This window comes from Monodon monoceros, unplaced genomic scaffold (assembly GCF_005190385.1).
Source record: "Monodon monoceros isolate NGI ecotype Baffin Bay Population unplaced genomic scaffold, NGI_Narwhal_1 Super_Scaffold_20, whole genome shotgun sequence".
Classification (NCBI taxonomy): domain Eukaryota; kingdom Metazoa; phylum Chordata; class Mammalia; order Artiodactyla; family Monodontidae; genus Monodon; species Monodon monoceros.
In genome coordinates, this window is record NW_021703777.1 from 47787503 (window position 1) to 47931681 (window position 144179).

General features: G+C 38.1%; 3 protein-coding genes across 9 annotated transcripts in view; 1 reads left to right on the forward strand and 2 right to left on the reverse strand.

The window, feature by feature from the left end:
* The first annotated feature begins 11612 nt into the window (after window positions 1-11612).
* RASSF6 (Ras association domain family member 6) lies at window positions 11613-74978 on the forward strand. 4 transcript variants are annotated; one of them, XM_029235327.1, is made up of 12 exons: window positions 11613-11648; window positions 23391-23489; window positions 42687-42765; window positions 47714-47853; window positions 54465-54562; window positions 56110-56294; window positions 59476-59577; window positions 59911-59962; window positions 70201-70319; window positions 70415-70512; window positions 70610-70658; window positions 74007-74978. In XM_029235327.1, the coding sequence occupies exons 2-12, from the start codon at window positions 23425-23427 to the stop codon at window positions 74022-74024; spliced, it is 1005 nt and encodes a 334-aa protein (XP_029091160.1). In that variant the 5' UTR covers window positions 11613-11648; window positions 23391-23424; the 3' UTR covers window positions 74025-74978. The 4 variants fall into 4 exon arrangements, with proteins under 4 accessions (XP_029091160.1, XP_029091159.1, XP_029091162.1 ...); XM_029235326.1 differs by having other exon boundaries at window positions 74460-74978; XM_029235329.1 differs by lacking the exon at window positions 74007-74978 and having other exon boundaries at window positions 70610-73462.
* Window positions 74979-76318: 1340 nt separating this feature from the next.
* On the reverse strand, window positions 76319-108688 carry LOC114902764 (alpha-fetoprotein-like). The gene is given in 10 exon segments (XM_029235325.1): window positions 76319-77049; window positions 83915-84047; window positions 90643-90869; window positions 93313-93451; window positions 95692-95789; window positions 97416-97548; window positions 99020-99231; window positions 104732-104861; window positions 105903-106000; window positions 107626-108688. Coding segments are annotated over 10 exon segments (1233 nt in total). The 5' UTR covers window positions 107644-108688; the 3' UTR covers window positions 76319-77004.
* A 16672-nt stretch (window positions 108689-125360) lies between these two features.
* Window positions 125361-144179, reverse strand: part of AFM (afamin) — a 21745-nt gene continuing 2926 nt past the window's right edge. For 2 of the 4 annotated variants that reach the window (XM_029235560.1, XM_029235559.1), the window contains 12 exons: window positions 142323-142534; window positions 141393-141525; window positions 140694-140791; window positions 139781-139910; window positions 137240-137454; window positions 134059-134191; window positions 131845-131942; window positions 130687-130819; window positions 129723-129946; window positions 128780-128912; window positions 126893-126954; window positions 125361-126200 (listed from right to left, as the gene is read on the reverse strand). In XM_029235560.1, coding sequence (XP_029091393.1) covers window positions 126919-126954; window positions 128780-128912; window positions 129723-129946; window positions 130687-130819; window positions 131845-131942; window positions 134059-134191; window positions 137240-137454; window positions 139781-139910; window positions 140694-140791; window positions 141393-141525; window positions 142323-142504 — 1515 coding nt within the window. In that variant the 5' untranslated portion in view covers window positions 142505-142534 and the 3' untranslated portion in view covers window positions 125361-126200; window positions 126893-126918. Of the gene's footprint in view, window positions 126201-126892; window positions 126955-127509; window positions 128913-129722; window positions 129947-130686; window positions 130820-131844; window positions 131943-134058; window positions 134192-137239; window positions 137455-139780; window positions 139911-140693; window positions 140792-141392; window positions 141526-142322; window positions 142535-144179 lie in introns of those variants that run through there. The other 2 variants (XM_029235558.1, XM_029235557.1) reach the window with 2 other exon arrangements.

Genomic DNA, 144179 nt, shown 5'->3' on the forward strand with positions numbered 1-144179 from the left:
TGGAACAGGATAGAAAGTCCAGAGATAAACCCACGCACATATGGTCACCTTATCTTTGATAAAGGAGGCAGGAATGTACAGTGGAGAAAGGACAGCCTCTTCAATAAGTGGTGCTGGGAAAACTGGACAGGTACATGTAAAAGTATGAAATTAGAACACTCCCTAACACCATACACAAAAATAAGCTCAAAATGGATTAAAGACCTAAATGGAAGGCCAGAAACGATCAAACTCTTAGAGGAAAACATAGGCAGAGCACTCTATGACATAAATCACAGCAAGATCCTTTTTGAGCCACCTCCTAGAGAAATGGAAATAAAAACAAAAAATAAACAAATGGAACCTAAGGAAACTTCAAAACTTTTGCACAGCAAAGGAAACCATAAAGAAGACCAAAAGACAACCCTCAGAATGGGAGAAAATATTTGCAAATGAAGCAACTGACAGAGGATTAATCTCCAAAGTTTACAAGCAACACATGCAGCTCAATAACAAAAAAACAAACAACCCAATCCAAAAATGGGCAGAAGACCTAAATAGACATTTCTCCAAAGAAGATATACAGACTGCCAACAAGCACATGAAAGAATGCTCAATATTATTAATCATTAGAGAAATGCAAATCAAAACTACAATGAGATATCATCTCACACCAGTCAGAATGGCCATCATCAAAAAATCTTGAAACAATAAATGCTGGAGAGGGTGTGGAGAAAAGGGAACACTCTTGTACCGCTGGTGGGAATGTGAATTGGTACAGCCACTATGGAGAACAGTATGGAGGTTCCTTAAAAAACTAAAAATAGAACTACCATATGACCCAGCAATCGCACTACTGGGCATATACCCTGAGAAAACCATAATTCAAAAGGAGTCATGTACCAAAATGTTCATTGCAGCTCTATTTACAATAGCCAGGAGACGGAAACCACCTAAGTGTCCATCATCGGATGAATGGATAAAGAAGATGTGGCACATATATACAATGGAATATTACTCAGCCATAAAAAGAAACGAAATTGAGCTATTTGTAATGAGGTGGATGGACTTACAGTCTGTCATACAGAGTGAAGTAAGTCAGAAAGAGAAAGACAAATACTATATGCTAACACATATATATGGAATTTAAGAAAAAAAAATGTCATGAAGAACCTAGGGGTAAGACAGGAATAAAGACACAGACCTACTAGAGAATGGACTTGAAGATATGGGGATGGGGGAGGGTAAGCTGTGACAAGGTGAGAGAGTGGCATGGACATATATACACTACCAAACGTAAAATAGGTAGCTAGTGGGAAGCAGCCGCATAGCACAGGGAGATCAGCTTGGTGCTTTGTGACCACCTAGAAGGGTGGGATAGGGAGGGTGGGAAGGAGGGAGACACAAGAGGGAAGAGATATGGGGATATATGTATATGTATAACTGATTCACTTTGTTATAAGGCAGAAACTAACACACCATTGTAAAACAATTATCCTACAATAAAGATTTAAAAAAAAAAACAAGAAACTAAAAGCTGGTTCTTTGAGAAGATAAACAAAATTGATAAACCATTAGCCAGACTCACTAAGAAATAAAGGGAGAAGACTCAAATCAACAGAATTAGAAATGAAAAAGGAGAAGTAACAAATGACACTGCAGAAATACAAAGGATCATGAGAGATTACTACAAGCAACTATATGCCAATAAAATGGACAACCTGGAGGAAATGGACAAATTCTTAGAAAAGCACCACCTTCCAAGACTGAACCAGGAAGCAATAGAAAATATAAACAGACCAATCACAAGCACTGAAGTTGAAACTGTGATTCAAAATCTTCCAACAAACAAAAGCCTAGACCAGATAGCTTCACAGGCGAATTCTATCAAACATTTAGAGAAGAGCTAACACCTATCCTTCTCAAATTCTTCCAAAGTATAGCAAAGGGAGGAACACTCTCAAACTCATTCTACGAGGCCACCCCCTGATACCACAACCAGTGGTTAAATATGAGTTGCAATGTGGAATCTGAAATCATGTCAATGAAGTTTTTATACTCTGATATAATAAAATCATCTGGTCTGTTTTAAACTTTGGATGGATCTTTTACCCGTGCAAGATTCTGTGACATTGTGTATTGGTCATTTGGAAAATATTGGCTTAATGACTTATGCAGATCTTCCAAATGTTAAGACATTTCACTATATAATATCAAAAAATCACATTGTCTATATCATCATTGGTCTTATCAGAAAAGTGCTGAAGAATTGGGAAAACTCTTCCCAAGAATCACAAAAAATATACCCCAGAAAAATCACAAAAACATATTCAATGTCATTAATCATTAGGGTAATACAAATTAAAACCACAATGAGATACCACTATATACCTAATAGAATGGCTAAAATTAAACAGACTAGCCATACCCAGTGTTGATGAATATGTGAAACAGTTAGGATTCACATGTGGACAGAATGGGGAGCAGGATTACAAAGGAACGTAAGGATACTTCTGAGGGTGATAGACATGGTCATTATCTTGAATGTGATGATGATTCCATGGTGGTATACATATGTCAAAACTTACTAAATTGTATGTTTTAACTATGTGCAGATTATTATATATCAACTATACTCAGTAAAACTCAATACATGACAAAAAATCCAATTGTCCAAACTGAAAGTTAAAGAAGTGTACTCAGAATATTCCCTTCTCTTAACTTTCACATTGCATATTGACAAGTAATATAAATTTCACCTATGAAATCTAGTTATGATATTATCTCCATTTTTATTGTCATCAATGAAAGAGGATTGGTGGGAAGTGTCTGATGCCTGGTAGAAGCTCAATAAACCTTTGTTAAATAAGAAGATAAATCTTTGTTGGAACATGCAACCATTCCAAGTAAATGTACGGGCTAAGTAAGATCACTGTGGTGACTATACAGATGCAGTTTGAAAACAAGTGAATTGTCTACAAGCAGTAAGGAACACATCAGTACCTGCCTGTGAGTAGGGGTGAGGGACTACAACGGGGAGGAAGGAAATGTGGGGGTGATGGAAATATTCTCCATCTTGATTGCAGTGGTGGTTGCAGGGTGTGTACATTCGTCAAAACTCAAAACTGTACACTTAAGATGGGTGCATTGTATTAGGCATAAATTACACCTTAATAAAATTTATTTAAACAGAAAAACTAAATTATAATGCAGGAGAAACTTGGGAACTATTCCTCCACATTTCTGGGATTGTTGGCCCAACAAAAAATAAAGCAACAAAACTATAGAATATTAGATGTCAAAGCAAAGACTATGTAGCTGTGGAAATTAGTAAAAAAATATACATAGCCTAAATGAAAAAGGTTCAGATATACTAATATTAATTCCAGATCAACATTTTATTCTAACTAATAAGCAGACACTACCCAATAATTACAGTTACTTAAGTGTTTAACCCAGTTCTGCCAAAATGCTGTGATCTATATGACGTCACAAGAATTTACCCCAAGAAGAATCCCTTAGCACAAAGAGGATATGTTCCAGGAGTTGCATATTGTGACTGTAACCAACACCAACTCAACTATATCTTGTTTTCTGAAATTATGCAAGCATCTATGCTTAGAACGTATGATGGAGTAGCCAGGGTTATTAAGGGTGGGACAGAAAGCAATTGTGCATCCTTCTAAGAAAAACAAGTTAATAGTTTAGAACATTGTTTTTAAGTCCATCATTATGTATGATACCTTTGAGCACATCATATAGAGTCAGCATTAATGAAAATTTTGTTATTTGTTTGATAATCATATGTCCATGATTTCCTTGAAAATTCTTAATTTCATGTATTCTATCCAGGAATCCAATCAAATATTCCAATTTTTTGTTTAGAAATATTGTCATCGTTACAATACTGCCTTAAAAAACATCCAGGTTACAACCTGACTTTCAGCAGCATTCAACTATTGGGTTGGCCCAAAAGTTCATTTGGGGTTTTTCTGTTATGTAAAGCCCGAACGAACTTTTTGGCCAACACAGTACTATACTGACGTTTCAGTACAGTGATCTTAATTGCTTATAAGCTGTTATTGCATGGAATTGAAGTTTTCATACATTATTATTACTATTACTTTATTAGTTCTTTCCCAAAACTTGAAGAGAGGTCTTACATGGTATCAAAAACTCTGTGTGTTGGGGGAGAAGGAATGGACAAACAGAATGGAATACAGATCAAATTAGCTAAATGCCATATTTATAACTGATTGACAGCAATCACTGTCACATTCCATTGAATTTCTTTATGTTTTGTACACAATTATCAGTTTTCAAAAGCAGTACCATTTAGGGTGGGTTAATGACTACTGCTCATTTCATTTATTTGAAAATGATTCTGTATTCATTTACTGAGTACATTTGTTTATATATATTGAATATTAATCCCTTATCAGTCATATCATTTGCAAATATTTTCTCCCATTCTGTAAGTTGTCTTTTCGTTTTGTTGACAGTTTCCTTTGCTGTGCAAAAGCTTTTAAGTTTAATTAGATCCCATTTGTTTATTTTTGCTCTTACTTCCTTTAGGAGGTGGATCAAAAATATATTGCTACAATTTATGTCAGAGAGTGTTCTGCCTATGTTTTCCTCTAGGAGTTTTATAGTATCTGGTCTTACATTTAGGTTTTTAATCCATTTTGAGTTTATTTTTGTATATGGTATTAGAGAATGTTCTAATTTCATTCTTTTACATGTATCTATCCAGTTTTCCTTGCACCACTTATTGAAGAGACTCTCTTTTCTCCATTGTATATCCTTGCCTCCTTTGTTGTAGATTAATTGACCATAAGTGTGTTGGTTTATTTCTGGGCCGTCTATTCTGTTCCACTGATCTATGTGTCTGTTTTTGTGTTAGTACCATACTGTTTTGATTACTGTAGCTTTGGAGTATAGTCTGAAGTCAGGGAGTCTGATTCCTCCAGTTCTGTTCTTCTTTCTCAAAATTGCTTTGGTTATTTGGGGTCTTTGTGTTTCCATACAAATTTTAAAATTAATTGTTCTGGTTGTGTGGAAAATACCATTTTGATAGGGATTGTATTGAATCTGTAGACTGCCTCAGGTAGTATGGTCATTTTAACAATATTAATTCTTCCACTCCATGTTGGTGAGGATGTGGAGAAAAGGAAACACTTGTACATTGTTGGTGGGAAAATAAATTGGTGCAGCCACTGCGTAATATAGTATAGAGGTTTCTCAAAAAACTAAAAATAGAGCTACCATATGATCCAGCAATCCCGCTGCTGGGTATATATCCAAAAACAAACCAAACCCCAAAACACTGGTTCAAAAAGATACATGCACCCCAATGTTCACAGAAGCATTATTTAAATTGCCAAGATATGGAAGCAACCTAAGTGTCCATCAACAGATGAATGGAATACACAATGGAATACTACTCAGCCATAAAAAGGAATGAAGTTTTGCCATTTGCAGTAACATGGATGGACTTGAAGGGCATTATGCTAAGTGAAAGAAGTTAGACAGAGAAAGATAAGCACTGTATGATATCACTTATATATGGAATCTAAAAAATACAACAAACTAGTGAATATAACAAAACAGGAGCAGACTCACAGATATAGAGAAAAAATTAGTGGTTTCCATTGGGGGGAGGGGCAACATAGAGGTGGGGCAATGGGAGGTACAAACTATGGGGGTAAGTTAGACTCAAGGATGTAGTGTACAACACAGGGAACATAGTCAATATTTTGTAATAACTGTAACTGGAAAATAATCTTTAAAAATGTTATTAAAAATGTTATAAAAAGTTTTTAATTTAAATAAAGAGTACATTTGTTAAAAAAACATTGTGCCTTCTACTTCTTTAAATCTATCTAAACACCTCTATGCCCTGTGTTTCTTTCTGTCACTGAATTTTGAAAGTATGTGTGCTTTGAATTCTCTTTTCTCCTATGGCAGAGAAGACTGAATGGAGTCCATCTAGATGTTGAAGATTTTTAGTTCCCTGAGGGCAGAGATTGTCTTATTCATCTTTGTATGACCATCTCTGCACCTGCTTGGCACAAAGTAATTTTTCTTTTTCCTTTTCTGTTTTTTGAAAAGAAAAGCAGACTGCTACATGTGTGCCTCATTCAGATGTGTCTGGAGTCTTGAAAGCATGAATGCCCTATGTTCTCCTATAAATGCACCTTGAGAGCTTGTTGGGTAATTTCAGCAGGGGAGCACAGCTACTCATATACCCTTGACCAAAGAACGGTCTGCCTATGTAGGGGAAAGTCATCTTTGACCTAGGGGAGCATGCAGCTGCAGAAAGGACATTCATGGAGGGGTGAGGGAGAAAGGGGACACCACCTAGCCAGCCAGATCAGCTCTATCAACCCTTGTGATCAATGGGGTGACTGATGTCCCAGTCAGATCAACCTTACATTCCAGTAATTTTTCAATGTCTTACTAAGCTGAATGCTTTCCGCTGGCCATTACACTATTGAAAACCAGTCCATATTGAAGATAAGAGAGGAGAAATAAAATGCATTAGAAATGGAGATTACTTTATCACTTCTCAATTAATATAATGTTTTTCATTGTTCAAATTGTAAAAGCAGTTGTGTGGCATTTATGCCCATGATTAGGACAGACTAGAGCCTGATTTAAAAGTCAGTATAAGTACAAAATATACAATAACTACAGAAGAGTGAGGCTTTTTAAAAATTCATCAACTATATAAAGGTTTTTAAATGACCTGTACATTAATAACAGCATTACTTTAATTAAATTTTTAGGGGAATTTTAGAAGGGAATTTCCCCTCCCTTATCTTATTTTTCTCAACAATTTTTTAAAAAGTCGAAGTTCTAAAGTCTTTGTTTTTATCAAAAAAGCAATTAAATGTTTCTTAATTTAAACAGGAAATGATGGATTATTCTTCAAATTCAAGAAAAATGTTGGGATTTTTCAAAGAGAATTAATGCTGTTATTATAATTTATTAAGATCTCTATGGCAAAATTCCCAAATGTAAAATGTATTTATTTTAAGCTTTACATATTGGAAAAGTAATTTATCATGTTGCCTTATCAATGCCTGGCTTCCTTATTAAGGCAATTTCTAGTTAGGTTTTTATTGGGAGTCCCCTCATTGTTTGGAGCTCCTCTGCTTCCTTTTTTTACTTCATTCGGTGCGTAGCCTTGGCTTCCAGTGCAGCCTCAGATACCTAACAAGGTGTAGGCTATGAAACAAACTGGTATGAGTGACCCACAGCAATTGGGTCATAGTGTTAGAATCAGGCAATTTGTTGTTCTCTTTGTATTTTCTTCCAGTTGCAATCAGCTCTAAATATTTTTCAGGAGTGATTTAGTGAGATGTAGAAATGACCCATTCTAATTATACACATCTCTTTTTTTCTCCTTTTCTGTGCCATTTCTATGGGTGATTGTATCCCTGCAGCAGAATTATATTAAGGACACATTGTGATGGACATATATACACTACCAAATGTAAAATAGATAGCTAGTGGGAAGCAGCCGCATAGCACAGGGAGATCAGCTTGGTGCTTTGTCACCACCTAGAGGGGTGGGATAGGGAGCGTGGGAGGGAGGGAGACGCAAGAGGGAAGAGATGTGGGGATATATGTATATGTATAGCTGACTCACTTTGTTATAAAGCAGAAACTAACACACCATTGTAAAGCAATTATACTCCAATAAAGATATTACAAATAAATAAAAATTTAAAATAGAGTGGTCATGGGAGGCCTCTCCGAGGAGTAACATTTGAGGGGGAAAAAAAAGAAGAAAATGGAAAGAAAGAAGCCGTGACAAGAGCAGAGCTTTCTTGGCAGAGACAATACCAAATGCAAAGGCAGTGAGGCAATAACCAGCTTGGTCTGTCCCAGGAACAAAAATCAAACCAGGACAGCAAGAGAGAGTCAGTATCAGGAGAGCAGAGAATCAGTAAGGTCAAAGATGTAGGGAGTTCAGATCTAGATTTTATCCCCGATACAGGGGACAACCGACAAAATGGTTTTCAGCAAAGGAGATGAAAGGTGGCATTGTGATCTGGTTTTTGTTTATAGGAGATTACACTGGCTACAGGTGGAGAATGGACTAGTGTGGGACAAGAGTACAGGCAGAAAGACCAATTAGGAGGCCATTTGTAGTATCTGAGCAAGAAGTGATACTGCCTAATCTAGCAGGTAGTGGAGATGCAGAGACTAATATACAACTTCAAGACTTGCTGGGAGTGGAAGCTTGGAAAGAAAAGAATCGAGTGACTATTAAACATTTGGCCTGAAGAAACAGACTGACAGATATTGAGAACAAACTAGTGGTTACTGGTAGGGAGAGGAGAAAGATAGGGGTAGGGGATTAAGAGGTACAAACTACTCTGTATAGAATAAATGAGCTACAAGATATGTTACACAGCACAGGGAATATAGCCAATATTTTATAATAACTTTAGATGGAGTATAACCTATAAAAATTTTTAATCACTATGTTGTATACCTGAAACTAATATAATATTGTAAATCAACTATATCTCAAATATATAAATAAGTAAATAAGTGAATAAACAAATAGAACTCTGGTCTGAGTTAACAATGAACCTGCTAGTCAAGTGCTAGGCTTTGGAGATAAAATAGAGCAGAAAACATAGTCCTTACCTTGTGGAATTTATAATCTATAATTATTCAATAAATCCTACTTGGTTAATAACTAATAATTTTTTAAATTAATTTAGATTTAAATATCACAGTTGTTAGCATCATAAAGTCCAGATGGGTTGAAATGTTAAATTTAATAGATAAATAATCTCTAAATAAATAAACTAGAAGAAAAAAAATATATATATATATACTTTAAGGATGGGAAAGCTTTTTAACACTGAGTTATAAGCAATAAAGAAGAATAGTAATAAATTTAATAGCTAAAGTTTTAAACTTTTGTAGGTCAAAAATTACCATAAACAAAATTAAAAGGCAAATAATACTGGGAAATATAGGTACAGCATATATGACAATATGTTGATGTGATTAATATATAAAGAGATCTTAGAAATCAATGCCAAAAAGATGAACAAACAGTACAATAAACAGAAAGCAAAAATGCAGGGTCAGTCTAAATGTGGGTTCAGTCTTACAGGTAATCAATAATATACATATTTAAAATAGGGTATGATTTTTTTACCTTTCAAATAGGGAAAGGTTTAAAAGAAGAAAAATAATCCAAGAGTTACTCCAGGAGTATAAAATTGACACTTGAGAGAAATTCTATAAAAATGTGTATTACCTTTCATCTGGCAACTTCATTTTTTGAAATGTCTAAAAGGCATAATCGTGGTTGTGTGCAATTGCATACAAACATTTACTACAGCGTTGTTTATAGTAATATAAATTTCTCAATAGGGAACTGATTAAATAAATAATAGTATATCCATGTGGTATAATACAGTGCAGCTAGTTAAAAACATATTGCAGAAAAAAACCTGACTGACATGTGGTAAATTGTTCATAATATGTTTAATGTGATAAAAGCAGATTATAAAACAATAAGCAAATGTAATAGCATTTTGGTAAATATCCACAGAGAAAGTATGTCAATAAAGACATTCACCAAATTGTTCTTGGTAACTATATTTGAGAGATGGAATTGTAGGTGATTTTTTTCCTCTACATATCTGTGCTTTTTATATTTTCCACATGTGCAATTATGTATTTTTTATATTACAAAATAAAAATTACATATTTATAAAAGGTTAAGTACTCCAGAACAAAAGGAATCACTGAAACTAGTGAAAGGAAACCAGTTGAAAACGAGTAATCGGAATAAAGGCTTCAAGGATGCTTGCAGATAAAAAAGGCAAAACAAGGTTTCTCTGATACTAATAATAAAGAAATGCAGACAATGGGAGTGGGGCATGGATTTGAACAAAGACATTCTGGAGCCTAGGAGCTGTGGACACTGCAGCTGCTGTTAGTCATCATTCAAAGGTCAGTCCATACCAGCAGTCACAAATGGGGGGTTGTAAGGTCAACGTGGCCATCAAATGAATCCCCACAGGTAATACCAGGTCACACTGTCCTCATATATGAGGTTGTAGAAGGTTTGATTGTGATCCAATAAGCCAATTTGCCTGTTCAATTTATTAAAATAGCCCAAGGAATGATCAGTCTGATCATCCCTGGCCTCCACACACCGCAAGTTAACTAGATAAACTGTCTGACCTTTTGAACATAGAGAATCCTTAAAGTTCTATATCAAACATGTAACCTGCAAATCTAGAGTGATGGTCAGTCTGTTAATTTGACATTTGAATACACAGGACACCAGAAATCAACTCTGCCTACTCAACTCATTGTAGGAATTATATTTAATTCCTTTTGAGGGCTCTGAGGTTTATTCTTGTAAAATAACCTTCTTTTATTTTTTTTTTCATGATCAAAGTGCTTTACATAGGAAACAGGTAAAGTACCAATGATACCAAAAAGCGCATTTGTGTGAGTGTAAATAAAAGCACTATTTCCAGAGCATCTGTCATCTGAGTGTCTCTGAGTTTTTGGTGCCCTTTTTTGGGGTCTGATTTTACTAATTTTAAGTAAATTTGGTAGTTTTCAAAGAGGGAGCTCTTTTTTTTTTTTTTTAACTGTCAGTTCCTTTATCCATTCCTTTCTTTTTAATTGAGGTATAATTGACATATAATATTATACTAGTTGCAGGTATACAACATAATGATTCAATATTTACATATATTGTGAAATCATCACCATAATAAGTCTAGTTAACTAGACTTTAGTGCCTTTTTTAAAATTAGAGGTATTAGGAAAAAGCTGTCTCCAAACACAATTCACTAGGTAGTGACTAAATTACTATTCATTTCCTCTTGTATACTTTTATTACAATAGTTCTGAAATTTTGATGTCTACTAGATTCTTCTGTGAAGCTTATTTAAAACATACCCGCCGTCTACCCTAGACCTACTAGATCGGAGTCTCATAGGTGCTGAGGCCCATGGGTTATGAGGGTTTCGCAAGATACTGGGTGGCTCTGGTTTGCTCTGAGTGGGAGAACCACCGCTCTGGGTGAAAAGGGTGCCAGTAAGGAAAGGAGGTGGCAAAAGAACAAGGGGGGAAAATTAAGAAATTTCTGATTAAAAGAGAAAATTTTCAAAAGAAAGACATGTGAATAATGACATTCAGTCCTAGTCGGTGTCATTTCTTAAAGACTATTTCTCTACAGACTAGAGAGGAGAGATTAGAATCCGGCCAGTTCAGAGGTTAAAGCGTTAACCAGCATGTCAATTCACTTGTCCTCAAGATGTGTGACAGGGAGCAAAGGAGAGTTCCTATCAGTGGCTCCGAAGAAAGAAAGTAAACACTCCCAACATGCACTGAGGCACAGGGAGTGGCTCAGGTTTCTAACACTTCCCTGCTGTGGCGAAAAGGAGTAATAATTAACAGTTTCTTGGGCTTGCTGTTCGTGGGAGGGGCACTGCCAGGCTGAGGGAGCCCCGCCCGGGCAGGAGTGTGTGCGCCCCTCCTCCCGCGCTTGTCTCCGACCCCAGCTCCACCTCCCGGACAGGTGAGCAAGCCCTGACTCTCCAACGACGATCAGAGTTTGGAACTGAGCAGGGAAACACACTCTCCGGAGCAGGTTCAGCTCAACAACGAAGGTAAAAATCTCCCATTCACAGTGTAGCAGGTGAAACATGGGGGTAGGGGAAAACAAAAACCCTCTAATCTACTCCCTGAGGTCAAGTTGAGGGCAAGTTGTTAGAAAGCAAAATCCATAGGGAGCCAAGTTTGAAGGTGTGCATGTGTCAGAGCAGCCCGAAACCCGGACGTATTTTCCTTTTGATTTTTTCAGAACACCCTTTCCTGACCAAGGTAAGCATATGGGGAGGGTCGGGGGAAGAGGGGAGGGCTTGAAGGTAAGTGTGGCCACCAAACCCTCCTCCCTTTTCTGACAAGTGTCATGAACTCAAGTTCTTCACCCGGGATTGTGGTTTGCCTGGAAAAGATACTAGACTCCTGCATTACTTCCCCCTTTCCCTCAGTACTCTTATGGTTACAAGGTTACATTCAACCAGCAGACTCGAAAGGTCTTTTTAATTGCGGTTCAGCTAAACTTTTATTATTTTCCACAAATCAACAGAGACTTCTCACACAAACACACACACACACACACACACACACAAAATTGAAAAGGATTTCTGATATAATTTAAGACTGCCCCAAACAATGAAAGGATAATCATAATTAAATGAGAGTCCATGAGTTAAGGGTCCAATTCTGAAGCAAGAGAGCTATAGGTTCAAATCTTGGCTTTGCCACTTACTGGTTTGTCCCATAGCAAGTTACTTAACCTAGCCAAGCTTCTGTTTGCCATCTATAAAATAAGCGTCATAACAGTATCTGCCAATAGGGCTTTGATGGGAATTAAACACTTAGCAAGCCTTCTATAAATAGCTATACATAGTGCCTCCAATTAGCATTAAGAAATTTGCAGCTCTGCCAAAGGGTACATGTCAAGGAGGGTGAGTGAACTAGTGAGACCAGACAGTATGGGGGTACCGCGTTGAACTGGTTTCCAGTGAGTGGGTCCAGGACACGTAAGCAGATGGCAAGTGGGCAAAGCTACTCATTCCTCTGAGTAGCAATGAAATTATCTGGCTTCTTGCCACTTTTCCAATAGAGTATGTGGTGGCAAATTCAAACTTTTTGCTACTCAGTCATTTTTACTTTGGGGAAGTCTCACTTATATGAATATGTTATTTCTAACAAGAAACAATAATTTCATAATAGGATAGAAACACTCAACCCCCTGTTGTAGAACCCATCAATTTTGAGTTTTATTTATGAGACTGCCCCTGAATAACTTTGATAAAATTAGACCATATAGTCCATGTTCTTACATTGTAGCACATATTGTATTGTTTGTATTAAACTGATATGGACTTTTGTTTGTGTTTACGGACAAGAAACATAAATGAATGATACCTGTGTTTTGCTGGTCTTTACCACTTAAATTATAGGGAAGTGAACTTACTTTATGATTCTTTAAAGGGCATTTTGGTTAATGTTGCTGATGGTTTTATTAATGTGGATGACTTTGAGGAAGGAATAAACTTAGTAGGTGTGACTAGCAAAGTATTTCCAATTATGACATTTTATCTTTTTATTTTGTTAATATAAAACAGTTAAATTCTTTGCAATTGATCCTAGCTTAATATTATCATTGTTTTAATGTATTCAAATTGCAGAGTTGAAAATCTGCAATGTATGTACTGTGTTTTCGTTTTGTTTGTTCGAGTTTTTTTTTTTGTTTTGTGGTGACTTTTTGTTTTTAGAGGTAGAAGGAACTTTTTTTCTTCCAGTTTTATTAAGATATAATTGACATACAGCACTGTATGAGTTTAAGGTGTACAGCGCAATGATTTGACTTACATACATCATAAAATGATTACTACAATAAGTTTAGTGAACATTCATCATCTCACATAGATACAAAATTAAAGAAATAGAAAAACAAATTTTTACTTGTGATGAAAATTCTTAAGATTTACTTTTTAACAACTTTCATATACAACATACAGCAGTGCTAATTATATTTATCATTTTGTACATTACATCCCTGGTACTCATTTATCTTAAATTGGAAGTTTTACCTTTTGACTACCTTCATCCAATTCCCCCTCCCGCCCACCCTTATAATGGGATAGTGACTGGAGGATTGGAGATAGAATTCTAAAGCCAAGTAAACTGAACTGCACTATTATATTGTCCTCCGGGGCTTGAATCAGTTTAGTGTAGTTTAACTAAAAACTTATAAAATAATCCAATCTATTTAGAATAAATTATAGTACCAGTGTTTACTAAATAGTTTTCAAAGAGGAAATATGACTTTATGCTGAATAAATATTGTTAGAATTTAAACAAGTTATCAATATTTAATTTTTGTATTCCTTAATAGGCATATATCTAAATAACAAACAGTAGCCCCAACTGAGATAAATCCATTAACCATATTTGAGAATAATTTGAGATTTATTTATTTAACCACATAACCAGTTATAAATCTTCCTAAAGTCTATTTTAGTATACAAATGTTTTTCTACTATTTCTAATGCTTATAAGATTTTGTGATAAACTATTAAATATTTTGCTCAATCAGAAGGGATAGAAGTAACCAGCAGTGATTAAGAAAACATTAAGTTTTCTGGTTACATTTAAAATAGTATAACATATATGTAATATGTCTTTTTAACATGTAATTCAAGGTTTCATATTTTATACTTGTTTTAACTTCCTAAAGTAAGATGCATCCTATACCTTTCATCAAAATAGAAATCTAGTGCTAATAGTCAATTTACTTGTACAGATTCTTTGGTTACAATGCAGACAGGGAATTTAGGATTGTTAGAGAAACATGGGCTTCATATAAAAGTTTAGATTTTTAAAAATAGTCAAGTAAAGGTCAATTGAAAATACAACCTCTGAGAAAGAACTTCTTTTGAATGTTCTCTCTTTTCACTGAAGTCTAGGGTTAGAGAGGGTTGGATCTGTTGGAAAAAAATTAGTCTTTTAAAGCTATCAAGTAGAGTGATTCGTCATTTCATAACATCATCTCAAGTACCAAACAAACCAATACTACTGCTTTCAGTAGTTGAACATGAAGGTGTCTCTCTCTTAAGGGATGAGGGTGTTATCTTAGTAGCTGAGATGGTTGAAGGACATCGCCATCATTATCCCAGAGTCTAGGAAATGGAGCTCAAGAGGAGGGCTGATTCTTTTGCAGCCAACAGATGAACAGGAAAAATTGAGCCATGGCCCCTGTGAAGTCAACCTTAGAAATTCCTCTTGGAAACCCAGATGAAGCAGAGACTCTTGAGCTGTGCCATAGAAGCAATTCCAGAAGAAGCCATCGGCAGATGGAGTAGCTCCTTCCCAGGCTGAGTGGTGGCAAGATGCCTTGAGTCCTGAATGGCTTCCAACTAGCTCGCTTTTCCTACTGCTCCTGCTTTTCTCACCTCCCTGAGGGCACTCTGGGGAGAATGGAGCACAGGGCATTAGCGCCATGTAAATATACAATAGCATACTAAAAGTTTGGCATTTCAAATTAGATTCCACTGGACTGACTGTGATGGTATACTCACATAGAAGCCTGGTTGTTTGATATTCATCCTGTTTATCCTGTCTTAAATTCAAGCACTGTAATACATTTTTGTTTGTATCTCAAACATTCCCTAACTGCAATCAATATCACTTAATAAAGTGATAGTGATTATAGTCCAACGCTCAACTTTTACCATCTCTGCAAATGACACACATTCTTTAGAAAAAATATGGAACCAATTACTTCCCAGAAACCACACTTTTCTTGACTCTTTTTCTGTTTTCTAAAAATTGGATAACGGTTAGAATTATAGATGTTTTGTCTTGTTTCCTTGAAGTGATGTAATTGTATACGGGTCTACTCTTCTCTACTACAAGGTTCCACGTCAGAGCTTAGAGAAAACAGCTTTATTTTAGAGGTAAATACATATTTGTAACTTTCCATTGCTTTTTCAGGCCAAAATAATAATTAAAACAAAACCCACCATGCATACAGCCATTAATCTTAATTCGTAATTGAAATACACACTCGCTATTCCAATGTTACACTCTCTGCTCTTTTTTCTTTTTTTGGAATTTTTATGGTGTGTGTTATTAAGATATGTTTCTTGTATATGACTTAGAAAGTACATATGAAATCAAAAAGAAAATAATTATCACTCAATTTCATAGATCTCAATTTTACTGTTAATATTTTTGTACATCTCTCCACATCTTGAATATACAGATATTCATAATTTTATATATGTCTTCTCTACATACTTGCATATATACATTCACTAGAGGAGATACAAAAGTGAAATGAGCAATCATCCTGTTCTAGAGGAAATCAGGTAAACTAAAATATGATTAGGGAGAGAAAGTAAGTAATTAGAAAGCTGCAGATATTTGGCTATCCAAGTTCAAAGGCAGGAGAAATTCTCTTTGGCTGGAGGACCCAAGGAAATTAGCACATGGATTTTTTCTTTGGTTCATTGTAAAATCATGACCACTTTGACACTTCCTGCACGCAGGGGCCTCAGGAATCAGGAGCTGCGGACACAGATGCAGGCTACACTTCCTGGCTAGCACAGCAACAGCACAGAGAGGGAGCTCATGAAATATTTGTTGATATACAAAAGAGTGAGCCAAGTTTCCCACTTTTAAACAAGCAACCATTTAATTAATCCATGCTTGGACCAAGGAAGGTACTTTAAATGACCGACCCTTTTGAGTTAACTGGGCTTCACCTCCCATCCTCTGGCCTCATTCTGGCCAGTCCAGGCAAGCCCACATCTAGGCAGGATGCCGAGCAGGAAGAGGTGAACCACTGATGCTCTCAGATGCTCTCTGTTCTCAGCGTTGCCCAGATACTGGTGCTGACTTATTCTGCTTTCTCAGGTTCCTGAACCCTGCTGCCTGCTCAGACTGATTCTATCTTCCTGGTCTTCTCTCTTCCCTGTTGAGCCTCCAAGGTCTGTTTGAGCCTAGACCTGCCTAGTACTTCTAGGACTGTTTATTTCTCCAGGATTTAATTACTTGCCTATTTAATTCCATATGTCTTGAGCTCTACTCTGTCTGGACATAATTAAAAAATAAATAGCCAAACATTAAATAAGTGATCTTATTTCATACACAATCTAAGTAATAAGCTCTGGCCCCAGGATGGGAGAGCCCTGTATGATTATCCCTCCCAGTAAAGTATATAGATTTTTAACAACTACCTTCCTCCTCAAGTCATAGTTTGTTCTGTTCTACCAAAGTAATTGTGAACATTCAAAGTAAGACTCTTAGGCTTCTAGACCTGTAACTTTTCTTTTGTTAATAAATCTTTCTGGTAACCATAACCTCTGGTTATCTTCCTCTTAAGCCTTTTGAGGTAACTAGCTCAGACTCATAAATTTACCAAGTCTTTATAACTTAGAGGATATTCACAAAGGCATTACCAGATTTTAAATTGCAGTGAATCATGGTTACTGGGAATGGAAAAGGGAAACTATTGGAATTCATAGGTCTATTTCTCACTTCAGCAATTAATAATAAAATGGGACTTTTACTAAATCACATTTTTACCTTTCAGGTATTTCAATTGTTTGAATATTTTGCTTAGCCAACTTTTGGATTCAGACATGGTCAATATTATTTCCTATTCAATTAGCATATACTGCTTATGAAGAAAAATTTTGTCCTATTTTCATTTTTCTTTCATAATTTCCATTCAACTGTCCTTATTTCTAGGGTCAGAGAATAATGTAAGGGCTTTTGAAATTGTTTTCTTTTTAATTAATTAATTAATTTTTGGCTACACTGGGTATTCCTTCCTGTGCACAGGCTTTCTCTAGTTGTGGTGAACAGGGGCTACTCTTTGCTGTGGTGCGCAGGCTTCTCATTATGGTGGCATCTCTTTTTTCAGAGCACGGGCTCTAGGCGCTAGGACTTCAGTAGTTGTGGCTCGTGGGCTCAGTAGTTGTGGCTCATGGGCTCTAGAGCACAGGCTCAGTTGTTGTGGTGCATGGGCTTAGATACTCCATGGCATGTGGGATCTTCCCGGACCAGGACTCGAACCCACGTCCCCTGCATTAGCGGGCGGATTCTTAGCCACCAGGGAAGTCCCAGGGCTTTTGAAATTGTTTAATCACATCTTCTGAAGCTACCTATGATTTGCTTCAGCATAGATCATGAGTTTGACAATATAATTACATAGCGATTTTTGCTATCTTTAATGATACCTTAGCTAATTTTTTTTATGAACACAAATAGAATGGAGCCAATCAGAAAACCACTGCCATGATTCTTCAGCCCATCACTGTCAATTTGCACTTTGTGCTTCTTCAGTTCAAAATATCCCTGACTTCTAGTCCCAGCTAAAATATCATATTAACTATGAGGTCAAGAAAAGTTTTATTAATAGTAATTAGTCCTTTGGGTCACAGCTACAATTTGACATTTAGTCAGACATTTAATAACAAATATTAATTAAATCCCTTCCATGTTCTAGCCAAAATTCTAAGAACTGGATGTACACAGGTAAACAAACAAACAAACAAAAAAGCCCACAACCTAAACAGTTCATGTTGTAGTTGGGGAATACAGGCAATGTAAATAAATAAGATCCTTTCAGATACTGATGTGTACCTAGGTGAAAATAATGCGATAATGACTGGCTGAGACTTGCTTAGGGAAAGCCTCTGAGAGGAGAGACCCAGGGACTGAGATCCGCATGATGGGAAACAGGCAGCCAGCCACGTGAAGGTCTGAGGTAAGGTGCTCCAAGTAGGAGGAGCAGCAAGTTCAAATCCCTGAGGCAGGAATGAGCTTAGGGAGTGACTGAAAACCAGAAAGAAGGACAATGTATTATAGATGAAATGTAATCAATGAGGGAAATAATGAAGGGAATGAATACTGAATAGATTGACAGGATCTTGGAGGTCATCATAAGGAGGTTATATTTTATTCTAGTTCATTCTTGGAAGTCTTTGCAATGTTTTAATCATGAAATGACAAGATCTAATTTGCTCTTTGAAATTATCATCCTGGATACCATGTGGAGAATGGGATATGGGTCACGATGTGGGTGCAGGGAAACCAGTCAGGAGGCTGATGCAATAATCCAAGAGAAAGATGGTGGTGGGTTGGCTCAGAGTGGTAGCATTGGAAACAGAAGCTTTGGAGTTACCTATTGGAGGTACCAATAGGACTTACTTTCAGATTGGAATCTAGTTATGATGAAAGAGGAGAAAATAAGACTGAGTTTCAGTTTTGGTGCCCAGTTGGGTAGATTGGAAAGAATTGTGGAGGAGGAAATTCTGGAGCATGGGAGAAAGTCAGTGATTCTGGTTTGGTGATGTTGACACTGAGATGCCTGATAGACATCCAAGTAGAGATAAAGTGGGTAGTGACATGAGTCTGGAGCTCAGCAGAGAGGCTGGGATGGAACTGGATTAGATTAACTGGAAGAAAGTGTAGTTAGAGAAAAGAGGATGGCTGAGGACAGACTGTTAGAACTAGCCAGCATTTTATATAAAGGAGGAAGCAGTAGAGAAGACTAAAAAGTTGAGACCTGTGAGAGCAAGGAAATAAAGTAAGGTTGTGTGATTGCTGTTTTGTCTCAAAAGTCTCCAAAAAAAGTGTATCAGAAGGAGGGGACAACCAACTCTGTCAATTGTTGCTAAGAGGCAGAGAAAATGAGGAGAGAAAATGAACCACTTGGCAAGATATAGGGTGCTGGAATGTGGAAGGAGAGGTACAGGAGAAATAAAAGTATAGAAGTAAAGAATAGATGGTAAATAATTTGGATCCAGGAGGGAGAAGATTATGTTTGGGTAGCAAGGTGACCACCGGGGGGTGGGGGGTGGGGGTGGACCTCACTAGGGAGCATCAGTAACTCTTTTTCAGGATGATTAGAATGACAAAGTCTAGGGGCAAAACTCAGGTTTTAGAAGCAAGAGCAAAGGCTACATAACCAAACAGCCCAGACCAAATCTTGTGACTGAGTAACTGGGATTTGTTGGGCTCTTGGAGTTTGCTGTGTCTCTGTCCCAAGGGAGCCTAAAACGCCCTTGTAGCTTCTGACCTATACAGTTAATTTGCCTGGTTGGCTAAGCTTCTGTCTCTTCTGTCATGAGTCCTCCACAAAACCCCCTTCCAATGATGTGCTATCAAAGAGGATGACATTCCCAACTAGAGGAGCACCACTCTTTGAGCAAGAGGATATGAGTAGAAAATTAGATAAGGTATAAATCAATCATGACAATACCAATGGACAGCAGAAAGCGGCATCACAGCAGTGTAGAAGAGGTCATGGGGAGATTGATACGATCCCACTTGAGCAGATACTAGAACCTGCAATGATGAGGGAAAGGGAAATAGTGAGAAGAGACTTGATGACACGTAATTCCACTAGACTAGAAGGCCTGGTATTAAAGAAAGCTTCAATTTTGAGTTGGGAAATGTAGGTTTGGGTGAAACTGCAGAAAGCCTGAACGTCAGGTTAAGACACTTGGGCTATATTTGCTAAGAACGAGATCCCAAGGTTTGTGAACAAGATGATGTGATGATCAAAATGGTAAAAGCACAAAGGGAAACTAGTCAAGCATTGAGCTTGACTATTACAGCTTGAATATTACATTATGCCTGTTGAGATGTGCTCGCAGCTCACTATAAGGAAACAGTATGCATCAGGATTTCGTGAGGATAGCTTTTATCTTTTTTCTTTCTTTCTTTCTTTCTTTTTTTTTTTTTTTGCTGGTATTCTCCTGGAGAAAGAAAACATAGAATGTCTTTCACACAGCTTACCCCAACCAAAATCAAAATGACCTGCTTCAGAAGGAAAAGGAGGAAATTCCTCCCCTTCTTTTTTAAAATAAAAAAATTGAGTTATTTGTAGTGAGGTGGATGGACCTAGAGCCTGTCATACAGAGTGAAGTAAGTCAGAAAGAGAAAAACAAATACTGTATGCTAACACATATATATGGAATCTAAGGGAAAAAAAAAAGGTCATGAAGAACCTAGGGGCAAGACGGGAATAAAGACACAGACCTACTAGAGAATGGACTTGAGGATATGGGGAGGGGGAAGGGTAAGCTGTGACAAAGTGAGAGGGTGGCATGGACATATATGCACTACCAAACGTAAGGTAGATAGCTAGTGGGAAGCAGCCGCATAGCACAGGGAGATCAGCTCGGTGCTTTGTGACCACCTAGATGGGTGGGATAGGGAGGGTGGGAGGGAGGGAGATTCAAGAGGGAAGAGATATGGGGACATATGTATATGTATAACTGATTCATTTTGTTATAAAGCAGAAACTAACACACCATTGTAAGGCAATTATACTCCAATAAAGGTGTTTTAAAAAATGGAACTTTTCTCTCTAGCCTACTTTTTATCCTGGCTATAGCTCCTATGATTCTATAGGCTTGAAGCAATGATAATTAAATATTCTATTTCTGCAAAATGGAATGACTAGAAAATATTATATAAAATCTCTGGTCACACCCTAATGCCATTTATATGAAGACATAAAGGAGGTTATTACTCATGTCTGACCACAGTTTCCAGAGCCTGAAGGAGACTGGAAGGATGTTACATCACACTTAATCAACCCTGCAAGTCAGAGCTTGATTTTGGCTGCCTGGTAACTTCAGGCTGTGTTTGTGAGATGGGACAGGGTTCAGTCAGTTTGAATTCAATTGCTGGAGTAGAAGGAATATGTTTCCTTGCACAGAATCATACAGGAGAGAATTTCTTCTAGAAATACTCCAAAAACAGACTTACTAAACTGTCTGATCCTTCCTTGCCTTGGGCCACAGTTTCTCTAGTTTTTCAGTTTACACAGTACATGTTCCTTTTTTCTGCACACCACCAAACATGGCCCTAGGATTTCTTCTCTACTTTAGCTAGCTTGTATTATCATGTTGCCCCCCCAAAATTTCAATGATTGCAACATGCCTCTTTTTGGATCACATAAGCCTTTGGGAATTTAATATCTTTTTAAAGAAAATAACACTGAGCTGCTATATAAACAGAAGTTTAAAACTAAATGAATTTTTTTCAGAAGTCAATTTTATTTTACAAATAAAATTTGGAAATTTTATTTACAAGTATAACAGGAAGACATGTAATTTTTTCTCAAAAATATCTAGAAATTTTACTATAAAATATAAAATCAGGAAGGCTTCAGAAACATTATTTCAACTAGACAGAATTCCTCATGGGCCTTCTCTTTTTTCCTTTTTACACTTCTCAATAAAGCGTAAGTTCTGCACCAGGAAGCAGCAGCTTCAAACACCCTAAGCCCATCTGTGCATTTATAGAGAGATGGAACAGGAGGATAACTATTTTTTTTTTTTTTGCGGTACGCGGGCCTCTCACTGCTGTGGCCTCTCCCGTTGCGGAGCACAGGCTCCGGACGCGTAGGCTTAGCGGCCATGGCTCACAGGCCCAGCCACTCCGTGGCATGTGGGATTCTCCCGGACCAGGGCACGAACCCGTGTCCCCTGCATCAGCAGGCGGACTCTCAACCACTGCGCCACCAGGGAAGCCCGAAGATAACTTTTAGATCACTAAAACCTGGTAGTATCGGAACTGTGGAAAAATGAAGAAAATTCTTAGCATATATTCCAAATCAAATACTAAAAATTCAGAAATAGGACTCCTTATAAAGGGAGTTATGCCAAATTCAGACATACTGGATCCCTGCATCACTGAGAGCGTGGCTAGTACAGCCGTGAACTGGGAAGTGATTATCAGCACATCTCTGGTCCAGGATTTCACTTATAAATTTGCAAATCAGTAGCATTTATCATGGGCCAACACTGCAGTTTGTTTTGTCCTTTGTTAGAAATCTTGCTCCACCCCTGTCTGCCTTTCTCTCTCCCCTTCTCTATCACACAGTTGTCAGTCTCTTGAATTGATTACCAAGGGGAAAACCATATGTCAAGCTATGTATTTCTGGCTCATCTAGTACATCTTCATATGCCCTCTTTATCATCTTTCTTTAGATGGTCAAAATTAAATTATATGTTCCTCTTCCTTTACTACTATTTTCCATAAATTATATGAAGAATATAATTTTCAGTTTAAAATGGGAAACTGATATCAAAAGAGAATAAAATAGATTTTTCTCAAAAGCATGTATTGAGTAATAAGAATGGAGTAAAACACCTAAACATCTTAAAGCTATATGGAGGTGGGGGAGGGGGTGGGAGGGGATGGGAAAAAGCAACACAGTATTACTTGTTCCCAAAACAAATTATCCTGTGAATAAACATGAAAAGCAGGTTTGGAGGATGCCATTTAGAAACCCACTCAAGGTGAGTTGTAGTTAGAACTCTGAACTTATCCTGAAAATTAATTCCCTTTGACATAGGAAAAAAACCTTTTAAAAGAATCTTAGAACAGACAAATTTATAGACACTCAAACCCTTTTCAAGCTGCGAAAACAATGCTGGAAAGAAAAATAAGAGGAAACCCTAAAGACATTCAGACCTTGCTTCAAATTATTTGTTCCACTACTTACTAAGTGAAATGGAAATAACACCCCTACTTTGCTGGCATGGTCTGAGGAGTAAATGAGATAACATCCATCAAATGGCCCACATTCAGAGTGTAGGATCCAGAGCAGGCACATGGTAAAAAAAAATCTCTCTTTCCTCCCGCCCCTCCAACCCAACCCTCATGCCCATACAAAAAACACTACTTAAAAATTCTCCCCAAAATATTTTTACACAATAGGGACACAACAAATAATTTCAGTTTAAGGCAGAAACTAATTTATGAATGCATCACAGGAACATATCATTAATATTATTCTAATGTTTTAGGGTAGCCTCAGATGATCTCACAAAGGGGGAGAAAATGACTATGATGGCTCACCAGTCCTCTTCTTGGATCTTCATCAATGAGAGGACATTCATTACCAGGTAACTGTACACCTGTATTATATGTTATTCTAGTTATCAGTCATTTGTGGATTACACCTTATGTATATTATGCATTTTGTCATTCTAAGCTTCTTTTTTTTTTTTTTTTTTTCGCGGTACGCGGGCTTCTCACTGTTGTGGCCTCTCCCGTTGTGGAGCACAGGCTCCGGACGCGCAGGCTCAGCGGCCACGGCTCACGGGCCCAGCCGCTCCGCGGCATGTGGGATCTTCCCGGACCGGGGCACGAACCCGCGTCCCCTGCATCGGCAGGCGGACTCTCAACCACTGCGCCACCAGGGAAGCCCCCTAAGCTTCATTCTGAAAGCTTTAACTGTATTGGAAAAACTTGGAAAATGGCATCATTACATTTTCTAATTTTTCTCATCTGCTACGAAGAGAGCCCAGCGAATTAAATGTTATAAAAATTATGAGGCCTTTGTAAAATATTTCAGAAAATATGATATAAAAAGTGCCTAAATTTGGGTCTTCCATAGGTATTATAATAAAGTCTAAATGTGTATCAATAAAAAAAGCATGATGTATGAACCACAAGATCAATGATATGACTCATCAGTTGAGACACTGAATTAGAAATTGAATAAATACGTTCCTGAAGACTGAAAAGCCATAGCCTATCATGGAACAATGACTCATATTTCATAAATAGTGGTCTAATTTCACCAAAAGCTAAATTTCTATTTTAATAGTTGTCACAGTTCTCAGGAACAGCATTAAGTAAAGGATCCGAGGCTCCTCATAAATAATATAGCCAAAGAATTAGCCTATGGGCTTAAACCAGGCTTTCCTGGCCTCTCCTTCCCTCTGTTGCTCCTCAGGACATACTTCATTTTTACTGTTTCCCTCTTGATGTTAGATTATGCAATAGATGGTCAACAGCTATGGCTATTTTCTTATACACAGCAGATAGCATCTTATGCTAGTTTAGGAATAATAGAGCAGGGATTTGAAAACTATAAGAGTGAAGATAAGGGACGAACCTGGCTGAGCTAGAGAAGAAGCTGAAAAGGGAAAAGACACAAAGGTAAGAAAAAAAACAAGTCGCCCTGGAATGTGATCCATGTCTTACAGGGAAGAGAAACAAAGCCAAATAAATGACAGAGGAAAGTAGTATAAATGATGCAGGATTGCACAATGGGAAAGCAAAAGGAATAAATATGGTCAAAAATGGAACTAAAGCCACAGCTGGAGGATAAGCATGAAATATAAGAGGCGGGAAGAAGGCAGGAAGTAAAAGAGGAGTTATTCATTCCTCAGGTACTTATAAACTGCTTCCTACAAGCAGTTTATACTCCTGTGGACACTGAGCGTTCAGTAATGAATGAAACAAAACCCTTACCCTCATGGGGTTGCCTCCTAAAAGAGGGATACAGTCAAAATGTAGGATAAATGGAAAACAAGATGCACTATTAGGTGCTGAAGGACATGAAGAATAAAGCTGGAAGGGGAGTAATGATTGCGGAGGGTAGAGAGCAGTGAGTTATGATTTCATATAAGATGGCCAAGGAAGGCCTCAGGAAGGAGGTAGCAGTAGGGAAAAGCCTGAAGGAGGGAAGTGAGTGAGCTGTGTGGGTATCTGGCTGGGAGCCTCCCAGGTCCCCTTCCAGGAAAGGGGACACCAAGTTCACAGCCCTGAGGCAGTCACACGCCTGTAAGGGTGCAGGAAGCTGGTGTGGGAAAGTGAAATAGGGAGGACAGTAGGAGAAGGTGAGGTCAGAGACAGAATGGGGCCAGAATATGTAAGGCCTCATAGGCCACTGAGACTTCGTCTTTCCCACTTACAAGATGAGAAATCATTGAAGATTATTGAGTACACGAGTGACTGAATCTGTCTGGCTGCTGCTTTAAGAACAGACTGAAGAGGGCACAAGGATAGAAGCAAAGAAACTATCAAGGAGCGGATAGTCCAGAGTAGAGATGATGGTGGCTTGGACCGAGGTGGCAGGGGTGGAGGTGGGGAAAAATGCTCAGATTCTGGGTATATTTTAAAGGAAGAAACAATAGGATTTCCTGAAGGATTAGATGTGGGTATGAGAGAAAGAGAAAGATTAAGGATGATTCCAAGGATTTGGGTCAGGAAGAATGGAGTGAATACTTTCTGACATTATAAAGACTACAGGAGGAGCAGGTTTGGGGTAGAAGATCGGGAGTTCAGTCCTAGACAAGTTACATTTGAGACTGACTAATGTCACCAAGGGAATAAGTGTGATAGAGAAGATTCAAGATCCAGGGTTAGAAAAGAGTGAAAGGAAAAGTAGGAAACAACAAGGCGAGCAGTAGTACATTGGATGGAAAGTGGGCAGAAGGAATGTGAACACTGAACAGAGAGGAGGGGCAGTGATAGAGTGGGCAAGTATAGAAAACACCGCTTGGGGGTGTCAAGGCAGCTAAAGTGTTGCTGGGGATACAAGGAGAAGAGGGAAGCTGAGAAAATGGGAAATTGAAATGAAAGGCAGAAATTAATTTTTAAAATAAGTGCAGAGACTGATAATGAAAGTCAGAGAAAGTAACATCCATATGAAACCAAAGGGAAGAGAGATAGAAAGATCCTAGAGAGAAGTAAGAGATGGACATGGTAACAGGATGGACATTGTTGAGAGGACCTGAAAGATGATGGTTTGGGAAGAGAAAATGATGAAAAAAGCATGTGAGTGATCTGCAGGGGAAGCAGGAGGCAAATGAGATTCAAGATAGAGGGATGATGGAGAAGATGAGAGAGACTGTGAAGAAAAGGGAAGACGCTCACGAGAGAGTGACAGGAAGGGCAGAACAGGGTAAGAGCCCAGCACAGCCCCAAGAAGGTCCCCCTACCACAGTGCCTCCCCCCAGAGAAAATTACAGAAACATTGAACAAAGGTGTCTCCAAAGACAGTAGCCCTGGGTCTACACCAGTGTTCCTTTTTGCGTAAATGCCTTCTGTGCAGTGTAAGTTTAACCAGCCAGGAAAACAAATTTACCACACTGGGAGGGAAATTTCGAGAAGAAACAGTACACGGCATAAGAGAAGAATGTACGAACCCTTGTACGTATTTTCCTGTTATTCAACTCTGCTTGACTCAGGTCAGCCCATGGAATCCTGATTCTCACCTCCCACCAGCCCCGCCCTCAGTGCATTGCTAAACTACTCCTGGGGCCACCTCTCAGTCTGAGGTTGCAATCTTTTCTTTTTCATCTACTTCAGCTACACAGCTGCTCTTGACCTCTTGGATTCCTGAGAAAGCAAGGTCCTTTCTCACCAAAACCTTTAGATTTACCCTTATGATCAGATTAAAAGGCACCCTAAGCAGGCACCCCACAATCCCAATAGCAATTCACGGTCCCCTTCTGCACTCACTGGCATCTCCATGACCTCTCTTCCCCTATAAAACCTCAAGACAAAGGTCAGAGAGAAGTCCCAGTGCCCTCCCTAACTCATGTCTGCTCCAAGGGGTGGTCCTGTTCTTCCCAATCCTGCTATTGGTTCACATGTGTTTCTCTTTATTCTCAGGCCTTGAATCCTCTGTTTCTCTAGAACAGCTTTCTTCCACCTTCATGAAGCTCTTTGTTCTGTTCTTAATTGCTTTATGTCGATCTCATTTGTAGCCATGAGCAGCTGATGGTAACTTCTCGTCCTGGACACCACATTCCTTTTATTCATCTGTGTAATCACCGTATGAAAATCAAGAATTTTCACTGAAATGAACACCTATTCCATACACCGGTGGTTACCAGGTCAACTTCCGTTTCCTTTGTAATATTTTATAGTTTCCCAGTCTCAGTTTCTCACTTTTCCCATGAAATCCTCCCTGAACTGCAGTAAGATTTTAATTAGCCTGTTAATTACTTGTGTGTTTGTTCTTTTAAAATATTTACTTCCTAATTATGAAAGTATGATTATTTTATAAATTATTGTATTTTATATATTTATATTATAAAAGCTGAGAAAATATAGAAACATATAAATTGAAAGAATAAAGTTATCCATAATCTTACTACTCAGAAAATGTACTATTTAATTTTGTCATATGACCCATATTCTAAGGATTTTATTTTATATAGTTGAGATCATTCTATATCTTGTTTTACACACCTGGCATTATATCACAAATATTTCCCCATACTATTAAAATAATCTTCCTAAAGATGATTTTAATGATACTATATCACTCAACAATATAGAAATGTCATAATATAATTTCTTTAATTTTGACCTTCAAGATGGCTCCAATATTTTGAATATACAAGTACTAGTTCACAGAAGTGTAATTACTGAATCAAAGTATACAAGTAAATCTAATGTTATTGTTACAAATTAGCTTTCTAAAATAGTTTGATGAGCTGTCTCTCCCACCAACAGCTTAAGGCTTCTTGCCTTGTCTTTACTGCCTCATACCAGATGCCTGGTTTCCCAAGGTAGAATGTAAGCCCCTTGAAGGTTAAGACCTAAGTATCTTTTGCATCCTCTTTCCCAAGGTGAGGTACCTGGATGGCCTTGATACATGAGATGATTTTAGGTTAAACATACATAATTGGTTTTTATTTGAACACTCTTGGAAAACATTAGAAAAATATAACTAGCACATGAAATCTTTGATTTCACAAACATTATTTCTCAGGACAGATAAAAGCTTGCTTAGTAAACAAGTTACTAAGTAACTTGGTTGGGTTTCTGTCACTCGCAACCATGGGTCCTATAACTAATGAAAACACCCATCCTGAACCACATGCTATCAGAACACTCTCACTTTCTAATGTATTATATTTATTTATTTTATTCCCCAAATAAGACTGAAAATTTAAGGGGAGAGGGTAGTGTTTCATATATAATTCTGCAAATATTAATGCAATAAGTAATACATAATTGTTGAATAAATATATCAAAAGAGAAACATCAACTAGAAAAATATTAAGTGATAACAGATTATACTTGGAGTTAGCCAAACTCATAAAAGCAGTACATGAATAATTAGTTTTGAACAGCACATCCATAGCCCTCAGCCAGACTGTATCAATCACTTTCCCACAAAATAGCCTTGAAGCCAGCATTTTGTAATTTTTTAATCGCTGAAAATATTTTTAAACATACATTCTAATCATTTAGAATATAAGAAGAGAAAGAAAATGAACAAAATTTGAGAACATATATGCATTCCCATTTTATAACTGGCCTACAATGAAATATGTTAAAATGAAGCCACATATTCTGGGGGAGGATATTTCCAAAGTGTCTGCATTTCTAGTGACCCTTATTTTGTGTCATATTTTGAATTGACTGAATTGGGCACTTGCAGTTCATCTTCTATACCACAGATACCCTTTCAGACCCTAGTATCCATGTATTATTGGTATTCCAGGTGGTAAAGTAAAATAATATAGCATTTACGCAAACACTGGACTTGAAGATAGCATTCCTCAAAATGTGGTCCAGGGGCCACCTGCCTTCCGATCAAGATGCTTATTAACAGTGCAGATGCTGCGCTCCCCCTCAGAGCTAATCAGGTGAGTCTGAAGTATTACTGGAGTCTAGAAACTACTGCTCAGAGGAGGAAAGGCTTAAAGTTTGAGAACTTCTGCCCACCTGAAATAAACAAAATTTCTGGAACTCAGGGAAATCTTTACAAAATAGTCACCAAAAATTATAATGATACCATTGACTACCTATGATATCCAGCTTGTCATTAAGCCCTCCATTCTTTTTTTTTTTCTTTTTTTTGCGGTACGCGGGCCTCTCATTGCTGTGGCCTCTCCCGTTGCGGGGCACAGGCTCTGGACGCACAGGCTCAGTGGCCATGGCTCACGGGCCCAGCCACTCCGCGGCATGTGAGATCTTCCCGGACTGGGGCACGAACCCGTGTCCCCTGCATCGGCAGGCAGACTCTCAACCACTGCGCCACCAGGGAAGCCCTCCATTCTTCATTTATTCACTTAAGTAGTTATTCATCTCCCACTCTGTGACAAGCGTTGTTCTGGCAAGACAGAAATCACCAACTTATTAGGCGATATTTATTTTCATGCACAGAAATACATGAAAATGCTGCAAATTAATAGGAAAATAGACCTTCCTTAATGAAAATTTTGCTTTCAGCAAATATATGATCCATGAAAATAAGAGGTATTGATTTAATAGCACAGTAAGCAATATAACATTTATGTCTTACTCCTGGATAAGAATTTTCTGAGTTTAGAAACTTCCCTGAGTGAAGGGTGTTGGCATAAGTTAACTCCATGCTCAAATGATTAAGATTCCAGTTGCTCTTTCCTTGCCTGGGGTTGTCACTGCTCTGTTGCTTCACATGGTAAATATTCTAAGTGAGCTGAGTATTAAAAAAAAAAAAAAAGTGGTTCCCTATGGTTGCTTTCAAAGTGCTTTCACTTCAGGTCTTAGGCTAAAATCAGGGCATTTTAGGGATGAGTAAATGTCAATCCTGAATTTGAAAAAAAAGAGTTCAAATCCAGTTCTAGAATGTAGATCAGATTTCACTCTCGGAACTTGTTAGATTTTTTTATTCTCCTACTTAGGAACTTAATACAAACCCTTGCAGGCTGCAGCTCTTCCAACAGTGGCCCCAAGGCCCATGTGCATTCCTGTCCTTACTAACTAACTCTAATTAGCATGATGTAATAAATTTGAGCAGAAAGTGCATCACTCCAAACAGTTCCTTTTGCCAAGCATGTTGGCCAGTACCCTTTGCTGAAACAAAGAAAGCAGCCACCTGCACCTCTGAGCACAAACTCAGCACAAAGAGCCAGTGTTCCAGGGGCTGCGTCCTACCTGGCGGGCAGAACCAGAGGGCAGTGTTTGCCCAGGTCCCATGGCCTGGGTCTTCTCTGGATCAAAGGAACTGGCGCAAACACTGCAAGCCTCAGCATGCCCTGCAGGTAGGTGTATAAAGATAGGGCCACACTCTTCTGAAGACCTTTGGACTGTTGTCTTTAATAAAGGATAAGGGAGTCCTCCCTGACATATTTTGATAGGAGTCAGGATTTTAAAATAAGCCAGGGCAAAAAGTTTGAGACATGTGTAGGACCATCTCCTTTAAAAATGAGGAATCTTGGGCTTCCCTGGTGGCGCAGTGGTTGAGAGTCCGCCTGCCGATGCAGGGGACACGGGTTCGTGCCCCGGTCCGGGAAGATCCCACATGCCGCGGAGCGGCTGGGCCCGTGAGCCATGGCCGCTGAGCCTGCGCGTCCGGAGCCTGTGCTCCGCAACGGGAGAGGCCACGACAGTGAGAGGCCCGCGTATCGCTAAAAAAAAAAAAAAAATGAGGAATCTTTTTCTATGTGGGAGTTTTTCTTTTAAATTTATGTAAACATTCCCATTATTCATGTCTGGTGACCTAGTAAAAATTCATTTTATTGTGAGAAATTGGATATCACAATTTTACATAAAGGTCAGTAATATCACCCCCAGACTAGTGAAAAGGGTCATTAAGCTTTATGTCAGATATTTTTCAATGAATATATATTGTTAACAGTCATTGAGCATACCAATATGACTGCTATTCACAATAAAATGTATCTACTCCACATTTACCTATTTTATGACTTTAGTCCATTAAAAAACAACAAGATCATCTGTCTGCCCAATACACACTGAAAATGTTTCAATAGAAAGTCTGATGAGGTCAAAATTCAAAGACTCTAGAAATAGATGACACAGAGTTTACTTGAATTTCTGGTCCTGTTAGCTATGCTGGTAAAAGACCTTTCCCCTCTAAATGTTGCTCAGCATTCAGTTTCCTATATTTTATTCCCTAAACAAACAATTGCTGAGAGCACACCATTAGCCAGACACTGACTAGAAGCTGGGGTAGCAATTTTGAGCAAAGACAGACAAGAGCCCTACTCTCATGGAGGCTGTAGTCTGAAGCCACAAATCTCCAACTTGAGCCTTTATCAGAATCTCTGGAGGGCTTGGTAAAATAAAGATTGCTGGGCCCCATTCCCAGAGTTTCTTATTCAGCAGGTCTGGAGTAGAGTGAGCACTTGCACATATAAGTTCCCAGGTGGTACAGATGCTACTGCTCTGGAAATCACAGTGAGACCACAGCTCTAAAAGCCTGGTAACAAAATGAGGTCAGTGTTCAGAAGGAAAAGAACCAAGTTCTACGAGAAAATAAGGATCTAGCCTAAGCAGGGAAGTCCAGAGATCTGAAGGTGACGCAAGCTAACAAGGTTAAGAGAGTCAGCAGGAGAGCACTCCTGACACAAGGAGCCAGCCTGACATCTTCACAGCCAGAGGGAGACCAGAGTTCCAGCCAGTGAAAGTTCCCAGAATGGTTGAGGTGCAGGACACAGGAAAAAGCATCTCTGGGGCTTCCCTGGTGGCACAGTGGTTGAGAATCTGTCTGCTAATCCAGGGGGCACGGGTTTGAGCCCTGATCTGGGTGGATCCCACATGCCGCGGAGCAACTAGGCCCGTGAGCCACAACTACTGAGCCTGCGCGTCTGGAGCCTGTGCTCCACAACAAGAGAGGCCGCGATAGTGAGAGGCCCGCGCACCGCGATGAAGAGTGGTCCCCACTTGCCACAACTAGAGAAAACCCTTGCACAGAAACGAAGACCCAACACAGCAAAAATAAATTACTAAACTCCTACCCCCAACATCTTCTTAAAAAAAAAAAAAAAAAAAAAGCATCTCTGTAAAAGAGGCTAAAGAGGAAGAGAGACCAAGCAGGACTTTACCTGCTGTGATAAGGATTTGGGGTTTTTATACCAAGAGCAGTAGAGAGACATTTAAGGATGTTAACCAAAGCAGATGATATGCTTATGTATGTTCTACATACTCTGGATACAGTGTGAAGAGTAGATGGAGGGTGCCCAGAATAGAAACAAGGAGGCCCGTTAATATACTTTTTCCAATGTAAAGAGAATCAGTGGTCAAAGTCATGGCAGCATTACAGAAGAGCACCATAAAAGCCTGTAAGGAAAGCCCTGTCTGTCGTTCACGCTCACATAGATGACTCCGAGGATCACTGACCACCTGCTGTGTTTCAGACACTCTAGTAACAATCCCGATGGTCCAAGTGGCTGAAAGGCATATCAGTCTGAAAGGCTTAACAGAATAGTTTCCCCATCTCAAGGGAACAAGGGGCATCAGACTGTGATGTCAAGGTAATCACCCTCAACCAGCACAAAATTTCCCAGCTGTTCATACACAAAGCGTGGTCTTTTACCGTCAGCCTGCATCTGCTCCAATCATGACGTGTGTTGTGTGACACATCTGTGCTTACTTTTTAACTGGCTTTAAAAAAAAAAAAATCTATAGGGCACATATTAGAGAGACCTAAAAGTTTAAATCATGGAAAAATGAGAAGCAAGATCCTAACGGAAGCTAGAAACCAACGTAATTGTTTCATTTCCTCATTTCTACACCCAGCCCCACAGCAAGTCCCATCAACTCCACCTGCAATATACAACCACTTCTCACCATCTAGTCCAAGCCACCACTCTCTCTTGCCTGGACAACTATTACTGCCTCCTAATTGGGCTGCCAGCTTCCATTCCCTGTCCCCGTAATCCATCCTCCCCGAGCAGCCAGAACGTCTCTTTACAATGTCGTCACGGCGTCCTGCTTAAACCCTTCAAAGCTTCCTATTGCAGACTCCTTACCATAAGGAGTCTCTCTAAGGCCCAATGCGATCTGGCCTGGAGAACCTTTAGAACCTCATCTTGAGCCATTGTTCCCTTGTTTTTCTTCTTTAAACATGTCAAACTTAGTGCTGCACACAAGACGTGGCACCGGCATCTCTTGCTCAGGACACTTCCTTTGACTCTGCACAGGGCTATAGCTCCTTGCCATTATTCAGGTGTCAGTTTAATATTTCAGGCCTCCTGATCACGTTCTCTAAAGTGCCCTCTTTCATCTGCTACATCACAGGATGATGTTTCATTGCTATTATGGCACTCACCCCTATGTAAAATCAACGTATTTCTTTATTTGCTCTTTTGTTTTGTTTTGTTTTTTTCCTATCTTCTTCCTCCAGAAAGCAACTCCCATCACTGCACGGGCCCCATTGGTTTTAAATACTGCAGTCTCCCCAGCATCTATTACATTGTCTATTACACAGTAATTCCTCAATAAACTTTTGTTGATGATGAGGGAGTATGGGAGTATTAGCATCAAGGAACTAAATCAGGACTTTAGTATTTTGGCTTGACATATGTTACCCTTAAATACTGTCTCATACCTAGTGGCAAGGTGATTATATCAGGGCTTCTCCTTATTTTAACATACATGCAAATTTCCTGGGGATCTCGGTTAAAATACAGATTCTGATTTCTAACAAGATGCCTCCCAAGTATTCAGACAATATTTGGATAGGAGTCACCCTTGAATCCCGTGATAGAACAATGACTTCCTAAAGATGTCTACTTCCTAATCCCCTGAACCTGTGAATATTTTACATTACGTCGCAAAAGGGAATTAAGGTTGCGGATGGAATTAAGGATGCTAATCCGTTAGCATCCCTTAAATTTGGGAGATTATCCAGATGGGCCCAATGTTATCATAAGGGTCCTTATGTGGGAGGGTAGGAGAACTATGTGAAAAGATTCCATGTCAAAGTGATGGAGTGGGAAGGATTGTATAGCCACTGCTGGCTTTGAAGATGGAAAAGGGAGCCGGAAGCCAAGGAATGTGGGTAGGCTGTGGAAAGTGGAGAAAGCAAGGAAATGTATTCTCCCCTAGAGCCTTCAGAAGAAGTACAGCCTTGCTGATACCTTGGTTATAGCCAGTGAGACCTGTATTTGACCTGTACAACTGTAAGATAATGTTTATGTTGTTTAAAGCCACTAGGTTTGTAGCAATTTGTTACAGCAGCAATAGGAAACTAGAACAAACCTCCTCCCAAAGAATGTCTGCAAGGACAGTGTTCTCTGGCCTCTTACTTCAGTAACAGAGGAGGAAAGGGCAGAAGTGTTAGCAGGCTGGTTATATGTAACTATTTTAGTTTCAGTTGGAATGTCCGCCTGTTTCAACCTGCAACCTGCCAGTTGATAGACTTCCCCTCCCCTAAAAGAATAATATCACCATGATTCTCAGCATCCTGAGATCTAAAAGATCTCAAAAGTGTGGTCTCTGGGACTTCCCTGGTGGCGCAGTGGTTGAGAGTCTGCCTGCCGATGCAGGGGACACGGGTTTGTGCCCCGGTCCGGGAAGATCCCACATGCCGCGGACTGGCTGGCCCCGTGGGCCACGGCCGCTGAGCCTGCGCGTCCGGAGCCTGTGCTCCGCAACGGGAGAGGCCACGGCAGTGAGAGGCCCGCGTACCGCAAAGAATAAAACGAAAAAAAAAGGGTGGTCTCTGGACTAGCAGTACCAGAATCACCTAGGAACACGTTAAACATGCAAATTCTCAGGACCCACACCAGACATAACTCAATAAGAAACTTTGGAGGTGCCCCTCATGATCTGTTTCAACAAGCCCTTCAGGTCGGGTTTTAGAACCATTTATCTAACATAGCACATCTACCACTGTGTTTCATATTGTCCACACATTCAGGGCACATAATTTTTCTGTAGTTTTCAAACAGCTTTTTCTTGGGCACTAAATATTTCTTTGTTCTCTCCAGAACCATCAGCTACAACAAGAAACAGACTATTCCATCAAAGTGGAGGTAGTTTCAAGTCCCTACTTTGGACTAGAATAGAATATAAAAATCAGTACTAATTTGCAAATAGTGTCAGGGCTGCGAGCCAGAGACCATACTTCTCTGTGTTTCAGGCCAGAAAAGGAGATTGTAGAACATAGACTTCCCTCATTCTTTCTTCCCTGTCCACAAACTCCTTGGGCTGCCCTTAGGAAGTCAGCTGCATGTGATAACAGAAACCAAGGTCTGATGCGGAAGCTGCTCATTGCAGCCGCCAACTGGAATAATAGACTGTGAATTTTTTAAAAATCTTTTTCATAAAAATCTTCAGAAGCCAAACCATAGAGGGAAAGAGAGTAGATAAGTGTCTTCCTTTATCTGAGGTTGTTAGAAAACAAGCTAGTGTGTTAAAATATAAAATCTGATCGTTACGCTTATAAAGGAATTCTCTTCAAAATCAGATAGCAGTTCTAAAGCACATTCCTGTCTTCTTCAGAAGCACGAGCATTTTAATAAATGATACAATCCTTCTTTGCCTCTCCCTTTTTAGACCCTCTTCCATGTCTTACCAACATCTAGTGACATTGTTCTGAGTAGCTACAGCTCCTCTCTTAAACAGTGGAGTTTTCATAGTCAAGAAAACATTTGGGGGGTTTTTGTTTTCTATCAACCAACTAGCCATCAGTCACTTCAAATTTCTTTTTAATATTGTGAAATTATACCTTAATATTTCATCCTTTTGCTCTTATCTGAGTTCTAGGTGTTAAGGACCTGAGAGAAGTTGATAGATCTATTCATTAATAGCTCCAGGGCCATTGTTTACAGGGGTAATCTTAAAAAGATGTATACCTCAGAAAATACAAAAGTCACAAAATGGCCAAAAGCAGCCAGAGGGTGGGAGGTGAGACAAGTCTAGTTATATTACCTTATTGATTAGATTACTAATGGATTTCAGGAAACTCCCAGGTCCTTTTTATTATCAATTGTCAGCACTGACAGAGACTTAGGGTCTAGAACAGAACTGCTTGGAAGAAAAAGGTAAACAAATCACAGGCACCATCATCCTAACCACCAGCAATAATTAATGATACTTGAGCAGAGTTGTTAAGATGTTCAAAACCCTTCCTTTTCAAAAAGGGCAGCCCTTTGAAGGAAGTCGGGAGAGTTAAACAAATTCAAGGCTCCCTGATCATTTTAGGTTTTGCATTTTTGCTTCAATCGAGATAGCCCTTCCCTTCCCAGCTTCTCAGTATTCAAACTGTGGAACCCAATCCCTTCATTTGCAATGGAAATGAATAACCTACTTTGCTAGCTGAAGAAAGTCTCTAAGCAAAGGTTGAAAAGCAGTCTTCTTTCCTCATCGTTTGAGCCAGGAGATGAGGCCAAAGACAAAAAGAAATGGAGCCGTAGCCACTTATGAAAGAGGGGCGGCAGGAGTTTGCAATTTTAATTCCAGGATCCAAGTTGACAGTAACGAAGGATAACGTGGGTTAAGAGAATTCTGCTACTGCTTGCAGACATCAGTAATATGGAATGATGGTTTGTCTTGGCAAAGAGCCTAATGATAAGGCTTTACTCATTCTTTTGTCTGCCTATTTCCTGGTTCCCCTTTCCAAAAACGTACAGAAGTTCATATTACATGTTTATGGAAGAAAAATTATGAAAACATTATGACTGTATTATGCATTTACTATATAGAGTTTGAAAAGTATACAGAACTACAACACATAAAATAAAAAATCACAACCGTAATTCCCAGAAAATGATCAATTTGCTATCTTTACATGTTAATATATTTTTTGTAAAACTAACTCTGAGTTAACTTTTAAATTCAGTTTTTTGAACCTGACATTAAATAGTTAATCTCATTGCTAAAATGTAACATTATGAACAAAATTGGGGGGGGGTGACTGTATAAGAGAGCAAGCTAGCATTTTTATTCTGCCTCAATTTCTCATCTTTTTGAAAAGACTCTTTCGAATGTTTTAGGTTTCTGCTCTTAAACATGGCAATACACACAGCAGAATGCTGTCTCTAGTGCTGCTGTCACTATCTGGTTCCATGGCTGCCTGGCTGGGAGCCTGAACATTTTTCAGCAAGTCTCCAAGAGGCAGAAATAACACAAACTCAGGAAGCACAGCCATGGCCAAATTTGCCTTTGGTGACTACATTGGGCTGTATTTTCCACTGAAGTTTATTTTGTGTCATGTGGCAACCTCTGAAGCTTGTGTTGGGCTACAGCATACAACAGAATTTCTGGTTTGCCTTTGTCCAAATTTTAAGAATCACTTAGTAAAGAATGAGACGGGGTTTTCTGGTTTCCACGAAAAGGATTAGATAGCCACTGAATTATGCTGTAAATCATTACTAAAATGAGGGAGAACTCTTATTACAACTAAAATTTGACATTCATTCTGTCTATGGATGCAGGGCATAACTCATTTCCACTCATCATGCTGTCCAATATGTCAATGCATATTACAGTTTATAAAATTAAATACAAAGTGTTTCTTCCGGCCAAATAGCGTGATAAGATTGAGGAACTCCTCTCTTGCTCAGCCCATTATTCATGACAAACGTCAGAATGTGGGTAATTCCCATCTGCTGAGCAGATGCAATTCAGACCACAAGTGCAAAGTACATCTAAGCATTTTACAGTCAACTCTGGATCCACTTTTACTCATTAAAACTGAGCTGGGAGCCTTACAGGAACAGGGAACCTTTAAAGGAGCAGGAACCCTGGCATCATTCCCCTACACCTGTCGCCCCCCCATGTTAAGTCTTTCCCTGGTTAGCACTCACCCAGGAGCTGTAATGACTAATTCTGGGTGTCCATCTGCATCTATCAGGGTCCCCTCTCTGTACTGTCAGTGCACAGTGCCAGCTTCTGTCCCGGCGAAGCTTAAGATTCTATGTGTTCGTTTAGTTAGAAGTCCAGTTTACACGGAAGTTTGCTATTCCTTAGTTTTATAAAAACACTATTCATGTTATATATTATGTGATAATGTTTTTTAAAAATCCTTGCGATATATTATGATATTCATGTTTGAGAAAACCAAGCTCTTCTTAAAAAATCAATTTATGTATCACACGTAAAGTATTGATATACAGGCTGTTTGTACCAGGCCGACTTCTTGGGTGTCCCTGTGGCTTCTAGAAAAATTTGTAAACTGAGAAGACTGGATATGGAATTCATTTCTTATCAACCACTTTATAGCTTTGTTAGGGCAGCTGAACAGTTGTCTGGTCTAGGCTGGCGGGGGACTCTTTGGAGCTGAGAGGGAAAAGTACACAGATGATTTTTTTCCTTTTTTATGAGATAGGGAGGTCCATAGGTAACATTTAAGTTAAATTCTAAAAAATACATTATAATTAGCACTGACAAGTCACCATGTATATTAAATCAGTCTTCCCTTTCCTGACTAGGGGCTGCCTAGATAACACTTTAGTGGTGGCCTTTGGATCTCCTAAACCAAATAATCCCTATACTCATTTTAGGTCTCTTCTAGACTTTAGATTCTTCTGTACATGAGGGACATTTGATCACCTTTCCGCAGAACATAGCCTTGGCTCTCTACCCCAATACCATTGCAATTGTTCCACTCATCTTCCTGCCTCCGTGTTGTTTTGTCCTGAAATCTGTCTTCCATAAGCTCCCTAGTGGCCCTTAGAAGCATCATACCTTACACTTGCCTGCAACCTCCAGTAAGTGCCCATTGCCTGCAGGGTGAATTTTAAGCTTCTTAAAATGGTTCACAAGGTTCCTGCCTGCTTCTTCATCACTCACCATTCCCCATTTTACATATTCTACTCTTAGAGTCCCAACTCTTTGAGCTTTTGCCACAAAAACTACAGAAATATCTAGAATGTCCTTGTTAATATTTTCTTTGCCTGGTAAGCTTCTCACACCCCTCTTGCTTAATCCTTCCCCTCCAGAGCGCACAATAGGCAGCATCTATTCCCTCAAGCTCTCACCCACCTCAGTGTATGGCTGAGGCCTCTTTATTGTGATCACACAGCAAACCATTAGGACAGGTCTTCTGTTAGAGGACAAAATTTGAATCAGTCAGCAGATAAGAGATAATCAACTTGACAACAACTTCTTCAGCTCTTTGTGCCCTTAATGCCAACAAGTCGAGTTAGAATGTTGCAGGCTACACTTTATCCTCGTGTTGTATTAACCCATTGCTTCAACAGGTGCATAGACTAATCATCTCCAAAATTTCCTCCGGTGAAGTGCATACGATTAAAATGTGATGAAGTTTTAATATTTGGAATGCATAACCATTACTGTCGTTGTTCGCCTAACTTCCGGATTTTTCTTTTCTAGTTCCTCACTTTATTGCACCATTAACTTACCTAATTTTATCCCAACACTATTTTACTGAACTGTTTTCTTCTTCCACATGCCAAAATCCTTCAGAGTTTCACTGATAGTCAGAAAGATCCTGCCTGTGGTGAGAAAAATATGGAAGATTTCTGTGGTATTTAGTTACCCTGTGTTACACATGGTTTATAGGTTGGCCAGCTACCTCTGTAAAGAGTCAGATAATAAATATTTTAGGCTTTGTAGGCCACTTGGTTTGTATCACAGCTACTCACCTCTGCAGTTATAGAAATAAAGCAGCTATAGACAATAGACAAACAAAGTAGTGTGGCTGTATTCCAATAAAACTTTATTTGCAAAAGCAGGTGGCCTGGGACCACAGTTCGCTGACTCCCTGGGTCATTTGGAGACTTATTTCTGTGCAGAAAGATTTAGTCAGGTTTTTTCAGATACAGAAACATTTTCCAAGTAGCTTGTTCCCAGAGAATAATCTTTCTAATCAAACATGGTACTGAGGTAAATACTTTGAAGGATACTTGTACCATACCTTAACATGCAGTTTTGTCAGAAACGGAAGCTGAGGGAATAAGGTTATGTAAAGATTCATTTACTTTAATAACAACTCTCACAGCTCAGCATATCAGGAGTTGCATCCCAAGTGAACCGGAAATGTCTGTATGCTGCCCTGGTGCCCAGTAATGAGAGCTATAAAAGTGTTCATGCTCTTTACCAGTATGTTAATTTTAAGGAACTATTCCACAGCAATGACTCCAATGAAACAAAATCCCTTGTGTGCCCAGTGATGTTTAGAACAGAAATATTCATCAACACTAAAATTCTAAAGTAAGCCAGCTGGGAAACAGAAAAATAACATGGAGGAATTCTGTAGAATTTTTTTACGTGGTGTTTGTGTGGAGTGTACTGATCCTTGGAAATGTGCGCATTAAAAATTACAAGTGAGAAAAGTCAAGTGGAAAGTATGTTTACCTGATCCCAAACATAAAAATCAATATACATGAACTCTGTCATTCATTATTCATTAAATGCTTATTGAATAAGCACCCACTATGAGCAAAGCTCTGCTCTAAGCACTGGGAAGACAGCAATGAATAAAATAGACCAAAATTCCTGCCCTCATGGAGCCAAGTATTTTTATGGGAGGGAGACAGGTATTGAAGATCAAAGGGATTTTAGCAATTACTATATCTGGAAGTTTAATATCATGAGATGCCTCCCCCATAAAGCAACTTATATAAAAAAGCTTTCCACCTGTTGATATGTTTGGTTTTATTTTAGGAATAAGACTTCTTCTGATCATTTCATTCAACCAGTGTTTGTTGAGTTCTTACTATGTGCCGTGCTCTCTTCCAGGCACATGAAACATAGTGTGAACGAAACATGGCAGCAAGCCTAGTCTCTTGGAGCTACAGTCTAGTGAAGGAGACAGAATATAAGATAAATAAATAAAATATATTCAAGGTTAGATGGTGACCAAGGGGCAGAGGTAAGGAGGAAAGCAGGATACAAATGTTGGGAGAAGGCAAACTTTCAGATTTGGTTGTCAAGAAGGACTCCTTGAGCAGGTGACTTTGGAGTAAATACCTAAAAAAAATGAATGCACTAACAGTGTGATGGCGTGGGAGAGGTCATTCTGGGCAGAGGGAACAACATGTATAAAGGCCCTGGGGTGAGAATGTGCCTGGAGTACTCAAGGAACATCAAGGAGGCCAGTGGCTAGAGTTCAGTGAGTGAAGGAAAGAGAAGTAGAAATGAGATGGAAGGTGTAAAAGGGATCAGATCACAACTGGCCTTTGAAGTCATTGGAAGGATATTGGCCTTTATTCTAATGATGAGAAGATATTGAAGAGCTTTGAGCAAAGGAGAGAGGTGATCAGGTTTGTTTTAAAATAACTCCTGCTGTTGAGAATAGACAACAAATACAGGGAGGCTTTTAGGAGACTGTTGCCGTAACGCAGGTGAGAGAAGATAGCTTGGACCAGCAGGGTGAGTGACAGCAGCATCTTGAGCTGTGGTAGCACAAGGGGAGGATGGAGGTGTGGCAGGAACCAGCATTCCCATTGCCAGAGCCCACCTGCCACAGAGGGTGAGATGCCTAGGAGCAACAACTATTCCTGAACCGTTGCTGTATCTCCAGTGGAAAGCATAAAGTCAGACACATACTAGGTGCTTAAATTAGGTTGATTAAATGTTGTAAAACAAAAGAGGAATGTGAAACGAAATCTATTTTACAGCTGTCTCCTGCTACAGAACACTCTCCTCACCACTTTGTCTGCAGTCATTTTCCATTCTTTGGTTATTTATTTATTCTCTTATGAAAATATTTTAATTGTTAACTGTCAAAATAAAACTAACTCAAAATTTTATAAAACAACAACCCCGGGAAGAACTTGACAACAGAGAGGACAGTAGAAAAAAATTTTAAATGATCTCAAATCCTACCACCCACTAGAAATATTTTGATGTATACACTCCAGAATTTTTTTTTTTTTTTTTTGGCTGCACTACACAGCTTGTGGGTCTTAGTTCCCTGAACAGCGATCAAACCTGGGCCCTTGGCCATGAAAGCCTGGAGTCCTAACCACTGGATAGCCAGGGAATTCCCTTTTACTCCAGAATTTTAAACAAAGAATATTTTTAAATGTCAGTTTGTTACTGTCAGATAAAAAGAACCTATACTTACACCATATGGAAAATAACTCCTTCCTTGTTTATCAGGAAAGTCCTTCAAAATAGCACATAAATTAGCTATTACACATTGTATATGCAAAAGTATGTGTCTATATATGGGATTAACCCACTCCACCCCCCTGCAGGGAAGGCAAAGCTTTCATCAGGGTTTCAAAAGATACTGTGACTTAAATGGGTTGAGAACCACTGCTTTAGATTATAAATTCAATTCAAACAGCTCTTTGCAGCCAGTCATTTCTTCATTATGGAAAATTTTGAAGGACTTTTTAAAAATCAAATTCAACTTTGAAATTATTAACACACATCTTCACTAAGGGAAAGTAACCACCTAAGACCAGATTTTATTTGTTTTACTTTGTTGATTTATTTATGAATTAACACCTTCAACATTTGTTGATGTCCTAAGAAGGCTTCAGTTTTCAATGACCTATATTAAAATGACAGAATAGTAAAGATTCCATTGAACCGTTTTTTCCTATCTCATATCTTTTTGAACTGAAGGCACCATTATTGCCTTCTACCATTAAAAAGCCTAAGACTGATTGTAACTGAATGTAATATTGTTTTTTTAGGGAACAACTTAATTCTTTATTGAAGACCTATAACATCTTTTATAGGAACCAGAAAAATCTGCATATTTTATATGGACAGGTAAGCCCGTCAAAGAAATGCAGTACAGTTTAATTCACAGGAGAAAAAAATCCATAAAAGTACAGAGAAGTCAGGATAAGTTGGAGTCCATAAGGCAAAACGTCTGGGAGAAGCAGGTGAATCTTTAACTTGATCAGGATTTTTCAGTTTTAGACTATATTGCAAAATCCTAGTCCTGAAACATGTGACTTTCCAAGTATTTTTTTAGAATGGGAAAACGTTTAAAACAACTTTAATGACATATTTGCTTTCTACTTTAAAAACAGAGTATGAACATCTTTTGAACAGCAATTCCATTAAAAATCTATCCTAGTAACAATTCAGCAAGCATTTTTAAGGTTGCAACTGGCAGGCTACTGTACAAAGTGGCCTTAGATTGGTTTTTTAATGCCTCATCCTCCACAGGTCTTCCTACTCAGTCTTGTATTCTAATGAGACTCACTTCACATCTTTACAATATCTTCCTGGTCCTAGGGAACATTAGAACTTTCTACCTACGTTTCAGATCTTCAAATGTGTACAACATTGACTTTAGGCCACCATTGGCTTAAATCTGCAGTTGGAACAGAAGGAAATTTATAAACCTCTCTGGCCTTTACTAGTGAGCTTAAATGATTTAGTTTGATTGGACATTTCAGTTACCTTCCCAAATGTAATTTCCTACAGAAGTAGGAAATAACTAATCCCTTTATAAAGAAATGGGCCTAAATTTTTTAAATGGCCTAATTTTAAATTATTTCAATATTATCCTGTATCTTAGATCTCTCATATAGGTAACTGTAAAAATATAAAATTTAAGAAAAGATCAAAACTTTAAGAAAATGATTTCATATTTTAATTCGGTTGTTTCCATAGAATTCATGATGTTAAGAAGTTCATTTCCTTTAGGAAAATGTTTGAATTTTGATGTGACAAGCATATAAGTTGAGGCGTGTCATTTCCTATTCTGTGAATCAGTGCTCAACCTGCAAAAGTCATTTGATTTCTTAGAATAAAGTGTCCTGTTTTACATAATTTTTTAAAACTGTATGAAGTAAAGTATACAGTGAGAATATCAGATTGCTTAATCTTTCCATCTTTACTCACCATCAATAAAGTTAGAATCCGGAATTTTGCAAGTCTCTGACCTAGTTACAATGATGGGCACTGTTAAAAGGGGCAGTCCATGGAGAATAGCATGTAGCTTTCTAAATCTCTGATTAATTAACTTAATGAATATTTATTGTATACAACACAGCAGACATTGTTCTAAAAGCTAGAGACATAGCAATGAAGAAACTAGACAATGTCCTGCCTTCATGCTTGCTTACATTTTAGTAGTCAGAAAAGAAACAAAAAAGTAAACTGTGTATCCAATGGCGATAAAGGCTGGAGAGGGACTTCGCTTGTGACACAGTGGTTAAGAATCCGCCTGTCAATGCAGGGGACACGGGCTCGAGCCCTGGTCTGGGGAGATCCCACATGCTGCGGAGCAACTAAGCCTGTGCGACACAACTACTGAGTTGCCTACTGCAGCTACGTGCTGCAGCTACTGAAGCCTGCGCACCTAGAGCCCGTGCTCTGCGACAAGAGAAGCCACCGCAATGAGAAGCCCGCACACCGCAACAAAGAGTAGCCCCTGCTCGCCGCAACGAAGACCCAATGCAGCCAAAAAAAGAAAGGCTGTGGAGAATAACAAAGCAGGGAAGAGGGCTCAGGAATCTAAGTGGATGAGGAAAGAGGAACATTTGACCAAAGACTGAAAGATGTCAGGGAGCAAACCTTGTAGAAGTCTGTGGGACACACATTCCAGGCACAGACATATCCAGCAGCCCAATAAAGGTCCTGAGCCTGGCTGGTGTAACTGAGGTACGGTGGGGAAGCCAGTGCAGCAGGAACCTTGTGGGAATGGGATAGTAGAGAGCAAGGAAGCTATAGAGAGAACTGAGAAGGGGAGGGCACCAGAGCATGTAGGGTCTTATAGATCATTGTGAAGACTTCAGCTTGTACTTGGAATGAGATGGAAAGCCACTGAGGAGTTGTGATATTATCTAAAGATTCATTTTAAAAGGATCTCTCTAACGAACTTATGGTTACCGGGGGCAAGGTGGGGGAGGGATAGTTAGGGAGTTTGGGATTGACATGTTCACACTGCTGTATTTAAAGTGGATAACCAACAAGGACCTACTGTACAGCACAGGGAACCTGCTCAATATTATGTAACAATCTAAATGGGAAAAGAATTTGAGAAAGAATAGATACATATATATGTATAGCGGAATCACTTTGCTGTACACCCGAAACTAACACAACATTGTTAATCAACTATACTCTAATATAAAATAAAAAGTTAAAAAAGTAAAAAATAAAACGATCTCTCTAGCTACTAGGAATACATAGAGGGGCAAGAGAAGAATGAGGTAGACCCCAAAGAAACTATTGCGATAATCAGGCAAACAATGACAGAGGCATAAACTAGAATTGTGGTAGTACCCATGGTGAGTATAGCCATATTGGGGATATATTTTTAAGGTAAAGCTAATGGGATTTGCTAACGTATCGGATTTTGAGAGGTTAAGTATGAAAGAAAGATTAATGGTGACTTTAAAAATGTTGACCTGAACAACTGGAAAGATGGGGGTTCTATTTACCAAGATGGGGAAGACTGGGAAAGGAAAATATTTACAGGAAGAAAGATCAAAAGTTAATTAGGAATGTATTAAATTTGATGTCAAGTTTGACAACTGAAGTTTAGGGGAAGGTTTGGGCTGTATATCTAAAGTTGGGAGCTATTAGTTTAGAGATGGCACATAAGGATCATTGAGATCACCAAGGGTATTGGTGTAGATCCAGAAGAGAAAAGGCCTGAAGATTGAGACAATGAGATTAGATAAGTATAAACAAGGCTTCAGGGATAATTTATTTAGTTAATTTCAAAAGGGATGATTTCTTTTTTAAAATTAAATTAATTTATTTATTTATGGCTGCACTGGGTCTTCGTTGCTGCACACGGGCTTTCTCTAGTTGCGGCGAACGGGGGCTACTCTTTGTTGCGGTGTGCAGGCTTCTCACTGTAGTGGCTTCTCTTGTGGAGCACGGGCTCTAGGTACACAGGCTTCAGTAGTTGTGGTGCGCAGGCTCAGTAGTTGTGGCTTACGGGCTCTAGAGCACAGGCTCAGTAATTGCAGCACACAGGCCTCGTTGCTCCATGGCATGTGGAGTCCTCCCGGACCAGGGCTTGAACCCGTGTCCCCTGCATTGGCAGGCGGATTCTCAACCTCTGCGCCACCAGGGAAGTCCTAGAGATGGTTTCTGAAATTAAAAAATATTCTGATATTCCTTACATGAGTAAACCTCATTTTCTGATAATAGTTGGAGTATTTCTTCTTGAAAGCAAAAGTTAGATAACCTCAGAAGAGCAGTTATTCTATGAGATTTTTGTTTTGTTTTGTTTTGTTTTTTGCGGTATGCAGGGCCTCTCACTGTTGTGGCCTCTCCCATTGCGGAGCACAGGCTCCGGATGCGCAGGCTCAGCGGCCATGGCTCACGGGCCCAGCCGCTCCGCGGCATGTGGGATCTTCCCGGACCGGGGCACGAACCCGTGTCCCCTGCATTGGTAGGCGGACTCTCAACCACTGCCCCACCAGGGAAGCCCCCCTATGAGTTTTTGATTTAAGGGATTCATTGTAGTATAATTAAGCCACGAAAAGGTGTTATACATCAATAACTAAAATGTAGGCTCTGCATCACGTACTGCCCTTTCAGAGAGCAAATTATGTTTGGCTGTTAAGGACAACTGATTGGTACCTGACCTCACAGTGATCTGAAATATGAACTCAAAAGGAGGAGAAAGAGCAAAACTTTGTTTCAGGAGTGACTCCAAAGTAGGTTTGTCAGCCAAAGAAATAATAAGCAATATCATTTATTGAGCACTGTAAATACGAGGTCCTATGAATCAAGGATTGTTATGATTTCATTCTTCAGAAGAAGCAGCCCAGGTTTATAGGTGTTTGACATCTTGCCCAAGAGAACACAGCTAGAAAATGGCAGAGCCAGAGTTCAAACACAGGTCTGTCTGATTCCAGAGTCTGGAGTTTTCATTACACTCTCAAATAAGAATTGAGTCATTTATGTTTATATTTATTATGTTTTCTAATTATTGATTTTTCATAATAACAAGTAGTTATTGCATGTTAGAGTAGTTATTGGATAGTTGGAATATTCTTTCTATATTTCCCAAATTTACTATAATAGTAACACTACTTTAATAACAGACTTTTACATATATAAGAGAGAAATAGATTAGAAAATACATTCTATGGGAATGTGCTTTGGTATTAATATCTACATCCACAGGATAAGTAAGGGTTCAATCCTGTTTACTAATTTTTCTTTGCATAGAATTCCCTTCTTTTGTTATAATAGTTCCAACTTAAAAGAGATTACTCAAGTGCTATTGATTTTTTTCAAAAATATAATTTGTTGTGTATTTTACACTGTGTTTTTACATACATTATTTCACTTGTTTTGCATAAGTTTGTGAGCTAAATTTTTCCTGTTCAGAAATGAGAAAATAGCCACTAAACTGAACAATAGCTGTTCTTCTGAATTCTACTTTAGCACAGTTTTTAATTCTGCTTTAATTTTACGCTAAATAGAATTAGAGAATTAAAATTCCACTTAATTGAAGAAGCAGAGTTCAGAAAATATTTTAGCATACTGTGCCCTCTGGTGGGTATGTCATTACCATTATGACTTTGCTGGTTATAGCTGTTTTCAAACATAAAAGAATGTTTCAAAAGTAGAAATGTTTTGTAGATAAATTTAAAAACCAAACAGTCCCACCTGGGAATTTATTTTTTATCTATTAAGATGTCTTACAGACTTCATTTCTACATCTTCAGTTAAAACATTTGCCTTCTATAAATAATACAAAAACAGTGTTTGTGATGATTGGTTTCTCCCCTAGACTGACGATGGTAAACTAATTGTTGAAGGAATGCTGGACATTTTCTGGGGAGTAAAGCAGCCTATACAACTGAAAATACAAGATGAGAAGCAAATCCCTTCTTTCGCTGTGCTGAAGTCACCAGATGTCTTTTCCAAAAGGTGAGCTACCTTTTATGTTTTAATTCCTTAGAAAATGATCTTCATATTTACCTTTTTTGTGTGCCTCAAGGATGAAAGCTCTAAAGTTTATACACAACCTCATTTAATCCCCCATCAACTCTAGGACGTATGTGTCCAGGGCTCTGAGAGGTTAGGTAGTTTGTGCAAGATCCCCAATTACCATGTAGCAGAACTGGACTGGACCTCAGGTCTATGAGCACCAGAGTCTGGCTCTTGACCTCTCTGCTGTATTCATTCTCTTCTGGGAGACTGCATTCTTCCACTAGAGAAAACAAAATGTAAAGGCAAGATTTCATTAGCCCTGGTCTTATCACCAAAAAGAGGGGGATAAAATTTAAATTTCTCCTCTTCTTAGAACAAAGGGCTTTTCCCGCTTTCTGGAAAGGAGACTTAATTATGTTCCATCTGATTGCTGTGTCCTGTTAGGATCAGGACAAAGTGCATGTGAAGTACAGTAAATGCACAAAACAGTACTCTGTGTGGGTTTATGCAACTGTACCTTGAATACGTAAGTTGGGCTGAGATATATATTTTCATTATCCTTTAAAAGTTTTAGAAAAATTAATAAATATTCCCAAAGAAATCACAGATATAAATATTGTTTTCTTCCTCCCTCCCTTCTCCCCTTCCTTTTTAATCCTTGACTTTCTAACACATCTCCTTTTTGCGTGTACATGGAGGTATCAAGCGTTCTCTTCATCCATCCTTCTATCCATAACTAGATGAGCTGGAGTTCTAGCAGGAGAGAGGATGGAGAGAGAGCAGCCAAGGCATTTTCCTCAATCTGACCTTTGGTCATAACCAGGAAAATCGGATATCACCTTGAGGGAAGCCCCAGTTTTCCTTTGGGGAAAACGCTGAGGTCCCACTATGATTTGCACCTTGCCAATCTCTATCAAATGTGAGGTTCCAGCAATTCCAGCAATTTTATAATTCCCTACACATGTCATGCAGTTTCTTACTTTCCTGACTCTCTGCCTGGAAGCCTATCTGCTTCTCGACATCCATTTGCTAGACTCTTCCACCAATCCTTTAAGATTCAGGTCGGTAACACATTCTCCAGAGAGCCTTTTCTGACCCTGTAGTAGGTACCCTGACAACTTTTCTATATCCCTTTCAGAGCACGCCATTAACTGTATTTTTATACCTCTGCCCCCACCCCAGCCTGTGAGCTCCTCAAGGGTAAGGAGCATGCTTTATTCATTTTTATCCTGGTGCTCAGCAGTGTGTCGGCACAAAGAGAGGACTCAGAATTTAGTATCAAATGAAGCCCACGGAATCCTGGTGGTTAAATTACCTCTGCTCTGTTGGGTAAACTGTCTCTCCATCTACCACTTCTGATTAGCCTCCCATCCAAGCTAATGAAGGGCAAAGGGTCCAGTACTTATGAATAGCAGAAGAGAAACCACAGACAGGCAGCCTGATGAAGCCCTGCATCCCTCACCTTCAGGTACTAGGAGATTGATGGGGCTGATGATTCTAAATGACAAGGAGCATCATTTAAAAGTAAAAATTACCCCTGGGCCCTGCTTTTAGGAAACTGTACAAGATATGAATTTGGCAAAATTAGCTATCATTCTTCATATTGCCTAAGAACTCATTGCAAAGTTCTCTGAGCAGCCAGCTCTTTCTGATGCATTTAAATTATTTGAATCATGAACGCTTGATTAATATGGAACACTATGGGAAGCTGTCAAAGAGTTGCAGTAAGCTACCTGTTTTAGCACGTTAAGCTATCACGATTTTGAATGGACATCCCAAGATATTTTCTTTAATTTCTCAAATTAAAATTCAAACCCTTGGGCTTCCCTGGTGGCGCAGTGGTTGAGAGTCCGCCTGCCGATGCAGGGGACACGGGTTCGTGCCCCGGTCCAGGAAGATCCCACATGCCGCGGAGCGGCTGGGACCGTGAGCCATGGCCGCTGAGCCTGTGCGTCCAGAGCCTGTGCTCCGCAACGGGAGAGGCCACAACAGTGAGAAGCCCGCGTACCGCAAAAAAAAAAAAAAAAAAATTCCAACCCTTGTTCCTAGAAACACTGAATTTAAGGATGAGTTTCAGAAGCCCAGGTAGACAAGGTATATTGATGCCTTTCCATATTCTGTGGCAGATTATAAATTAATCTCCTTATGATGTCACTTCCATAGATTCCATTTGCCTTTTCTTATTGTTTATCAGAACAGTGCTGTGAAACAAACATAAATTATCTCCTTTAGTTTAAAGCTGAGAAAAAAAAATAATAAAGTTGAGAAAGACTACCCTAGAAAACTTTGCTTGCCCTTTACCCCAGTAATGAGACTTACTGGGAGAATATTTGAAGTGCAGTGTATCAGATTTTTCTGGTGGGTAAGAATTGTCAGAAAAAGATCCTTGATCTCTGATTCCCTAGTGGGGTGCAGAGCCACTTTGTTTCAATCCAGTTCTAGACACCCTCACTCTGGTTGCTACCCTCAATGTGGTATTCGTTTAAACTCTGAGCCTTGAATGAAATTGTGTAAGGAAATGTACTATTCCCTCACTCCCTAACAATTCTTATTGTTCTCTTTCCCACACTGGGTTTCTGTGGGCAGAACTTATACCTCTACTCTCTCAGGATCACAGATTTAATATCTCCAGTGGATGGATATGGAATGTGGAATGAAAGACGTGGGAGTTGTGTACAATCTTTTCTTTCAATTCACCGTTGGGGAGAATCATCAGTTTGTCAAGCTAGTTTGTTTTAATTTTCTTTGAAATGAGTCACACTGAATCAGCTTAATGGGAGTGGTATAAGTTTAAAAGTAAATCAGTTTGAGCTGTGACCACTTGTGATCTTTTATGGAAACAATTCTACGGACAGTACTTTGATCTCTCATATCTGGTCCAAGTATTTTGTCTTGGAAATTTTTTGTAAAAACAGCTTTATTGAGGTTATGTTTGCTTGCACCAGTTTTCATTTCTGCTTTTAATGTCTTTCCAAAGTCTGCTTTGACATGCGCTGGACAAATCATGGCAGAATGGCATAAAGAGCAAAAACTGGACAGGTGTACATTTGAACGGCATCAATAGTGTTTTTTCTTTTACAAGGTGGGTAGAGAAGTGGCCACCTTCTATGTGTCTATCAAATTTCTACCTCCTTTTTATTTTGCAGCTCATTAGAAAACCTCCCCACAGTTTAAATTTGCTAATGGTGTATATCCTGAAGCTTGATCAGGGCAACGCTAACAGTCCTGTGCTTGGGCAAGTTAAACTATTTGATAGTACATGAAGTCCCAATGAGGTTTCTTTGGAAAACTTTGGGTAACTACCTTCAAGCTTAGTCACTTGCACAGCTGTATGTGGAAACACTTCAAATTACACAATCCAAAGCTGAAAACGGGTGGGTTTGGGGGTGATGGGGGTGTTGTTTATTTTTGCTAAGATGGTAGGAAGGAAAATGGGCCAAACACGGACCATATTGAGGCATGTTTGTTTCTCTGTATTTCTGTGACACCACTAAGCTGAGAGAAGGTGAGGACAGGGGTGAAGTTGGGCAGGATTACCAAGAATTTATAGCACATCACTGGTCTGGTATGCTTGGGCTCTCTCATCTTCCCCCATGGGAGATAGCATTGGGGTGCTTTGCCTTTTTAGTTTCCATTTTTCGTTGGTATTCTGTCTTTTCCATTGCCAACACTCTTTCTATGATAATCACATCTGCCTTTTTCAATTAATCTTCTATAGATTGGGGAAAATTGATAATTTTATCTCTCATAAGAATAACTAGAAAAGGGAGCCCTCCTACACTCTTGGTGGCAATGTAAATTGGTACAGCCACTATGGAGAACATTATGGAGGTTCCTTAAAAAAATAAAAATAGAGTTACCATATTATACTGCAATCCCACTCCTGGACATATATCCATAAAAGATTAAAACTCTAATTTGAAAAGATACATGAACCCCAATGTTCATAGCAGCACTATTTACAGTCGCCAAGACTTGGAAGCAACCTAAATGTCCATTGAAAGATGAATGGATAAAGATGATGTTTTATATATATATATATATATATAATGGAATATTACTCAGCCATAAAAAAGAATTAAATAATTCCATTTGCAGCAAGATGGATGGACCTGGAGAACATCATACTGAGTGAAGTAAGTCAGACAAAGATAAATACCACAAATATCACTTATATGTGGAATCTAAAACAAATGATACAAATGAACTTATTTACAAAACAGAAATAGACTCACAGACACAGAAAACAAACTTATGGTTACCAAAGGGGAAAAGTGGGGGAGGGATAAATTAGGAGTTTGGGATTAACAGATACACACTACTATATATAAAATAGGTAAACAACAAGGACCTCCTGTATAGCACAAGAACTATATTCAATATCTTGTAATAACCTATAATGGAAAAGAATCCAAAAAAGGAAATATATACATATGTATATATATATATATATATATATATATATATATATATATATATATCTTAATCACTTTGCTATACACCTAAAACATTGTAAATTAACTATACTTCAATTGAAAATAAAAAAGGAAGAATAACTAGAGTCTGAGTCAGGACCAAAACAGTTATCCTTTGAGTTAAAGTTATTGCCTAAAGTTCTTGGACTTTTAAGACATTTATTTTGACTGGCTATATTCTGTATAGTACAGCTTACTAGAAAATTAATAAACAAATATATTAGGATTATCTTATCTATGTCATAAGGCTTTTATTATGAGGCTCAAATGATATAGAAGTTGTAAAAAGACATCAAAGGAATTCAGAGATCAAGGAAGAAAAGGACCATGTTTATTCATATTTGCCACAACTAGTATGAATAAGCATTTTTTGTTGCTATTGCCACCAGTGACATTTGGGAAGAATTAATGCCACAGATTCCCTATGGGTGAATATTTTTTGGTCATAAGGAAAACAGACATTATGGAAGAGACTCTTAGTAGGACTAAGACGGGTCCCAGCTACGATAGTGTCTATTAACCTAGAGATATCTAGGAATACCTTGGATCCCTAATGGCTCCTGACCCATCATGAAATGGCTGGGGATTATGATGAGGATAACAATGAAGATGAGGACGATCACAATAGTTTTTAACACATATTGAGTGCTTACTCTGTGTTGGGCACTTTTTCAAGGATTTTACACAAATTAACTCATTTAATCTTCTCAATAACCTTATCCTACCTCATACTATAATCATCCCCATTTCATAGGTGAGGACACTAATGCACAGAGAAGATAAGTAGCTTATCTAAAGCCAGAAAGAAAATAACAATGAGTGTTGGCCCAACTGGTAAAAATAAGCAGTTGCCCAGTTTTATGTATTCTGGGCATTAGAATGCATTGAAAATTGTTAGTACCCTATATAAATCATGATTGTCAGAAAAGAAGTTTCTCATACACTTTCCTCCTTTATAAATCGCATTCTTTATAGTGCTCAAGGGTCTTAAAGATAGGCTTTATATCATTATATTGGAGTCACTTTACCTAAAAATGCTTTGAATACAACAGGAACTTAATGCAAGTTGGCAGAATAAACACTTTGTATCTAAACTCTCCTAAAAGCATTGTGAGATATCTGTATAAGAATGGATTCTGTATGGTGTTAGGGAGTGTGCTAATTTCTTTCTTTTACATGTAGCTGTCCAGTTTTCCCAGCACCACTTATTGAAAAGGCTGTCTTTTCTCCATTGTATATTCTTGCCTCTCTTATCAAAAATAAGGTGAACATATGTGTCCATCGACAGATGAATGGATAAAGATGTGACACGTATATACAATGGAATATTACTCAGCCATAAAAAGAAACGAAATTGAGTTATTTGTAGAGAGGTGGATGGACCTAGAGTTTGTCATACAGAGTGAGGTAAGTCAGAAAGAGAAAAACAAATACTGTATGCTAACACATATATATGGAATCTTAAAAAAAGGTCGGGGAGGGGTTCTGAAGAACCTAGGGGCAGGACAGGAATAAAGACACAGACGTAGAGAATGGACTTGAGGACAAGGGGAGGAGGAAGGGTAAGCTGGGACGAAGTGAGAGTGGCATGGACATATATACACTACCAAATGTAAAATAAATAGCTAGTGAGAAGCAGCTGCATAGCACAGGGAGGTCAGCTCAGTGCTTTGTGACCACCTAGAGGGGTGAGATAAGGAGGGTGAGAGGGAGTTGCAAGAGGGAGGAGATATTGTATATGTATAGCTGATTCACTTTGTTATAAAGCAGAAACTAACACACCATTGTAAAGCAATCATACCCCAATAAAGATGTTAAAAAAATGGACTATATTGGTTTCTACTAATTCCATTGGCACATATGTTTTACAGAATCTATATAATCTTGTGGTTCAGTGTGTAACTGAAGTATTGTGTCAAAACATGCTTAAAATCAGTACAAGAATTATTTAAAACGCAAGCTGACTACTCTGGTATAAATATAATTTTAATAATACAAAAAATTGTTATAACTTAGGATGACGTGTCTACCTACAGAGGCCCACAGCATTATATTAATACTGTACATCTGAAAACCATCCTACGCCTTTTTATGAATAGAATAATATCACTTACAAGATTTATTACTTTTCAGGGGAATGACACGCTGGGGAGAATTTGATGATCTTTACCGTATTAGTGATTTGGACAGGACTCAGATTCCAGTGTCTGGAGCAACAGATTCCCAGGAAGGTCAGTATCAAAATCTTATTAATGAGGAGACTTTTTTAAACTAATACAAAGCATAAATCCTAAATGTTCTTCTGAAATTCAACATTTTATATACCGTTACTTTTTTTTTTTTTTTTTTGCGGTACGCGGGCCTCTCACCGCTGTGGCCTCTCCCATTGCGGAGCATAGGCTCTGGACGCGCAGGCTCAGCGGCCATGGCTCACGGGCCCAGCCGCTTCACGGCATGTGGCATCCTGCCGGACCGGGGCACGAACCCGTGTCCCCTCCATCGGCAGGCGGACTCCCAACCACTGCGCCACCAGGGAAGCCCTACCGTTACTTATTAAACCCTTATTTTATATTAAAAAAATATATTTTAGAAACATACTAACTTAAGTCACTACAGTGCTCATATGATGTTTAAGAACCTTACTTTGCTATATAAAAACATTATTTTTTTAATTACATGAGGTCCCTTAGATTTACTAGATTAGGGAGAACTGATGGTTTGAGTAAAGTTTGTGTACATAAAATTGTTTTATATTTTCCCCAAGGATTAGGATCATTTATTATACTCAGAAGATTTCTATGTTAGACCAAGCCCTTCAGATTGAATTTTACATCTTTTGAGAAGTTGAACATTTCGGTTAATAGATATTTATATAACATTGCTTCTCAGAGGCAGATATACTGCATTCACTATATCTGATAGGGTTGTTTCAAGCATTTATTTAAAAAAGAGAAATCTACTTGAACATCAAGTGAGTTCATATCAAATTTGACAAACGAATGGAAAATGCCAGCCCCTATGACATGTGACAACAGTAATCATAATAATGATGATGTGTTAGTAATAATATTAGTATCTGTCATTTACTGAGACTCGGGCATGATATCTTACATTTTACATAGATTTCATTTTCGTGTAATATGTAGAGACCCAAAGAGAAGATGATGACTGAGGCTGGGGTGGGGTTCACATTCCCGGGATGGTGATATTACCAAACTGACTTCAGACTGAACAAGGGTATGGTGCTGGCATTATCTTCATGAAACTACCAACAACTTCCAACGTTTAGCTTAATTTTTTTCAAAGCATTCTCAGTTCAGTCCTCTCTGCTGTCTCTATAACAACTCAGATTCTGTAACAAACATGATGCTCCTTCCCGGATTCCCTTATTTTTGTCTTATGGCCTTTTGGCATCTTTTATATAAGGGTCCTTATAATTAGCCCTTTGACAACACTCATCTAAACACAAGGGAATCCCAATCTCTTGGCACCAAAGATACAATAAAAATCTATTTTTATTTAAGCAACAGTGCTAGAGAAAGATGAAGTATCACATACTTATACTCTAATTACAATATAATTAAAATTCCAAGGTAAAATGGAAAACAAGTGTCACCAGATGACCCTATTCTTAAAGAAGATCATTGCTATTTTCTGTTTAAAAGCATTATAGTCCATTGCATAGCTATATAATTACTAAGTATGTAATCAAATCCACCCACGATGCAAAGAGGTGAGCAGCTAAATTATATGGGCTTATAATCTTTATTCTCCCCAGATTATTTATCTTATCACAGTAGCACTCTGAAGCTTCATGCAGATGAAGAACCTGAATCCCCATTGCTCTATAGAACCATGAGTGAAGCAACCCTGGTGAGAAAAAGGATGAAGCCTCCGACGATGGACAGAAAGGACAGACAGAAGCATAGGGCCTCTATTAACGGACACTTTTATAACCATGAAGTGAGTTCCAGTTTCATTAATGTCATTTAAAAGAATGTTGTCTATTGTGCTAACAATATCACTCAATTCAATTTTTTTTTGTGTGTGTGGTACGCGGGCCTCTCACTGTTGTGGCCTCTCCCGTTGCGGAGCACAGGCTCCGGACGCGCAGGCTCAGCGGCCATGGCTCACGGGCCCAGCCACTCCGCGGCATGTGGGATCTTCCCGGACCGGGGCACGAACCCGTGTCCCCTGCAACGGCAGGCGGACCCTCAACCACTGCGCCACCAGGGAAGCCCTCAATTCAATTTATAATTAAAAATAATAATAATGCCTTTAGATATGCTACTACTATTATTACTGGGTACTCTCTATGTGTTAAGCATTAAACTGTTTTGATGGATTATCTCATTAATCACTAAAACAATCCTATGAAGCAGATACCATTATGTTCCCTACTTTATGTATGAGTTAACTGAGGTTCACAGAGGTTACACAATCCATCACCGGTCACACTGCTTTTAAGTAGCAACTCTGAACCCGAACCCAGCTTCTGTCTGATGCCAGAACCCAAGTTCTTAACCAACATGATCAGTGAACCCTAAGTGGCAGGCCCTGTGATACACACTGGAAATATAAAGATGACTCAATTGATGCCTTTGCCAGCATGGAGCTCAGGGCTTGGGCAAAGAAACCAATACATCCACAAATGGTATTAAAATATGTAAGTGCTACAAAAGAGATTGGTTCAAAGTACATTCAAACATTAATATTTAAATAAAAGGAAAAAATCAGCTGTAGGCTTGTTTATTCTGATCAATTAAATTTTCCAGGTCTTATACATAAACTCATATACATAAACCCATATCACCCACAAGTGCAATTGTAGTTTATACTATTTGCATTTTGATTTTTTTCACTTAATATGTGTTAAATATATATGTGCCTTTCTATAGTATTTATAAGACATTTAACTTGGTCGAAGGTAGGAAATACATCATGTTTTTGTAGAACTCAAATTTTTCATGTCATATACTAGGGATCATTCATCCATTCATTCAATAAATACTTAAAAAGCACTCACTCTGTGCAAGGCACCACTCTAAGCCCTTTCGTACAAAATATTGACTCATTCATCATAAGCTTTTTTCTTTAGGGCTTTCTACCTTTTTTCCTTCTTTTTCATCCCTTGGGAGAGTATCCATACGTTCCTTTGGAGACTGGTATGGAGAAATCTCCCTTGTGAATTCTCTGTTCAAATTAGACATTTTTCTGGCTCAAGAACTTCCTCCTGGCCAAAAAGTAACACTGACAGTCCCCCACAGATATGCAACTACCAATTGTCCTGGTTTCTTCTTCTCCTCAGAATTATGCTGTATGTCATCAGCACTTGTGAGGTGATTTCTGTTAAAGTAGGCTGTGAAAGCCACATTATTCCAAATGAGCAGCTTCCAGATGGGATATGCGGAGCTAAGAGTGAAATGGGCACTAAAGTGGGCAGCATAGCATCATAGGTGAATGCTTGGGCATTGCAGCCTGATGACCTGATTGCAAATTCTTGCTGAGCAAATAAAAAAGTACTCAACCTCTTAGCCTTCATTCCTTCATCCTTCCTTCTTTACAAGGCTGTTGATGGGATTAAGTGGAATGAGGTGAGTTCAGTACTTAGCATAAGTATCTGCACGAAGGAAGAACTCCGTTTACAGTTAGCTTTATTGATATTGATTGAAAGAGATCAAGTGGAACTAAAGATATTTCACACAAACATCATTCACTGCAGTATAATAACTAGCAGAAAACAAAACCCTGAAACCCAAAGCACTCTATCAATGTGTATGCAATGATGGGCATCTAGGAATTTAAGTTGATATAGTCATAAGATATGTTTTTATATCATGAAACCTCCTGATAATGCCTCCAGTATTAGAGGCTGAGACTGTGATGCAGTAGTCCCAAGGGAATGCATTCCAAGGCTCCCAGTGGATACCTGAAACTAAGGATAGTACTGAATTCTATATATACTATGTTTTTTCCTATACATACATACCTATGATAAAGTTTAATGTATAAATTAGGCAAAATAAGATGTTAACAACAATATCTAATAATAAGGTAGAATATTTATAAAAATATACTGTAAAAAATGTTATGTGAATGTGGTCTCTCTCTCCCTCCATCTCTCTCAAAATATCTTATTGCACTGTATTCACCTTTGTAAGGGTGTGAGATGATAAAATACCTGTGGTGTGATGAGATGAAGTGAGGTGAATAAGGAGGCATGGTGATGCAACATTAGGCTACTCTTGACCTTCTGACAATATGTCAGAAGGGGGATCATCTGCTTCAGATGATCCTGGACCATCAAGCCATGATGACATCAATAGTTGGCTGTCAGGAGCAGACATTGTCAATGGTTGGGGATCTTGGGCCAGATGGAGTAGGATGGTGCAAGATTTTATCATGCTACTCAGAATGGCACACAATTTAAAATGTATGAATTGTTTATTTCTGGAATTTTCCATTTAATTTTTTTCATCTCTCTCAGGATTCTATTTATTTTAAAATAGGAATAATGATCAAATAATGAGAAAAAGTTTTATGGTTATATGTTTCTTATGTTTTTTTATGGTGCATTACTAATCCCCAAGAGAGATGTGTCAGACTTATCTGACCATAGAAATCTTTTACCAGGTATTATCTAAAAGGCAGACTCTTGATTAGAGCAACTTGCAGGAAATATTGTTCTAGATATTCAATTAGCAGCACTTTTACCTCAATCCTCAGTTGAGATATAGGCTGAACCATATGAAATTGCCAACACTGGACCATTTCTGACCAACCAAAAAGGAGTGATTTTATACAGCTCAAATTAAAACAATTTAGAACAATTATTCCCAACCAGAAGGGAATTTTGAAATCTTAAACTACACTGAAGAATGGTGTCACCATCTAGTGAAACTGTTTTGAACATTCTCAAATAATGTTTTACCTAACTTACTCTAGAAAAAATATAAAGCTGCTTAAAGGCATACATAGTACAGTATTCAACAACAACAAAGAAAGTAAAAATAAGAAAGCAAATTTTTAAACTGATGATCTTGGATTTTTTGTCCAAAGGAAGTCCAGGTTCAAAATGTTGACTCTCGTTAGTTTGTCACATTAAGTCCTTAAAATTATATCAATCTTTTTTTTTCTCTTCTAGACATCAATTTTCACTCCAGCCTTTGGATCAGAAACGAAGGTCAGAATAAACAGTAATATGAGAACTGAAGAAGTAATAAAGCAAATTCTCCAAAAATTTAAGGTAATCTTTATCAGTGAACTGAGCTATAAATATCTTGTATATAATTTAACTGTAGGCACATAAATGGATTTTTCTGAAATTAAATGTTCAGTTCCAAAGAATTCTTTCCTATGTATGGTTGGCCCTTGAACAAAACAGGTTTGAACTGCATGGGTCCATTTATAATACAAATGGACTGTGCCTGAGAAATTACATTATCCCCAGGGAGCAGAAAAGGTTTTATATCTGAAAGTGAAAAATGAAAGTGAAGAAACATATATAATTTGGGTCTGGTTGGCTTAGAAAACATTGACAACAAAGAATTCACATCTGTTCTTTCTTTTCCATTGACAGATTGAAAATAGTGCCCAGGATTTTGCACTTTACATTATTTTTGCAACAGGAGGTAAGAAAGCTTGGTGGTTGTTCTAACATGACTCCAGTGTGTTATCGTTTTCTGCCCATAAGAAAGGCAGAAAAGCTGTTTACCTCCTTCTGTGGAAGAACAGGAGGGAGGGAGGGAAGGAAGAAGGAAGAGAGGGGGAGTGTTTAACATTATTCGTATTTCACAATTTCAGAGGAAGACACCCTAAGAATAAGGTATCCTAGAAGAGTTTATAATACAAAAGACTTTGCTTGTTGGCCAGTCATTAAATTATCTGAATGGCAATCAAAGAGCACTGGAGAATAGGTGGAAGGTTCCCAGGAATTGTTAGGCATTTAAGTTGACCTCTGTACTTCTTTCTTTTTCACTTTCTCTTATCATTCTAGCTCTTACATATCATTTCTTCCTCATCTTTCTTAGCACAGTGTCTGACACATTGTGGGAGTGTTCTCTCTTCCTCAGTAGAGAAAAACGTGCAGAACTTTGTGGTGGAGGTAAAAGTTTAGCAGCAGGACATTGGAAAGAGTCTATATGTGGGGTGCTAGGAGCAGGGAGTGAAAGATTAGAGAAACCCTAAAGCAATACTAAAATGAAGTATTTGAAAGCCTTAAAATTGAAAAATTTTAAATGTTAAATTATAAAAGTAGCTCAGGTTATAATTTAAGTAACAGAATGTTTGAGCCAGAAATTGAATAGAATAAAATAATACATTTTGATCTGGAACAATTACAAGAAAATGAAAGCTGGATTTCCAAACACATACAAAATTAAAGTCCTTATAAATCAAAAGCTTAAATATAAGAAATATATTAAATTTTTAAAAATTCTAAGAGTGTGTGTGTGTGTGTGTATGTATGTGTGTATTCATTCTACTTGTTTTAGAAAAGAACTAAAAGGTAGAAACATTGAACTGTATAAAAATGTATTGATAGAAGGTAAAAACATTATGAAGAAGGGTCACAATGAAAGCAACTATAGACACATAAAGTTTTAAAATTGATTCAACTATCAACTGCTATGGAAGAAAATCACAGAGATAGGCACCACTGAAGAGGACTTGGAGCAGAAGCAGAAGGCCTAGAAGCAGACCCTGTGGTGTCTTTCTACACTGCTGCCTCTGAAAAAAGCCCAGCAAATAGTTAAAGACCCAGAGTGAGGGCAGAGAGCAGAAGCAAGAAGAACTACAATCCTGCAGCCTGTGGAACAAAAACTACATTCACAGAAAGATAGACAAGATGAAAAGGCAGAGGGCTACGTACCAGATGATGGAACAAGATAAAACCCCAGAAAAACAACTAAATGAAGTGGAGATAGGCAAACTTCCAGAAAAAGAATTCAGAATAATGATAGTGAAGATAATCCAGGACCTCAGAAAAAGAATGGAGGCAAAGATTGAGAAGGTGCAAGAAATGATTAACAAAGATCTAGAAGAATTAAAGAACAAACAAACAGAGATGAACAATACAATAACTGAAATGAAAACTACACTAGAAGGAATCAATAGCAGAATAACTGAGGCAGAAAAACGGATAAGTGACCTGGAAGACACAATGGTGGAATTCACTGCTGTGGAACAGAATAAAGAAAAAAGAATGAAAAGAAATGAAGACAGCTTAAGAGACCCCTGGGACAACATTAAACCCAACAACATTCGCATTATAGGGGTCCCAGAAGGAGAAAAGAGAGAGAAAGGACCCGAGAAAATACTTGAAGAGATTATAGTCAAAAACTTCCCTAACATGGGAAAGGAAATAGCCACCCAAGTCCAGGAAATGCAGACAGTCCCATACAGGACAAACCCAAGGAGAAACACATTCAGACACAGTAATCAAATTGGCAAAAAGACAAAGAAAAATTACTGAAAGCTGCAAGGGAAAAACAACAAATAACATGCAAGGGAACTCCCATAAGGTTAACAGCTGATTTCTCGGCAGAAACTCTACAAGCCAGAAGGGAGTGGTATGTTATACTTAAAGTGATGAAAGGGAAGAACCTACAACCAAGATTACTCTACCCAACAAGGATCTCATTCAGGTTTGATGAAGAAATCAAAAGCTTTACAGACAAGCAAAACCTAAGTGAATTCAGCACCACCAAACCAGCTCTACAACAAATGCTAAAGGAACTTCTCTAAGTGTGAAACACAAGAGAAGAAAAGAACCTACAAAAACAAACCCAAAACAATTAAGAAAATGGTAATAAGAACATACATATTGATAATTACCTTAAATGTGAAAGGATTAAATGCTCCAACCAAAAGACACAGGCTTGCTGAATGGATACAAAAACAAGACCCATATATATGCTGTCTACAAGAGACCCACTTCAGACCTAGGGACACATACTGGCTGAAGTGAGGGGATGGAAAAAAATATTCCATGCAAACAGAAATCAAAAGAAAGCTGGAGTAGCAATACTCATATCAGATGAAATAGACTTTAAAATAAAGAATGTTGCAAGAGACAAGGAAGGACACTACATAATGATCAAGGGATCAATCCAAGAAGAAGATATAACAATTATAAATATATATGCACCCAGCATAGGAGCACCTCAATACATAAGGCAACTGATAACAGCTCTAAAAGGGGAAATCGACAGTAACACAGTAATACTGGGGGACTTTAACACCTCACTTACACCAATGGACAGATCATCAAACAGAAAATTAATAAGGAAACACAAGCTTTAAATGACACAATAGACCACATAGATTTAATTGATATTTATAGGACATTCCACCCAAAAACAGCAGATTACACTTTCTTTTCCAGTGTGCATGGAACATTCTCCAGGATACATCACATCTTGGGTCACAAATCAAGCCTCAGTAAATTTAAGAAAACTGAAATCATACCAAGCATCTTTTCTGACCACAATACTATGAAATTAGAAATCAATTACAGGAAAAAAAACACAAACACATGGAGTGTAAACAATATGTTACTTAATAACCAAGAGATCACTAAAGAAATCAAACAAGAAATCAAAAAATACCTAGAGACAAATGACAATGAAAACACGACAATCCAAAACCTATGGGATGCAGCAAAAGCAGTTCTAAGAGGGAAGTTTATAGCTATACAAGCCTACCTCAAGAAACAAGAAAAATCTCAAATAAACAATCTAATGTTACACCTAAAGGAACTAGGGAAAGAAGAACAAACAAAACCCAAAGTTAGCAGAAGGAAAGAAATAAAGATCAGAGCAGAAATAAATGAAATAGAAACAAAGAAAACAGTAGCAAAGATCAATAAAACTAAAAGCTAGTTCTTTAAGAAGATAAACAAAATTGATAAACCATTAGCCAGACTCATCAATAAAAAGAGGGAGAGGACTCAAATCAATAAAATTAGAAATGGAAACGGAGAAGTTACAACTGACACTGCAGAAATACAAAGCATCCTAAGAGACTACTACAAGCAACTCTATGCCAATAAAATGGACAACCTGGAAGAAATAGACAAATTCTTAGAAAGGTATAACCTTCCAAGGCTGAAACAGGAAGAAATAGAAAATATGAACAGACCAATCACAAGTAATGAAATTGAAACTGTGATTAAAAATCTTCCAACAAACAAAAGTCCAGGACCAGATGGTTTCACAGGCGAATTCTATCAAACATTTAGAGAAGAGCTAACACTCATCCTTCTCAAACTCTTCCAAACATTGCAGAAGAAGGAAAACTCCTAAACTCATTCTATGAGGCTACCATCACCCTGATACCAAAACCAGACAAAGATACGATAAGAAAAGAAAATTACAGACCAATATCACTGATGAATATAGATGCAAAAATCCTCAACAAAATACTAGCAAACAGAATCTAACAACACATTAAAAGGATCATACACCATGATCAAGTGGGATTTATCCCAGAGATGCAAGGATTCTTCAATATATGCAAATCAATCAATGTGATACACCATATTAACAAATTGAATAATAAAAACCATATGATCATCTCAATAGATGCAGAAAAAGCTTTTGACAAAATTCAACACCTATTTATGAAAAAATCTCTCCAGAAAGTGGGCATAGAGGGAACCTACATCAGCATAATAAAGGCCATATATGACAAACCCACAGCAAACATCATTCTCAATGGTGGAAAACTGAAAGCATTTCCTCTAGGATCAGGAACAAGACAAGGATGCCCACTCTCACCACTGTTATGCAACATAGTTTTGGAAGTCCTAGCCACAGCAATCAGAGAAGAAAAAGAAATAAAAGGAATACAAATTGGAAAAGAAGAAGTAAAACTGTCACTGTTTGCAGATGACATGATACTATACATAGATAATCCTAAAGATGCCACCAGAAAACTACTAGAGCTAATCAATGAATTTGGTAAAGTAGCAGGATACAAAATTAATGCACAGAAATCTCTGGCATTCCAATACACTAATGATGAAAAATCTGAAAGAGAAATTAAGGAAACACTCCCATTTACCATTGCAACAAAAAGAATAAAATACCTAGGAATAAACTTACTTAGGGAGACAAAAGACCTGTATGCAGGAAACTATAATACACTGATGAAAGAAATTAAAGATGACACCAACAGATGGAGAGATATACCATGTTCTTGGATGGGAAGAATCAACATTGTGAAAATGACTATACTACCCAAGGCAATCTACAGATTCATTGCAATCCCTAACAAACTACCAATGGCATTTTTTACAGACCTAGAATAAAAGAATCTTAAAATTTGTATGGAGACACAAAGGACCCCAAATAGCCAAAGCAGTCTTGAGGGAAAAAACTGGAGCTGGAGGAATCAGACTCCCTGACTTCAGACTATACTACAAAGCTACAGTAATCAAGACAATATGGTACTGGCACAAAAACAGAAATATAGATCAATGGAACAGGATAGAAAGCCCAGAGATAAACCCACGCACCTATGGTCAACTAATCTATGACAAAGGTGGCAAGAAATCAATGGAGAAAAGACAGCCTCTTCAATAAGTGGTGCTGGGAAAGCTGGACAGCTACATGTAAAAGAATGAAATTAGAGCACTCCTTAACACCATACACAAAAATAAACCCAAAATGCATTAAAGACCTAAATGTAAGACCAGGCACTATAAAACGCTTTGAGGAAAATATAGGCAGAACACTCTTTGACATAAATCACACCAAGATTTTGTTTTTTGTTTTTTTTTTTCGGTACGTGTGCCTCTCACTGTTCTGGCTTCTGCCGTTGTGGAGCACAGGCTTCGGACGCGCAGGCTTAGTGGCCATGTCTCACAGGCCCAGCCGCTCTGCGGCATGTGGGATCTTCCCGGACCGGGGCACGAACCCGTGTTCCCTGCATCGGCAGGTGGACTCTCAACCACTGCGCCACCAGGGAAGCCCCCAACATATTTTTTGATCCACCCCCTAGAGTAATGGAAATAAAAACAAAAATATACAAGTTGGGACCTAATGAAACTTCAAAGGTTTTGCACAGCAAAGGAAACCATAAACAAGACGAAAAGACAACAATCAGAATGGGAGAAAATATTTGCAAATGAATCATTGGACAAAGGATTAATCTGCAAAATATATAAACAGCTCATAGTAAAAAAACAAACAACCCAATCCAAAAATGGGCAGAAGACCTAAATAGACATTTCTCCATAGAAAACATACAGGTGGCCAAGAAGCACATGAAATGCTGCTCAACATCACCAATTATTAGAGAAATGCAAATCAAAACTACAATGAGGTATCGCCTCACACCAGTTAGAATGGGTATCATCAGAAAATCTACAAACAACAAATGCTGGAGAGGGTGTGGAGAAAAGGGAACCTTCTTGCACTGTTGGTGGGAATGTAAATTGATACAGCCACTATGGAGAACATTATGGAGGTTCCTTAAAGAACTAAGAATAGAATTACCATATGACCCAGCAATCCCACTACTGGGCATATACCCAGAGAAAGCCATAATTCAAAAAGACACATGCGGGGCTTCCCTGGTGGTGCAGTGGTTGAGAGTCCGCCTGCCGATGCAGGGGACAGGGGTTCGTGCCCCGGTCCGGGAAGATCCCACATGCCGCAGAGCGGCTGGGCCTGTGAGCCATGGCTGCTGAGCCTGCGCATCTAGATTCTGTGATCCACAATGGGAGAGGCCACAGCAGTGAGAGGCCTGCGTACGAAAAAAAAAAAGAAAAAGACACATGCACCCCAATGTCCATTGCAGCACTATTTACAATAGCCACCTAAGCAACCTAAATGCCCATTGACAGACGAATGGATAAAGAAGATGTGGTACATATATACAATGGAATATTACTCAGCCATAAAAAGGAACAAAATTGGGTCATTTGTAGAGACGTGGATGCATCTAGAGACTGTCATACAGAGTGAAGTAAGTCAGAAAGAGAAAAACAAATATCATATATTAACACATATATGTGGAACCTAGGAAATGGTACAGATGAACGGGTTTGCAGGGCAGAAATTGAGACACAGATGTAGAGAACAAATGTATGGACACCAAGGGGGGAAAGCAGCGGGGGGGGTTGTGTGTGTGTGATGAATTGGGAGATTGGGATTGACACGTATAAACTGATGTGGATAAAATGGACGACTAATAAGAAAATAAATATTTTTTTTAAAAAGAAAAAAAGATATAAACATTATGAAGAATATCAGAAAAAGATTAATACATACAATATCAAAAAGCTCTTGCAGGGCTTCCCTGGTGGCACAGTGGTTGAGAGTCCGCCTGCCGATGCAGGGGACACAGGTTCGTGCCCCGGTCTGAGAAGATCCCACATGCCACGGAGCGGCTGGGCCTGTGAGCCATGGCCGCTGAGCCTGCGCGTCCGGAGCCTGTGCTCCACAACAGGAGAGGCCACAACAGTGAGAGGCCAGTGTACGGTATAAAAAAATAATTAAAAAAAAAAAGTTGTTGCAAAATGATAGTGAAAAGACAATCCAATAAAAATAAAGTATGATAAAGCAATTCAAAAAATAACAAAGTAACCAGTAAATATTTTTAGGAAAGTCTTAAACTCAAGGAAATACAAGTATTAAAAGAAAAGCAGAAGTTAAGGAAATGTAAATTCAATCCTTAAATTCAATGTAATATTATCACCTATGTCTGGTGTGGATAAGGGTAAAAGCGTATGTTCTTGCAATTCTGGTGAAGATCTGTCTGTCTACTTTCTTAAAATTCATTCTAGCAACATTTGTTAAAATCCACAGTATACATATTCTTTAGCCCAGCAATTCCACTGGTGAGAATGTGTTTCACAAAAATAAAAGGACTAGTGCCTACAGATTTATGTGGAAGGCTATTTATAATGACAAAAAGCTAAAGGCAAAGTTACCCATCATAGAGGAATGATTTAATAAGTGATTATTAGGCAACCATTAAATGAAATGAGTTATATCTATACCAGTTGAATGGAAGGAATTCTATAATATACATTTAATTAAAAATGCAAGATGCCTATAAATGTATATAGTATGATCCCATTTTTAAAAAAGAATTATAAATCCCTATTTATATATGTGGTTTATATGATCACATGATCAGGGAGAAAGGTATGGAAAGATAAAAACCAAGCCAATAACATTGATTACTTGGTTAGGGTGTTGGGGAGATACAGAAAAGACAATGGGAAGGAGAAAAAGCACAAAAGGAAAAAACAAATTATGATTTTTTAAAATATGTGTACGATAAAAATAGCAAGTGTGATACGACCACCTTTATGTATTGCTTGTGTGTGTGCATAAAGAGATATGTGAAGGGATGGCCACAAAAAGTGAAAAGCTGTTTATCCTAGAGTTCTGGGATTCCAGGTGATTTTTACTTTCTGCCTTATTCTTTTCCTCATAATTACAGTAGTATGTATGTTGTTGAGGAATAATTCAGAATAACTGACAAATATAATTGTATATATTTAAAGTGTACGATGTGATGATTGGACATACATGTACACTGTGCAGCGATTACCAAGATCAAGATAATCAGCACATCCATCAGTTTACATAGTTAACTCTTTTTTTCTTGGGCTAAGAATGCTTAAGATCTACTCTCAGCAACTTTCAAGTGTACATTAGATCCTCAGAAATTATTCTTCTAATAACTGAAAATTTGTACTCTTTGACCTATATAACCTCCTTTCCCCTCCCCAATACGTATGTTATTTTTAAAATCGGGGGGAAATGCTTATTTTTACTGTAAAATGTAGTTATTTCAATTTTACCTGTGAAAATTATGTTTTCTTTTAAATTGTGTCAAAATTTCTTATACATGAAATCCAGAAGTGAAGATAATCATAACTAGGACATTTTTAGGCACCAGGAATAGAGAAAAGAATGAAGCGTATAGCACCTGTTTGGGTAGTAATGTGGAAAACAGATAGCTGTGTTTTTTAATAACTTTTATCTACTAAGCGCACGATCTATAACAGTGTTTCTCGAATTGTAGCACCCTTCAGAATCACCTGGAGAGTTCATTTAAAACACAAATTCTCAAGCCCCTCCAGATCTGAGGACAGTCTGGGAATGCATATTTCTAATAATTATCCCAGGTGACCATGAAGCAAGGAACATTGCCCTGTGATATCAAGAATGAAGCAAATCGAGGATGCAAAACCAAGTTAATACAAGATGTAAAGGTCAGAAGAGGATTCTGGTGGGTTAATGACAGGAGCTAAATTATCGGGTTCCCCATTGCTTCAGAAAAGGTAGAGGAATTAAAGCAACAAACACTGACTCTGTGGACATAGGAATGAATGGATGTCACTTTAATTGTGGGGAAGCTGGACTTCTATGTTCTAGATCTTCTCTTGCCCTTTTTCCTGGGGTAGGTCCAGTCCAGGGGATGAGAACAGTTCTGACACTTGGAACTTTTAAAAGCCCAAGGAAATACATGATGCTGTAGAAAGGACTAACTGGTCCACCTTTTTCCCTTCAGTCTACTTCAACAGAGCAGACAGATTATTCTTTAACCATGGAAGTCAGACCATGTCACACCTCTTCTTAGATCCTCCGATGGTCTCTCTTCTGACAGTAAAGTCACAGTCTTTGTGCTGGTCCCATTACCTCTTCTCTTCATCATTTAACAACCCTCCCCTCATCTCCGTGCCAGCCACCCTGTTCCCTTGATGCTCTTTGACAGCATTAGGCATGCACTGACCTCAGAGGTGCTCTATTTATTTACTTACCCTTTCGGCACACACTTCCCCTAAATAGCTTCATGGTTCCTCTCTCATCTCCTTCAGGTCTTTGTTCAAATGTTACATCTTCAGTGAGGCCTTCCTCCACCACCCTACAATAACTGCAAACTTCTCCCCTGCACACATGTATTTACACATGTGCATGCTTTCTGCCCCCTCCCTTGCTTTATTTTTTCCCCTTAATACTTCTCACTATATGTGACATGTCTTATTGATGTATCTTCCTTATCATCTTCTTCTCCACTAGAGTGTAAGGTTCATGAGGGAAGTGATTTTTGTCTGCTTTTTCCGTAGTGTACCCAGTACAGAGAACAAGGCCTGGTACATAGTTGTAACTCAAAAAATATTTGAGGAAGGAAGGAGGAAAGAAAATGAATGTAAAGGCACTGTGTCCTAAAATGAAATCACAGATGTGAAACTACTTCAGCAGAAAGCTAGAAGTATTTTGTGGTGGGAGTATTTGTGACTTTTGGAAATTTGAAGTTCTGGGACTATACCAAATAGGAAGTTATTTTTTTTCTCATCTCATTATTATGGTTGAATGGATGAAGTCCATAGTTTAATGAAATAATACAAAATATCCCTGATGCGAATAACAATTCTGAATATATTTTTAAGAAAAGCCAAGGATTGGATGTGGGGTGAGAGAGAAATGAAGAACTGAAGATAATTACAAAGTTTTGGATCTGAACTACTAGAAAGATAGAATTACATTAATGGAACTAGGAAAGATCAATAAATATTTGTTGAATGAATGAAAAATTGTAAAAAAAAATTTTTAGGAGTGTTGCATGATACAAGGCATAAATGGGACTGAAGATTTGTCTGAACATCCAAACCAAAGGCAAAGTTGGCATTCTGAGATAGAAAGTCAAACCCCGAAGGATAGCAAGAGAAAGAAGTCCATTTTTAGTTCATTTAAAGGTTTTAATTTCAATTTACTTTTTTGAGTGAGTTCCTCCTGTTGTATGCTCTTTTTAGGTCTTTCAAAGTGAGCTGAAGAAGCAAAATGAATGGACAAATTATGTTTCTTTTTTTCCTCTGACTGTAGTTGATTCTTATTTTCATTTGCAGAGCAGAGACGGCTAAAGAAAACAGACATTCCGCTACTGCATAGACTCCTACAGGGACCATCCAAAAAGAATGCTCGCATTTTCCTCATGGATAAAGATGCAGAAGAAATTAACAGTGATGTATGGATGCCATTGCCCTGAATATGTCTTTACCCTCTCGTCACTCAGCATCTCTCACACAAATGCTCTGCTTTTGTTGTTTGTTTTTCTTTCAGGTGGCTCAGTATATTAACTTTCATTTTTCTCTCCTGGAATCCATCCTTCAAAGATTAAATGAAGAAGAGAAAAGAGAGATTCAAAGAACAATAACAAAGTAAGTTAAGAGCTTGCACACTGGGTGCTTCGTTCTTTAAAAGGTTCAAGGCACAAAATGTGTCCAGTTGTTAATACTCTTTTTCTCCTTATTTCAGATTCAGTACAGAAAAGGCTATCATACTGAAATGTCTTCGAAGTAAACAGGTAATAAAAACAGAGACAACAGTTTAGCAATACAGGTCACTATTGCTAAAACACTTCAACAAACTTAGAAGTGTGTTACAACTATTTGAGTGCATAAATTCTATACTTGCATTTATACAAATATATGTGAACTTGAATCTGTAGGAAATTGAATGTGGTAAAAGCTTGTCTCTCTTTAAACTGAAGAGATTAAGTAGGGTTCACAGTTGGACTGAAGGAACTTGAATCTAGTTTCAGTAACTGGAATAAGCTCGGATACTATGTATTTCAAATAGGTTTTATAGTAAAACGCTCAATGAACTTGAATTTAAATGGCATCTTCAGACGCCATGCAACTTAAACTTATTTTAGCTTCAACTGTCAAGAGAACTCTCATCAACTGACTCTCAGAAATGATTCAAAAGTAAAACCTGCCAGCTCTTAAAATAAAAAATCAGCACATTACTACCCCACCAAGGAATCTGATGGTGGTGGTGTTTCACAGCTTCTTAAACTCTAGCCTTTTCATGAAAGCTAGGACTATCTTTCTATGGATACGTGGCTTTGGGCTATCTATAACATCAGAGCTATCTGTCCTTTGGGATGGAAAAGATTATGGACTCTGTTAAGAAATCCAAATTGTAATTTTCTCAACCTGAGCCCTTCTTTTATTTTCCCCCCTCTGTTCTACAGATGACTTTCAAAAGTGTTCTTAAGCTTTTTTTTTGTCAATTGAACTAGTTTTCTTTATTTTTCCAAACAAACATATCACAGAGATTTAGTGTATTTTGTTGGCTAGGCTAAGGCTTGACCCATGATAACAATTTGTTGCTGAATAAATATAGAAGATAATGCAAAGCTGTGGTAGTCGAAGTTGGGCAGGAAATCTGGAGCTCTGCCCTTTTTCTCCAGGACAACTCATTCTACAAAACAACACTCAGGGTCCATCAAGTACACTTAACCAATCTGAAAAAGCACTGAGAATGCCACAAGTATTATCTATGATTTTATTTATGAACTCTATATTAAAAGGGAGTTTTATGCAGCTCTTTTCCATTCCACTACTACTTCTATTTGCATTCCTCATAAGCATTGGATTAAACTGATTATATTACACACACTATGGGATAAGGTTGAATGTAATAAACCCAGTTGGAAGATCAATTATCAAAATATGAAACATGTTTAAGACAAAGGTATTACTTCTCAGTGTAACCAAATCCTAAACCAGACAAAAGTAGAAGTGTGCTGTGAGCTTTTCAGTCCTAGGAAATCTCCTTTACTGAATAAGACATGGGCTTGCATCTTCATCCTATTATCTATCAGTTATTAAGAAAATCTCACCTCACAAAAATAAAGCGAATGTAATGGTTAAAATTCAGTATACTTATTTAAAGTAGTGTCAAGTATCTGCCATAAACATGACAAAAGATTCATCTTTAATATATTGAAAGTCTACAAAATGCATTAAAAAATACCATGCCTGGGGAGGGAGGGAGACGCAAGAGGGAAGAGATATGGGAACATATGTATATGTATAACTGATTCACTTTGTTATAAAGCAGAAACTAACACACCATTGTAAAGTAATTATACCCCAATAAAGATGTTAAAAAAAATTCTTTTTAAAATACCATGCCTGGATAGAATAAATAAGACATATGGCTTGAAAAGTAAAATTGCATAAGAGGAAATGCAAATGGCTAATAAGTATGTGAAAAAAGTTGTATCTTAATAGTGATCAGTTGTATTAGTCTGTGTCTAATCAGGAGACAGAAACCACACAGTCATTTAAACAGGGGAAATTTAATATAAAGAACTTAGCTGTGATGATAGAGTAACTATAAAAATGTGAAGAGAACTCCAAAGGGTACCCTAAGGCTGAGGAAGAATATCCCACAAAGGAAAAGCTTGGAGAGAGGAGCTGAGAATTCATTGGAGAAGGTGTGGTTGCAGCCCAGTGGATAGGGGAGACATCCTCTGGTTGCCCAGGACACAGCAGGGCCACAGTCATAGGCCAATCAGGAACAACTCTCTGGAGTGTGGATCAGGTGGACAGGTGAGCAGAGGGACTTGGGGCTTCTCTGCAGGCACAAAGCCAGATCACAGAGTGTCGGTGTCTGGAGGTCTGCAGGAAACAAAGTCTGGGGACACAGGTAAGCTGAGGCTGAAGGGTAGGCACACAAAAAAGTCAGGGGTGCTGCTGCCAGTGCTGCTAGGACTGGGGGGGCTGCAGGGGCCATCTCTGCAGGAACCTAGTACAACTCTGTGTATGCCTTGGACTGTGGCATCTTTGAGGCTGCATGGGACAAAGGTGGGGCAAGTGGCTTACCAGATGATCAGCCCCACAAGGCACTCTCTGGGAGCATGCACCAAGTTGAGAAGGTATGGAGAGTAATGATCTGAACTAGGACACAGGCCTCTACTGGGCCTCCAGGCCGTGCCACCACAAACCAAATCAAAAGCTACAAAAGGGGTTGGAGGAACACAACATAAAGAAAGCTACACCCTACAGGCCACTAGCACTGAAGAAACCACTCTGGGTAGAGCAGTGAAGGAAGAAAGTCAGCTTCCCAGAATCCGGAAAGACCAACTTCCTCCTACAGTGTTTCTCCAGTGCCCCCTACTGACAAAGCATGACATCATGTAAGCTGCAAAGGAAGCATATAGAAAGGCTCCCATGTACATTTTCACAGACAACAACAGAGAGTGAATTTGGAGCAGAGACGCAATAAAATAACTGGCATGTCAACAAAATGCAAAGCAAAGGAAAGTGAAATTCATCTATTAAAGAAGATTAAGAAATGATAATATTAAATACTCAACAAATTACAATGAGATGGGCACTTAAACTACTGGTAGAATTACAAATGAATATAACTTTCCTTGAAAGCAATTTAGTAATAAGTTCATCCTATAATTCTACTTGTAGGATCTTATATGAAAATAATCATATATACAAAGACACTATGTAAAGGTGATTATTATTTATTGTGATAAAAGGAAGTAAATAGCCTAATGTTCAAAAATAGGAAAAAACGATTAAGGAAGGAAAGAAACATTTACCTATAGATTGTTATGCAGCTCTTAAATTGTTTTCTAATAAATTTTAATTATAAGAGTAAATTCTCCTTATGTATCTGGATAAGAATATAGATACAATATCCAAAAGTTTATTATCCATAAGATATATAGATATATGTTTATATATGTATGTATATTATTTGTACATAAACACTACAAACCAAAAACATGTTAAATGTGGTTATGTCTGGTTTGTAGAATTATGTATGGGTGATTCATGTTTTTCATATTTTTCTACACTTGTTAAATAATCTGTAATGAACATATATTGCTTTTTCTATTTAGGAAATAGAAAATTTATGATTAAAAAGTTGCCAACAAAAGAGTAGCAAGTACATGCAAGCACAGAGTTCTACTAGATGCAAAAAAATTCAAATAAATTATGCAAGTGAGATGTTAACATCACTACTGTGGTAGTTTTAAAATATATGTATGAAGTCTTTGATACTCCTCCTCTCAAGATATGGAGCCTAATCTTCCTCACCTTGCCAATGGGCTGGACTTAGTAACTCACTTCTAAGGAACAGAGGAAAGCAGAAGTGCCAGGGTGTGGCTTTGGAGACTAGGTCATAAAAGTCACTGTGGTGTCCTCCTTGCTTGTTCTCTTGGATTGCTGGCTCTGGGGGGAGCCAACTGCCACATCCAGAGTAGCCCTAGGGAAAGGCCTATATAACAGAAACTGAGACCTTCTTCCAAAAGCCCAAAAGCCAACAAGGAACTGAGGCACCCTGTCCACAGCCCACAGCCGTGGGAGTGCGCCATCGGCCAGCCCCAGTTAAGCCTTCAACGACTGCAGCCCTGGCAAAGAGCTTGACTACAACCTCATGAGAGACCTGAGCCAAAAATCCCAGCTAAACCACTCCTGGATTCCTGATCCTCAGAAAATGTGTGAGGTACGAAATGTTTGTTGTAGTATGCTGCTATGTTTTAGGATAATTTGTTACATCACAATAGATAACATATAATTTCCGAGACAAAAATCTGTTCACTTCAGAGTCATCTTTACATAGTACAAGAATATAAACTTTTGTCACAAAACCATTCATCCTTGTTTTAGGTGTTCCAAATATTTCACTACCAGTTACATATTAGTTCAAATTCAGTTCTAGATAATGTTATACTTATTAATGGTAGAGGACCTGTCACATTCATCTTTGTATACTTTGTTGTACTTAATATGGTGTCCTGTGTATTGGATGTGCTCAATAAAAATCAATTGAATAAAGGACTGAATGAATTAATGAATGAATAAAAGAATGAGTGAATAAATTGTCTAAGATATTTTTTTAAATCCCCTGTATATATGCCTCCTTTTTCACAAATCTGATCTAGTAGCTAAAAACATATCGAAACTTTTCTATATAGTTTTCCCTAATATCGTGGTGTATTTTATCATCTCTTGGCAGTATGAAATATACAGCTAGGCAGTGTTACTATGGAATTTTGTTTAGGGTTGTTCAGCTTGGCTTAAGAACTGAAGAAATCCATTTGCAAGGCAGTTGATGAGGTGGAAAAGATGGCAGATGTATCTATTATATTGAGATAACTACATGTGAAAGGAAAGGAATAGGATGCAATTCAAGAGGGCAAAACCCTCAACAGCATCCATTTTTCTTCTAAGTAACAGCTAAACTATTAGACTGAGACATTTGAAATTGTCCATACTTGGCCTACAAAAGCAGCAATTTTATATTGTTGAAACTAACCACACTTAGCATTTGCCTTACATAGATCAACTCATTTAACATCCATTACACTCCTGTGAGGAAATTAATCTTTCAACCTGATTTTAAAGATGAGGAAAGTAAGCCATGGAGAGGTTGGGAGATTTGCTAAGCTCTTTAGTAGAAGACTGAGGTAGGATTTGAACTTATGGCTCCAGGACCCACACTCTTAACCACTGGAATATATGGCCTCACCCTAATTACACACCCTCAAGTGGCATCTCTCTGTCTTCATTTGTGATATAGAAATAATAGTACCTACTTCATTATACGGTTGTAGGAGTTATAGGAATAATATATTTAAAGGCTGACACTTTGCACATAAGAAGTGTGTGATAAATATTAGCTATTGTTATAACTAAACTATAATATGTCCTCACCCAACACTGTAGCCTAGGCTTTCACTAAGTCTTACTGCCCACAACTACTTTATTCTTGTCTCAAAACCCACCCATCTGAATCACTCACCATTCGCACTCACACTCTCCACATCTATCTGTTAAAACATGCCTATTTTCTAGTCGTTGGCCAGGGTCACTCCTTCCATGAACTTTCCTGGTCTCTGTGGCTATGTGTGATCTCAAACTCCTGGGTTCCACATAAGTTAGCTCTGCTCTTGTGACACTGGGAACGTGAAATCTGCCCATTAATATAATTCCTTATGTGTTTATATCTTGTTTAAATTCATTAGTGATCTGGCCATATCATATTCATATTATTCCCTGCAACACCTAGCACAGTGTATTGAATACAATAGATACTTAAATGCTTATTGGATTTAATTTGCTAGTATATATGAACATGCTGAAATTACTGGAATAAGGAAAAACTGAAATCAAGAGCACTATAATGAGAATTAAACATTTTCTCTAACCAAAATCATTTATTTAGTAAGCACTAAAATATCACTGCTTATTTTTACTTCATTACACACGCAAAACTAAGTCGAAATTATAAGTTCTTTATGTCTTTTATGCCGGGATTTCCAGGGAAAAGACTACTATTACAAATCAACACTGAAAGCTCAAGTGAACATAAATATGTTAGGACCACTTGGTGACAATGTCAACATCACATATCTCGGGTAAAGATGAAAGAGAATACAGTCATGTAAGTACCTTTATTGTAAAACACATTTCATTCAGTTCATCAATAATCATTTTCAGTAGTGGTACAGATAGAAACCACAAATGGCACTTTTTCACTCCAGAAACCCAGCAGCCACGTCCCAGTTCAATGTGGCAGCTCATTACATCCACCTGAGGTTTTGAAAGGCCCCTTGGTTTCATATTTCTGTTGCTGCTTCTGAGAAGTAGAAAGCTTATGGGGAGAGAGAAGGGATGGAAGTGGGTTGTAGGAGAGTTACAATAAGTAGATTTCTCTGCTGAGTAGGAAAGGAGAGATTTAGTGTAGACTAGTTAATGTTCCTGAGTAACATTGTTAGTAGCTGAAAAACGATGTTGATTCTTCTTTTGAATATTAGACATGCATTTCATTATTCATGAAAAACAAAAAGCAGTTCTCAGCAAAGATTGTACATTGACATATGCTGGAATCATTTAGCCTCCCAAAAGAGACTGGCACTTTTTGATCAGTTTGGACCCCTAAAAAAAAGCAAATAAGCACATCTGTGAGAAAGAGAAAACAGCTAAGCAGCTCTGATCCCCAAACAGAAAATCTTTAAGACTTCCCTTTTGCATGCCTGAGATGGGTTTTAATAAGCCTGCCTCTCAAGGTCTCAGAATTTCTCACAGGCCTAGTCCCTTAGCTTAAGGACCTAATTAACTGCAATGCCTCATCCACTTTCAGGACCCCAGATTTAGAATAAATAAAAATTTGCTTCCTCCTCACAAAAATATGGCACTCTTTTGCAGGGTAAGAATGAACAATCAATGTCAGCTTCTCGCTGCATTTTAAAACAGCTCTAGGGTAATCCCATGCTAAATCACTGCATATTCAGGTATAGAAATTCAAGAGGAACAAAACCACTAAAATTGATCAGATTATCTCTACTCCCTTCATATGTACTGGTGTAGACCTTGATATTAAGTCCGAAAGTTTTCCCCAATTTGTACCTGTATAGTCCTTATTCAAATAAAAATCATTTGTGGAAGCCCAAGTAGATAAAAGTGAAATCTTTAGCTTAGTGGAAATGGGACCCCTAGAACTCCACTGCTAAGGTATGAACACACACACATCTGAGGGATAGATGACTCACACTCCTAAGAGCCTCTAGGATCCTGTAGAAAATGGTTAGAAGTCTAGTAATTTAGTTCTTCTTCCCACCTTCAAACAGTACCACACCTAAATTGTCTAGAAAGATTGAAATCTATTTAGGCTTGTTTTTAAAAATACCTCTGGAATTTACGTATCCTTACTTCCACAGTGACCCATAACTATTTTTGTTTTGTTTTGTTTGAATGTTAATTTATTTCCTTTTTTAATTCATGTTTTAAAACTGAATAGTTAATTTACAATGTTGTATTAGATTCAGGTGTACAGCAAAGTGATTCAAGTATATACATCTATTCTTTTTCAGATTCTTTTCCACTATAGGTTATTACAAGGCATTGACTATAGTTCCCTGTGCTACATGGTAGATCCTCGCTGTTTATCTATTTTATACACAGTAGTGTGTATATGTTAATCTCAAACTCCTGATTTATCGCCCCCCACCCCCTGCCATCCCCTCTGGTAACCATTAAGTTTGTTTTCTATGTCTGTGAGTCTATTTCTGTTTTGGAAATAAGTTCATTTATATCATTTTTTAGATTCCACATAGAAGTTGTACCATATGGTATTTGTCTTTCTCTGTGTGACTTACTTCACTTAGTATGATTATCTCTAGGTCCATCCATGTTGCTGCAAATGGCATTACTTCACTCTTTTTATGGCTGAGTAATATTCCATTGTGTATATATATCACATGTTCTTTGTCCATTCATCTGTCGATGGACATTTAGGTTGCTTCCATGTCTTGACTATTGTAAATAGTGCTGCTATGAACATTGGAGTGCATGTATCTTTTTGAATTAGAGTTTTCGTCTTTTCTGGATATATGCTCAGAAGCAGGATTGCTGGATCATATTAGTAGCTCTATTTTTAGTTTTTTAAGGAATCCTCCATACAGTTCTCCATAGTGGCTGCACCAACTTACATTCCCACCAACAGTGCAGGAGGGTTCCCTTTTCTCCACACCCTCTCCAGCATTTATTGTTTGTAGACCTTTTAATGACGGCCATTCTGACTGGTATGAGGTGATACCTCATTGTAGTTTTGATTTGCATTTCTCTAATGATTAGTGATATTGAGCATCTTTTCATGTGCCTGTTGGCCATCTGTATGTCCTCTTTGGAGAAATGTCTATTTTGGTCTTCTGCCCATTTTTTGATTGGATTGTTTGGTTTTTTGGTATTAAGCTGTATGAGCTGTTTTTATGTTTTCGAAATTAATCCCTTGTCAGTAGCATTGTTTGCAAATATTTTCTTCCAGCCTGTACATTGTCTGTATGGGAGACTGCTAACCTGTCATCCATCTGAAGACTTTGGAATAATCATCACTAGTCTATTTCTCCAAATCCTGTGACATGCTTTTCAAACCTTTTTACATTCTAGATACTGCTGGACATAACAACTGAAGACTTTGGAATAAACTACTAGTCTATTTCTCCAAATCCTGTGACATGCTTTTCAAACCTTTTTACATTCTAGATACTGCTGGACATAACAACTTGCCAAGATCCTTTTAAAATGGGTCACCTCTCATGTCTTTTGAAATCCCAATTCAATAAGAGTAACAATATACCGGAAAGAATAAAGCCTACTGATGCTAAAAAGAAACAAAAAAAACACCCATCAGTGTAAGAGCTATAATGAACTTCTGAAAAATAGTCATTGGTGTGATATTAATCAACATATAAAAATGCAGAGATAGAAGCTCAGAATAGTAACATTAAAGAAGTACCAGCAGTAAAAGACCAGAAAGTCATTGATTTCTGAGCTGCTTTGGTTCTTATCTCCTGCTCAGCCCATTTTTTTAAACTTCCTAAAGACTCCTGAAGTCACTACTATCCTTTCAATATACTAATTTTTACTTAGGTTAGCCAGAATTTGATCCTATTATTTACAACTAAAGAACCCCAACTAACATACCAGCTTAAAGTATAACTGTGTAAATATATGGGTGAAATGATATTTAAATATGCAAGAGCCCCTAAAGTTTATCACCCGGGTGCCCATTCTGAAAATATACATAAATACATACATACATACCTAACTTAAGAAGGTAGCCAAAAAAAACTTAAAAGAATCCAAGAAAAAAACACAAAATGGGATGTTAGCAATAGTCAATTTTACCCAGAGTTACACTTAAAAAGAAACTCTTAGTGGACAGCCATAAATCAGTCCCAGAAATAACTAAATCCAAACTGAAAGATTAAGTCAGAGGACTTTTCAAATGTTATCAAACTGTAAGTTTCAAATCTTATCAAACTTTAAGATGATAGAATATTCTGTTACAAAAACTGTATGATTAAGAACCTGATATAATTTAGCAGTGTGATATATTTTCGTGGTGTGATGAAAGTAGATGCTTTATTTGTCAATATGGAAAAAGAATGGTAATTAGAAACTCTCAAAAAAGAAGGATGTACTAGGAAATCATAGTCCAGATATGTAAAGCTAAATAAATGTGGCATATTTTCTGCAGTTGATAGTAAGAAAAAAGACTTCATTTAATCTTGACACTTTTTAAGTGATCCAGGATAAGTCATTGAACTATTGGTCAATCCATTCATTGTACGGCTGTAAATAATATTACAGTTAAACACACTATTGAACACTATTTAATGGCTTCCAGTTTTTGGATCAACCTATTGACAAAGCACGAAAACCTTACATTTACAAAGCAGGATGAATAAACCTAGACAGTGTGGAAGTAATGGTATAGCTTTAAAAAGGAAAGCTGGCAAAGAAATCAGAAGAAATTTAGACATGTTAATTATGTTTTGGAAAATCACTAGATGCTGATTGAAGTCGAAGGACCAAGAAATAGAGAATAACCGATAAAAGAGCTAAAACTACAAAAATACTTTACCTAAAAAAAAAATGAGAGTCTACTGGTAGTATTGTCTTAGTTAGTGTAAGTATACTATATTCTTTAAGTGACAGCAGTATTTTAGAAAACTATTAAAGTAATAATGGTAATCACTAGGAATACTAAAAGTGAAAACTTAAATTGCTTACCTTTTGGGAATGGGAAATGTACCCTGCTCTTCTGTCTGAACTCTTGCCATGTTCGTGTATTGCTTATGTAATTTTCAAAACTTGTGTAATGTATCATAAGAAACTAAATACAGTATCCCAGAGTGACCTGATCCATGTGGTTACAATATCACATTGCTTAATCTGATCCTTGTTTTTTCTCCAGAAATGCATCCCAGGATTGCAGTAGCTTTGATAGTAGACCCATCAAGTTGTAAGCATAGGCCACTTAAACCAGCAAGTCTTTCCACATGAACTTGTGCTGAGTTACAACTAAGAGCAGGACTTTGCTTTTTTTATTGTTAAATTTCATGTATTATTTTCAAACCATCATTTCAACCTGCCCAAATTCCTGCTATTTCTTGTTAACTTTCTTCTATGTTATATTCTGTTGGGTGACAGATAAGTATCTCAGGCTACAATTATCATTCCCCACTGACCTGGAGGAGAGAATTTCTGAGTAGTTTTCTCCTTAAAACTGCTGAAGTCTACAATTCACATCATTATTTCATGAAATATGAAATTCCTTTTCTTTGGAAGATCCAAATTCACCTTGTATGGCTGAGTTTCTTATTTTATTCCTTCTTTTTGTTTCATTCTTATTCTTACCAACATTCCAACATTAATTTTGGTTCCCTTTTTTCTCCTTAGAATTTTCCTGCATTCTGGTTTACTTCTCAAAATATGTCTTCCATCTTGTCTAAAAATGTTTTACCCTCCCACTAGCCACAGCTAGAAAGGCAGTCTTCAAACCTGCCCGATTCACATAATTGACTATTCTAATCTCAGAAAAGAAAACAAAGAAAATGCATGTAGGTCCCTGGAGCAGTTAGTCTAACTTGGAACATCTACAGACTGCTAATTGGCTAAGCCTCTTCACTTCTGGGATTTTGGTTCCATGGAGACTCCCAAAGCCACTAGGTATTATTCGTTTGCATTACAGTCAAACCTAGACCTCTTTCATAAACATAGAGGCACAAAGTCTCACCGAAATTCTTGATGATAAGATTCCAAAATATTTCGATCATATCTTCCTTTATTTTTTGCTAAGCCTATTCATATAAGGTTATTGCTTTTATATTCCAGTCTTACCTTTGTATTTAATGTCCCCAAAATCTTTCACTTCCTTTCATAAATAGGTTTTCAATTGTTTTATTATTTTTGTTACTGTCCTTGGTTCCAACTTCTTACTAAGTTAGATATATAAAAATATTGGGAGGGGAGGGAGGAAACAGTTTATGATTATCTACTTTCACCTTAGGAAAGTGGTTCTTAAAGTGGTCACCAAACCAGCAGCATCAGTAGCACCTGGGAACTTGTTAGAAATGCAAATAATCAGACCCCACCCTAGCTCTATTAAATCAGGAATGCTGGGGATGGAAAATATTGATTTTGTTTCAACAAGCCCTCCAAGTAACTCTGATGCACACGAATATTTCAGAATCACCTCCTTAAAATAATCATACGGAGATATACTTGGTCAAACTTTATAGATGGTGCAGAATTACATACATTAAGCATTTCTATCTGAAGAAGTTCATCTAGCAAATTTTAATTAACATGATATATTCTTCAGATAGCCCCTATTTTCTCCTTTAATTTGTGGAGAAATCCTAAAAGAAAGTAGAGAGGGAAGGGGAGGGAAGGAGAAAGTTTGGGCTTTTCAACGATTAAGTTGAAGAGCACTGTCAGACAAAAAGTGTGGGGAAAAAAAGCACACAGAAATCTTCCTATCATGCTGTTGATGAAATAGTTCAAGCAAGAAGCATTCACACTCAAGAGGAGGAACACTTCAGGAAAATTCCTTTGGGAATTTTTAGGCATAGGCTCTTCTGCAAAAGTGTTTATCTGTGTGGATATGGGGTTGTTACTCAGGTAGAGATCTGTTTTCTGAATGTTTTACAAAAAAGTGAAAGGGCTTTAAAGTAAATAAATGGGCACTTGTGACTATTTTCATTTTGTGTATCAGCTGGTCTGGGAGTCAGCAAAGTTTTTTTGTGAACAGCCAGATAATATTTGGAGCTTTGCAGTTCATTCAGTCTTGTCACAACTACTCAGTCTTACAACTACTCAATTTTGCTGTTGTAAAAAGCGGCCATAGACAACACGTAAATAAATGGGCAAGGCTGTGTGCCAATGCAACCTTGTTTACATAAACAGGGAGTGGAGCTGAGTTAGCCAGAGGGCTGTAGTTTGTCTACCTTTGACTACACCATAGATATATGGCTTTTAACATAAGCACATGTACAGTTTAGGTGAAAAAGTAGAAAAGAGCCACTGAAGGTAATTGAGGCATTCATGAAAATTGTTACCTGTGAAAACGTTTCCCTGGGCCACTGCTAAACCTAGTCCTAACTAGGACTAACTAGCCACAGCCTGTTTTGACTGTAAAGCCTGCTATATTATATTCTATTTTTTGAATCACACGTTTGCATTCTTCTACTCGGATACTATTACCTACTATATCCTAGTTTCTGCTTCTCAAGTCATCTCCCCAGGAGAAGGGTCCATCCCAGGTCCCCTCCATGAATTCACATGAATTTTCTGTGCCACACAGGGATGGTAGGATTACCATGATATTCTTAGAAATTTAAGTCATACAATGTTACCATCTTATGAAAAGTCATTTGCTTGTTAACTGTATGCAATTAGATTAGTTACACAAAACAGTCTCCTGGTACTCAGTTTGGTGTGTATGCACAAAGAGACACTTTTTTCTGGTCACTGTTCTTTTCTCTCTCTATTCTTCAACCCCCTGTTCTAATGATCTGCCACTGAGAAAATGCAATCCTTTCCACCTAAACCGGTTTCCTAGTTAAGCCCCAAACTACATTTGGTGACTCTTCCTGATTATGCCCCCAGAAATTCCTAGAATGAAGCTACAGTTTGCTCTATATTTCCAAGGACACCATTTCTCTATAATGAGAAAGTCTTCAACTCATCCTTCTTCCTCCCACCCTCAGTCCTAAACATCTCAGTTCATCTGGTGTCATGACTTTGTATTTATCTTTATTCATGTCTAACATGCCTAGTTCCCTCAAATGAACACAAGTATTAACATATCTTAAACTCAAATATAGTCAATTACACCGATCCACTTAAATTGTGATTTTCTCCTAATCCATTCATGATTGGCATGGAGAAAGGATTTTTTTTTTTTAACTGTACCCTAAGAGTGCTAAGAGAATAGACAAGGAAACAGAGGTACCTCTTCTTGGAGACACATTTCACTTTTCTCTGCTTGACAGCACATCTCCACCAGGTGAGCAAAATCCACAATAACTGATTGGAACTGCATCTCTGCTGCATATGGTTCCTGCTTCACAAGGTTGCTGAGAAGTCTGAATAAGAAATGAGTGGCAAAAATAAAATCACTCCCTGAGTTCTAGAAGGCCAGCTTGCAAACCTGCCTTACTTATTTAAAGCTGCACACCACCCATGCCTTTGTATAGCTCTCACTCTTAAGTTTACAGGCCCTGAAAATGCCCTGATGTTTTCATAGTTTTCACAGTAGCCATCTCCATCTTTTATTCAACGCATTTTTCTTCAAGCACATCTCATCGATATAACTATTATATTAAATTTAATTACCTTTATGTAATTATTACTAGGGAAAATATTATTTTCTATTTTTATTACATTGGGTGGTAAATAGGTTATACAATAAATTAGCTTTCCTATAATATTTTGTTATGAACATTTATTCTAAACAACTAACTTCCCAATAAATATTACAAGTATAACACACCTGAAAGTTGAGGCCCCCTTATATGTTACTAATAATAAAACCAATCCACTAATTTGAAACTTCAGTAGTTTGACAGTCATCTCAGATTTCCCTCACAGAATGAGTTTCCCCACAACTATATAAACATCGGTGTTTCAACCACTTAGAATATTTAAAATTATAACCTGGTTTCTGTCTCTCTGTTTAATAAAGTAGTATCGGGCTTCTCTGGTGGTGCAGTGGTTGAGAGTCCGCCCGCCGATGCAGGGGACACGGGTTCGTGCCCCGGTCCGGGAAGATCCCACATGCCGCGGAGCGGCTGGGCCCGTGAGCCATGGCCGCTGAGCCTGCGCGTCCGGAGCCTGCTCCGCAACGGGAGAGGCCACAACAGTGAGAGGCCCGCGTACCGCAAAAAATAAAAATAAAAAAATAAAGTAGTATCCCAAATCTTCCAATGTTGTCCTTTTTTTTTTTTTCTTTATTGATCAAGAGAGATTTAACTACAAAGAAAACAAGCATGAAGGGTAGGGGAAATGTACATTAATCCATATTTTATTGCTTACCCAAAAACCTTCATTTACTCTTCATTTTCAAATTCACATTGATAATACCTAGTGGCCTTATTTGTACTTGAATAGGTATAAAAGAAAATATCTCAAAGCTTTAAGTAGCTATTTCTATGACACTCTAACCCAAGGGTCCGGCAAATATTTTAGCCTTTTTCAGCCAAGAGGCAAAATTGAGGATATTATATAAGTACTTATATCACAAGACAGAGAACTCCAGGCCCGCCCCACCCCTGGGGTGGGCTGCCCCAAGTGGCTGGCGGGCACAATTTGTGCCAGTTGCCATTAGCTGGAAATGATGGTGAAGAGGGACCAGCGGTGGGGAAGGGGACGCGCGCCGCTTGTCTCACTCTGTGCCCCAGTGACACGCCCTTTTCTTCTCCCCGCACCCCGCTCTCAGCGCGGGCAGCTGGCCCAAGGCAAGGTGACTCTCTGAGTCGCTTGACTCCTGGACTGAGATGCCACCCACCCCTCTGCTGTCCGGCAGTCGTCAACAGTGAAGTCCCCACCATGCACGTGGCACCAGCGCAGGCACTGGGCAGAGAGAGCTCGGTCCCAGGCGGGGAAGGCAGGAGCGAAGCCGGGAACAGAGGCGAAGCAGACGCGGCACTCTGCAGCTCCCAGGCTTAACTTGTTCAGGCAGTGCCCGTAGGACCTACAGAAACAGCCCTGGCCAGATGGCCGTAGCGTGCTGACCCCATCTAAGCAATCAGATATTTAGCTTAACTTGGCAGCGCCCTGGACATGCCTCTGAACTTCCCATTTCAGCTCCACTCTCCCCCCAACCCCCAGCCTTGAGGATAGACAGAGCTGAAACAGCAGCATGACTGAAGATAAGGAAGCACAAGCCAATTTTCTTTTCGGAAACTGCTACAGTGATGAGGTGGGTTTGAGAAGCATGTAATCACTGCATCCTCTGAGCACCAGCAAGACACAGTCAATAGAGGCTAGGGGATTTTAATTAACCCCATGTTTGCCCCTAATCCTAAGAGCTGGGAATTTAGAAAAAAAATCAGAGAGGGGACAAAGACATATGTACAAAAATATTCATTGTCACAATTTATGATACTCAGAAACTGAAAACAATTTTCATGCCCAGAAACAGGGACTGGTTAAGTTCATTATTGTACCCATATACTGGAATATTAAAAAGCCATTAAAATGCTGTTTTGAAGAATAATCAGTGACAAAACTGCATACATCATCATTTTTAAAGCTACATTAAAAATGATGACAACAGCCAACATCTTTTGAGTATCTTGATATTTGTTCTGTTTCAGACAGTGTGCCGAAAATTTATAAATGTTACCTCGTGTAATGCTCTCTGTCACCTCCTTAATAAGGCTCTATGTCATCTCCACTTTGCATTTGTAACACTAGTTTCAACTCCTTGGGAATAATATAGACCTGGGCATATATAACAAGCCAGTGAGGTGAGCCTCCCTCCCAGAAGGCATGAGGATTGAGAACTACTTTCGAGAACTCGTCCTGAGACAAGAAGTCAGGCTCACAGACTTCCGCCCATTAAGAAAGGTCTGGTCAGTGGAAGACGGGAGTAATTCAGTGGTTCCCCAGCTGGGCCTCCGCTACACTCATTTCTGAGTTATATGGAATCAGGATAACTCTTTGAAAGGGGGCTGTAAGAGTGCTTTCATTAAAGTCCTGCACACCGTTAAGACACAAGCAGCACTGCCACAGCACCTGTTAAACGAGTACAATCCTGAGGTTTGGGGGAGGTATTATTTTTTCCTTACAACAAAACATAAAGCAACTTTGTCATCAATTGAAAGGGATCCAGTCTGCTGCTGAGCAGGAGACAGCAGTACCTGGAGGGCATGACTGTTCCCAGTGGCACAGGCGTGGTGCCAAGGATCCAGGAATGCCTGGAGAATTCCTGCGGAGTGGGAGAGGTAAGGGGAGTTTCATAAGCTCTCCCCTGAGGATTCTGTGGATAATTGCTGGAACTGAAATTCTGTATAAGCAGGTAGTAGTAAGAATGTGCAAAACTTGCATTATTATGTATTCAAACCATAGGTTGATGGACAGAGGGCAATTGTGGGAGTGTGCACTTGTGTACAGATATGGAATTATGTATTCCTACACTATACATATATTTATAATGGGTATCTCTGCAGTGTTGGAATAAAAGTATTGTTTTTCTTCTCTTTTCTGTATTTCCTAAATTTTCTGCAAAGACTATGTATTACTTTAATAATAAAGTAAATCAACATTTTACAAAGAAATAGAATAGTATAAGCATTCTTTTTTCTATCCAACCGTTCTGTACATATTTGATCTTTTTTTAAATCATGTTTTATTATAGTTGAGATATGTACATATTCAATTTTCCAATTAGACCTAAACTTGATCCCACTTGAAAGAAAACACTGTGCTTGTTGGTGTCTCTGTATCATTCAAGTCTGTATGGTTATGTATGATGTATGGTCAAAACAGTTGATACTGTCTTTGAATAATAATTATCAGTTTTTAACAAATTAATTATTCCAAGTGAGAAATACAGGCTATTTCCCATTGGAATTTTGGTGGTTTTTGTCTCAGAAAATATTCCCCCACAGATAACTATATTGTTCATGATGCTGAAATTCACTACCCAACCCATAAAAGCATAGGACAGCTTCAGTCCCATGTTACAGAAACTAACCATCATGAGTACCTACACAGTGAGATTACCACATTTCCCAGCACCCACTGGGGCTTCTATGGTCTGGCCTAGGGGATTCAGCACCCCAAGTGGCCAAAGCTGGTATAGGAGGGGCACTGGTTTCACTGTGAGCTCATGCAAAATCTGGACTTCTTTTTCTTTCCAATGTCATAAAAAGTGCACAAACTTTGCAGTCAGACTTACTTTGGCTCAAGTTAGGTCCTCTACTCACTAGTCTGTGTGACAATGGGTAAGATACTTTAACCTCTCTGACCCTACTCTATAAAATGAGAATTTGAACACCTACATTGCAAGGTTTTTGTGAGGACCAAAAATAATACTATATTAAAGGGCTCAGTACAGTAACTGGCATACTGAAGGCACTTAATAAATAGTGGCAAAGATAATATGAATAATTATTTCATCAAATTATGGCAATGATAATGAATAATTATAGTAATAGCACAACTTGCAACTTGCGTTTCAAATTATTGGTTGCTTCCAACCACAGTCTCCCTTCTCCCTGACTCCCACAATAAATGGTACATTGTCACAGCTTCTCACCTACTTATTCATTTATTCACTCAGCAAATAATTGATGAGCAGTTTTATAATTTCCCTGAGGGTCTGAGCTGTAGATTTAACAATAATAGAGAAACCTAGCGGAGGATGTAGGAAGGCTCTTTCATATGTACCCTTCTTCTCTTTCCTCACAAGCTCTGGGATTCCAGTTGTCTTCATGGTTTGGCCCCTCCCAACCCCTCTAGTCTCAGCCCCCAAAGTTTCTCTCCCCTCTCTCACCTATGCCTCAGACACACCCAACTATTCTGCTCTCTCCTCTGTCCTGCTGGGTCAGCTGGTTTCTGGATGCACGTCTCCAGAGGCACCAGTAGAGGGAACACTTGTATGACCACTGAGCTTCCAGATCAGGTGGCAGCTGCTTACCTAAAGCACAGGGAGCTCAGCTCTGTGCTCTGTGATGGCCTAGATGGGTGGGATGGGGGGTTGGAGGTGGGAGGGAGGTCCAAGAGGGAGGGGATATAGGTATACATACAGCTGATTCACTTCATTGTACAGCAGAAACTAACACAACACTGTAAAACAATTATACTCCAATAAATAAACAAGGAGAAACACTTTCACTCTACTGGGATAGGTAAGGGGAAAAAAGGGTCCCATTATGAGAATGCAGGTCTGGGAATGAGATTTGGAGCAGAGGTATCAGCATGTCGTGGTGCCTTCCCTTGACACTCCAGATATGAAGGCTGCCTCTTCTACAACTCGGGACTCTGTGCCATTTGGAAGCTAGGCCCCCCTCCCTTACAACGACTTGCCACATACCTGTGATCTGCTTGCAGTGGGTTTATCTCTCCTGTCCACTTCCTCGCACCCACCCAGCCCACCCCCCGGATCTCTCTATCTATCAACCTAACTGCTAACTGTTTTAAAACATTTCCCCTAATTCTATTCATTCCTTTAGTTTTAAATTTTTTAATTTACCTTTTAAAATATTAGATCCTACTTCTAATCCTCAACACCATCAAGTTGTTTCCAGCTTTTCATTTCAATGATATTAATCTTTTATTTTCATTACATTTATTCACCCTTTCATTTAAAGCACATTCTAGTCTTTATATAATATCTTAAGTCTTAACATTTCAACTCTGTATTTTTCTTAATTGGATTTTAAATTCTTTTCCTTTGAACTTCTATTCTCTTTATTTCCTCTGTCTTATTCCATGACCTCATTTCTGCCTTCTCTTTATAATCCTGCTGAATTTTGTCTTTCCCCTCCAGGAGCCCCTTCACTTTTTTTTTTCTTTTCTGTGTGTATGTGGACTTATGCTATGATGATCAGTCAGAACTATATAAGGGTGAAAGCCATGGAGAGAACCCCTACCACTTCCCAGGAAATTGGAGAGCTTTGTCCAGCCCAGCCCTTGACTCCCAATATGTATCCTCCCAGAATATTCTAGAAATCTCTACATTAGCTGTCTCTGTGTTATTGCTTTCTCCATACAGAAAACACAGTGAATTCACTAGAACACGGATGCTTCCTAATATTTCACACTTTTCACCATCTAGCCCTTACATGAAGATTTTCAAGTATTAAAAATTATCACCAGCATTATAACCCCTTGATTAGGGCACACTAACAGCTACATGTTGGTAGTTAAGTATATGTGCTTTGAGCCAGGTAGCCTGGGTACAAATTCCAGTTCAACAACTTATTTACCTGTTGCATGATCTCATACCATTTCTTCTTGCCTTCTTAGCCTCAGTTTCCTCACAATTAAAATGGGGTAATAATATTATCTACCTCCTAAATCTGCGGTAAGGATTTGGTGAGATGACATACATAAAGGGTGCCTATCTATGCCAGAGAATTTCCTCAACAGAAAGCAAATCCCGAACTCTAAAAATAAAGTATTATCTTCTCACATCAGCCTGGGCTAAAGAAAGAATGGCTAACTAAGTGTTACAATGGTTTTTGGATGCTTACTGGAAAGCTTTACAGTCTAGTTTGTGATCAGCTCACCTTGGGAACTGAAGAAAGGACCTCAAGGGTCAGTTGGCTTACGAATTTTAAGTACTGTGATAAAACAGAATAAGTGACAACCTTGCGCTTGCTAACCACGGGAATGTGTTTATCCCCAAGGCAACAAAAACTCTGCCTCACTTGGCAAGATGATATTGTTGGACTAATAATATTTAGACTCTCCAAGAGCAAGTCTTAGAGTAAATAAATTAATTAGAAGTAAGCTACCAACCATTTCTAATGATCGTGGGGGAGAAGGAACTATGAGGACCAGGACCCGCTTTCTCCTGAGGACAGGATCAGGGGCACGTGAGGAGGGTGGGAGGAGTGGGTGGGCACTAAAGGGGAACTGCCCCACTGCCAGGAGGTGGAGGGCTTTTGATGCATTGTGTTGATTCAGGGTAACCAGAATGTACATATACATATAAACAAAGATCCTTACTTTTGCTTTTCGGTTTTTAATTCCTCCTCCTGAGCTCTGCACAAGTCCTCATTAAGGTTGACGACTTGGTCACAGGATAAATGTGGAGAAATGTAAGTTCCATCTACTTGCAGATCATCAAAGCAAGGCTTCCTGAAGGCATACGAGTCATCACAGCAGTGACCCACGCCAGCATTGATAGGCTCTGCCTCGTGTCTTCTGCATAAAGCTCCAAGAATTAGCTTTGCCTTCCCCAGAAAAGAATTAAAATAAGAGCCATAAGATTTGTGGTCATTAATATTATTTTTTTTTTTAATCCATAGAAAGGTATTCTCAAATTCTAGTTTCCTGTTAATTTGGCCTGGATTTCACAGTCTGGGAAAGAGCAAGAGTGTCAGATGAAGCCTGGTTCTCAGCCTTGTCCTCCCTCTTCCTGTCATCCTCAAAGGTCAGTTCCCTTGGACCCGACCTCCCAATTCCTCCTCGGTGTGCAATTTATAGACCAGTGTTGACTTGAGGCGGGAGTTTCTTATGCTCCGTCGAATTGAAATCAAGTCTCAGGTCAACATGACTGCTAATTTGACCCAGATGCAAGACCGATGACTGCACTTCTAAAAAAGCTCAAATCCAACGTGTTTCTGTGCTTTATAACTGGACATCTGTAACTACCACAGAACTTGGTATATGATAAATCACCTATACACACTTGTTGAATTAATGAAAAAGGGAATAAATGAATGGTGAAAGGAATCCCTGGATCTTATTTCAGTTGTCACCTTCCATTTTCTTGTCTCCTTCTAGAACAGTCACCTTGCCTTGCTCCCAGGGTGTGTCTGATACTTATCCTGATGCTGTCTGCAAGGCTGCCTGTATTCCACTCTGAGTATAATGACCACACAAATCCCCTGTCACTTATGTATGTGGGGATGAAGTGACTGAAACCAGGGAGCATCAATATTTAATTTATGAATTTATTGAAGTAACCAAAGAGATCACTTAAAAACAAGGTTTTCGGAATATAAATCAAGAGTTCCCCAAGGAAGGCATGATTAGATAATAAAAATTTATAATAAAATAAAAGGAAGACAGAGCTGGATAATAAAATATTTTAAATCTGTAACCAAAATAACTATATTTTATCAGAAAAAAAGACTAACTTAGTATAGAGGAGATGCTCTACCAAGAATATAGGACAAAGAAAGCTGTCACCAAACAAGAATTCAGTAGCGTTAAAATATACCACTTGAGAGAGACCTGAAGATGAGCATCCAGGTCCTGGAGTGATGTTCTCCATTGCTAGGAGGGAATAATTCATATCCCTGGAAGAAATATCCCTCAAGACCATCCCTGCCCTTCCTCTGATTCCATTTGCATGAATACCCATATCCTAATTCAACTTCCCAAGTAATGTGATTCAGGGAAAAGTGTAGCCTAGTTATTAGAGCCAATTATTCTTGACATTGGGAAGACATTTCTCACTGTAAATGAAACCTGGTATTCTGTCTAATGAAGGTAACACTTGTAAGTTTGATATAAGATAACAGAAAATATAAATATTTGGTCTTTGACCTTGGTTCCTGACACAAAGCTCCCGGTATGCTTATAAATTGCTAAGTGATAAGGGCATTAGGAGCAGCTTTTGTTCTAATGAGATGACTCTGAGTGAGCTCCTGGATGGCTCCTGGATGGGGGCTGGTCTCCAGAAAGACCAAGACATGATTAGAAGCTTGGAATTTTTAGCCCCACCCCCATGCTCCAGAGAGGGGAAAGAGGCTGGAAATACAGTTAATAACTGGTCATGTCTATGTGAGGAAGCCTCCATAAAATCCCAATAGTATGGGGTTCAGTGGGCTTTCAGGTGAGTGAACACATCCAAGTATCGAGAGGGTGAGACACCCCAACTCCACGGGAAGCTTCTGCACTTGGAACCCTCCCAGGTCTCACCCTATGTACCTCTTATCTGGCTGTTCTTCTGCATCTTTTTCATATCCTTCAATAAACTGGTAACTGTGTTTTCCTGAGTTCTGTGAAGTGCTCTATAAAATTAGTTGAACCCAAGGAGGGAGTTGTGGAAACCTCCGATTTATAGCTAATCAGTCAGAAGCACAGGTGACAACTTGGACTCGTGGTTGGCATCTGAAGTCAGGTGGGAGCAGTCCTGTGGAACTGAGCCCTCAGCCCGTAGGATCTGATGCCGTCTCCAAGCAGATAGTGTTAGAATTGAGTTAAACTGTAGGATTCCCAGTGTTTGCTTTGGGGAAAAGAAAAAAAACCCCACACATCTGATGTCAGAAGTGTTGTGAGTATGGTAATCGTGTGAGAGTAAAGGAGAAACACAAGAGGAAACTGGGTGGTTTTTTCCTACACTTTTGATCAGTATGAGTTAGTCTAAAAGCAGCAAAATCGCTTTTGTTGACTTGAAAATCCAGGGAATAGACCTTGGGATATGATCCAGGCAAAGGTCTGGTGAATCTGACATCCCCAGTTTTTGCAAAGTGATAGTCTTATTTATCCCTGCTGCTAATCAAAGACAATTGGCATCAACTGACCAGAAATAAATTCTCTTAAGGACAGAATTATTAGGTTCCATTGACAATTCATAGACGTGTCCACCAACATGAGACTGATTGCTGGGGCTTGGAGTTCAGAACTTTTAACAACAGACAGACATGCAGTCAAGGATGCGCTTACCGAGTTCTCCATGCAAACAAACTGTTGCTCATCATTCAGTGGGCAACATGTGGTGGCAGCAGCTGCCATGTTCTTCGTGAATATAACCAACTCCTGAGCAGATGGTTGTGGGGCTTTCTTAGTATAAAGGACTCTGAGCCTGAAAGAATAATTTCCTCTTATTCCTGGCAATGGCTATGTGCCCAAAATGAAGAATTCTACAAAGTTTTCCTCAATATCTGACATTGTCTCTGATGTGGGATGAGCAAGTCATTAGATTGGGTTTAAGTCTCTCCTTTTAGTTCTTGACCCAGTGGCTCAATGGCTTATTCAGTATACCTGGAATTCCCTTTCCACCTCACACATTGCTCCACTCTCATCCATCTTCTTTCTACTTATGAAGGATACTGTGATAGCTAATTTGGATGGCTGCAAAATCAGACTCAGAGTAAACAGCTTCTGAAATAAATATATGCACAGGCCATTAAAGCATGTATGGTTGTCTACAATGTGTAGGAATAGAAGCTGCAGCAACCAACGATCAGGAAACATGTCCTACTCTCATGGTCTCACACCTCTAGCGGAGGAGATAGAGGAGTACACTCAGTATAATGAGAGGAATAGAGAATGCTATAGGTGCACACAGAATGACATCTAATCCCATCCCAGGGAGGTCAGGTAGGCTTCCTAGAGGAAATGACATGTGAGCTGAGATCTGACAATAACTAAAAATGAGCCAGGTGAAGGGGAATGAAAGTAAGAAGGGAGCACTTAGAAAGTCACTGATTGTGATTTTTTTCTTAATTAGGGGGGATTGGGAATTGGAGAGAGGAGAAGGAAGAAAGCTTAACTATAGAATCAGATTTACATTGTTTTTAAGATAATTATGGTTGCTATATAAAGAATGGATTGGAGGTGGGCAAGAGGCAAAGTGAGGGAAGAAAAGTCCATGCCAGTAATTCAAGTGATGGCCTGAACTAGGAGAGTGGTAGTGGGAACTGAGGGATATGGAGAGAGATTTTAATGAGAAAGACTCTGCAGAACTGAATTTGAGGACAAAATGTCAGAATCATTTATTGCATTTATATTATAATGGAGTTAGGGGAAGAATTTAGCTATAGCATCCAAGGAAATAGTCAGCCTAATCCAGTGCTTCTTAAAGTATGACCGCTGGATTGGCAGCATCCCCTGGGTACTTGTTAGAAGTACAAATTCTCATGCCCCACCCCAGATTTACTGAATCAGAAACTCTAGGAGTGGGCTGTGTTTAACAAGTCCTCCAAGTAATTTTGATGCACTCTAAAGTTTGAGAGCCACCAGTCTAATCCTTAAGCTAGACGTTAGCAATTAAACACAACAGTTAAAAAAATAATAATAAGCCAAATATTCTAAAACAAGAATAATTTTTTTGGATCCATTATTCTGGACATTTAATTTAAGCTCAATATTATGGGACACTGTATCAAACTGAACTTTTCCCCAATACTCTGCTTCTTTTTTTTTTTTTTTTTTTTGAGTAGAGTTCCCTGTGTTATACAGCAGGTTCATTTTAAGATCATTTTATCAAAACACACACACACACACACACACACACACACTAAACTGTTTGGATTTTTATTGAAATAACATCCACAAACATGTAGTGCTCTCCACCTGGTTTTCTGCATTCAGTTGTATATATATTTTTTTGAATTTTTGAATTTTATTTTATTTATTTTTTTATACAGCAGGTTCTTATTAGTTATCCATTTTATACATATTAGTGTATATATGTGTGATGAATTGGGAGATTGGGATTGACATATATACTCTGCTTCTTAATAGACTATTACAGTAAGATCTTAAAGATAACTGAAAATTGGCTTTTTTTTTTTTTTGATATCTTAATCTTTGAAATACAATGGGATTTACCAGGCTCTCTGCACACAAAGAGTTAACGTGTGCTCCCTCTGACTAAGGTGCCTATTTATCTCTACTCTTGATGGTGAAAATACTGTATTTGCTATATTGACCTGACTTGAAACTGACGAAGAAAACCTAGATTAGATCTCTGTTGCAGCCTTGACTCCAGATTGCATGCAAAGCCCCAAACTAAATGTCCAGGTGAAGGGTAGAGGGCTCCTGTGGGATTGCGGAAGGGCAGTCAGGGTCTGCTGGCTCCCTGACCTCTGGGCATTGATTGGAATCTGGAAACTGGCCTAAAAAGCAATGTAAAAGCACCCAAGGTTATGTGGACAACTGTCTTATCAAGACAAAGATAACTAGGTTAATTCTGAACTGAGTTTTTCCTTGGCCTCTGAGATTTTAAGGTTGAATATGGACTCTTAGCAACTCTCAGCAGCAGGAGTCAACAAAAACTCACGAACAACCATAAATTTGGACAATATCTTGGAAGCATACCTGTCATGGAAGTTACTATCTCCTAATTTCTCATGTAAATCACACTGATTTTTCACATGCTCATGGCTTTCATGAACCACTCTTTGAAACATCTCTTCCTGAAAAATAAAGATAATCAGTGTTTATCTATCGTTGCAACAATATATCTTGAGGTAAGATTGCAAAACCATCTTCTGTAATAGTTTAATGTGACTGTTTTACTAAACCCAGGGTTTTATTTACTTAGTGAGTTTGGAAATGTTGAAAAAACACATTTTGCTGAAACAGGAATTGCCATGTACTTTGTGGAGAAAAAAGTGGGACAGCAAGATTGATATTTAGTTTCCTGTGGTATGAACTCATTTATGGGCTTAAATGGCATATTTTACAAGCATAAAGCTAACCATTCATCAAGCCAAAAAGAGGTCCTTAAAAGTAATTTATAGATCTAAGTTTAATTGATCAGAATGTGTGTGTGTATGCGTGCATATTGGTTATTTTTAATAATACAGCATTTTTATGTAAACAGTACAGATATAGAGATATGGATGTAGGTACAGAAATATAGATACATATTAAGAAGTCATGGTTTAATAAAAACAAGTACCAGACTTGAACATAGTAAAGCACTCCACGAATACACGTTAAAGGGAATCACATGGAATTCTCAGAGCTAAATGAAAGTTCAAAGAATTCTTGAACAGTGCAAATAAAATTCCAGTGGGAAGATACGAGTGACCTTGCAGACTTAGCTCTTTGGTAGGAGCACTGGTTATCTTCTTAAGTAATCAGACCCAGTCCACCTGATCCTAATAAACAGTATTTGTTATAGTAAAAATTTTACCTGATTGGCAAACTGTTTGCCTGGATTTAACACTTAGCCTTGTCCTTACTGCCTGTGTGACATTGGACAAGTCACCTGAACCTTCTGAAACTCAAAACTCTCATCTACAAAATGTAGCTAGTACTTATGCCATTACCTATCTTACCAAGCTGTTGTGAGAATAAAATAGGACACTTGTTGTAAAGCTACTTTGTAAACTCTAAACATCCATGCTCCTATAAGGGGCTATTATCATAATGATGATTGTGGAGTCTACAGGTGATGCTATGAAAGGGTGCTAACCTACAAAAGACTAAGTCGCCTTCATTTAGCCTTCTCTCTGGGAACAGGAAGATGCTAGGTGTACCTGCTTGAGCTCAAACAGGACAAGAAATGCCTTCGTCCTCCATCCCCACCCACTAATTAGCATAACAAAAGCAAGAACCACCTGGCTCCTGGTAAACTGTGGATAACAGATTGTCTGGTCAGAGAGTTGTAAGGCAACTGGCTTTTTCCATGTCAACTACACAACAGGAGCTGCTGACTGTGAACAGTATGGTTTCTGGCCTGAGATAGGGACAGTTTCCAGGCCTGCTTGGTGGAAACCGTCAACCTTCCCCCACCCTAATAGGCTATGCTTTCATGCTACCTGCTACCATGCCAAGCAAACTTTAGAGAAGATTGCACAGAGTTGTCTTCATAAAACACAGAATCTATAAGGCAGTGACTCACACAGAAAGTTGCTGCTGTATAATGATGTGGCCTTTGGTTCAGACAGAAATCAAAAGTTTTTGTGTAGTGCTTGCAATTAGAAAGATCATGCATAATCATCTTACAAAAGTACAGCGCAACTAACAGCATTGGACTTTTCCCTATGTTTATAATCACTTATGAGAAACACGTTTAAAAAAAGGGAATTTACCCCATGACTATAGCATTCCAGAGGATTTTCTAATTTACAGCATTTTCCTAGTAAGTTTTGATATACTGTATCCACTCTTAAAATCACTGGAACTGCCAACTCTGGATGTCTTCTTGAATATTCATAAAGAAACCTGTAAGCACATGAAGCATATCAGAAAGTAAACACTAAATTTCTGAAGCCATAGTTTTCTTTCAAAAGCCACCTATGACCATGACATTTATTCAATATTTTAACTGACTTTAGGTATTTGAAAATCTTGGGAGGCTGGCAGGGAAGTTTTATTGGCTAGATTTTGAGATAAGGAAACCAAATCAATAAAATTACGTGATTTTTCCAAAGTTACACAGTAGTGAGTGGCAGGTTCAAACTTGAACCTAAAACATTCTCATAAGATTTAGTTCCTGGCTCAGGGTCTCTCCTTACTTTTACTAGAAATTCATTTCAAGTGTTTGGGTGAGAACATTTTCTTGATGACCTTTGAGGCTAGATTTTATAAATATTACAATTTTTTTGTAAGACTGTGTTGACTAGGCATTAAATAACCACCTTCCCCTGTTTTCCACATAAGCCTTCAAGCATCAGTTGTCCATAATCTGCACATTCTTCTGGGTTACAAGAAAGAGAAATTTGGACTCTAGAATATTTTCAAAGGAATCATAGAATTGCAGAAGGGACATCTGAAGTGATCTTATCCAACTGCCTCAGTTTACAGTTGGAACCCAAAAGTCTGGGGAAATTAAGTGGCTTGAACAGCATTTCAAAGCTGATGCATGACCAAGCTAGACTGGAACTCAGGTCTCACAACTCATAGTCTAACGTAATTTCCACTAGGAAGTTGTGCCTATCGACTTTTTCAATACTAAATGCAAGTTTAGGGATAAATGAGTTCAGGTAGTGACATTTACTTTTATAAGCCAGTGTCAAATGTAATTTCAGAAATATAGCTAAAGTCAATCTACAGAAAACTTTGAGGAAAATTCAAATTCTTATGTTTTTTTAGAATTTAGCTGCTCCAAATAATACTTCACAAAGTGACTTTGGAACTATTTCAATCACTCAGTAATATTGTCTTAACATTATAATATATTGAAATCAGTTTGCTTTATGCCCAAAATAATTTGCACTTCTGAATGGACACCAGAGATGTTAGAACTCCATCTCTTTAATCTTGTAATGCCACACTATGGCTTTGAGAGTAGGCATTAAATTAATTAGAAGAGCTGGCCAGGCATACCAATCTGAAACCCTTACTTAGGGATGACTCTAAGTCCCTCAGAGCAAAGCCTGCATACACTTGACGCTCACTGTGTTTTTTAAAATTCCTATATTAGTTGTCAACATTTAAAAATCAAGAGACTTCCAACTTCTCTCAAAATGCAGTTGATCCAACGACCCAAAGCCTACATTCCCATATGGTTACAAGTAGCTAGAGCCAAATAGTAGCTGCAACCTTGGACTCCACAAGGCATCTCCTCTCAGCCATTTAACCATTCACTCACATCATTGGCTCGCCTCTGTCATCATTCACGTTTGCAATCTCTCCCCAAAGAATCCATAAATACAATATACCATTAGTAAGGTTTTACAAAAAGCCATATTACTCTTGTAGGAAGTCATCTTGTTTGTCAGTGAATTGTTTGCATACAAACTGGTCTTCTGTAAACCTGCTAAGTGGCAGGGATGAGAGATCAGGTTTGTCATTTTCTGAGTTGATAATGCATTCCCCTCAGAATGGTTCTGGCAGCTCACAGCATGGAGTGATCTTGCTGGATAGCGTAGCCTGTTTAGAGCAGGTATAGTTCATAAGCTGGCTCTATAAACATAAAAGAGCAGTTATTTTTGATGACTTCATTCTGAACTTATTTCTTTTTATTGTTATTAGTAGAAAACCAGAGAAAAACTTGGCATCTTATATTGCTCTTTCCATGGCAAACTGCGAGACCAAAAAAGGTCATTTATAGTGACTCATTCTACTAAGAAACCTTCTCTATTTGACTTTACTGAAGTGTCACAAGTTCTTCTAACATCTCTTAAAGAACTTAAAGAGAGACAGACTGTATTATTGTTTTCAAGTTTAGCCCAACAAAATACAAATGAAGAGTTTTATTACTTGCTACTGTTGTTATCGGTCTGGGATCCCAGTTTAGAAAACATTTTGTCTCTGTCATTTTCTATATACATTACTGTAATATTACTATAAAACTTACATATTTACTTATATATACACATACAAAAATAAGTACCTGTGTGTATGAACAAGCTAGTCTCTATACTTAAGGAACTCACAATCTAGTTGGAGAGTCAAATAATTAAACAAGAATAATAATGCATTACAAAATAAATTGTTGGAGAAATGCACATATTATATTTTGGAAGAAAAAAGAGAGATTGGCAATCCAGACTGGATAAAGGTCAGAGTGAAGATCTTGAATGATTTGAATCTTGAAGGACAAATAGAAGTTAGTTGGAAACAAATGGAGAGGAAAAGCATACTAGAATTATCCATCTTTATATATAAAGAGTCTTAGAGGTGAAGAACATGGCGTACTTGGGAAATGGTATATAGGACATTTTGAGCTCATTGGGAAAATTTAGTTGAGATTAAGATTAAGGGATCAGGAGAGAAGAAGAATGTACTGAAGATCTAGATCTGAGAGTGGTAAATTGAAGCTGCATTGTGAGGTCAGGTTGAGACCGATAAGGGAGAGTGTGTACATTAGTTAAGTGACGAGCCTGCTCTCAGTGGCTTAATAGGATCCAGTCTGTTTCTTTCTCAATAAAGTCCTATTGAGAAGGGGAGGTGTATTGCCTCTGGGCAGTAGTTCTGAGAACCAGGCTGACAGAGGCCCTGTCATCTTCAACCTGTAGATTCTAACATTGACCTCAGATTGGGTGTTTTGGACAGGAGATTTTATAGGCCAGGCCTAGAAATGACATAAATCACTTCTGACTAGGCTCCACCTAGTTGTGAAACTGGAGTAAATGTCGTCTTCCAAGAACTCTGTCTTGGAAAAGAACAGTAAATTAAATAGTCCCTTTGCAAAACTAATTACTTAAAGGAGAAAACATACATACATGGGGGGAAAGGAGGTATAACTACATAATTGATGTTTTTAGTTATCAAATAATAATATTGTCATGTAGAACTCTATATTTCTAAATGAGAAAGTGCTAATGAAGGACATTTTTTTAAAGGAAAATGTATATTTTAAAACCTGACAAAAATAAGTACAGTTGATTCTCATTATTCACAGTAGTTATAAACACTGAATTCATGAATATTGAATCATCTACCCTAGAGGAAATACAGAACAAGTTTTCTGCAAGTCTCTGGCCACATTTTCGTCAACAGATCAAGACATAACCTTATTTTGTGTATGTTTCTGTTTAAAAACACCTTATTTAATATAGAGTAGCCCCCCCTTACCCACAGGGGTTACATTCCAAGACCCCCAGTCAATGCCTGAAACTACAGAGAGTACCAAATATTACATATACTATGGTTTTTCCTGTACATACATACCTATGATAAAGTTTAATTTATAAATTAGGAACAGTAAGAGGTTAACAAAAATAACTTATAATAAAATAGAGCAATTATAAAAATACACTGTAATAAAAGTTATGTGAATGTGGTCTCTCGCTCTCTCTCAAAATAACTTATTGTACAATTTTAATGCCTTTTCCACCTTAACTAAGCACTTATCATGCACTGTGGCCAAAACTTTGGCAGTTTGAGGTGTGACAGCAAAACTAACATGAATTTTTTTTTCCTTCTTCACAATTTCACAGATAAAAGATTTGTTCTTACCATTGATCTTAGCAACCTCAGCATATGATTTTTTTTTCTTATTCCTATTAAGTTGAGAACTTCCACCTTTCCACTTCAAGTGTACACTTTATGGCTTCTCTTTGGCAGATCCAAATTGCCAGCATCACTACTCTTGTGCACTGGGGCCACTGTTAAGTAAACTAAGGGTGACTTGAACGCAAGCACTGTGATCCCAGGACAGCCAATCTGATAACCTATATGGCTGCTAAGTTACTAATCCCCGAGAAACGCTGAACAAAGGGATGATTCATGTCCCAGATGAGATGGCACAAGATGGCACAAGATTTCATCATGCTACTCAGAATGGTGCACAATTTAAAACTTGTGAATTGTTGATTTCTGGATTTTTCTGTTTAATATTTTCAGATAAAAGTTGACTGTGATTAACTGAAACCTCAGGAAGCAAAGGGGGCAATAAGGGGGACTCCTGCGTATGGGTGATTTATTCACATTGAACTCATAGCCACCAGCACTGCTCCTCATGCATGAATAAAGCTTATCTAAACTACATATTCTAAAATAGAACTACCATACAACCCAGCAATCCCACTACTGGGCATATACCCTGAGAAAACTATAATTCAAAAAGAGTCACGTACCACAATGTTCATTGCAGCTCTATTTACAATAGCCAGGACATGGAAGCAACCTAAAGTGTCCATCAACAGATGAATGGATAAAGAAGATGTGGCACATATATACAATGGAATATTACTCAGCCATAAAAAGAAATGAAACTGAGTTATTTGTAGTGAGGTGGATGGACCTAGAGATTGTCATACAGAGTGAAGTAAGTCAGAAAGAGAAAAATAAATACTGTATGCTAACACATACATATGGAATCTAAAAAAAAAAAAGGTTCTGAAGAACCTAGGGGCAGGACAAGAATAAAGATGCAGACATAGAGAATGGACTTGAGGACACGGGGAGAGGGAAAGGGTAAGCTGGGACGAGGTGAGAGAGTGGCATGGACTTATATATACTACCAAATGTAAAACAGATAGCTAGTGGGAAGCAGCCGTATAGCACAGGGAGATCAGCTCGGAGATTTGTGACCACCTAGAGGGGTGGGATTGGGAGGGTGGGAGGGAGACGCAAGAGGGAGGAGATATGGGGGTATATGTTTATGTATAGCTGATTCACTTTGTTATAAAGCAGAAACTAACACACCATTGTAAAGCAATTATACTCTAATAAAATAAAATACCTATTCTTTCCACAAGGCACATCACAGCTTCTAGGAACACTAGACAACACTTCAGAACTATACTCGGGCCATTTTAAAGAGCTAACTCATCAACAAAAAGCACAGAAATGCAGAAAATGTGGCACTTAATAGACTGCAAAAAGAACACCTATTTACAGTATGAGAGCTACAACAAGAAGGCAGAGAGCATCACCTTGTTCTATTGTAGCTGGAGCCATGCACATGTGGCAACTCAGATTTCCACTGCTCTGAGCATGCATAAATCTGGGAATGACCACAAAGTGCTGTGAGTATTGATTTGGGGGTCACAAATAAATTTTGGCATGTAGGTGAATTCTCAAGTATAGAATTCATGAATAATAAAGATTGACTGAAAAAATGTTTAAATAAATCCATAACAAAAGAAATGGAGAAGCTGTCACATCAGTTTGTATCTCCATCCCTCCTCCAGTTTCACAGACAAACCTGAAAACAGGTAAGTTACAGTGCTATTTAAGTTATTTCAGAGAATTCGAAAGGAAAAAAGTTCTAATTCATCTTTTAGAAGTTATCATAACTGGATAACAAAACCTGATAAAATATGTGCCAAAAAAGAAAGTTCTAGATCCATTTCACATCTAAAGATAAATGCAAAAATGTGACATATATATATGTAGAGAGAGAGAGACGCCATAGATATAGTAAAATGATATTGACTTGAGCAATGTAAAAATGGGTAAATATTAAGAAATCTTTTAATATAATTGGATAAGTCAAACAATAAAAATCAAATGATCATCCCAAGAAGACAAAAGAATATTTACTAATGTTCAGAATCCATCCTATTTAAAACAAAACAAGACAACCTCTAAAACAGAGTGAAACATCTCAACACATAAAAGTATTTTTGTCAAGCTAATAACTCTAAACCTGTTTCCTTTACGGTCTAGAATAAAAAAGGAATGCCAGAACTATCTAAAGTTACTTTATATTGCTTATGAATACTACCTAATACAATTAAATAACTGGAGATTTTTCTAGCATTCCTGTCATAGTATAGACAATAACAGGAGCTGTTCTAGAGTTACCAGTTTGGCATGGGTATTGTTTATGTGTTAAAGGATTTTAGGGATTTTTCTTTTGTTTTGTTTTAATACCTATGGATTGGTCCCAAAGTTCCCTGTAATTTTCACCTAATCTTCATGCAAATAGGATTCTGAGAGCCTATCCTAAAGAGCCAGCACGACTTCTAAGTGTATAGGGTAGTATTGCTTCCAGTATGTGTTGAGATTCTTGCCATACGGGAAGTAATCCAAGAAGCAACTTTATATTGTCTATCTCCAGGATGGAATTGGCAGTAGCAGCCACCATCTTTCGGTCAAGCTGAATGTGGCACTGACCAAACAATGGCCAACTGCGATGGCTGCCAAGGGAAAGCTATGGTCCGACCCCAACTCTCTGTTCCAGCAAAGTAGACATTTGAGGACTTAGAATCTTAGGGGTTCTACTGAGTGTTCGATTCAATGATTTTTCTATTTTAATTGATATTGTTACCCACATTCCTTAATCTGTTGTGTAATGGGACAAAAATTGTTGGGGGTAAGGATTTCTGCCCATAAGAGTCATAGATTTCTCACTGAAATCATGATTGTAGTCTTTTTTTGTTTCTGTTTTACTTTTTATCATGATGAAAATTATTCAGTTTTCAAACTTGTAGAATGAATAGGAACATACTTGTAACTTGTGATTTACTAAAACGTTATCAGGATTTTAACAGCTACAATTTTTTTCCTTCTCTGGGATTTTGAGACTTTACATTTGGACGTGGGGCAGGTGAGTTCTATGCTGTCCATGCCCCGGCCCTTCTCCCTTCATGCCACATCTTTGCTTTTGGTGGTTTCTTCTTTCCTCCAGGCTGATAAGGCCTGAGGGTATAGTTTGCAATTCTAAGACTTTCTAGAGATTCAAAGATGAATGAAATACAATCCCAATTTGGAAGAAAATCAGCAGCCAGCTCTAAAAATTTAAGAATAGAAGAATAAAGTAGATAGAATGAGGAAGGAAGGAAGGAAGGAAGGAAGGTAGGAAGGAAAGAAGGAAAGAAGGAAGGAAGGAAGGGAGGAAAAGAAAGAAAAAAATTGTTTCATTAGAAGAGAAGAGAGAGGAGGGGAGACACCATTCTGTTGGTAATATTGAGAAATGATAATTACTTTTTTAGATTCATCTATACCACCCTCACCTTTATTTAAAAAGTACAAGTATTTTAAAGAGTTTTAAGAAAAGAGAAAGTCTTACTCTGCCAAGCACACATGCTACTGTATTTCCTTCACAACAGATCTGATGCAGATTTTTAATATCCATGGCCAGTTTGGCAATTTCAGAAAAGTTAGCTTTAGGTTGTTTTTTAGTCAACAGAACCAATTCCCTGAAGAAAAAAAAAGTACATTTTAAACAGTTTTTTTAATTCTTTCTAAAATTAGTTGTAGTTCATTGAGTAACCAAAAGAATAGAAACACAGTTGCAAATGTAGGATGAAGACAGTTGTATATTATAAGTGTTTTCTATTTCTACAGTGATAGAACCCAGAGCCATACAAAGATGTAGATCACAAAATCACAAAATGAAAATTATTCACTTCATAATCGTGTAAATACAGTCATTTTCATCATTCAAATTATTGCTTAAAGTAGTTGAGTTGCTTAGATAGGTAATTTGGGAATTTATCTGACCTGACTTTCCAAATAAAATTCTTTATCAGAAAGATAATAATTGTAAGAGGTTTGGTTCTCCCTTGTCCCTCTCTGTTGACAACTGAAAAACATCCCTGAAATTTTTCTAGAAATATGAAAAATGGGCTTGCCTTATAAGGAAAACTGAGCTTCCAGGCAGCCCACTGTTATCCTAAATTAGGGATGAAGGTGATATAAGGGAAGATGCATGTCTTCAGGGGTAAACTTGGGACAGAAACACAATCTGGGCCCAAGATAGAGGCACACTGAATAGCATCAAATTCTCCTCCCACCCCACAGTCCTCTATCCCCACCCCAAAAAACACCACTTGCTTTTTCTGTCCTACATGACATTAGAGCCAAAATATTTCTTGTCTTCCAAGAGAAAAATACCTTTTGTCCTCCAGCCTTCACCATGAAGAACTACTAAGCGTGAGCATCTGAATGTACAGAATCTTTTGTGCACTGGAGAAGAGCCTAAAGGATTTGAGCTGATGGAAGAAGTTGATAGAGGAGATATCAACCCCACAGGAGATAGTGGGTAGAGAGGAGGACTGTGCAGTTTCAGGCACAGCCCAATGTGCCCTATTGAACAGGCAAATAGCACACGTGTAGAGAAAGGAACCAGATTTGCACTGAGACATTAGCAAATGAAAGATAAATGATTTTTCAAATGAGTTTAATCAAAGAGGGTGATCCAAAGCAACAAAGTCCACAAATCTAAATAGGTAACTTACACTGCTTTTGCTACTTTGTGGTTGAATTTAATCCCAATCTCACATAAGTGGTGATGCCTCGAAGATATTTCTCTAATGTATTTTCTGATGGGTTCTAGCTGTAATTAGAAAACCGACTCATCAAAGAACTACGGTAACAACAGAAGAAGTTTATCTCATGGTTAGTAAAGAAGAGAGAAAAATAAAAATCATGTATCTTCTCAAAATTAGAAAGTTTTTATTGTCTTATCTATGAGGCCAAATGTAAAAGCATAATTTGGTGAAGGTTCTGTTTTTTTGTTTTTTGTTTTTTATAAAATAGCATCTCACTTCCCCAGAGATTGTTCGTCCCAGAACTTAGACATTTGGCGTATAAATGAGAACAAGAAAGTGGACAAACAAAAATCCAGGGAGCCACTAGAATAAATTTTGATAACGTCTTACAGTTGTATTTTGGTTTTATTCAAGTTACTAGCCCTGTCATCTTGAACATGTTTCCAAATGCTTATCTATGATATATGCTCCAGTTTTGCAATATGTATTAATGGAGCCCCCCCCCAGAAAACATTCATATTCTTTAACCCAGAATTTTGACTTTTGACTTCTAATAAAAAGCACATGTATTTAGGTCTCTAACCAAAACTATATATTCAATTTGATCACAACAATGTACAAAATAAAACCTGTGAATGAAAAAAATGAATAAAAAGAAATATACCAAAATTGGTATCTCTGTGTGATGGGAGAATAAACAACATTTTAAAATTTCAGAAGAGCTCTATATATTCACTTAAAACATTATATTGACCATATATTATTTTAACTGGGGGTAACAACACCTTACAATGCTTTTTTTTAAGAACAAGTTAGATAATGTATACAGAGGCAATATTCAAACCACAAATCTGGCACAACGATAATAAATTATACTTTATAATTATAAATATAATTATTATTTTTATTCTTATTTTGTTGTATTATACTCATTTGAAATCAAATACAAACAAGCTTATCCACTTCTTCACAAGAGTCTGTGAAGGCTTAACTCATAAACCACATTCTCTGATCATAGATACAAGTTTTACATGATTGGCTATGCAATTTTCTCTGGGCAAGGAGTAATAACTTCTTGAAACAGACACCCTGGAGGCAGCAAGACTGTAAACATCACAAAGTGAGGGAGAGGAGAAAAGAACTCTTAGCTAACTTAAAAGCTTATGCTTAGTATGTGGATGGACCTAGAGATTGTCATACTGAGTGAAATAAGTCAGACAGAGAAAGACAAATAGCATACGATATTGCTTATATGTGGAATCTAAAAAAAAAATAGTACAAATGAACTTATTTATAAAACAGACATAGAGTCACAGATGTAGAAAATAAATTTATGGTTACCAGGGGGAAATCGGGTTTGGGGGGGTAGGGATAAATAGGGAGATTGGGATTGACATATACACACTACTATATAAAAAATCGATAACTGAGAAGAACCTACTGTATAGCACAAGGAACTCAATACTCTGCAATGACCTATGTGGGAAAAGAATCTAAACAAGGGTGGATATATGTATAACTGATTCACCTTGCTGTGCAGCAGAAACTAACACAACATTGTAAATCAACTATACTCCAATAAAAAAATTTTTTTAAAATTATAGGGGCATGTTATACATTAAGGAAAAATTTCCTCTGAAAGGGTTAAGATTAAGAAAACTTTGAAACAAGTTACCTAAAAAAAACTCACCTTCGTGAAAAAGTTCATTCTTCCAAAATGCCAGGTAATGAGACCTAAGTCTACACAATCACTTGTTTTTGTTGTTTTTAATAATATGAAGCCAACAGGAGAAAAAAATGACTGTCCTGCTTAGGAATTCAGAATTGGCTTCTGAAGGAATTGGAGATGACTAGGGAAAGAAATATATATAAGTAGCTTTAATGATAATCGCTGCGATTATTGAGTACTTAGCATATGTCAGACTCTTTAGATACATTATTTAATTTCTTACACAAGGTAGACGATGAGGAGCTCAACAGGAGACATAGCTTTAGAGGAATAGAGAAATAGGGGTTGAGAGGAATATGAGAGAAATTCTCACTGAGGAGATCAAAGAAAACAGCAAGGAAGAAGCAGCACTGCCCTTAGACTTGAGGAATTCATCAAAACGATTATCAAACTACTATTCATTTCAGCATGACCTTGGGGAAAATCCATCTGGTGTGCCTTCTAAGGATGGTTATTTTGTGTTGATATTTAGAACCTTTAATGAACATACATAAAAAGTACTTTTATCATGGAACTAATCACCGATTTATGTCTATTCAATGAAGGAGAAAAAGCCACACAGTTAAAATTAAGTGTGAGGCTAACTGTATTTTCCAAAGATGGCTATAATAACAACTTCTATCTCATGTTCTTCTTACAATGAGCTTTCGTTACAGTATATTTACTTTCCCCTTCAAACTGGTGAGATTTTATGATATTTCAACCAATAGAGTAGAGCAGAAGTAACTTTTGAATCCTGGTCATAAAAGGCCATGCAATTTCTGCTTCATCCACTAGAAAACTCATTCTTGAGACTTTGGCCATATGTCAGCAGTCCAGTTTCCCTGAGGCTGCCATTCTGTGAAGCAGCCCAAACCAGCCAAGGCAGAGAGACCACAATGGAAAGGCCCTGAGATAATATGAGGAGAAAGAGATGTTGGACCAACCCCCAGGTACTACAGACCTTCAGAGCCCCAGCCATTGACTGCAACCCCATGAAAAATCAGTAGCCAGAAAAGCCCAGATGAGCCCTTCCTGAATTCCTGACCCACTGAAACCATAAGAGTAATAAACTAATTGTTATTGTTTTGAGCCACTAAATTTGGGGTGTTTTGTTATACAGTAATAATAACTGGAATATTAAATATTTACTATGAAGTTATATTTATGCTAGATCATGCTTCTCAAAATTTAAGGACTATAAGAATTGCCTGAGTATCTTGTTAAAATGAAGTCTTCTTTAGCAGGTCTGGAGAAAAGCTTCAGATTGTATTTCTAACAAGCTGCCAGGTGATGCATATGCTGCTTGTCCATAGTCCACACTTAGCATAACAAGTCCCTAAGTAAGGGCTGCCATATGAATAGTTTTCCTTTATCTGGAAGCATTCAGTCTTATTTTCTTCTTGGCAACAAGACCGAACAGCTGTTTCATAGCAAGCAGACATGGTCAGAATAGTGGGTCCATACAAGAATGGATGCTTCCTAGAAGTTTCATAAATGTACCTGTAATTTGACAAATACAAAGCTATATAATTTGGAATTCAAGAACATATGCTGACACTGTTTCTTAAAAATTTAGGATTCATTTAGTTTCGCTGACCTGAAACTCCTAGAATTTCATGGTGACAGAAATAGGATAGCACTGTACTTAAATGCATCAAAAGTTCACTACAGAGAGATCACTGTGAGGTTAGACAGTGCCCATGAAGTCACCAACTGTACTTTCTGGACCAGTAGGTAAAGAAAATCAGCAATTAAAACTTTTCATTTTTATATAAGTAGTAGGAGATAGAAAGTTCACCAGTCTAAACTGATTGTAAATGGAGGATTGTACACCTGGTGAAGGGGAGTTAAATTTAGAAGCTATTGGTGGGTGTTTACACTCATTATAGAGCCTGGGCACCAGGCCTGCCTTTCACTTATAATCATATCTCCTCACACTATTCCACAAAGCTTACTCAAATTATTTACGCCCCACCTCCCCCCACACACAAATACCCCGAAAAAGTTGACATTGCAGACAAAAACTGGCTCAATGCTCACACAAATCCACTTTCTTTTCTTGTGTTCACAGGAAGACTACTTTTCCAGCCTCTCCTGCAGTTAGGTGGGAACATATAACTGAGTTCTAATCAATGAAATATGAGTGAACATGCCATACACCACTCCAAGGTTTGGCTATTAATTACTTTGCACAGTTCCCTAGTCTCTCTCTTTCTTTTTTGCAGTAACCTTGGAAACACATGCTCCAGATGGTATAGCTCCAAGATGGAAGGATCTTGCACTCCTGAGTTACCCCTTGGAAGAGTTCCAGAGTAGCCAATGAAGACAAAAAGCCAAAATGAAAGTATCGTTAAGGCTTTAATCATTTACTAGGATAGTATAAGCAGAAGGCTAAACTAGAGAAAATGCTGACCCCCACCCAACCTCCACCCTCACCCCCCTTACTCTTGGAAGCTCAGTCAATAGATTCGTTTCATTTCAGCAAAGTTTCTCAAGCCCAACTTGTAAAAAGAGAAAAGCAGAATTGACATTATCAAGATACAACTGCCACCCAAGATAAGGCAAAATTCTTGGTTGATAGGAAATTTCGTTGGAGCCATTCAATATCTCTGCTCTCTGTTGGGTACTATGCTAAACTAAGAGTTCATTTTTGTGCTGCAGTAACTTAGTTCCCATAGAGGATTTTCAGTATGAACTAATCTAATCTCAAATCTCCAAAGGCAAAGCTGAACTTAGTATAAGGAAAAAGCTTTCTAATAATTAGAGCCATTTAAAAATAGAATGTCCCTATTGCAAGGTGACAAAGGGTCACACTTATCTTACAATGATCAAAACTGTTATCGAAAATTCCTTAGATAATCCAAAGATACAATAACTACAGTTTGGTGTATCTGTATTCTATGCTATCTTTTGATGAGACTGAAATAGCAGACTTTTCCTCTAGCTTTGATATGTTACTGTTTCTTTGGTTGAGAACTAAACAAAGTTGTTGACATAATTATGAAGCAAGTAGTTAGAAAATTATTTTTCCCTGAATATTTATGGTTGTATGCACATAAGTTAAATTAGCATATAAATAACTCCTTGATACTGACTTAATTGTAAATGTTCAAGAAGAGATTAGATTCACTGCCTGAGTATTGATTAGATTTCATAATCTCTGAATGCTCAAACTTGATTTAACAATGCCCGAACCTGATTTTATAAATCTCACCTAGAGTGGCTAGCACCTCATTTAATAGGTAGCCAAGTTCACATTACAGTTTCCCATTTGGTTGCCCCTAATGTCAGACCAGTTGGAACCGGCCCAATCCCTTATCCCTCTGTCCTTTCTCCCTAAGTGACTGGGGCCATTTAATTCCTTCCTGAAGGCTCAGTAACTTCTGGGCAATTCTGCCCATGTATAGGTGAATTAAAAGTGTTTATGTTGTTCAACATCAAGTCACCCTGTCTGCTCATTCATTTCTGGTTTAGAGTTTCACGTCTAAAATCTGAAATCAAACCACCACCATGCCTTTTGCACTAGATCCAGCAATCAGATCTTCCCCTTTTTCCTAGTGTCTGAGTCTGTCTTGACCAGATGGCCAGAACTGCATTCCTTGAGAACTGAAGCTTTGTCCTTCTCTTGTCATTTCTACCTCTCTCTGGTTTTGGTTTCCTGCCTCTAACTTGCTCGTACCTCACTCTCAAAAGATAGACTTCTGTGCTAACTAGGAAACCAAAATATGAGCTCACCTACCCATGGGCTATCATGCCATCCACTCCAGGTGGAAATTACAGAATCAGAGTTCTTGAGTAGAAAACTCATCTCTGTCCGATCCACAATTATTACTTATTCCTAGGTTCCCAATGACAGACTTTATCTCCATGCCTATCAGATACCCCTCCGGCTATCCCTTGGTGAACCTCCCAAATACTAGCCCATTGCCTGAGCTATTACCTGCTCTCTATTCCCAATACTCTGTTTAGTGTGCTTTGCCTACTTGACTGTATTTTTCAACATCATTTGCTACTGGTCTGACCAACCTAACCTTTGAGGAGATGGGTCTCTTACAGATCCTAGTCCTTTTTAATGTTTCATGGTGCAGACATTTTCATGCCCTCTTGGGTTTACTAAGACCATGTTGTCATTGTGAGGGAAAAAAATAAATTGTAGCTCAAATTTTCACTTTAATTTTATATAATCAAGCTTTGCGTACTCAGAGGCTTTTATATTAAAACAAAAGATCTGTCTTCAAAATTGGAAAATACTCTTTTTCAAAGACCTGGCAAGGAAATATGACTTACTTCTCTTTCACTGGCACATGATTCTCTTTGTCCATCTCACAGATATGCTCAGGATTTGAAATTTGGAATATATCACTGTAACCTGCAACATCCTTTTTGTATGACAGGAAGCACTTGTGTCTTGCTGAGTTATTTGTATTGCAACAGTCAGAAAACACATGTCTGTCAGCCAACCCTTGGTTATTGCAAATATGCTCTAGGAAGGTAGGCATCTGTAGGAGGAAATAGTAACTTAAGGGAAGGCACTTGTGGTCTACATTTCTAACCACAGGAAAGTTAAGGAATTATACAGAAAAGGCAACTGAGTGCTTAATGTTATACTCTGTATCCAATAGTCCCTGGATGTAGCTCTTTTGAGTGAAAGCCTTTTAAAAGGTTCTTAAGTCTAAATTCCCACATGCTGGACATGGGCCAAAGAGAATTTATCATTTTCTCCCTACCTATGTAAGTGCTTCATTTTCATACAGTTGAAGGTATTAAAATAAAGGTAAGCCAAAATGTCCAGGACCTAAAGAAATCAAGGTATTTTTAATAAGAATTACCCACCAAGAAACAGCTCTTAGTTTGCTTTCCTTGCTTCCTGATTGTTTTTAGTTGGTTTCCATGGGAGCTTATTTTAAAAGTTAAACTCTGAGGCAATGTGTATTCGGTGTCAAATATTCAAATAGAAATGTAATGATTCAGTTTTCAAGTATCTTTGAATGGCAGTAAATGTGTGGGATGCTGTAAACCTCAAATGACATATGCTTCCAGATTTGTGGGATAAGGGCAGAAAAAGGTCATCTTTGGAAATGGGAATAAGAAGAAATCGATATAAAATAAGTGAGGCTAGCCACTGGCAAAGGAACTTCATTTAAAGTGTGTCTCTAATTAGACTAATGATCTTTCTATGACTACTTAGAGTCTGGTAAAAAAAAAAAAAAAAGGTAGGTTTTAGCCAAAGAAGATGGAGTGAAAAAAATCTATAAATAAAAAAGAAAATTATGTATTTGTATTTAAATTGTTGATATGAGAATAACTGATACAAAAATATGTAGATTATAAGAATATGTTAGTTTTTATCAAGAATTTTTCTAATCATAAGATAGACATATTTTATGAGATGATAGTAATTTTCAAGATTTTCAACTAAGTGGGAAAAAAGCCTATAATAATATTCACTTTTTTCTTCTTTTTTATATTCTCTTAGAAACTTTTAAAATCAGTACATTAATTTCCCAGAAACCTTTACATGAGGATGTCAGACAATAATATTCTAGTGACAGAGACAGAGCAACCGACTTAAATTAACAAATTGGCATTCTAGGGTATAATTCATTCTCTTGAGCATTTAGTTCTCAGAGTCTGATCTCCCAGATATGAAATGATAAAATGTAAGTTTATAAACCTACAAAGATTATATCTTGAGTGTGACACATGTACATATTGTTGCCTTAAAATCCCTTGCCTAATTATTCAATCATCCCACTTCATAACAACATCTTTTGTTTGCAATTTAGTTTTTAAAACAACAGAGAGAAAAAGGCAGAACACGATTCACCTACCAATTGGTGACAACATTCTGAAGGTGATTCATGTGGCTTGAGGCTCTTGCACTTCTCTGCAAGATCTAGCAATTCTTTAACTATGGTTTGTACCTTTTCATAAGTCAATTTCTGAAGAAACTGTGCAACCATAATACTAGTGCTGAAACAGAACACTTGTGTGAATGTTGAAGATAGAATCAAACTCTTTTCCTCCATCAATCTTGTTATATCACTGCCCTACTCCCCCCCACAAAATAATTAATATGATTTTACATTTCAAACAAAAGAATACTGATAATAAAACTCACACAGCTCTTAAGTTCTCCTCTAGATAATTCTGGCTATTGGAGTGCTGCATGGCTGAAAAAAAATAAGATTTTATTTACAGAAGAGGAAATTTTCCAAACTGAAATCCCCTTTGACAATTCAAATCTATATTTATTCATTCATAAATTTCCAGATTTATTTTTGTTTATATCATAAACCAGAACAAATTATAAGAATATATCTTTTCTTTTATTTAAACTGTATTCTGTGAATGATTTCTTTCTACTCAAACACATCATGTAGTTGAACCGTCATTGGCTTACAAATAAGTGGCACATACCTGTATTGATACTTCTGAATTAATTAAACTTGACTCTTTGGTTATCTCTTATTAGAAGTTACTAGCACACACAAAGAACACTAAGAAAATTAAAGCCTGGCATTAGGAACAAAAGTATAAACATTAACACTTTGCCAGGCTTAATTTGGCAAAGACAGTAACTCATACATCTTGGATTCGCTCATCATCTTCATCATCTCCACTCACCACATACACATGCTCTCTGTTGAAAACAGTGTCTTCCTTCTAACATCAATAGCTTCAAAACAGCTTAGCAGCTATCTATTTAATAAAGAAACCATTATTATTTACATATTAACAAGTAAAGGCTTTGGAGATACTTATTCTGAGTTCAGCTTCTAGCTCTGATACTCAATATGGCCTTGAGGAAATAACTTAAGCACTCAGAGGTTCTGTTTCTCTATCAAATGTAAATAACTTCTACTACATTGGGTGGTTGTTAGGATTAAATGAAAGCCTATGTGTGAAGCATTGAGCACAGTGCCTGGCACATAGTAGGTACTGAACAATGTAGCTCATGGGATTATTCTTGCTACTATAAACACTATTGCTCTAAAATCATTTATCCAATTTTAAATACAAGTTTGAAATATGTCATTCTCTGACCTAGAGTGGAAGTAAGGTGGAAAATGGAAAATTAGATCTTCCTGTGTGTGTTGCTTCAATATATCAATTCTCTTTCTCTATCTATTCCACAGGTTAATTTCTAGCAATCTTCAATGACTCTACTGACAGTGATGAGCACTGAGAAAGATAGCCTTTCCATGTATATGTTAATAGTCATTATGTTTCATCTCCTGGCACATGGGTGTATAGATTGTAAATAGGATTCCCTACCTGCATCTAGTAAACTTCTCTGAAGAGTCTGACATTTAATGGAGCTGAAGAAAACAAGCAAAGATATGGTTCTAACAGTCTTCATTATTTCAGATGAATCTTTATAGAGTACATTCTATCATTTGAATTGAAGAATCCTTTTATATTCTTTCCAAGTAATTGCTATTAATAATTAACGTTTTTCTGGTGAATGTTTTTCCACCTTGGCCACTATGATCCTCAAACAATTACAGAAATTCATGACAATGAAGAAATATTTTTCACAGATAGCATTCATTAACGAATACTGGATTTTAAAATGAGTCATGTCGGGGAGGAGCTTCAAGATGGCGGAAGAGTGAGACGCGGGGATCACCTTCCTCCCCACAGATACACCAGAAATACATCTACACGTGGAACAACTCCTACAGAACACCTACTGAACGCTGGCAGAAGACCTCAGACCTCCCAAAAGGCAAGAACCCCCCCACGTACCTGGGTAGGGCAAAAGAAAAAAGAATAAACAGAGACAAAGAATAGGGACAGGACCCGCACCAGTGGGAGGGAGCTGTGAAGGAGGAAAGCTTTCCACACACTAGGAAGTCCCTCCGCGGGCGGAGACTGTGGGTGGCGGAGGGGGCAAGCTTCGGAGCCACGGAGAAGAGCGCAGCAACAGGGGTGCGGAGGGCAAAGCGGAGAGATTCCCGCACAGAGGATCGGTGCCGACCGGCACTCACCAGCCCGAGAGGCTTGTCTGCTCACCCGCCGGGGCGGGCGGGGCTGCGAGCTGAGGCTCAGGCTTCGGTCGGAGCACAGGGAGAGGACTGGGGTTGGCGGCGTGAACACAGCCTGAAGGGGGCTAGTGCGCCACAGCTAGCCGGAAGGGAGTCCGGGAAAAAGTCTGGACCTGCCGAAGAGGCAAGAGACTTTTTCTTCCCTTTGTTTCCGGGTGCGCGAGGAGAGGGGATTAAGAGTGCTGCTTAAAGGAGCTCCAGAGACGGGCGTGAGCCGCGGCTATCAGCGCTTTACGCAGAGACGGGCATGAGACGCTAAGGCCGCTGCTGCCACCAGCAAGAAGCCTGTGTGGGAAGACAGGTCACTCTCCACACCTCCCTTCCAGGGAGCCTGTGCAGCCCGCCACTGCCAGGGTCCCGTGATCCAGGGACAACCTTCCCGCGAGAACGCACGGTGCGCCTCAGGCTGGTGCAATGTCACGCCGGCCTCTGCCGATGCAGGCTTGCCCCGAACTCTGTACCCCTCCCTCCCCACCGACCTCAGTGAGTCAGAGCCCCTGAAGCAGCTGCTCCTTTAACCCTGTCCTGTCTGAGCGAAGAACAGATGCCCTCAGGCGACCTACATGCAGAGGCGCAGCCAAACCCAGAGCTGAACCCCGGGAGCTGTGCGAAGAAAGAAGAGAAAGGGAAATCTCTCCCAGCAGCCTCAGGAGCAGCGGATTAAATCTCCACAATCAACTTGATGTACCCTGCGTCTGTGGAATACCTGAATAGACAAGGAATCATCCCAAATTGAAGAGGTGGACTTTGGGAGCAACGATATATTTTTTTTTTCCCCTTTTTCTCTTTTTGTGAGCGTGCATGTGTATGCTTCTGTGTGTGGTTTTGTCTGTGTAGCTTTGCTTTTACCATTTGTCCTAGGGTTCTGTCTGTGTTTTAAATTTTTTTTATTATTTAAAAAATTTTTTTCTACAAAAAGAAATTTTTTTCTTAATATAATTATATTTTCTTTTACTAACTTTATTTTATTTTATTTTGTTTTCTTCTTTCTTTCTTTCCTTTTTTTTTCCTCCCTTTTATTCTGAGCCGTGTGGATGACAGGCTCTTGGTGCTCCAGCCAGGCCTCAGGGCTGTGCCTCTGAGGTGGGAGAGCCAACTTCAGGACACTGGACCACAAGAGACCTCCACGTAATATCAAATGGCGAAAATCTCCCAGAGATCTCCATCTCAACACCAAGACCCAGCTCCACTCAATGACCAACAAGCTACAGTGCTAGACATCCTATGCCAAACAACTAGCAAGACAGGAACACAACCCCATCCATTAGCACAGAGGCTGCCTAAAATAATAATACGGCCACAGACACCCCAAACCACACCACCAGATGTGTACCTTCCCACCAGAAAGACAAGATCCAACCTCATACACCAGAACACAGGCACTAGTCCCCTCCACCAGGAAGCGTACACAACCCACTGAACCAACCTTAGCCACTGGGGACAGACACCAAAAACAACAGGAACTACAAACCTGCAGCCTGTGAAAAGGAGACCCTAAACACAGTAAGTTAAGCAAAATGAGAAGACAGAGAAACACACAGCAGATGAAGGAGCAAAGCAAAAACCCACCAGGCCTAACAAATGAAGAGGAAATAGGCAGTCTCCCTGAAAAAGAATTCAGAATAATGATGGTAAAGATGATCCAATATCTTGGATATAGAATGGAGAAAATACAAGAAACTTTTAACAAGGACCTAGGAGAACTAAAGAGCAAACAAACAGTGATGAACAACACAATAACTGAAATTAAAAATTCTATAGAAGGGATCAATAGTAGAATAACTGAGGCAGAAGAACGGATAAGTGACCTGGAAGATAAAATAATGAAAATAACTACTGCAGAGCAGAATAAAGAAAAAAGAATGGAAAGAATTGAGTACAGTCTCAGAGACTTCTGGGACAGCATTAAACGCACCAACATTCGAATTATAGGGGGTCCCAGAGGAAGAGAAAAAGAAGGGGACTGGGAAAATATTTGAAGAGATTAGAGTTGAAAACTTCCTAAATATGGGAAAGGAAATAATCAAGTCCAGGAAGAGCAGAGAGTCCCATACAGGATAAATCCAAGGAGAAACATGCCAAGACACATATTAATCAAACTATCAAAAATTAAATACAAACAAAAAATATTAAAAGCACCAAGGGAAAAACAACAAATAACACACAAGAGAATTCCCATAAGGTTAACAGTTGATCTTTCAGCAGAAACTCTGCAAGCCAGAAGGGAGTGGCAGGACATATTTAAAGTGATAAAGGAGAAAAACCTACAACCAAGATTACTCTACTCAGCAAGGATCTCATTCAGATTTGAAGTAGAAATTAAAACCCTTAGAGAAAAGCAAAAGCTAAGAGAATTCAGCACCATCAAACCAGCTTTACAACAAATGCTAAAGGAACTTCTTTAGGCAGGAAACTCAAAAGAAGGAAAAGACCTACAATAACAAACCCAAAACAATTAAGAAAATGGTAATAGGAAAATACATATCGATAACTACCTTAAATGTAAATGGATTAAATGCTCCAAGCAAAAGACATAGATTGGCTGAATGGATGCAAAAACAAGACCCGTGTATATGCTGTCTACAAAAGACCCACTTCAGACCTAGGGACACATACAGACTGAAAATGAGGGGATGGAAAAAGATATTCCATGCAAATGGAAATCAAAAGAAAGCTGCAGTAGCAATTCTCATATCAGACAAAATAGACTTTAAAATAAAGACTGTTACAAGAGGCAAAGAAGGACACTACATGATGATCAAGGGATCAATCCAAGAAGAAGATATAACAATTGTAAATATTTATGCACTCAACATAGGAGCACCTTAATACATAAGGCAAATACTAACAGCCATAAGAGGGGAAATCGACAGTAACACAATCATAGTAGGGGACTTTAACACCCCACTTTCACCAATGGACAGATCATCCAAAATGAAAATAAATAAGGAAGCACAAGCTTTAAATGCTACATTAAACAAGATGGACTTGATTGATATTTATAGGACATTCCATCCAAAAACAGCAGAATGCACATTCTTCTCAGGTGCTCATGGAACATTCTCCAGGATAGATCATATCTTGGGTCACAAATAAAGCCTTGGTAAATTTAATAAAATTGAAATCGTATCAAGTATCTTTTCCGACCACAATTCTATGAGACTAGATATCAATTACAGGAAATAATCTGTAAAACATACAAACACATGGAGGCTAAACAACACACTACTTAATAACCAAGAGATCACTGAAGAAATCAAAGAAGAAATCAAAAAATACCTAGAAACAAATGACAATGAAAACACGACAAGTCAAAACCTACGGGATGCAGCAAAAGCAGTTCTAAGAGGGAAGTTTATAGCAATACAATCCTACATTAAGAAACAAGAAACATCTCAAATAAACAACCTAACCTTATACCTAAAGCAATTAGAGAAAGAACAAAAAGTTCCCAAAGTTAGCAGAAAGAAAGAAATCATAAAGATCAGATAAGAAATAAATGAAAAAGAAATGAAGCAAATGATAACAAAAATCAATAAAACTAAAAGCTGGTTCTTTGAGAAGATAAACAAAATTGATAAACCATTAGCCAGACTCATCGAGAAAAAAAGGGAGAAGACTCAAATCAATAGAATTAGAAATGAAAAAGAAGTAACAACTGACACTGCAGAAATACAAAGGGTCGTGAGAGATTACTACAAGCAACTCTATGCCAATAAAATGGACAAGCTAGAAGAAATGGACAAGTTCTTAGAAATGCACAACCTTCCAAGACTGAACCAGGAAGAAATAGAAAATATGAATGGACCAATCACAAGCACTGAAACTGAAACTGTGATTAACAATCTTCCAACAAACAAAAGCCCAGGACCAGATGACTTCACAGGCGAATTCTATCAAACATTTAGAGAAGAGATAACAGCTGTCCTTCTCAAACTCTTCTAAAATATAGCAGAGGGAGAAACACTCCGAAACTCATTCTACAAGGCCACCATCACCCCAATACCAAAACCAGACAAAGATGTCACAAAGAAAGAAAGCTACAGGCCAATATCACTGATGAACATAGACGCAAACATCCTCAACAGAATACTAGCAAACATAATCCAACAGCACATTAAAAGGATCATACACCATGATCAAGTGGGGTTTATCCCAGGAATGCAAGGATTTTTCAATATATTCAAATCAATCAATGTGATGCACCATATTAACAAGTTGAAGGAGAAAAACCATAGGATCATCTCAATAGATGCAGAAAAATCTTCGACAAAATTCAACACCCATTTATGATAAAAACTCTCCAGAAAGTAGGCATAGAGGGAACTTTCTCAACATAATAAAGGCCATATATGACAAACCCACAGCCAACATCGTCCTCAATGGTGAAAAACTGAAACCATTTCCACTAAGATCAGGAACAAGACAAGGTTGCCCACTCTCACCACTATTATTCAACATAGGTTTGGAAGTTTTAGCCACAGCAATGAGAGAAGAAAAAGAAATAAAAGGAATCCAAATCAGAAAAGAAGTAAAGCTGTCACTGTTTGCAAACAACATGATACTCTACATAGATAATCCTAAAGATGCTACCAGAAAACTACTAGAGCTAATCAATGAATTTGGTAAAGTAGCAGGATACAAAATTAATGCACAGAAATCTCTGGCATTCCTATACACTAATGATGAAAAATCTGAAAGTGAAATTAAGAAAACACTCCCAATTACCATTGCAACAAAAAGAATAAAATATCTAGGAATAAACCTACCTAAGGAGACAAAAGATCTGTATGCAGAAAATTATAAGACACTGATGAAAGAAATTAAAGATGATACAAATTGATGGAGAGATATACCATGTTCTTGGATTGGAAGAATCAACATTGTGAAAATGACTCTACTACCCAAAGCAATCTACAGATTCAATGCAATCCCTATCAAACTACCACTGGCATTTTTCACAGAACTAGAAAAAAGTTTTCACAATTTGTATGGAAACACAAAAGACCCCAAATAGCCAAAGCAATCTTGAGAACGAAAAACGGAGCTGGAGGAATCAGGCTCCCTGACTTCAGACTATACTGCAAAGCTACAGTAATCAGGACAGTATGGTACTGGCACAAAAACAGAAATATAGATCAATGGAACAGGATAGAAAGCCCAGAGATAAACCCACGCACATATGGCCACCTTATGTTTGATAAAGGAGGCAAGAATATACAGTGGAAAAAAGACAGCCTCTTCAATAAGTGGTGCTGGGAAAACTGGACAGCTACATGTAAAAGAATGAAATTAGAACACTCCCTAACACCATACACAAAAATAAACTCAAAATGGATCACAGACCTAAATGGAAGGCCAGACACTATAAAACTCTTAGAGGAAAACATAGGCAGAGCACTCTATGACATAAATCACAGCAAGATCCTTTTTGAGCCACCTCCTAGAGAAATGGAAATAAAAACAAAAAATAAACAAATGGAACCTAAGGAAACTTCAAAACTTTTGCACAGCAAAGGAAACCATAAAGAAGACCAAAAGACAACCCTCAGAATGGGAGAAAATATTTGCAAATGAAGCAACTGACAGAGGATTAATCTCCAAAGTTTACAAGCAACACATGCAGCTCAATAACAAAAAAACAAACAACCCAATCCAAAAATGGGCAGAAGACCTAAATAGACATTTCTCCAAAGAAGATATACAGACTGCCAACAAGCACATGAAAGAATGCTCAATATTATTAATCATTAGAGAAATGCAAATCAAAACTACAATGAGATATCATCTCACACCAGTCAGAATGGCCATCATCAAAAAATCTTGAAACAATAAATGCTGGAGAGGGTGTGGAGAAAAGGGAACACTCTTGTACCGCTGGTGGGAATGTGAATTGGTACAGCCACTATGGAGAACAGTATGGAGGTTCCTTAAAAAACTAAAAATAGAACTACCATATGACCCAGCAATCGCACTACTGGGCATATACCCTGAGAAAACCATAATTCAAAAGGAGTCATGTACCAAAATGTTCATTGCAGCTCTATTTACAATAGCCAGGACATGGAAGCAACCTAAGTGTCCATCAACAGATGAATGGATAAAGAAGATGTGGCACATATATACAATGGAATATTACTCAGCCATAAAAAGAATCGAAATTTAGATATTCGTAGTGAGGTGGATGGACCTAGAGTCTGTTCTACAGAGTGAAGTAAGTCAGAAAGAGAAAAACAAATACCGTATGCTAACACATATATATTGAATCTAAAAAAAAAAAAAAAGGTCATGAGGAACCTAGGGGCAAGACAGGAATAAAGACGCAGACCTACTAGAAAATGGACTTGAGGATATGGGGAGGGGGAAGGGTAAGCTGGCACCAAGTGCGAGAGTGGCATGGACATATATACACTACCAAACGTAAAATAGGTAGCTAGTGGGAAGCAGCCGCATAGCACAGGGAGATCAGCTCGGTGCTTTGTGACCACCTAGAGAGGTAGGATAGTGAGGGTGGGAGGGAGGGCGACGCAAGAGGGAAGAGATATGGGGACATATGTATGTGTACAACTGATTCACTTTGTTATAAAGCAGAAACTAACACACCATTGTAAAGCAATTATACTCCAATAAAGATGTTAAAAAATAAATAAATAAAATAAAATGAGTCATGTCAATCTACCTGTTTTTTTCAAGATTACACCACATAGACCTTGGAATAAAATAATCAATAAACACTTTTGGTAAATACCTCATTTCCTAGAAATGTTTGTTGACGTGTACAAAGTTCGAAAATGCCAGGAGATCAGGTAAACATGTACTCTCCCAGATTCAAATAAATGGTGAAGGCCTGAGTTCCAGTGCTGGGCACATTTTTAGGTCGCTGGAGAGAGTGGGGAGCATAGATCTTGGGAGCAAACCCAAAGGAATGTGACCTAATTTACTGAGTGCTTGCTGTGAGTCTGGCACTTTGTATGATTATATTTAGATGGCCATATTCTTATTTCTTGAACAATAAATTAAGACTCAGGGTCATATAATTTGCTCATGGACTCACAGGTAGAACTTCAGGTCTGTCTGATGTCAGAGCCCACAACAACCAAGAGCTAGTATTAACAGCTGAGGTCCCAACATCCCTCAGCTATTTTCTGTTTTGCCAATCATCCAGTCTTGGGTCTAGGGCGGGACACAGTTGATTACTAATTAAATAAAATGTTTAAGCTAGGGACAAAGTGAGAGAGTGGCATGGACATATATACACTACCAAGTGTAAAATAGCTAGTGGGAAGCAGCCGCATAGCACAGGGAGATTAGCTCGGTGCTTTGTGACCACCTAGAGGGGTGGGATAGGGAGGGTGGGAGGGAGGGAGAGGCAAGAGGGAAGAGATATGAGGATATATGTATATGTATAGCTGATTTACTTTGTTATACAGCAGAAACTAACACACAATTGTAAAGCAATTATACTCCAATAAATATGTTAAAAAAAAAGGTTTAAGCTAAATGTAAAGACTAGAAGTTTTGGAAATGGAAGATCACTGGTTAATACTTTAACCATTCCTGTCCTCAGTTTCCTCATTTATAGATGGAGTGTTTGGACCGGATAATCTTTACAGCTGGCAGTCCATTGCTTGATTCTTCTACCCACATATTCTCATTTCTGGTTTCCTAGGCGAAGAAATACCACAAGTGAGACAGATATATTTGCCTGCAAAACAACAACAACAAATCTGTTATTTAGATTTGGGACACACTGGCTTATGGTAAAGAATATGGATGGCCCTGTGTGGTAGGTTTTCGGGGTCCTCTAAACAGTCCTAATGCTCAGCATCTCTTTCTGTCTTGCATCTTTAGAGCTGTTCCCTTGAGATCTTACTCTAAGCCTCCTGGGACGATCAGAAATGGACCTATTGCTCTAGGGATAGCAAATCCTTTGGATGAGTGCTGCCAGACTGTCACCCATTGCAGACATTACTAATTGATCACTGTACTCTTTTTCTCTGAACCTAGACTAGCCTTAGAATCATTCATGGCACAATGCCTCATTACAGCCACTATTAATTGATTGTAACTGTCACTTAAAGAAAAAAAAAACTGTTGTATGTGTGCTAAACTAATTCCTCTTTTTAAAAATTTTGGACAAAATTAATTTCTCATGGTAATCCTTCTTTCACAGTAAGAGATTCTTGAAGAAATAAAAAAAAGTTAAGCTCTTTATTAGTAATTAGTAACAGAATTTTAGACCAGAGGAAAGACAAGCTGTGGAGATTATTTAAGCAAAGGTAAGGGAATGGGTTTTGTGAAAGAATTCAAAAGACAGCACAGAATTTGTTCTCTAAGAGAGGAAGATCTCCATGCTGACCTTTAAGATCAAAAATGGAAGGTGTCCGAGTACAGGACACAATGATGATTTTTAATAAATATTATTTTTACAGGAAACCTAATTCTAGTCCAAATCATAGAAACAGAGTTAGAAAGAGCAAGGCTGGATCCCACCAAAAACCTGGGTGGTGATGGCTCACGCACCTTCAGTCTTGGCCCTCATTATAGCACCCGAGGCTGATCACATTTCCAAAACTCTCCAGTACTAGAAAAGTCTTCCTGCATCGAGTGAGTCCAGGTATGTTCTATTCATTGGTATGGATTCTGTCTGAGCAATAGAGTAAGTGTGACTTGCCCTTTTTCCAAATCCTCTCTTCTCCAGGAAAAACACGACTTCTGAATAAAACATTCCTCTCCTTCCTTTCTTCACATCACACGGGTTACCCGCCTTCTATCAGTGTGTTCTCTGGCACATCAGTGGAGAGAGTTGCAGGGCAATTTCCTCTGTGATAATAGAGTCTTGTGATGGCAGAGTTTCCTGAGTCTCTGGTTTCATATCTGCTGCTCTTAAGATAGCACTGGACACATAGCAGAATCCACTACTAGGTACAAAATTGAATTAGCGAACTATGCTCTGTTTCACTTCTGTTTGATGAACTTATTATTATTTAAGTAAAATTTTCTTCCTTATTATCCTTGTTAATAAACAAGAGTGCTTGGAAAAGTGGTAAAAGGACAAAATAGCTTCATGAATTAAACACCTATTATCTGCTGGGCATTGTGTTGGATACTTTATATAGTAATTTAATACATTTCTCTAAAGCCTTTGCGACGTGGAGATTATTCTTTCACCCTACACCAAGAAATGGGAGTCTTAAATCGTAAGGTTCTTGTGTCTGAGGCCATACAGCAAGTTACTGGCAGAAGGAATATAATGCCCCCGCTCCCCGCCCGCCTGCATCTTCAGCTTAGACTGAGTGCGGGTGCTATGTGCTCCCACAGCAGCGGCTGTTTCCATCCTGCACCTATGACACTCTATGCAATTGCTTACTATCCTTCTCCCTGCCCAGCAGGACTTAAGAACCATGTCTAATTGCCTCATATTTGCATCCACAATGTCTGACACACCGTAGGATCGAATAAGTATTTGTTGATAAATGAATGAGAATCCCAAACACTATGCTCTAAATGTTAAACCAAAAGAACTCTGAATATTTTCATGTGTTATCTCTTCGATGGTCATAATCTTTCATTTCAGACACTGAAATACTAAAAACCTTAAAAGTTTAGAGAACAGCCAGGATCATCAAGCCATGATCCCATGACGAACCTTCATTTCCTGGCTTCCCAGTTCCTACCACTCCCTCTCCTTAGACGTCACTGCCAAGCTTACAGCTCCAGCATAATAGCAATTTTGGTGTGGAGTGGGGATGCAGGGAGAAAAGAGTCACTGTCACAGATGCCTTGGGCACTTTTCCCCTTCTCTGAATAACAGATTTTATAAGACACCCACAACACGGCCGTACACAGGCAGTGTGTACAGTGGCTAAGAATATTCTTCTGAAATTAGAGGGCTCAAATTCAAACCTTGGTTCTGGCAATACTAGTCATATGACATTGAACAGATTTGTTTATATCCCCAAGCCTCAGGTTCCCTATCTGTAAAATGGGAATAAAAAAGGTTTACTTGATAGAGTTATTACAGTTAAATGAGGTAATGCATTAGAAGTACCTCCAACAATGTTTTTGCATTGAAAACATTCAATCCCAGCTAGTAATAACAGTAGTAGCAGTAATAGTAGTTGTAGTAGTAAAGGTCATGCTGCATGCCCACAACTCCCCATTTTCTTCCCAGTAGCATCAAGAACAGAATCTGTGAGGATTCTGCCCTCACAATTGCTATTTCAGAGTCCTGTCTTCCATAAAGTAGTAGATTTAACCAATGAGCCAAAGATCCTGATGGAATGAATGACTCTTGATTGTTTAATTTGGTTAACAAGTTGACACATGACAATTAGTCTTTGAGAAATAACTTTATAATGTTGTTGTTTATTGCTTGCTGCAATAACATGATCTCAGATAATGATTACAGAAGAATCTTTTTACTGTGTTCTCAGAAAACGAAATTCACCACAGGACAGATAGGAAGCAGGTATGCTGGTCTTCCTCTCTTTTCTCTGAAACCTGGAAAGAAAAATAGAATCTTGTGCAGCAAAAGAATACGAAATGTTATAACTTGAGTGATGGAAATTCATGTACATAAAAAAAACTGTTAGTGGTAACTATGTTTTGCCTTTCATAGATCCAAACCCACTCCCTGTGGAGGTCCAGGTCTCTCTTCCTGGACACTGAACATCCTTGCTATATCTACTCAACATTTTGTTCCTAAAGTTTGTGAATTTGTCTTACACAAACTGCAGGGAAGAAGAGATCCTTTATACACATTTTTGAAATCCCTAACATATCACTTTTCTTTTATGTAAATACTGAAGCAAGAGACTCTTAGAACAGTTTACTGAGGCCTGTCTGCCCATCCCAACCCCCTGCTCTCCCTGTCAACATTCATAGATTCTGTTGCCTTTCCTTTCTGGTCCAGACATCTGACTGTAGTAGCAGAAGGGCAGAAGAGTGGATACCTTTAGGTATTCAGAAAACTGCTGGGACAGTAAGAGTGTGCTAGCACAAATGCAGCTGTGCCATCCCGTAAGGAGTGAATGATACTCAGAGAAACATTACAGGACAAGTACTGGGGTCTGTTAGGTGTAAGGCATGGGGGATGAGCCAGAAATTGACATTGAAGCATGAGAAGGGAAAAGCCAAAACGACCAAATAAGTTACCAATACATTTAGCCTTTGATTGAGATACAAGTTATTACCTTTGGTGAATTTTACTTGATGTTTTTCAAGCAACCTGACTTTTGGCTGACAATTTTGGACCCTGAGAGAGAAAAAAAAAAAGAGAAATAAAAACACATAGGAAGACTTCTGAGAAACCTCCATACTGTTTTCCACTGTGGCTGCACCAATTTACATTCCCACCAACAGTGTATGAGGGTTTCCAAAAACTGAAAATAGAACTACCATACAACCCAGTGATGCTATTCCTGGATATGTGTCCAAAAAAAGAAGCACTAATTTGAAAAGATACATGCATCCCAATGTTCATTCATATCAGCATTATTTACAATTGCCAAGCTATGGAAGCAACCTAAGTGTCCATCGACAGATGAATGGATAAAGAAGATGTGGCCCATATATACAATACAATACTACTCAGAGATTAAAAAAAAGAATGAAATTTTGCCATTTGCAACAATAAGAATGGACTTGGAAGGCATTATGCTTAGTGAAATACGTCAGACAAAGACAAATACTGTATGATATATGCATATGTGAAATCTAAAAAATACAACAAACTAGTGAATATAACAAAAAACAAGCAGACTCACAGATATAGAGAACAAATTAGTGGTTACCTATAGGGAGAGGGAAGGGGGGAGGGGAAATATAGGGGTAGGGGATTAAGAAGTACAAACTATTAAGTACAAAATAATCTATAAGGATATACAACATGGGGAAGATCGTCAGTATTCCACAATAACTATAAATGGAACATAACTTTTAAAAATTGTGACTCACTATATTATAGACCTGTAACTTATATAATACTGTGCAGCAGCTCTACTCCAATAAAAAAAATGGAAAGAAAAATTTAAGACATTATTATTTGAATTTAGAGAAGCATATTGTCTTGAGCTTTGTAAAGAAAAGTTAAACCACTCCCGTGTTGTACAGGAGACAATGAACAATTTCTTCTGGTGATCTTGGAAACAGACACCCCAGCCTTTTACAAACTGCCAGCGAATTCATCTCTCCCTTTATGTGGTCTCAATACATACAGTCACCCGGATAAATGCTAAATGACACTAATACCCTCTAATGAAATCAAGCATGTTTTTCAAAAAACTAGTAGTTTGTGCCAAAAAAAATTCCCAGATTAAGCACTCACTCAGAAAAACAGAGGGCTCTCAACCAGAATGAAAGCTCTGTGTGTGTGTGTGTGTGTGTGTGCCTGTGAGTGTGAATGAAGTACGTGTGTGTGCACGAGTTGTGAGTGAGTCTGGAGGGGAGTGGGTGTCACTAGGAAAGAAACAGTGAGCAAGGTACTTCCAAGGAGCATCCACTGGGGCTGACACTCACAGGTGCCTGAGGCTCTTGGAACACGAACCAGCAGGGGACACATCTCCTCTCATCTTCTCTGCCACCTCCTCACTTCACACACAGGTATTCTCTAGCAGGGGATGTTGGGACAAAGGCCAGGAAGGTGACACAGCCACCCCCTGAAGGACCTCATCACTTCCTGATGTCCTTCCTGTTCCCCTCTCTTTGAGACTGATATGATCTCCTTTGCAAGTCAGATTAACGATTTATTAACCAACTGGATGGTATAATTCAAGGATAATTATTACCATCCTCATTTAAAGAAGATGAACCGCAGTTCAGATTAAGTGACATGACCACGACTGCCAGCATAGAACCTATGATTTCCTGATGCCTTTTCTTACACCATGTCGTCACCAAGGAGATGGTGCCAAAACCCTGTCAGAGAGACGTCTGCATATTTAGTTGTGTAGCGATTGTGCTCTCAGGCCTCAGCCTGGGAGACATTGCAGGGAGGAAGGGGGGTCCTAAGGGGAGTTCTGGTTTCTTTTGTTTGACCAGGAATACCAGTTGGATTTCAGGGGGAAAAGAGCTGGAAGTACCTCCTCCTTGAAGCAGGCTTCAGGCCCCTGGGCCTGGCAGCACTTCTTCACCACATTTGTGAAATCCACCAGCAATGACTGCAGCTCCACCCTTGTAAGTTCAGGCTTCAGTTTCACTAAGTTGACAAGAAACCTGTGACCCAGTGAGTCAAACAGAATTAATTAACGATTTCTTTCTGCAGCCCTCTTCTCCAAAAGGCTAGTTATAGAATCATATGTCTTAGGAATCTCCATTTGGGTGAATGTAAAAAGTTAAAATATTCCACTTTTGAAAGGATGTCCTGAAACTTTCCTGTTAAACACATGGGATGGATTCCATTATAACAATCTTTGGAGAGCTATGTAACCATGGATGAAATTGTATAAAATATGGGAACATATAGTAAGTCTTCAATATGCACAATATTGTAGACTATGTGACTACATTTGATGTCTCTAGAAAATTCATGTCCAAAGCAACATCTATTCCCCCTTCCTCAATAACTGAATTCTGTTTCCACTCCACTTGATACAGACACTGCTTAATCTAAAAAAAAAGAAAAAAGATCTGATTCCTTGGCATTTATAGCATTGCCTGAGAAAACAAAAGCAAAATTCCTGTTCCTTTTGGGCCTCTCTTATCTGCAAACATTAAGAGAGATTCTCAGAGCAAACATCTATGACATGCTCTCAAGAAAATCTGATTCATTTTGACCCTTCTAGGAGCATTTTTATGGCTACTCTCTCCCACCTTTCCAAATCACAGTCTTTTGGACCCTCCAAGGCTCTAGCAAAGGAAAAGACTAGCTAGGTTTTAACTTACAATTGGGCAGACTGGACAGTGTGACAGAAAGAACAGGATTATAACACCAAAAATCACATATCCATTACAATAAAACTTCTCATTAATACATGCTATGTCTTCCGGCTGAAGAAAAAGGTGAACAGTAGAGAATGTCTGTACCTGTCTTTCTTTCTCTGGAGCTCCTCATTATGAGCCTGACACAAGTCTGTGTGAAAGGTAAATAAACCTTGAGAGGTAGATGGAGGCACATACGTCTTATCGGCTTCCAAGCCCTCAAAGCAGGACCTTCTGAAGGCAAAGTTTGTTTTACAGCAGTGGTCCACAGCAGGGTTGATACTTCGATTTTCATTTATTCCACATAACTCTCCAAGAACTAAGTCCACCTATACCAATGAAAGTTGCAATGGAGTTTTGAAATACAGCTAGATGAATTGTTAGTTTGTGCTAGTATCACTGTCAACTTAGAAAAACTCATGCACTTGTAACATGAAACGATGTGCAAAGAAAAGTAGAGGCTGGTGTCCTAAATGACACTATAACAAAAATGCAAGCCATAGCAATTTAAATGTCTAGAGATTAATTCTTGTTAACATATATACAAATTTGTGATTTTGAGCAGAGAGCTGCAAACAGCCAACTGAAAATGGCATTAGGACACTGTGGCCCTTAGTTTTAGTCCCCTTCTGGGATGTCCCCCACGTACTGTCCACCCCAGGCCTAAAAAGGTGCACCCAACCCGAACTGGGCTGGAAACAGCAATTCTCTTACTGACCTGGTGGGACAAGAGAGAGAATCTATCCCGTTACTTAAGATTATGAAATTTTCTCTATCATTCTGAAATAATTCTATGATTCCAAGTGGTTTGCTCTAACAAATTGCTTCTAATATAAATAAGAAGTAATAAAGATGATTTGGAGAACCCCAAGCAAATATTTAAGACTTCTCTTTTGCTTCTCAGGACTTTGACACAGTAAGCCAAAAATAAAACTTGACCTTCCTTGCTTAACAAACTTGAAAACAATGAAGAGAGGAAGACGGATAATCACTATAAATGAATGAGTGCAAAAGCATCCTTTTTTTGTTTTTTCTTTTAGGAATAGTCAGGCACAAGGGCCAGGCTCACCAAATTATCAACGCAGGCAAACTCTTCACTCAGTGTACAGCAGGTGGTCAAAGCTGTCACCATTTCCTTGCCAAGAAAGGTCAGTTCTTCAGTGGAGAGCTGGGGGGCTAGTTTTGTGAGATTGATGAGGTAGCTGAAAGAACATTTGTCTGTTTGTTCTGAACAAAAGCAGGTACCCATTTTCCCTTGTCTAGCCCCCTGAAGCCCCAACCCTGCCAGGCTAGGGACAACCAACGTAAGGGCAACATGAAGCTCAGCTCTCTCATAAAGTGGTAGAGAACAGTCTCTTCACTTCCTGTTTTCCTGCACCCTGCCTCTTAGATCCCTGTATTTCGGTTTCCTTCTAATTTCATGATAATTCAGAAACTCTCAGATTTGCCCATCCTTCTTCACCTGTGAGTATAGGAGCTCCTTGGTAGAAAACATCTTAGCTAGTATGTAAGATCCTGCTTGATATCCCTTGAGCAGTTAATAAATATTTCAAAGGGAAAATTTAATAGATACATGTTGGAAAAGGATAATCTGAGATGGAGGAAACAAAGATATTTAATGGGCTGAGTTTTCAGATAACAGCCCAATTGCAGAAATAGTGAAAATATATTTTTTAAACTGTGTTTTGTTGTGACTTGAAGATGTTTGGTTTCAACACGCAATACGTTAGCATGGTAATTAATTAAGAAAATCCAGAACAAACTTCATATTATTCATGAATGCTCACAAGAATACTTAAAAATGAATAGTAAAGTGTTAAGTAAATCCAGAATTATTTTTTTTTACTCAATAAGAATTATTTCCTTAAATAATTCTTCCTTGGGAAATTATAACAACATGAAGTTTTCTCCATCCCATCCCACACCCCTGAAACAGGGTAAAATCCAGAAATTCTGGGCTGAGAGTGAGAAAGGTAGTCCAAGCAAAAACTAATGCATTAGAGAATCAGTTTGTCCAGAATCCTGTATGTCTTCAACTTCTAGCCTCATTTCTGGTAAAGGCTTAATATGACAGCTCAATGTGCCTTCTTGACTTTTGTGTTTTTATTCTTTCCCAGAGTTTATGAACTTGTCATAACTAAAAGACTGAGCTAAGATTTTGACACTTTGTGGCACTCTTTATTTTAACCTGGTCACCATTGTTAACCTACTTGTGCAAACAACTTACTGGTATTTCAAGTCATCCTTCCCCGAAATCTGAAAATGTTCACATTCTCGCTGTACTATCTTGAGGCTTTTCTCAGTTGTCTCATTGAATTTGTTTTCCTGAAAATACGAACAATCATGTTTATGAACATTTTATCTAAAATTTAATCATAAGCTTCAAGTCAACTTGTCTAATTGCTCTTTTAATTTATATAGCATTTTCAAACTCTAATTATCATACACTACTCATTAAATTGAGGGTAGTTTTTATATATGTAAGAATTTGAATTTTTAATTTATAGATATAGTTTTTGCTAAATTTGAAAGCTCAAATTTTTCATTATCATTACCTTGTAGAGGTATCATTACCTTATAGAGCTTTCCAGTCTGCAAAGTGAAATTCAAATCTGATGTTGACAATGATCATTTTTTTTTTTAGAAAGAGGTGACAAGCTGTTTATTTTTTTTATGTATGTATGTATTTATTTCGTTATTTATTTTGGCCGCGTCACGGCATGTGGGATCTTAGTCCCCCGATCAGGGATCGAACCCGTGTTCCCTACAGTGGAAGCCCGAGTCCTAACCACTGGACCACCAGGGAATTCCCAGACAATGATCATATTGATTCTCACTTTGAAGTGGCCAGAGAAGTTATCTGGCCCTATGAAGTCAAGTGGCTTGCCTAGAATCACCCAGTGAATAAGTATTGCTACATAACATTTTTAATCACATGTATCTTTTTTATATCTTCTTTTTCATCACTTAGAACTGGAACTTAAAACCTCCAATAACTGTCCTCAAATATTTGACAAACTCTCTCTCACGCGGCATAAAATTGGACATCTACTAAGTGACCACTAGAGAGAAAACTACACACCAGTGGATGAATGCTGTGGGACGAATTGTGTCTCCATATAATAAAGAGAATTTTCTAGCACTATGATTCATTTAAGGATCAGGAACAGACCTCCTTGTTAGGGACAGCGGTAGAGCTGGATAAAACTTAAGTCTTCTTACTTCTTGCTCAAATATGAATGGGTGTAAACTGGCATTTTTGGCAAGTGGAGGTAATTTTTTAAGTAAAGCAAAAGCAACACTTATCAAATGAATGAGAAACAAATCAAACATGACAAATAATTAATTTCTATAATACACAAAAAGTGCATATGAACTGATATTAAAAATGCTAATTTCAACAGGAAAATGGGTAAAAGACGTGAACAAATTGTCCACAGGAAATTTATAACTACAGTAGCTAAAATCATATGGGAAAAGTTTAACTTCATTAAAAAATTAATTAAAATTTTAAAAAATGCTCATTATTTAGCAAAGTTAATTTCTATGTGCAATGTTGGTGAAGGTGGAGGTAAGATGAGCATTTTCAAGCACTGTTATAGGACTATATTCTGCTAATAACTTTCTAGATAGTAACCTGGCCATTTGTATCAAATATTTTTTATTTTAAAGTCTATATAATTTGACTTAATAATTTTCCTTCTGATAATCTGTCTAAAGAAAATAACCATAAATATTAATAATGATGAATGGAATGAGATACTCAGGGTCACTTATAAATAAAATTTTTAAAAAGTTAAATCAATGTCCAAAATGTCAAACGTACAGTATGAGAGCATTTAAATCAATTATTATGATGGAATACCATCATGTAAAATAAATACATTTTTTTAAAGTCTGTTTAATAACATAAAATGTTTTTTATGCCAATAAATAAAAACAGATCCAAAAATTTCTTAAGAAAGTATTATTCCAATCTTATTTTTAAACACACATATAAATGTATGCATATATGCATAGAAAAGATGAAAAAATGTTAATTATAGCTATTTCTTGGTGACAGAATCAGAAAATTTTTATTTTTTTCTTTGTAAATTTTGATACTTTCCTAATCATCTTTAATAATCATTTATTATTTTTACTATAACAAAAAATTGAATTGGCCCAAGAAACTACAGAGTACATAAATAACAATATAAATGTTTAATGGGAAGAATTTTTTGCATCAACACACAGGATTTGAAGTTCAAAACATTATGAGTAACCCAAACCAATGATGTTGGTCTTCCCTATGATCAACTTACACTGAATTTAAGGTAGACTCAGATTTGTCAATCACATTTTCCACCTTCTGAACCAGAGTGAAACTTTGATAGTTTTTAAATGTTTGTTGTTTTATTTTGTTTATTTAATTCTCTGAGCCTACTAGGATGGAACTTACCGCATGTCTGTAACAGTCTGGAGGGTTTTTCGTGTTGCAACACTCTCTCAGGAGATCCTCATACACTCCAGCAATTCTTAACAACTCTGGTGTGGACAGTTCTGGATGTCTCCTTGAGTATTGATAAAGAAACCTGCGATGTGTAAAATATTTTGTATATTAGAACTTCGAGAAAGAGCAAAACACCAAATCCTGCTATCTTTTACTCTAGAGAGATCTTCTAACACTGAGTCTGTCTTCATATGCTAAGTTCCTCCTCTGGTTTGGTCAGGGAATGATTTAAGAGGACATTTTGACAACAGGAGATCATTTTACAAAGGTTCTCTTCCATATTATGTTTTAAACTAACAATCCTTTTACTTGGAGGGATAGAATGATTAAAGGTATTTAGCATTCATTGTTAGAATGATTTAACCCATAAAGCATCAGAAATAGTAGATCATGCCACCAATACTTTAGAAAATACATGAGTATAATTCTGTTGGAAAATGCATTCAGACCTCCATCTTGAGATGGTGGGAATATGGATTTCTCCCCACTCCCGGTGCCAACTTAGGGAGAGATTGTGGAGCAGCCTTTGCTCATTCCTTCATCCTGTCACTTGTCAAATATGGGAATAATCACTCCTGCCACCCTAAGTCATTGGTGCAGGTTTCCATGGCCTCGGTGAAGTATATGTGGGTGTGATTTGGGGAGAAAGTGAGAAAGGGAGCGAGAAGAGGCTAACACTTATTAAGCCCTTAGTAGGTGCGAGGCACTGGATCAAGCTTTGTGCATAGGAGAACAAGATAGGCTTCCTACCCTTTATAAAACACTTTCTCATTTAACTTCACTTAACCCTCAAGATAAGTACTATATTATAGCTGAGGAAACTAAGTTTCAGACCAGTTAAGCACCTGGCTGTTAATGGAAGTATAAAATTTGAACCTAGGTCCCATAGGATGCCTACTTTATTCTTGTTTAAACCAAGTTGACTCTGCTCAAAAGAGAGGTGTTTTCTTTAACTACCTCGACTGTGCTGTTTAGAAACTTCTTCATAAAAGTATCTTCTTTATTCATTCAAATTAAGTAAAAATGGTCTATGTTTTGAGAGAGCAATACCTCACAAGAGTTCTCCAAGTCCAAGGGACGTTTTATAATCTCTTTTTGGTTTGCAACCTTTTTCTCTTGATTACTCTTGGTTTTTCTGACATCATCTCTCCTGCTTCCCCACCTGCCTTCTCAATCCCATTTGTGGGATACATTCCCATATCCTAAAGCAGTGGTGTTTAACCTTCAGAGAATCAAGTGTTCCCCTTAATATCTCATGTAAGCCGTGGACCTTTCTCCAAGAGTAAAATTGCACCTAAAAACACACCACCAAAATATTGCAAAAAAAAACCCTGGGAGCCAACCCTAGCCTGGCAGATCCACTGAGGTCTTGCATCAAATGTTTGCATCCAGAAAAACTGCACCTGAAACATTTCTGGCTCAGCATGTTCATTGCTGCTCTATCATTTCTCCCCAGGCTTCAAACACTATTTTAGTTGTCATAGTGATGGTGATGGAGATGATGCAGAGGATGAGGACGAAAATTGCTTCCATTTAGCAAGCATATGTCAGGTACAAGTGAAACACCTTGCATCTATCATTTAGATTAATTTGACTCATGAGAAGCAATAGAGCACAGTGGTTATAAGAGCAGGAGTCTGAAGCCACACTGGTTACATTTGAATCCTGGCTCCACCACATATTAGTTGTGTGACTTTGTAGCAAGTTACTTAACCTCTGTGCCTCAGTTTCCTTGCCTGTAACATGAGGATAATAAAAGTGTTCTAACCTCAGAAGGTCGTTCTGAAAATTAAATTGGTTAATAGGTGAGAAGCACTGAAAATTTGGTAAGTATTCAATAACCTGTATCTTCAATCCAGACCTCCTTCCAGAATTCCAGGTTCATATATTAAATTATCTCGTGACATTCCCAGTTAATTACCTCACAGGCACCTCAAAGTCAAAGTGGTCAGATTCAAGCATATTCTCTTTCCCACAAAACATTCCCCCATACTTCCCATCTCATTGAGTCTGAAAACTACTTACCAACCACCTAAGCCCCAAACTGGGATTCATTCCAGATGAAGTTTCTAAAAAACAAAAGTGATTTTGTCCTTCCTTATTCTTCAGTGAAAACCCTTCAGTGGCATCTCGTTACTTAGCATGCCTGTATGATCTGACCCATCTACCTCTCACTACCCTCCTCTCTCACTGCAGAAACCCTATTCACAACCACATATACACCAAGCAGTTTTACACTTCTATCCATGCTCTACTCCTTCTGTCCAGATTACTAAAATTTCTTCCAGTACCTCCTTCCCATCAAGCCTTTCCAGGGTCCCCAGGGACTTCCTCCCCTGTCCCCACATTACCTATCATCTAGTGCTATCAGAAATTAAAGAGCATTTATCATTTATTTATGAGGCTATGTCTTCTCACATCACACTTCTTATTGATGAAAGCTTACTGGGGATAAGAACCCTGTCTAACCTAGTAAAGTCCCTGGATTATATTTTATAACCAAAATATTTGGAATGAACAAATATTCTTATATGAATTTTATATATGATTACCTACAATACAGAGAGGTTAACTTTTGTCCCACTGACTCAACCAGGATTCAAATCTAGTCCTTTTGGCTCCAAGTCAACTAGTCTTCCCCTGAACAGCTGGGCAGCTGTGTAGGGGGTGGGATGGCAAGGGAGGGCAGAGCATGGCAGGTAAGCCTGCAACTTCTCAGGCCCGACCTCTTAGGGTCTAATCCCTATTCTGCCATATTTTAGCTGTGAGAGTTGAACAAGTTACTTAACTTCTCTGTACCTCAGTTTGCTCATCTGAAAATTGGGAGAAATCACACTTATTTTACATGACTGTATGAGAATTAAAATAAATAATTCATATAAAGTACTTAGCCCATTGTCTGGCACATATCAAGTACTCAATAAATGTTAGCCATCACATCATAACACAGTTGCATTTTCTTAAAATCATGTAAAAAGACTGTAATCGATAGCCGTGACTCTTAAAATTAGGTGAGACCCAATACTTATGTGATTTAAATGATCCCTATTCCTTCCACCCAAGTTAGCCAAAATAGGTCAAATCCAAAGTTTCTGTTTTCCTGATAAATGTCAATATAGAGTTATGTTACTCAGCCATGAAGTTCTCTTGGTCAGCATCTCGTTCCTCACACACATTTTCGCTTTCAGTAAACTTTGCTTCTCTTAGGGGTAAGTTGTTTGGTCTATCATCTTTATTTGAGTAAATTATGCACTCGCCGCGCTCTGGTATTTTCTTTTCACAGCACTCTTTGATTTTGCTGGAGATGGAATCTTGTTTTGAACAAATATGGCTCATAACCTTGCTCTGTATCAAATAAGAATGGGAAATGACTATTTTCACAATATGGTCAGGGCTGGATTTTCCTTCCGAAATCAACGCAAAATCAACCATGTGCATAACATCTGGCCTTGTTTCATCAGCTAATTTGATAGATAATTAAATTTTGTATTGATTTAATACAATGAACTTTCATATTAAGGCAAGCTTTATTTCTCAGGATTTTAGATGATATAGTTATGAAAAATAGACTCATAAGTTTACATTCATTGTTAAGTATTAATCTTTTAAATACTTTACCCCTACTCCACTGGTGTATCGGCATTTTAAATTCTAAATGCTGTTTCTTTCCCATGAGAGTTTATCTGTACTTTAATGAGGGCCACCAAAGACATGTTACTGTAATATCTATGATCCTAGATTTCTTCTCTTATGGCCTGAAACCACATTGTCAGGTATATAGTAGAAACTCAAGAAATATTTGATAAGTGAATGAAAGAATGGTAAACTAATGAACCACTACAGCAACTACCAGATGAAGGCTTCTCAAACATAAGGAGATATTCTGCTCATTGTTGTCATTTTCCTATAGATATTATTAATCTGAAGCTGTTCAAATTATCAAATAATGTACAAAATAGTAAACCCTACTCTCTCCCCTCTCCCCACTCTCCCTACCCAATTCTGACCTCCATATAAAGTTACGGGAATAAGGGAGAGGGTGAAGCTCTCTTGGTTACACCTTAGTTGGATAATTTTTTAAAAGCTAGTCTAGCCTCTAGTCCTCTCTCCAGACGCTCCAGAATTAGACTGTACATTCCTCCTACTCTCTGTCCTAGCGTCTCATGAACTACATTGAGTTCTGTCAAAGCACGAGGCTATTCCAGACTCTCTGACTTTGCTCAAGCTGTTCCCGGGCCTGGAATCTTCTTCTGGGGAACACTGAGGATAAGGAATGAGATGAAGCTCTAGGCTGAGGTGAGAAATGGAAAGGAGGCTGGCACCATGTTTCCAGCAAACCGCCTAGAACCAGGGAGCCCGTCTTTGCAAACATATATACATTTCCCCTAAGGCCATCATCGTTCTAGGCAACACATCTCTTATTGTCTGAGAATTAATTTCTATTTTGAATAAATTACGATTCTATTCCTCATATTTCTACATAAAACCATCAAAGAAAAGGATATTAAGAATATAATATGATCCCTTAGTCTCAGCTCCAAACTTCAGGGAAAAATCTTCAATCGTATCTTTTCAGTACATTAAATTTAATATTATAAAACCAACATCCCCATAAACAAACAAACAAAAGTAAATAGCGAGTGAGATTGCTTTTCATTGAAATACAGTTAAGGACAAAATAATTCTTGGTGATATCTACTGTCCACTACTTGAAATAAAATGTACATATCTTCATATTCTAAAATTCAAGTTGTCTAATTTACATGACGTTTCCTTGTGAATTTAAAACAGTAAGACTAATTAAAAGTCACTAAGAAAAAGCCTAATTTCAACTAAGAAGTCGGGATATTTTTAATGAAATTGTGTTACCCTCATATGCATAAACAACTTCAACTAGGTCAACAATATATTTACCAGTATATGTCATTAGAGAATCACTTTAAAGACTAGAGTAAGAGTTATTTTAAATTAACATATTTACTTATCTGGAAAGACTGTTCCTAAATAGCCTGAAGAAACTCAGACAAAGCAACTCTTAAAAACATAAAGATGAATCATTTTCTGAGCTTTACTGTTAACTTCTAATATAGCTAAAGAGTATTTGCAATATTAAAGAAAACTTTAGTCTGGCCTAAATTAATGTCCACAAATTCTAAATTCCTGGAGTTTATGTCATGTGCATTTAGCCATATAAAATAGAATCTGCTGAGTAACCTAAAAACAATCCCATGTATAAAAAGCTCCAAAGTTTTATTTGGTCTTATTTGTTAACATTTTTAATTTTATTCATTTTATGTTATTATTTAACAATTTATTTTTTGCTGAAGTATAGGTGATTTACAATGTTGTATTAGTTTCAGGTGTACAGCAAAGTGATTCAGTTATATATATAACTGAATATATATGTATATAAAAGAATATATATATATTCTTTTTTCAGATTCTTTTCCATCATAGGCTATTACAAGATATTGAATATAGTTCCCTGTGCTATACAGGAGGTTCTTGTTGTTTATCTAGTTTATATATAGTAGTGTTATCTGTTAATCCCAACCAATTTATCAACATTCTGATTTTATTGTGGTGAGTAGCCACACATTAGGGCAACTTCAAAATAAAAAATAGCCACCCGCAAAATCACTATTTTTACTTGGTTTTATAGAATATTTACCCTGCCATGGATGCACTGCACAACATCCCCTTCACAGCATCCATCATATTTGGAAGAAACATCTTCTAGGAGGGAGATAAGTTCCTTAAATTCAATCTTGGGGAATTTTTGACTAAGTACAGCAATGTTTCTGGAAATAGAATTGATAAACCACTAAAACAACTTGAACAGCAAGTAAGGCAAGAGGGAGCTCTTTGCTAATACAGTACAGATAGCTGCAGTAAGCATGTGGTACCCTTGTTTTTTCACTGATGGCTTTACCAATGTTTATATATTGCATGGCCCACATGATCATTTTGAAAATCCTAGGCTGATATTTTGAGTCCTAGATCAGGACTGGGGAAAAAAGGGCCTGAGAGATGTGCCCTCTTCCATAATTGTTATAGCAAAACACTTCTTTTAAGGACCACCATTTCTTGTTGTAAGCCCATGGCTGGTATAGGTTATTCACCACAGAATCCTTTCCTGCTGATCTATTTGAAATCTCAGAATTTTTCACAAAACATTGCACTAGCATCATTGCTAGTTGGCTAGGGTAAGCATGTAAAATAAAATTTATCCCTAGAGTGTAGTCTCCTAGTCATTAAAGTCAAAGATGGATGGATAAGTCATGTCTAAAGCACTTGAAGGTTTTAAAACTCAGGTTCAGAACTCCTGGACCCGCTCAGATTCCCAACTAACCAAAAACTAACTCAGAAGTAGTCCTTTTTCTCTCTGGGGTCTCCCCACCTTGCAGGTCTTCTCTCATCCGGACCTAATGTCCTGGTCTGAGTAATCCACCCAGACTGAGACCCACCTCAAAACCCTTGAGGAACTAGGAAGAGTATAAATAAAAAGTCATCAATGATTTAACAAAAATGGGACTTAGACAAGAAAATACAAGTAGAAACAAAATACTCATTATAAAACTCACATAGATTTTAAGATTTGCGGTCCAAATTTCATAAGTGCCCCACAGACATTTTTTTGATAAGAAGATAATGCTTTTAAATATTGTATGAAAGTTTCTGCCTGAAGGATAAAGAGAAATTCTGTTGAAGCAAGAGCAAAATCCCACTATTCTCTTATTTCTTAACCACATGTCAACCAAACAATTCCAAACTTTGCTCAGAAACAGAAAATTATGGGGTTTTTATCTCAGGAAATGTACATATCAAAATATAAATTTGTGGCTTATTATAAAGGTGGGGCCAGTCTTCCCAATGACTGAATTATACTTGATGGGAAGATGAGTGGTGAAGAGTGCTGTGAGCTAGTCCATCTCTACCAGGATGATTCAGTTTTATGGGTAGTCAAAAGAGGACTTGTCCAAGATAGAAGATAAAATGTCATTTTTACCCTGGTTATTTACTCACTAGCATTTCCTTCCAATTCACAAGGAAGACAAAGCCAGAAGAGAAACCCTAGAAATGGGCAATTGTCTTTCAAGGGTCTCAAGTAATAAGAAATTTAGATCAGTAGCAGGTGGCCAATGGGTTGAAAAACCAGTGAAAGTGGCAAGAGAATAGTTTTTAAATGGTAAACAACTCTTTTGCTATAATTTAATTTTAAGCAAAGATCTACAGTTTGGGATGAATCCTTGTCCTTTTAAGAAAACAAATGTAGTACCCACCTTTGTTCGAAAGCAGTTAGCTTTTTCTTGTTCTTCACAGCATGTTTTAGTCATCTCCTCAAAACGAGCAGCAGCAGTAAGAAGTGTAGGGGCAAAAACAAAGGGGTTCCTTCTGGAAACTTCGTAGATATAACTATAAAAGAAAAAAGGAAGGAAGGAGGGAAAGAAAAAAACAAGAAGGTAATGAATAAATGGTAGACAAGGGAAGGAAAAGAGAAGATTTAAAAAGACAAGAAGAACAAGTTGTGAAAGTAAAGGTGAGAGAAGGATTTCCCATTACTGAAGGCTTCAATGGAAGGCAGCGTTATCGAGTCTCCAATAAAAGTTGTATCACTGAAGTTGCCAGCTCCCAGAGAAGAATGATGATTGCCATTCTAATCATAAACACAGGGCTCTGGCTATTCTTTTTCTTCCCCTATCATGCCAGATGGTCAGCATCTCTCCTTTTCAGGTTCAAAGAACAGCTACCTATACACACTCCATCCAAGATTTGGAGATCATAATCACTTACGTTCAAACAAGCTTTGTGGTTTAAGCTTTCCAGAAAATGTCTCTGCTTCTACAACTACTACACTACTGAAAACAGATTTTTGCTAAACATCCATTAATGTAATGTTTACCCTTAGTAAAAGCTATAACTCTCCATTGAAAGACTATATTATTTCCTCCAGTAGAACTTTGGTGCCATGCACACCCTTCAGTTCTGGGGCTCATCCCATTAGAAAATACACATCACAATGAAAGGATCTTGAAATCAGGTTTCATATCTTATTCATCTCCTCAGCAATGACCACAGAATCTGACACACAAATGCATGTTGAATGAACTAAATGATCAAGAAACCCAGCTATGTTCTTTTGGAAGAGATATTGGATTTAGCCTAAGAATAATTCTTCAATTAAATCATTTTTCTACTAAAATTAAACTTACTTGTTTAGAAAAGATTCTCTGTTATTTTTATAAGTCTGGCATTTCTCTTCAGGATCCAGAGTAGGGAGAGGAGGCAAAAATCCTACATCAGCTTTCTTATTATGGAGGAAACAATGTTTTCTTTCAAAGTCAGCCTTATGGCAGCAGTGTGAAAAATTATGCTTTTGTGGCAGTCCCTCCATAGTACATATATTTTCCAGTAAAACATCATTCTGGACAACAGAAAAATAAAAGACATTTTTTTTCATTATGACATTTTTCAACCTTCTGAGATGACACAATGGAGACAATAAGTGGTGAGTGTCACCCTTTGCAAAAGAGATTCCCAAATTTTCCCAATATTACCAGCAGAGCATCTTTACCCACACCCTTGACAACCATCCCACACTTTGGGAAGTTTTCTCTATCCTATCCCGAGGCCCTTCAACCTCTTCCTATTTCTCTACTGCCTACATTTCTCTTTCATAATGGCTTTTTTCCTTCTCTTCCAAGGTCACATGACCAGAGTGTAATGTGTTGGTGAAGTATTTAGTGATAATGTTTAGTAATAGTCTTCTAGAGATGCAGATGGTGACTCTATTGGGAGGAGGCCAAGAAAAGGGGGTGTGACAGTACAGTACATATTGAGAGGGGCAGGTAAGGAAAGTACCTCTACTTTGCCAGGCTATTTCCTGTCTTCCTGCCTGTATACTTACGGCGTGGACTGCAAGCTCATAACCAAGTCCTCCTGTGCATCATTACACAGAATTGCATCTCCTAAGAAAGTGCCTTACCCTAAATACTAAAGTCAGGCAAAATAAAAATGAGGGGCCCAAGGACTTCCCTGGTGGCACAGTGGTTAAGAATCTGCCTGCCAATGCAGGGGACACAGGTTCCATCCCTGGTCTGGGAAGATCCCACATGCCACGGAGCACCTAAGTCCGTGTGCCACAACTACTGAAGACCACGCGCCTAGAGCCCATGCTCTGCAAAAAGAGAATCCACAGCAATGAGAAGCCCGCGCACCGCAATGAAGAGTAGCCCCCGCTCGCTGCAACTAGAGAAAGGCCACGTGCAGCAACGAAGACCCAAAACAGCCAAAATAATTAATTAATTAATTAATTAATTTTAAAATGAGGGGCCCAGATTTCTCCGTCCTGACACCAAGAGGTGATGCTTTCAGGAATCTAAGATCTGTATTACTCACCTCCCTCACCATGATTTCTGCTATGAGCAGTTCCTATATTAATTGTTTCTCTGGGTTATAGATAAAATTAAAATACATATTTTGAACAGAGACTCTCATTCTGCCCCGAAACCACATTTGAGTGGCGATTTAGTAGAGATGGCAGAAAATAGCACTCCTCAGGCCCCTGTACGTTTCAGCTTTTTTAGTGTCCTTCTGGAGACATAGCTTTTGGCCACTATGTTGGTACATTGAACTAACTCTTCCTTATTCCCAAGTTGGCTTCAAGGTCCAAATTCATTCAGGTGGAGGAAGAATTCATTATTGGAATCTTGTAATGAGACTAGCCAGATACTCATTGTTGTGGGTTGAAAAATGTCCCCCCAAAAGTTATGTTCAATTCCTAATCCCCATACCTGTGTATGGGACCTTATTTGAAAATAGGGTCTCAGCAGATGGAACCAAGTTATTGAGAGGGTCTTATCCAATGTGACTGCTGTCCTTATAAGGCGAGGAGAAGAGACTCAGAGAGAAGATGGCCATGTGATGACAGGGGCAGAGATTGGAGTGAGGTAATTATAAGTCAAATAATGCCGAGGATTGCTGGTTATCACAAGAAGTTAAGAGAAAAGCATTCAACAGATTCTTCCCTAGAGCCTCTGCAGGGAGCGCACCCTACAACACCTCGATTT

Excerpts from the sequence above, each read along its gene's own strand:
- RASSF6 (XM_029235326.1), top strand. The coding sequence starts at position 23,425 with ATGACTATGATGGCTCACCAGTCCTCTTCTTGGATCTTCATCAATGAG. Across the intron at positions 70,320-70,414 it reads CAGAAGAAATTAACAGTGAT|GTGGCTCAGTATATTAACTT; the intron begins GTATGGATGCCA and ends TTTTTCTTTCAG. Across the intron at positions 70,659-74,459 it reads AATGTCTTCGAAGTAAACAG|CCCACAGCCGTGGGAGTGCG; the intron begins GTAATAAAAACA and ends CCCTGTCCACAG.